The sequence below is a fragment of the Sceloporus occidentalis genome, unplaced genomic scaffold, assembly GCF_023333645.1.
Source record: "Sceloporus occidentalis isolate IW3139 unplaced genomic scaffold, rSceOcc1.0.p SCAF_223, whole genome shotgun sequence".
NCBI lineage: Eukaryota > Metazoa > Chordata > Lepidosauria > Squamata > Phrynosomatidae > Sceloporus > Sceloporus occidentalis.
In genome coordinates, this window is record NW_028317203.1 from 1,004,411 (window position 1) to 1,148,589 (window position 144,179).

The 144,179-nt window shown below is 41.5% G+C and overlaps 4 protein-coding genes across 5 annotated transcripts; 1 reads left to right on the forward strand and 3 right to left on the reverse strand.

Annotated features, from left to right (window-relative positions):
- Positions 1–25,988: 25,988 nt before the first annotated feature.
- Positions 25,989–59,631, forward strand: LOC149276959 (cleavage stimulation factor subunit 3-like). Its single transcript, XM_089503207.1, has 21 exons — positions 25,989–26,021; positions 33,283–33,384; positions 33,513–33,608; positions 50,059–50,091; positions 50,816–50,913; positions 51,398–51,464; positions 51,562–51,596; positions 51,963–52,089; positions 52,234–52,311; positions 52,532–52,694; positions 52,894–53,003; positions 53,280–53,396; positions 53,587–53,661; positions 53,761–53,904; positions 55,172–55,274; positions 55,634–55,703; positions 56,330–56,525; positions 56,905–57,058; positions 57,335–57,429; positions 59,165–59,225; positions 59,429–59,631. Exons 1-21 carry the CDS (start codon positions 25,989–25,991, stop codon positions 59,629–59,631), a joined length of 2,160 nt encoding a protein of 719 aa, XP_089359333.1.
- A 4,420-nt stretch (positions 59,632–64,051) lies between these two features.
- On the reverse strand, positions 64,052–74,021 carry LOC149276960 (T-complex protein 11-like protein 1). Its single transcript, XM_089503232.1, has 9 exons — positions 73,865–74,021; positions 73,220–73,352; positions 70,059–70,179; positions 68,920–69,140; positions 68,276–68,412; positions 67,444–67,628; positions 65,745–65,926; positions 65,051–65,223; positions 64,052–64,251 (listed from the first exon to the last, which is right to left on the reverse strand). Exons 1-9 carry the CDS (start codon positions 74,019–74,021, stop codon positions 64,052–64,054), a joined length of 1,509 nt encoding a protein of 502 aa, XP_089359358.1.
- A 7,391-nt stretch (positions 74,022–81,412) lies between these two features.
- LOC149276961 (DEP domain-containing protein 7-like) lies at positions 81,413–89,561 on the reverse strand. Its single transcript, XM_089503230.1, has 9 exons — positions 89,489–89,561; positions 87,366–87,786; positions 84,748–84,875; positions 83,764–83,950; positions 82,966–83,183; positions 82,649–82,791; positions 82,156–82,281; positions 81,791–81,869; positions 81,413–81,627 (listed from the first exon to the last, which is right to left on the reverse strand). Exons 1-9 carry the CDS (start codon positions 89,559–89,561, stop codon positions 81,413–81,415), a joined length of 1,590 nt encoding a protein of 529 aa, XP_089359356.1.
- A 21,391-nt stretch (positions 89,562–110,952) lies between these two features.
- On the reverse strand, positions 110,953–139,617 carry LOC149276962 (glutamine and serine-rich protein 1-like). 2 transcript variants are annotated; one of them, XM_089503224.1, is made up of 14 exons: positions 139,514–139,617; positions 121,955–122,067; positions 121,384–121,542; positions 116,873–120,462; positions 116,755–116,770; positions 116,141–116,403; positions 115,125–115,241; positions 114,482–114,615; positions 114,155–114,363; positions 113,546–113,686; positions 112,656–112,753; positions 111,770–111,922; positions 111,280–111,375; positions 110,953–111,093 (listed from the first exon to the last, which is right to left on the reverse strand). In XM_089503224.1, exons 1-14 carry the CDS (start codon positions 139,615–139,617, stop codon positions 110,953–110,955), a joined length of 5,334 nt encoding a protein of 1,777 aa, XP_089359350.1. The 2 variants fall into 2 exon arrangements, with proteins under 2 accessions (XP_089359350.1, XP_089359351.1); XM_089503225.1 differs by lacking the exon at positions 116,755–116,770 and having other exon boundaries at positions 114,143–114,363; positions 116,869–120,462.
- Between the last annotated feature and the right edge of the window lie 4,562 nt (positions 139,618–144,179).

Below are 144,179 nucleotides of genomic sequence, written 5' to 3' on the forward strand. Positions count from 1 at the left end.
CCGTTTAAATTTTTTTATTTACCAAACTGCCCCCGGTTATGCACATCTGACCCCCAGCTTGCCACTCTGCCCCCATATATGCCTTATACCTCTTATATGCCAGTAATATGCAATTGAGCCCCCTGATATACCTTTTACCCCCAGATGTTTTATGCCCCCCTGATATGCCTAATATCGATATGCCTTATACCCCCTATATGCCCTGAAATTCATAATACCCCCCCATACACCACTATAACTCACCCATACACCACTCTGGCTCCTCCCCCTCCCATACACCACTCTGGCTCCTCCCATACATCACTTTGCCTCCTCCCCCCTCCCATACTCCACTCTGGCTCCTCCCCCTCCCATACACCACTCTGGCTCCTCCTCCTCCCATACACCACTCTGGCTCCTCCCCCCTCCATACATCACTCTGCCTCCTCCCCCTCCCATACACCATCTGCCTCCTCCCCCTCCCATACATCACTTTGGTCCTCCCCCTCTCATACATCACTTTGCCTCCTCCCCCCTCCCATACTCCACTCTGCCTCCTACCATACTCCACTCTGCCTCCTCCCCCCTCCCATATTCCACTCTGCCTCCTCCCGCCTCCCATACTCCACTCTGCCTCCTGTCATCAACGGAGGTTCACAAGACACCAGGGAGCCGGGGAGAGAGGCAGAGTGGCGTATGGGAGGGGGAGGAGCCAGAGTGGTGTATGGGAGAGTGGCTCCCATACACCCCTCTGACTCCTCCCCCCTCCCATACACCGCTCTGCCTCTCTACCCGGCTCCGTTACTGACAGGAACTTTCACTGCAGCTTCATAGAAGCCTCAGCGTAAGTGAAGGGCAGTAACGGAGGCTGTCTGTGCGATGCAGACCCCCACCGGCTGACAGAGGATCATCCTCTCTGTCAGCCGGTGGGGGTCTGCACGATGTGCACAGCCAGCCTCCGTTACTGCCCTTCACTTATGCTGAGGCTGCAGTGAAAGTTCCTGTCAGTAACGGAGCCGGGTAGAGAGGCAGAGCGGTGTATGGGAGGGGGGAGGAGTCAGAGGGGTGTATGGGAGGGGGAGAGAGACGGAAGTGAGAGACCGGCCGACAGTGAGGGGAATCCAGGTCCCCTGCAGCGTTGCGGGGGATCTGGATTCTAGTGTTATAATCCGATCTCTGTTTGAGGTCGGATTATAATTTTTATAATCGATAAAAATCGATTAGATTAATCGATAATGAAAATCGTTGACAACGATTTTCATTATCGATTATTATCGATTTTATCGATTAGTTGTTTCAGCCCTAATCTGATGCAACAAAAATTTTATTGAAAGGAAGAGAGGGAAAAAAAACGTGTCACCAGGAATTGGCAGGGAAAAGAAGCTATCGGTAAGTAGAACTTCCTGTTTCCCTGTCATCCCAGGTGACACTAAGGATAGATGTACCAAAGCAGAAGGGTGGGTAGACTTAAGGAGACAAAACAGCTTCAAGGACCTTCCGACCAAAAAGAGTCCTCCTGAGCCATCTGGTCGAGACGGTAATGCTGTACAAAAGCGTGGAGAGTCATCAAGTAGCCGCCTTGCAGATCTGGTCAGGCGAAATACAACATCTTTCGGCCCAGGAAGTGGAGACTGCCCTAGTAGAGTGGGCACGGATCCGGTTGGCCAGTCGCAGAATATGCCAAGTTGATGGTTGCAACAATCCACTTAGCGATGGAAGACTTGGAGATGCTGACACCTCTGTTGGGGCCCGAAGAGGCCACAAACAAACGAGAGGACTTACACAGGGGCAGAGTCTGTTCCAAATAGATGGTGAGGCATCTCTTCAGATCGAGAGAGTGAAGAGCTTCTTCTTCAGCTGAGCCAGGAGCAGGAAAAAAGGTAGGCAGCACGATCTCCTGATTCTTGTGGAAAGCCGACTGAACCTTGGGTGCAAATTCCGGAGGTAGAGAGAGAACCACCTTATCCGGGGAAAAACGGAGAAACGGTTCCTTCAGACAGAGCCTGAAGTTCACAAATCCGACAAGCAGAAGTAATGGCTACTAAAAAGGCCGTCTTCAGCGATAGAAAATACAGCGAAACCGACTGAAGAGGCTCAAAAGGAGGTAACGAATCTCGTCCTTCGTAGACTCACAAGTCCCATGGAACCATTCTGGTGACAGAACGAGGACGCATCCGGATGATGGCCTTGGTAAAACGTCTAACCGCAGGCAGAGATATAAGCTCAAACCCCAGGAGAGCACTGATGGCAGAAATATGCACCCTGATAGTGGAAGGTTGAAGTCCACTGTCAAATCCCTCTTATAAGAAATCCAAAATGGAGGCCGAGGAACATGAAGATGGCAAAATTCCCCTGGAACAACACCAACCGTGAAATCTCTTCCAGATCTTAATGTACTGCAGAGAGGTAACCCTCTTTCTACTCTGCAGAAGAGTTTCAGCCACACGAAAAGAAAAACCTTGCGCTCTCAGCACTTCGCATTCAACCTCCAGGCTGTCAGGTGGAACACGGCAGGGTTTGGGTGCAGGAATGAACCCTGATGCAGTCCGAATACCAGACACGCTTGGGCCAGTATGGTGCTATTAGGATCACGGAGGCATGATCCTTCTTGATCTTTTGTAGGACCCTGGAGATCAAAGCAAACTGAGGAAAAACGAAGGCGAGACGTGCGGTGGAAGACAGACAAGCCTGTCCAGAGTCAAAGGGTTGTCTTCTAGATGGTTGAGGATAAATCTTTGAAGAATTCTCATGTGGGCCAGAGCCCAGGGCACCGCATACCTTTGCGGAGACCATCTTGCCCAACAGGGACATGCATAACCTCAAGGAGCTTCAGTGCGCAGAGCGAACCCTGCGTACTAGGAGCCGAATCCCCTTGATCCTCGCAGGAGGAAGGAAAGCTTTCCCGGAGCAGGAATCCAGGCGAAGACCCAGAAACATCAGAAACATGTTACCTCTCAACATTGTTGAGAGGTAATGGTGCAGGATTTGTCCCAGTTCAGAATCCAGCCGAGATCTTGTAACGTGTCGACCCCCGTGGAAAGGTGAACCCGAAGAATCTGCGCTGTCCGGGCATGTATAAGCCAATCGTCCAGATAAGGAATGACTGAAATTCCCTGAACCCGGAAATGCGCTGCCACGACTGCCAAAAGTTTTGTGAAGACTCTTGGGGCCGCCGACAATCCGAATGGAAGGGCTTGAAACTGAAAATGCTGGACAGTCGAACCTCGAGGAATCGCCACTCTCAGGAAACGTTGATGCGATGGATGGATGGGAACGTGGAAATATGCATCCTTCAGATCCAATGAAGCCATGAAATCGTTGAGGCATAAGGTGTCGAGGGTGGATCTCACGGTTTCCATCTTGAACCGGACAAACTGGAGGTAACCGTTCAAAAAGCGTAAGTCTATGATGAGACGAAGACCTCTCGGCTTCTTGGTGACCAGAAAAACCGGAGAATAAACCCCCTGGCCTTGTTCTGGCCAAGGAACAGGAACCAGGACTCTGAGGTCTGTCAACTGTTGAATGGTGGATAACAGGACCGACCGCCTTACCTGGTCTGGAGGAAGGTGGGAGATCAAAAAACGGTCTAAAGGCCTGGTCCTGAATTGAAGACGATAGCCGTGTGATAAAATGGCTCTCACCCAAGGGTCTCGGGTGAGTGAGAACCAGTTGTCCCTGAAAAATCGGAGCCTTCCTCCCACCGGAATGGAAGAGGCGCCATGCAGAGTTCTTGAGGTCTTGAAATGCTTTGGGAAAGGCGAGTCTGTCAAATCTCCCCCTCCCTCGAGGGAATCTGCCTCGGAATTTCTGTTCTCTGGACGAGGGGTTGAATCTAGAACTATGGCCCCTAGATTGTCCCGGGAAGAATGGCCGAAAGGACTGCCGTCTTTTAGAAGGAGGCTTTCGCTAGGGCATCCAATGCTTGTCCCCTGTGGTTTTCTCCAAAGGGGACTCCAGCTCTTCCCCGAATAAAGTCTTACCCTTAAAAGGGATATTAAGAAGCCTGGTTTTAGAGGCATTATCCGCTGCCCAGGCCTTAAGCCACAAGGCCCTTCTAGCTGCAACTGAAAGCGCCGAAGCTCTGGCTGTCATTCTGATGTTTTCAATGGAGGCATCACAGAGAAAATCCACGGCCAATCTCACTGCAGCAACATTCTTGAGAATGGTCTCCCTGGGGGTCTTGGCAGAAATATCCTCCTCGATCTGGGAGAGCCAAATCTTGATTGCTCTGGAAACTGAGGCAGAAGCAATACCTGGTTTAAGGACGGCAGCAGAAGCCTCAAAAGATTTCTTTACTGCAGCCTCGGCTTTCTTTTCCATCTGGTCAGAGAATTGAGAGCCATCCTCCAGCGGTAAAGCAGTCTTTCTGGAGACCCTCATAACAGCAGTGTCTACCAGTGGGGTAGCACAGAACTGAGTAAAGTCTTCATCAAAGGGAAACATGCGCTTAACCCTGGACAGGTTAACCCTCCTTCCCGGGTGGTGCCATTCCTGCTTGATAGTCAGATAGTGCATGATGAACAGGAAAAGAGGCGGACTGCTTGGAGAAGCTGGTACCAAAGAACGGGTCACTCTTCTGGGTGGAAGACTCCTCCAAATGCATGGCTGACCTAACAGCAGAAATCAAAGTCTCAATCTCTTCCACCGGGAACAAAAAAGAGCTCTCCTCCCGGATCTCTCCTTCCTCCGAGGAACCTTCCTCAACCTCTGGATAGTCAAATTCAGAGTCAGAAAACAAAGGCTGATGTCCCAGAAGAGCGGGGTCTTGCGCTGCCGGAAGGTGGTGATAGGCAGGAACAGGAGCGGTCTGACGGAAGGCAGAGAAGGTAGACTGCATCTCCTCTTTAAGCCAGGTCAAGAACTCTCTACCCCCAGACGGCTTAGAATCCGCTACAGATCTCAGGCAAGCAGAGCAGAGCTTCTTCCTTGAATCCTGCAAAGCCTTGTGACACCCGGAACATTGGGCATGCTTGGACTTAGTAACAGCTTTCTTAGGCTTGTCCTCAACAGAGGGCGGCTCAGTTATCCGGGGCTGACATATCTAAAGATGTAACAGCACCCAGCCAAACAGCAGGAACACACAAAGAAATAAAATCAGCTACCTTCATATATACTGAAAACAGGGTGCTGGAATCAGTCAGTAATCCGCAACAGCAGAGGATTGGCGCCAAAAATTCAAATTTTGAATGAAAACGAGGCTTGAAACGCACTACAGGAAGTGCAAGAGCCCGGACCGGAAGTCGGCCACCGCCATTATGGCCGCCGTCAGCACTCCGCAACAGCGGCATTAAGCCCCTGATCCAGTGACCGGCAAGCCTCCCAGGGAGCAAGAGGTTCTACCCTGGTGACTGCAACAGCAGACCAGGATGAATGGAAGGGCGCCGCAGCCGCGGACACCGCCGGGACCACGGCGCCGCAGCCGCGGACACCGCCGGGACCACCGATCCCAAGGTACTGGCAGAAAAGCGCTGGACAGCGCAGCACCAGCCGCCCGGCTTAAGGTACAGGGTATCCCCCAGGAAGGGGGCTTAGCCCAGGGAACACGGCTCCACCTGGAGCCGGAGAAAATAACAAAAGGGAGGACGAGTCCTCCCTACCTGATGTAGGACAGGAAAAAACACTGGTGTTAGTAGGAGGGGCTTCTAAGTTTGAGTCCTGCCCTATCTCAGGTACGGAGGAGGAGTCTATCCTTAGTGTCACCTGGGATGGCAGGGAAAATGTCTTTTGAGAGAGTCATCTCCAATTATTAAACTCAAATACAGTCTCTGCAGCGGTGACGACGCGGTTTGTCCTCCAGTTCCAGCTGTAATCAGAGAATCAATAACTTGCACCTCGGTTATGACGGCCAGAAAACCGCGAATCGCAGGGCGACGTATTACAAGTCTACAAAAACTATCACGGAGACTCTAAGAAGTCAAGTAACTGCAGAGAAGACAGAGACATAAAAATGTCTTCTCTACTCGTCAGTCTCCTGGCTTCCTATTCTAGACCAGAAAAAGGGACAAAGAAACTCAACTATGTACTTATCTTAACTAGGTCAAGCTTGTGTGCATTTCAATAAGCTTCTACCCTACAGGCATCTTCATATCTTCTCCAAGGAAGCTATAGGGTGCATATATAGGTTAGAAGACTGAAAACCCACAAGATGCATATCCCGGCCTATAGACTAATGTGTCATTAAAGTGTATTCTGGAGATAAGACACTTCTTTCATGCCTGTCAGTATGAAGGCTACACATACCCACAACACACATCACACTAAACGCTTGCGTGTGCCCTACATGTTCAAAGGGGTTTATTCACTACAAGACAGCATCAATCAGTATGTAAGGAGACAGAAGAAATCGCTCTGTTTTACCTATACATCATACAGGGCCAACCAGCCTCCCCCTGCAGCAGAAGCTCATCGGGGATGGCCCTTCATAATGTAATATGAAGTCTAGGAGTTGGAACCAAACTCTCCTGCAAAGTCTCAATAATTGTCCCCTTGGTGAATAGACCGATAAGGCACCATCTGCCAACTACAGATATGATGTCATCAAAGCAAAGTAACAGAGTAACCAGTAAACTCCATCCTCATATAATTGTTTGCTCCTCTTAAACCTCATCAGTTTCTACACTGGATTTCCACAGGAAGTTTCATCAGAATAACAAAGAATCATCTGATGTCATCATAACTTTGAATAAACCTAGTTCTGCCCACATCCGTCGGATGACCGGCAGATAAACACGCTCCTCTTACGTTCGCGTGGCAGTGAAAGAACCACAACTCAGGCCTTCGTTCGACTAAGATCTTCAGTTCATTTTCCATTTAAAAACCGGGTTGATCGTTTTTTTTCCCCCCAGCTAACATTAGCGATAAATGTGGCAGTGAAAGTTGCCATAGCAATACCAAGTGCAGAGAGTTTGGGCACGTTCTCAGGGTGTTTATGTACGCGTCTATTTTTAAAATATCCAAAACTAAACAAATTAAAAGAAATGAGAGAGAGAAAGAGATAGGAAAAAGAAAAGGAGAAACGAATACATTAGCCACGTAAAGCCAGCGGCTGCCAAATGATGAGCCCCAGGGATGTGGAAGAGGAAGCTGGAACCCATGACCTTTCCTCTTCAATGGACGGGTTTAAAGATCCACATCCATTGGTTTATAGACGCTTAAGAAACATACCGGAGCAGCCATGTTCTCAATAGAGCCACACGCAGGTTGGTGATGGAGCTTGTGTGTTTCCTCACCAAATATAGTTTAATACGGTTTCCCTTTCACAAAGAGATGAAGCTCAATGCGGTGCATATTCACCGAAGAAAGCGTCCTCTGATATTTTTAGGCCCAACCACGTGAAGTAAGCTAAGGTCAGACCCCTCCAACGTACAAATGATAAGGATTGAAGTTCTTCAAGGAGCCTGGGTACACAAGGATCCCAAAAAGTGCTGGCATTAAGAGCGTCCTCACGTGAGTGCAGGTATCTCACACACTCGTGCAATGATATGTCACGGATAAACAGAGAACTTGGGGGGCTACAAAAAGACCCAACCCTATATAAGTGTTTCTTTTTGACTAAGTATGTGTCTATATCTTGTGAATTATCTCTTAAGATTAAAGACCAAACCCTTTTACCCTTCCACCGTTTAGCAGCTCACAACCCCCGACGTTATGGTGAACTGTAAACTATGTTGACATGACTGGAGGACAGAACAGTCAGTAAGTAAAGGCGTCCCCCCCCCTCCCCCCTTCAACTACAGGTTTTAACATATCGTACCTTAAACACGTCCTGAGACGCTTACAAGCTTCCTAGTACTTTCTGATGGGAACAGACACCAAACCCGGCACCTCCTCAAACATCTAAATCATTCCTTCACGGCTTTGTTGTTGGGGAATTCCAATGACGGGATTACTCAACGACTCGACCTCCATAATTACAAGCGACCCCGTTCTTCACACAATCACATGTAGCAGAGGGACACGGAAAAACCGGCCAAGCAGCCGTTACACGCTTCAAAGGGAATTTCGGAGGAGAAAGCCTTACCTGGCCCTGCATCATGAATACTTAAATCAAAATAATTTTCCTTGAAAAGCTCTCTGATTAACCGGTTCAACCAAAAGAAGAATAACCAGGTTAACGGAACGCGCTGCTCATGCCCCCCGCTCGCACTATTTCTGCTGCTGATCCATTGAAGGAAATATCTTCATTTCTAGTTAGCCGGTGCGTTTTCTGGGAGGAAGGTCTCAGGATTTCCTCTGTAAGCGGAATGCAGATTCATTTTCCGGCCCGCTCGAACGGCTCGTTTGCCGAGTTCAGACAAACAGGACCATTGTTAAGACGCAGCAGCGTATGAAAAACGCTCATAAGAGCAACACGCAGCTCACAAGCCGGCGGTTATAACATAACAGAGAATGTCTATGGCACAATAAAGCGTTACTAAGGCTGTGTTTTGTTATTACATGGTGCCTATCCATAGTAACTACAAGAAAACGTGAAATAAAGGGGAGAGCCTTGGATTTGGGTTTAAATAACTCCTTGTAGTGCGGAGGATAAAGCCTCTTCTACGTGGCACATACGTAGCGGTGTCAGGTGTATATGTGGCCCTATAAAGCACCCGCAATCATCTACAGCATTTAGAGGACATTCACAAAAGGGGGTATTTTTGGGGGGGGGGTTAGGGGCTTTTTATTTGAGGCAGTAAATGGCTTCACCTTTGTTAGGGGAAATTGCACAAACTTAGTCATTTATTTCTATGACGTACTTACGCTATAACACAGTAACCACCGAGACAACAATCTGCAGGGTTGGGACTTCTTGGTTGCACAACGTCCTGACCGCACAGCTTCGAAAAGTTAAAATGCTGTTTGGGGCGAGTAATGAGGAGTCAGTAGGAGAGCCTTTACTCCATGGTTAGATGATCTCTCACGTACAAGCAAGCAGGCTCATGTGTAAGTGCGCAAAGCAAACTCCATACAGCGACGATGGTGATATGGAGACCTAAAACTTCCTGCTCGAAATTAAACTATATTTGGAAAACATGCTTCAGTTATCTTTTGCGACTTAAATTACTTTCCCGGGTATCTAGAAAAGGAACTGGAAGCACATAAAGGATTCTCTCTGCGTGATGAGCACTTAAGTTGATTAAACAAATAAGCCCAGGGCCGCTCCCGATGTAGGAAAGAGTGCTCTCCAGGTGGCCTTTTGTTCTCTAGAACAAGACGTTCAACAAAGCCGGACAAGCCGGTCACCGCCGGTAAGCAGCTCTGCGTTTCTCCGCGCAACGGCAACCTCGCTGCCAAGGATCAGCGCTTGCATGCAGCGCGGCACATACTTAAGTGAATGAATGAAACGGGCATTGGCAGTCCTCGGAAACTGGGTTTTAATGACAAAACCACTGAAGCACAGAGGCAGTCATCAAAATACCTATGGGTGTTGCACCTGAGTTCATGTAGACAGGACAATAAGTCTAGACCAAGCTGCTATGCATGGCAGAGGGACTGCGAGGTCTGTATTACTCCATAGCAAGACAGAACCACACGGCGCCTTATTTATTTAGCAGAATAAACATAAAACTTTGCTTGTAACCGAACAGAAACATTTGCTCTTGAATCGAAATATTTTCAGTCACTTCATATGCAACAACCTGCCCTTGCAACAGGTATTAAGCATCACAAATGGGGCTTTTTTAACTTAAAGTAGCGTACATCCGATTGAAAGGGTGATGTCAGGGTGTTGGGGTTTATTTATTAAACAGATTATTCATAAATAAATTAAATGGAGACGTAACACTCCAACTTGCTTTATAATCTTTTTAATGATCTGACTTTACGCCATACGGGGAGCTGAAATATTCTGCCTGACCTACTGCGCACCTTTTAGTGGATAAACCCCAATGCCTTCAAATCTGCGTTATGCTGCGTGATATTAAAAAGCTTTAGCTTCAGCCTCATGACGTCTGATAAAGTTCCTTGTTAATGTGAGGACTCATCTAGTATTAAGTAGATTCTAATGCAGTGATGTATTGAAGGGGGTGTCCGGAGTAGGTGTTTGTATATAAGTGGTGATTAGAATGTGCGTTTGATTTTCTTTTCTGAAAGTTCTTGTTAAGGGTTAAGTAACTAACCCAACTTTTGTGCTCCTACTTTCTGAATCGAGAAAGGGTGGATATAAATATTTGATAGCGATCACATATACGATTGAAACTCGTTTGGGCCTCAAATATCATAGCGATGCACCTAAGTGGGTTGGAAACCCATCATAATGTAGTTTTGATAAATGGCTCCATTCATCGGAGCTTCACAAACCGCTTGAGCCAAGAACACTTAAAAAAGTCCCTCCTGGAGCAAAACCTTTCAGTATTTAAAACATCTCCTACTTGGGCTTAAGAAATCCAATATAACATCTGCTTAACCGATTCCAAACTAACCGCTAAACCAACGGTATTTCACCAAGAAATGCTGCCAGTCTACTCCCCGGAGTCCGCCTCCGGTCAGGCAGCATATCTGGGTACAAGGGCAGAGTTGTGTCCGTTCGCTTGCTCCACGTGGAGATAAGAAAATATTTGTTTAAATAATATGAATGTTAAGCATTATAATGTACGCGTTTCCAAAAAGTAGTAGGACTAGAACAGAACAGAAGCGACGTTCACAATGCTGATCTATATCCAGACATCATCCATCCAGCCGGAAAGCGGCTCCTTCCCGAAATTCCAGAAAAAGACACCATAACAGGTTCTTGTCCTGTCTACTCGTCATTAACTTCATGGTAAAACTCTGAAAAAGTGAGCAAGACCGCGTCTGTTTCTGCCAACATCTGCGGGAGGACATCACTGTCACACGTGGAGCTTGTGAGCGAACGCCTGTTAGGAGCCCAGAGATGATTTAAGAACCATAAATCCCCAGTATGGACCAGTATATACTGCAGACAGCATATTATTTATCTCGCGTACAACAAATACGTTTTATTTTAGGAAGGCCGTGTTGTAGCATGTATGGAAGGGGCAGAAAATGAAAGAGAAGCAGCCATAACGGAGACAAAAGCATAATTAAACTCTGCGCTGGAAACAGTCTATCGTGGGGTTTTAAGCTATGCCGATATGTTATGTCTAGCTCTGGCATCTCATCTCCTCCAGCATCGGCAGACGGGCATTTCTAGCCAACGTCTCCTCCTTTCCTCCAATCCCCTGGCGAAGATGGCTCCAGAACCCTACTGTCAGCCCAAGTCAGAAGTTCTCAGCCTCCTCCTTGGTAGACGGCACACGAGCCTCTAGCGCTAGGGTTTGTTTACAACCGTGCAGTTCCTCTGAAAGCCAATTATCAGAAAATCTGATCTGGAAATGTGATATCGCGGCAAGACGGCACCTGCCACAAACAGCACAATAAAGAAACAAAAACGCATGAGAAAAGGGGCATTTCAGAAAGAAAACAGTGCTGCAGGTAGGCAGAAGCACTGAGATTGTGCCGATTCTGCACAAATATATCCATTTATATTTCACAGAGCTCATGTTGGCGATGACCAAGCCAAAGCAGACAGAGTTCATTGAACGAGCTCGAGAGCGGCTCATGTTTATGCAACGTGGGAGCCAGACTTCATTACCATTGCCATAAAGTATCAGCTCACTGTGGTGTTTCAGTCGGGAAAGTCACCCAAAATATCACATGACCAACAACAATGGCGGCCTCCAGGTCTGCAGATAAATTATATTTATGGGAACAAGGCGAGAAAGAACTAGGTATCTTTCAATGCTGACCTACATTACTGTATAAAGCACCGTATTTTATGCTCAAAAAGGAAAATATTTTCCTTGGACATAAACTGTAACGAAACCAGTAACTGACCGACGTAGCCACTCCCGCGCGGCTGACACGATGTCTGAAATTACACATTCCAAGGACAATTGTCACGGCAGGCAGGCTTCGCTGCGATAAACTTATCTTTCAGGGCTGCGTAAAGCATCTGCTGGAGATCCGCGTTACGGGACAAACCTGCGCTTTCTAACATTCACGGGAGATGAACTCTAAAGCACACAAACTTAACAAAATGTTAACAAGAGTACTGGGCGGGATCCAAAAACGACAAGGAACTGTTCCGAGTTACGACGCTCTGTCGCTGAAGACGTAAGACTGGATGCCGCTCCCTGTTCATCTGATGTCTTGCATAAAAAGTGTGATGAAGGAAGCCCCAGAAGCAGTATATATAAAACACAAATAATTAGATCATGTATTCACTAAATGCCCCCGATATCACAGCATATATATATATATATATATATATATATATATATATATATATATATATATATATATATATATATATATATATATATATACATACACACACACACACTTTAGCAAGCCCTGCATTGAGATGGCTAGGACACGCTCTACCTTATCCCGTCATAGCCCTTACACCATCATCCCCAAAGCGCTACAAAAGGGTTAAATAGAGAGAAAGCGTCCTCACAAGTCAACTCCACCTCACTAACTCTCCCATAACCGCCCAAGACAGGAAAGCAAACATTTGGCCAACGCACACGCTCAAAAACCTTTGACGTCTGTTAGCTCAGCTCTCCTCGTCCCGTCAAGTGCTTCACGCAAATTCAAACGCTAAGCAGAAGTGTGTCGCTCAGAACAGCTCCGTGCAAAAGGCTCATGAGCTTTCGAGGTCGCGCATGTGCGAGTATTAAGACAGAAGCGTGGGCATGCTTGTGGTCACACGCTGTGGGAAACAAATCAGCGTAAAAAAGACGTGTAAAGGGGCAAGCGGAGAGTACAAGAACCAAAAGGAGTAACCGGCTGGATAAAAAAAACGTTCATTTTAGGACAGAAAATACAAAAAATAAACAAAAACAGGGGTTTAGAAAGTGCTTTTTGGCATTAGGGCTTAACGTCTGCGGGACTGAAAACTTGACAAGGTGTCAAAAAGAAACCGATGGAAAAAGGGGCGGAGACATTGAGGAGATATAATAGCGACATATAAATGGGGTATGTGTGCGCGATAGCGTGTGTGAGTGTGTGCGATATCCTATCTTTCCAGCCGCGCAGCGTGGATGATCACAGCCCCCGGAACATTGTGGAATGTGATGGACTCAGCAGTAATTAGCTAACACCCCCCCCCATCACGCCCTCCCCGTCCCCACCCCCGGTGAACGCACCAGGTCACAACATGTTGACACAACTTCAACAAGTAGCAAAAACAATGGCGATAAAGCAACTGATCTATAATAATCAGCAGCGACTCATCTGATTTCATATAATCGATATATTACGTTTAGAGGCCGATCCGCTAAATAGATCACATGATTTACCAATTCTTAGTAAGGCTTGATTGATCATTACATATTAGTTTTACTTATATAGCGCCAACAATGTACCCAGCGCTTCTTACGGTCCGTACATTCAAAGGGTCTGGCAAAACTAGAACTCACAGACTAAGACAGATTGGTAAAGAGGGCTCGGCTCGTAAGCTTGCAATCTAGAGGATATACGATGCTGCTCCCCATGATAGAACGTACAAAGACTCTTACAGCGGTTTATCATTAAGATACAAACTGAAGCAGAAGTGGAACTAGAGCTAGAAAAACACGAGCGGAATGAGTTAAAAATATCCCCCACATACCGAGTGACATCATTCGACAAAAAAAGATTTGTTAAAAGGTAAAGAAACAGAAGAAAAACGGAGGAGCAATAGCTGAACGGCACCCGACGGTGATATAATGGAGCGATTTGCAAGCCTTCAACAAAACTAACACGACAAACCTAACGATTTTCCACCGGCTTAAAAAAATCCCCGCCATCGAGGAGCGAAACGGCGCTGAAAGTGTTAAACCTCGGAAACACAGACCCCGGGAGACGAGGGGTTAATAATTCACCAGTAAAAATTCCGAGAAAACTCCACCTCAGCCCAGTCTCTTGGCCCATACTCCCTGGCCGCTCTCCACTACTCCTTTTGGATCCAATTTCTTCCTGACGCAAAGGCGAGGAGCAAGCCTACGATCCGGCCCCGCTGACTTAGGGCCACAAAATCCCAGCTTTCCCGACCACCGCTTACCCCACGTGTGACTCTCGAGCCACCCTGCTTGCTGGTCACGCACAGCCTCCCCCACCTGCCTATTCACTTCAAACACACGATTTGGCAGATCAGACCCATTCGGCGCGTCCGCTCTGCCCGTTTTCAGTCAATCAGTCCTCGGACACGCTTTAGGTTAAGGATAGACATATGCCTGCCTCACGTCGCCTGGGAGGTCGTTCCACTTCTCTACCATCCTCTAAGTAAAGTTAAACAGCCTTATGACTAAGATCCCCTGTTATCTATGTGCTCTCATTACCCTCACAGGCAGATAACGACCCCCTGGAGCCTAGGCGGGGAAGCAGGTCAGACCCCCTGCCCAAGCCGGCTAACCAGCCAATTCCCAATAAGGACTCGGCCCATATAACGCTTGCTGCGGCCCCCGACAGGACCCCCAATAAACCGCCCGTGTGACCCCCAACGCGATCTCTCCAAACTCCCTCAATTCACACATCCGAATAACTATCAACAATCTCTGACAGCAACTCGGGTGGCTGCGGCTCATGGAAGTTGTAGTCCAACCTGGGGTTTTTTACCTTCATACAGCAGGAGGAGATGCAGCGTGCAGGGCTGTGCCGGACATGTCAGGCAGTGCGCGGGGCCCCTCTGCATGCTCAGCTCGCTCCGACCGCTGCCATCTTGTCCCGGCCCAGAGCACCGTCACCGTCCTTTACACCCAAAATACCAAAGCGGCGGCGGCTCTGGGCTACTGTACTGTGGAATTCCTGTGATTCAGATCCGCGCTGGTGAGCCCATGCCAGCCCTATGAATGCGGGGTCCTCGTCTCGCTCGGTCCCAGCGCACCACTCACCGCCGCCCGCTCCCTTCCTAACATGTCGCTCTGACCGCCTGAGGGAAACAGGCAACATCAATCGATCCCAGAACTAATCGAACGAGACAGCGCCACCACCTGGACTATGCGACGAGCTCAGCTGCCATAGCAACCACTGGAGAGATTGTTTACAAGCGTGACGTCATCCAAGAAAGGGGGGTTACAAAAGACTTAACCCCTTGTTAGAAAGGGGTTTACCCACTTAAGTGATCCAAAGCTTTTTTGTTGTAATTTTAGCATATCTTTGTTCAACCATGATTCCCATTTCCCCCCCAAACAAAACCAGTACAAATGAAAAAAAAATTCTTCCACAAATTTGGTGCCGCTGATTATTTTCAACAACACCCCTGAGTAGAACAATACCCCACATTCGTGTTTTATTATTATTATTATTTTATAGGGGATTAAAATGCTCCCTCGCATTCTACACTATTTTCTCTTATTTTGATTTTTGGATTGGGGTCAAGAAAGGTTTTTTTAGTGTACATTTCTACTGGAAATATTTTTTCATTTATAATTTTTTTTTACTTTTTATACCGGTATTTTTTAACTGGAGATATTTTTTTAAAGTAAACCATTATGTCATAGTAACATCTCCAAAGTCTTTAATTTTATTTAATTTTTATAATTAAAATATTTTTTGAAGAGAAGAAGACTCTTTTCAGGGTGGTCACCACTGATCCTGATCAAAGAGCGATCAGTAAGCAGGGCTTTATTGCCCCACATTGCTGATTGCAGTATCTGTGATCAGCCTGCAGGGGGAGCTTATCAAAGGTCTCAGGCGATCCCATTGGAAGATAAGGCTCGCTCTAACACCACTACTCAATGGGCTGATTAAAAGGGAGATCACTGATCCGATCTCCCCAACCAGCCCAACACTAGGTAACTGCTGTGCTTCCTTCAAAAATAAAGTATTGTATTTGTTATTTATGTAAAAAAACATAATAAAGGAAAAAAAGTGGAGCCCTGGAATATGACATCATATCCCAATACGCAGTAGTGCAGAGGAAGTGACATGCGGGAGGTAAATACACCTCTGAGCGTGAGAATAAAGTAAAGTTGGAGCCATTAGTAATTAGTTTGGAAAGAGATACTGTGTGTCTTGAACATTCGAGAAGTCTATACTTTTTTTTGTGCCCCTATCAAATCGATTCCTTTCATGTTATCTCTAATCAAATTAGGCCAAGTGTTTGAACTAATAACAAGGCTTCCTAACTTTTCTCAAAAGCCACTGCTTTAATTATATTCCAGGAAAAATTGGCAAACTCAGTGTTTCTTATCTGATATATATTTATTGGCTAGGGAATATGTCAAACGTTCCAATGCTTTATATCGAGCAATCAGACCGTCTTATATGCCTGAGCAGATGCTCTAGTAGAGCTCCAGCATTTTTTACGTAAATATTTATCTGCAGGGCACAAAGTCACATATTAAATCTCAACGCAGTTCTACCAAGTGTGACACCTCTAACTGCCCCAAGACACAAAAGTCCTTTTAGTATTTGAAAGATGTTGAGTTATGACGACCTTGTAAGTGCATATGGACAATGCCCAGTTTCTTGTTCTTGGGTCTTTACATTGAAAAGTACACCAGAAGACCACTTGCCAGAGAAACCAATGTGGCATAGTGACACACTGGCTTTGGTTGAACTACGGCCGCATTAACGTAGAGCATAAGGGGCACCTGGCCCTTAAGCCCGCCGCAACTGCGACCGGGTGCGCCACTCTAAGGGGCCGGGAAGCCCCCACCAGGGCCGGCCTTATGGGTGTGCGGCCGCACAGGGTTTAAATTAAAACATCGGGGGTTTTTTTTACTTTATTTAACATCCTCCATGTTAAATAAAGTTTTTGTTAACTTTATTTAACATGGAGGATGTTAAATAAAGTAAAAAAAACCCCCGATGTTTTAATTTAAGCCCTGTGCGGCCGCAGACCCCTAAGGCCGGCCCTGGTGGGGGCTTCCCGGCCCCCTACAGTGGCGGACCCGGTCGCAGTTGCGGCGGGCTTAAGGGGCCCTGCGTTAATGCGGCTGTAGAGGCCGGCATAGGCCTAGTCAGTTCGGTCCTGACTGGGCCCATTTTAAGGTAGGGGCCTGGAGCAGCAGCTCCATCAGCCCCTAAGTCAATCCGGCCCTGCCGCGGGCACGGTCGCAGTTGCTGCTTGCTCCGGCAACAAGGTAAGTAGGGTGAGGGAGGGGGAACAGTGAGAAGGGGCAGATAAGATGGGGAGAAGGGGTAGTGTGAATGCGTATGAGAATGAATGAATAAATATGTGGATCAATTGTGTGAATGCATATGACAATTAATGAATTCATGTGTGGATGAATTGCTTGAATGTTTTGTGAGACTGCATTAATGAATGTGTTCATGATTTGTGTGAATGAGTAAATGCAAATATGGTACATGAAGGGTTGGCTTTAACAATAAATAAATAAATAACTTTGAGATGGTTATGCTTTAGGTGAAAGATGAGTCCTGATGGTGTCAGAAACCTCCCCTTTGTCATTTCCGAATCAAAAAAGGCTTCCAGATTTCATCCGAACCGAACAGTTGGTAAACGAAGTTTGTTGCCTGGAAAAGGACACGGCCAAAATGAAATGTCCAAATATATTTTGCTTGCCTTGCACAAATCTAGTACATAATTCTCTCCTAATTCACTAAACCAAGTTTTAAATACGATGGAAAGATGTATTGCACCCATATTCATACTGCTAGGTCTTTATCGGAGTGTATACATGTTCTCAAGGAAAGACTTGCTTGAGTTTGTTTCTTTTCTGGAGGACCTGCCAAGAGATTAGGTAAGAACAATTAACTGAACTTGGAAGGTGGGGATGTTGCAAAATGATTCTTTTGTAAAACCAACCATATAATTAGGAAACTGTAATCTATATATTTCTATCAAAGACAGTTCATAAATCCACATTGGGTGGCATAGGTCTTGATATGTGTGCTGGAAATGCTTGGCTGATGCATCATTCTTTATTTAGAAGGTTTAGCTCTCTGCCAGCAGTACAGAACATGCTTTAGGTTATAACTACGAAACACAGAAGCATGTAAAAAAAAGGGACTTAGAATGTTTAAAGAGAGCTGGATATAACATTTGATGTTTATATGCATGCTTCATTTGCACAGAAAAAGCCACAATGTCTCCAGTTTGCACAAATATTAGGTTACATAGTGGGTATCGTGTATCAAACTGGTTTAGGCTGACGCAGATAAAAGGAATACTGTTTGTCAAGTTACAGTAAATCTCCAGAAGGCACTACTGTTTAAGTTCATGTACAAATAGTCAATTATATAAGGTCTGGTATAGGGATGTTCACTGTTTGGTGTCAAACTATTCATTAATAATGCACCTATGCAAAGAAAAAGAACCCAAATGCTGCCAATATCTGGTTGCAAACGTGCTGTAAGACTGGAAGTGAAAATCCCCCCCTTGCACTTCCATTTACCTCGCAACCTTCCAATTGTTGGCAAGACAGTCCCAATTTTCAGGTCCTGCTGTTCTGCAAAGCTGTTCTATTGTCTAGGTTTTTGTGGACAATGGGAGATCATGGGCCGGTGACATTAGAAGATCTTGGTGATTGTCCACTGAGCCCTCAAAGTGATTGATGTTTGTGCTTTTGCAGCATGGACCTCAATCACCGCTGCAACATGGCTTCCTGGTGGCTCATTAAAGCTGTGTCTCAATGCCTTTCATGTGTTCTTCCTCAATGCAATGGTGGCAGTATGGCAATTTCATGGTCATGCCCCTGGCCTGCTTCTAACTCTACCGTACCCTCACCTAACCCATACCTGGTCTCCAAGCATGCAACAGTGTTCAGATTTGGGTACATGAAATGTTGGGGGGGTTTCTTTAAGGCCAGTAGGCAATAAATGAAAGGTGTACAGCCATCTTCTAGATCCACTTTTACATCCGCAAAGCCTTTTGCAGTGTGCTGCCACCTCCCATTGGAATACCAATGCTTGCAGAAGTAGGACAGAAACTTTGAATATCTACTTACTTACGTTATGATATGCATGACGTTATATACCTCCTGAAATGGTGCACATCCCAAACTTTACGAAGCAAGTAACATACCTGGCTATGGAAATTCTGGTCCACATCCAGACATGCAATGCTTCTTAGTGTACTATATAAACTTACTGAATAGAGACACATTGAATATTCCTTGCTTTATCATAGCTGGAAAGTAGGTCAGGATCTTGTGCACTGAGCACACAGTGACAACACCCAAAATGAAAGATGAAGAACAAATTAGAAATTAGGTCAAATGTCTTTAATGCTTTAAATGGCATAAAAATAACATTTCAAGTAATTTATCATTGAGAAACCATCAAGATTTAGGACCAGAATCCAAATCCTGGTTTGATTTCGATTGTCTTTGTTTAGAGGGAGAAAAGATTAAATAAGGGTTGATAAAAACGTATGCAGCATTCACATGGCTGGGAAGCTCAGATCAGCTCAGGTTATTTAGCTAATAACAGGGGTAAACTCCAACCCTGTGTTTATTGCCTTCCGTTAGTATACACAGTACCTTCCTCTTTTGGTCTTGGTGTCTCTGAATATTAAGTAATGGCTAACACTAGTATGTTAGATCAATGAGGTTCCACCACTGATCTGACTCTGTCAACCACAATTAAAACCCTTGTCATGTATCCTTCCAAAGTTGTTTTTTTCTTCTTTAGGTGTTACAAGTGAAGTTGGCGTGAAAATAACATTTTGGGTATTTAGGTCTGCAGCTTTGCAAACTTTTCACAAGACAAAACCATAAATCATGGTTTTCTGATGATTTTTAGGCTGGTTTAGGCAAGTGTTTTTAGGAAAAGCCCAAATGTTAATGAGATGCATACGTCCAACCCTGGGATACTGGCACTCTACCCACTAAAAAGTAGATATGGTATAATTAAATTATATGATACAATGATATAAACAGCAGGCAAGGTCTATCAGACTGAGGACCTTGCCATCCTCCCCCTTACTTAGCTTGGATAGACACTCATCCCACAGGCTGGACACCAGCTGCTGTTGTACTCACAGATTGATACCGCGCATTTGTCTAATCCTCTATGCCGGATTATTGTTTGTCCCGGCTCTAACTACACGCATTCATACCAAGATCCTGTGCTTCACTGCTCGCTCAGTAAAAATTATGAATGAATTGTTCACTTAAATGGAACGGTTAAAGGAAAGAAGATATTTGCTGAGAAGTGTAGCAGAAAAAAGACATTAAAGGCAGCCCAATGCTGCAGGTTTTTTTTTCTTCATTTGATGTGAAATACAATTTGAGTTTTCCACTTGTAGAAATATGAACCTTTAAGTTAAATTAGGTTTTCTTTAACAAAATATTGATTGTACCCTTTCCTGAGATGACCTTCAGACATTGGAAGAACCAGATCCTAACCAAATATTCTTTATGTATTACATGGACATTATGTGATTTTATACTGTGTATATATATATATATATATATATATATCTATATATATCTATCTATATCTATATATATATGTATATACCGGTATGTATGCTGTATATGATTATTTTCCATGTCGTTAACATTCTAAATATTTGGAGAAAAAGGGCATCATGAACTTCTTAATGGAGATTTGGTACTTAAGTCAATGACCCTCCTAAACCTTAAAGGTAGAAAATGCTATATAGCATAAAAAAGAAGCCATAACACTACTCTTATGCTAAATTATATGCTACTTAATTAGGAGTAACAGATGTATAGAAACATTGGATTTGACGGTAGATAACAACCATTTGGCATGTCTAGTCTGCCCATTTTTCTTGATGTAAAGATTTAGACCTTTCCTTGGTCTCGTCATAGCTTCAGGACCCATATGCCTTTCCCATATGGCATATCTTGAACATAGATTTATTTCTTAGCCGATCTATTGTTACTTCCAACTGTTTTCATATGCAAATCATTGGTTTTTTTGTGCGCCACCCTCCTACAGCTCAGTATATAAATATAATAAGGCGTAAATATACCGTATATTGCTGGCATTAAATAGATTGTGTTCCTTAAGACATAGTCTGTCTAGGATGGCCGTCAGAAGATTGAAAGTAACATAATCCCCACAACAACTGCCAGATCCAGCTGGAACGTTCAAACAAGGCTTGAATTCAGCTTTAAACTAACAGGTGCGGACTGGTTCTACTGTCAGGGTACAACTCGGGATGCCGTGTACATGCTTTGGAAAATTGTGCTCTTCTGGTCAATTCTTACATGGTATTATGATAAAAAAGGGTTAGGAAATAAAGCAGGCACACAACATACTGAGCCACCAAATATATTCTTTTAGCACAGCATTAAAATAAAACAAAATGCCAATGAGAAACTATTATTTTGCTCTTTTTCGTTCAAAAAGAAAAAAAAATGTTCTCTCCCGTTTTATTAACATTTTAAATGTTGGTTTGTTGTGTTTGTCTCAGAATAGCTAGATAGATTTCTGATAGCTAGAGGATGGTATAGCCAACAAAAAATTAATAGACATTTTCCACAAGTGTATGTTTAGGGTTTCAGAGGGAAACAGTCCATAAACATGACCGATGCCCTTAAGACACCTTAATTACTGAGGTGGTTGTAAAAGATCTCGCTACTTTGAATGGATATATCCACTAAAGTCAACTTCCTCGGCTACTCCGACTGCTGAACCCTCTCGCTTATTCCGGCCGATGTCAGAATATCGTCCGCTAACACCTTCCTCTCAACATCTCCCCAGACTAGATTCTTGAGGGTAAAATCAGGAACTCAGTTTAATTGGGAACACACCAGTATTTAAACAATACAAAGGGTTAATTTTCAGCCCAATAGGTGGTCACTATTGTAGTCTGTGGGAAAGATGGTAAACACTTCTGGTGAAAACCAGTTTAAAACTGGATATCAGTTCTTGGTACAAATATTGCCCATAGAGGTCTCTGTCCTGTATCTGCATCCAAGCGCCACAGTCTTTAGAGTCTCTGGTAATTGGGGAAACGGACCCCCTGTACCCACCTCCCCAAAAATAGAACCCCTTCCAAGGCCAGAATCTTCGTCTTCGTCTATTAATCTCCCTGGTCCCTTCCCCATCGCAGGGGTTAATGGGAGTGGAAATCCGTAGTTTCGCCGTCAGGGGTTAAGGAACCAGCAGGTCGACCAATAGAGTTGCTCATACAGACATTTAAAATCCTGGCGCCAAAGCTGCTGTGTAGTCCGTGCCGCTTTAACCCTGTATTAACCCCTTCTACAACAAACTGAAAAAACAAAGGAAAAGGAATGTACACTAATATTCGCCCAAACCGAACACAGGAACGGGCGAATATTCGCGGAATACGAAGATTTTTCCACCCACGAAGACGAACACGAAGATTTGACTGGCACCCATGTCTAATAAGGACGGCTACACTGGATTCCCATGATTTGCCCACCCAACATATTATATATTTTTTTAATGTTTATGGCATGAAAGCCAATTAATGTGGATTTGCATCTGAGGACAGTAGAATGGCTTGGATAACGTGTTACACTACCAGAGTGAGGGAAATCGCAATTTATTTCTCTTTCCACTGAAAAAAAATATTTTGTCCTTAAGAACAAAATAACATGTTGTATATAGCAATGTGGGTTAGCATTGTTAAAAGTGTTGTTTTATCTCACTTTTGTTCAAATAAACTGCCTATAGTTCTGGAGGTTACCATTGCTGTCAGTCATATGATATTTTAAGACTTTCAAAAGTCTCAAAAGCTGATTCTCTATGGCATGGCTAATGAAGTCCATTCTTCCATAGACTTTCATTAGTCAGAGTGTCAGGCCGAATCAATAACACTGAGCCATTCTATTATTTCTCACAGGAAGTATCCCTTGCGGAAGTTGCGGGATGCGGGTAGGAGGTTCTGCTGAGGAGTGGGATGTGCTGCAACACTGCTCTTGTGATCCAGAGTTTCCCCGCAGTGACCCAGAGAAAAGGCCCTTGACCCGGAATCTCGGGGGGAAAACAAGATAGTTCCCAGGTATGATAATGTGTTTAAATCATATCAACCAAAAATCAACCAGGCCCAGACTGGCCACCTGGCACACCGGAAAAATGGTGGGCCGCTGGCTTAAAAACCCCCACATGCACTCAATCCAGGCTGGATGCTACATGAAGATAAAAACATAATATACGCCACAAATGTAAGTATATGGCAGTCCTGTACCTTCCTATACTGGGGATTAGTTGTAGAGGTGCCAAATTTTGGTAATTCCCTTCATCATAGGGTAATGCTCATACCTGGGAACTTGTGGGCTAACCAGAGCCTACCCTTGTGGGACACGGCCAGGACTGTCCACTGACATCAGTAGGCATTCCCATTTACGTTGGTAGGCGTTCCCGCTGACGTCAGGGGCATTCCTAGCAGACGTCAACGGGCATTCCCAATGACGTCAGTGGGGGTTTCTGCTGACATTGCGAGAAACACTCCTAATTAAAGGGGAAATGGGCAGGGAGTGGTGCAAGTCATGACCTCGGTCCCACAACCCGGAGGATTTGGGCTAAACCTGTAGAATTCCACACCATTTTGGTCTAAGCCTTTTAGTTCTTCTTATCTAGACAGCTGCTTAGAACTTCCAGACACAGAGTAAGCTGTCTTTAGTGAGTACAGTCTGTGGAGGAGCAGTGTGTATCTCAGTGTTGTGCCTCTCTTCCAGTCCAAGGAGCAGATCTTGATCAGTGAGCACATTCCTTCTGGTCAGATTCTCATACCTCAGTGAGTCTAAAAATAAACCCAGCTCCTATGTGCACCTAAAGCCAGATGCCCACTCAAGGTCAAGGGTAATTTTTTGACCTGTGGCCAAATCTCAGTATCAATCACTAAACCTTGCAATGTTTTACAGCCTCTACTTTTAATATTGTCAGCTTGTAAATTCATTATGTGGAACTTAACTGCACACGCGACGAAGAAACACGCAACTCTAGCACAAGGGCCCAAGTGGGGATTGAAATCGACTCTGGCACTTTAAGGCCAGTGGCTGTTGAAATGACATTTGTGTATACACCAGCTGCACACTACGCTATTACACTTTTCTATTACACAATCTGCCATAAAGGACCATGGAAGGCTCCATTGGGCACCGGCCTAATTGCCTGATGGCCAGCTTGGAGTGAACAAGATGAAATGCAATTAACAGTAGAAGCAAATAAAGACGCACCCCCTTGTAAAAACCTCTTAAGGCGGATAGAGAAAGTGGCTGAAGCCTGAAACTTTTGTGCATCCTTTTTGTGTAACAAATAAATGTGGTGATATAAGTAGATCTTAGTAACTGGAGTGAGTCTTAGTGGTCTGTGCATAATAAAAATGTAATTAAAATACAAAACAAAGTAAGTCATTAAACCATTTAAAGTAAACATTAAACCATTCCATACAATCCCCTCCAGAGCCTTTATGTTCTTCACTTCTCCCAGAATCTTGTAGGGGGGAGAGGAATTACGGGCACTGCATTTACTGCATGCATTGTGAGCAGCGGCACTAGGATATGACATCAAATGCCAACAACGTATTTGACTGAATATGTGGTCAGCGCAGAAACAAAGATCTCCTGCCAAACACTTAGAGACAGGGTCACAGCGTCCCTTAACGACTTCTCACTTTAGATCAGCCCCTAAATACAATGGAAAACAAAAGACATCAGATGACTTTTCAAGAGATTCTTTAGAAGCTAAAGCTAAACTAATGGACATGGATAAGCAATTCCCACCAGTGGCTGTTGCATTTTATTGATAGTACAGGTTATACACTGCCATATTCCATGGACTGTTAATTAATTACATATTCATACCATCTCACTTTCTCCCTTATTTTGCCTTTAGCGTTTTAAATGTATAATATGCCCAGGGGCATACCTAGAGTATTTGGCACCTGGGGCAGATCCTGTATGTGGTACCCCCCCAAAAAAACTAATGTTGGCAGCCTGCTTGTGCCACCTCTGCCCCTGAAGGAGCCTGCCTGTGCCATGATCATTATCAGCAAATCATCTAGAGGTCACCTGGGCCATCTAGTGGTAAGCATTAGCACTACATCTGTGCAGGATTTCAACGCTAAAAAGTGAATCTTTAAGTCCAGCGGCCACGTGATGAGGTAGAGTGCAGCAGCTGGATATTCGCAGCGCCATGCTCCGCTTTTATGCTCACGTAGAGTGCAACTGTCCAGCCCTGATCCCTTAACCCTTCATGACATACCATCATCAAAACAGTGGACTTTAAACACATTATTATTATTACAGCCTAATATATCATGTTAGAAACAACTGATTTTGAACAATACAATGCCAATGCAGGGGGGGGGGGAAGAAGAAAGAAGAAGAAAGAAGAAAGAAGAAAGAAGAAAGAAGAAGAAGAAGAAGAAGAAGAAGAAGAAGAAGAAGAAGAAGAAGAAGAAGAAGAAGAAGAAGAAGAAGAAGAAGAAGAAGAAGAAGAAGAAGAAGAAGAAGAAGAAGAAGAAGAAGAAGAAGAAGAAGAAGAAGAAGAAGAAGAACTGATACTGAGCTGTCTACTGTATGACTGTTGTTTTAGGGGGTGTGGTTAGATGTGTGGCTATGGCGGAGCGCTTGCTTTACCGTGACCTTTGATGTTACTTTAGTTACTTTTAGTGTAAGCGAGTAACGCATTTAGTCGGATGTGTTACTTTATACATGCATTTTATTTATAAACATTGTTGCTTTGGCGTTCTAGATCTCTGTGATACATTCATACGCACCAAATACATTAAGATCCTAACAAAGAGAGACATCACGTAATGTAAGCGGGGCAGAGAATTTGGGTCCCGAGTGCGGGTTTTCACTCTTCACGGGATATTTTTTTTGGGGGGGTGGGTATCAAATTCTGGGGGTCCGCTTGTGATCAGCGACCCCGCAGCGTGTGCGTCTGCAGAGCGCGCGCTTTGTCTGGAAGTCCTCCAGCACTTGCAATGCTAGGACATTCCGCACGGAGGCGAAGTACTCTGTAGAGTCGGCAGCCTCGGGACGGCGCAGCGCGGACCTAGACGTGTTTTTTCCCTACGCCATTTTGTCGCCAGTCGCGAGGGCGGTTGGTGTCGGGAGTAGCAGGGAGCTTTGTGCGCTTCACGCCGGGGAAGGGATACACACGGGTGTTGCTATTTTATAGGAAAAATGATGTCTGCCGGGGAAGGCCCTTCTGACCAAGTGAGTGCCAGCAGTGAGCTCGATTTCATGGGCGGGAGGGTGAGTTTGCCAGGCCCGGGTTCAGTTTTTTCAGCCGGTCGTGAGTGTGCTTGTGAGAGGGTTCGGGGTGGGAATGGGACTCGGTTACACGCACCTGTTTGTGGGACTCTCCTGCGTCAGTGCTGGGAATGGTAGTGAGCGTCTGTACAGTGCCGGGAGCCTGGGTGGGTGTGTAGGACTGAGCTTCCAGAGTGAGTGCTGGGCGGGGGGCTGATGAGTGCCGAGGATCTGGCTAAGTGTGTGGGCCTGAGCTTCCAGTGTGAGTGCTGGGGGCCAGTGTGACCATAAGACTGAGCTTCCAGTGTGAGTGCTGGGGCCAGTGTAAGCTTAAGACTGAGCTTTCAGTGTGAGTGCTGGGGAATCAGAGTGAGTGGTGGAACCGAGCAACCGGCGTGAGTTTGGAAATCACAAGACTCAGCCATAACTGTGTTTTTGTGCCTGGCATTGTGTTTTATGGAACCGCCTCTTGCCGGGTTTGAAATAGCCCATGTGGCTTTAGAGCGCTACTTGGTGTTCTTTAGCCTTTGTTGCATCCTCGTATCCATCCATTGATCTCCTTGATAAAAGTTCATAGGAACTGAGTGTGAGTGTCAGGTGTAATACTCAGTATAGTGTGTTTTCTGCGTGCCCGATCAAAGTTCTTTTTGAAATATTTGCACCTGGGATACATTCGGATACTTATCGTCCCAGTTATCCCTGTTGGATGTTAAATTCCTTTTTCAGACTGGGGATTCTGGGAGTTGTAGTCCGGCCTTCTGTAGAGGTTTGTGTGTGCGGCGCTCGCTTCTGGCTGCGAGTGTTTCTCTGTAACATTGCGCTTTGTGGGAAATCTTGGTGGAGGAAGTGACATCCGTGTTGTGAATAACACATTGGATATTAAAGCATGTTTATTGTTTGTACATGGAGAAAGTTGCTTGTGTAGCGTGACATGCTCATGTTGATGTACTTGAGTCCTGTAACCAGTCGCCAATCCCTGGAAATACAAAGGCTAAATCTGGAAAAACAATAAATATATAGCAAAATAAAAAAATTAGCTTTGTGCAGAGCGTAAACAACCCAGCACAGGCTCTGCTTTCTGTGTAATATAGGTACGGTTATGGTCTTGCTGGGTCCCCTATTACAGCATTATATATAGGCTCTCATGGCGTGTAATATGTTACAATCAGTGAGTGTGTCCTGTGGCTGTAGTGTAATATTTATCTAGACCCAAAACCCCCCTCTGGGATGTATGACGGCATAAGGTGGCCCACCAACGTACCATAACCAGCTCCGCGGAGCCCTGCGTATATGACAGCAATCAGGGCTCTTTCAGTGCACAGCTACATCAATGTGATGTTATTACGTGTTATAATAATTTATCCTTGCATATACTTGCAGTGGTTTACAATTTAAACCTGTATATTCTCTAGACCAGGGGTTCTCAAACTGCGGCCCCCCAGCTGCTGCAGGACTACATCTCCCATAATGCTCCTTCAGCTAAGGGGCTGGCTGAGGAGTATGGGAGATGTAGTCCTGCAGCAGCTGGAGGGCCGCAGTTTGAGAACCCCTGCTCTAGACTGTAAGCTCGTTTGAGCAGGGCCCTCCTCACTCGTCTCTATAAGTCAAATTATGTTACAAACTACTTGTTGTGTCCTGTCCACCCACTGTACAGCGCTATGGAATTTGATGGCGCTATATAAAACAATAAATAACTATGTGCACTCGCGCAGAGTATCTCCTATGGTCAGAGTCCAACAGCCCCAGTCCTTGAGGGCCACTAACAGACCCGAATATACTGTGTATAGTTGCCTTAAGCAAAGTTGTGTAATGCATCGTGATTGTCTCAAACTGAGTGTCGTGTTTGCTGTATTTTGAGACTGGTTTAAACAGATCGGCTCAGCTGTTAATAAACCTTTTTCTGCGTTTACTAGCGATTCTGTTACCGATTTGATATAAATAAAGTTTTACACATTAACTCAGGCCTTGACACATTTGAGTGATAGGAGCTGGATGGACTAATCCAGGGGCCAGCTTGATATGTTTTTGGAACCAGAAAAAAATGTACCTGTAGAGATCAACGTAGAATGATAGTTAATAAAAATCTAGGAGTCCTGACTGCTGCGATGTCATTCAGTAACCGCACCTCCAGGGTCGCTTATGTAACGGTATTTTTCGTGGTACTCCAAGCCTCAAGTAGTAAGCCGGAATCGCGACCTCATGCGGCCGAGTCCCATTAAGGATAAAACAGCTGTCCATGAGCGGTGATCTGGCTACTGCACCTCTTACCCGAGTTTTGTCTAAAGGCTCTCCTGTACAGCGGGCAATTACTTTCAAGGGATCCATGTATAAAGTCGATATAGAGGCAAAAAGGTGATCATTGTTGACCTTATTTGCATGCGCCTACCCAGAATCCCTTGTGGTTGTGGAAGCACCATGAGATTTCTGAGGGAAAAACAAGCCTTCTGGCTTGTCTGGTGTCTGTAGATGAGTGTTTAATAATCCTTCTACTACCCCCTTAATTTTAAGTGGAAGGGTTTTCCATCACCTTTACCCACCATAACTTATGTCATTTTATTTTTAGAGAACAGTAAGAAAGTCATTGTTAGAATAGCTTTCCAAGAAATTGACTTCTGCTCTCTGTCAACGTGCGGGTTTCACACCCAGCGAGTGTTTTAAGACTGACCTTTGCTATGTACAGGGACACTTTAGAGATATTTCTCGTGATTCTGTTAATGTCAACATAATATTTGCACTCGAGGGGATACATTTTTAACATTTACTCATTTTGTTGTTGTGGGTTCAATGGATTTGTTTATGTGCTGTATTATAATATTTTTCTGGAATGAATCCTTGTTCTGTTCCTTTTAATGAAGCGATTTGAATTAAACTCCCTTTTCACCTCTCCGGTCTGCTCTCTGCCTATCAATCACAGCCTGGAATCTGTGAGATTTTCTCTGAATGTTTTGTCTTTTCTAAAAGAAACCATAATTTTAACAATGTATTCATGAAATTAATACATCGGAGTCTGTTCACTAAAGGGAGAGTTCTTTGATTTTATTATATATTATGAAGGTCCAGCCCCAGTAAGCTTCTGCAGCAGGAAGCACTTGGCTGGCCCTGTATAATGTATGACTAAATCAGCGACGTTTCTTTTAAAGTGTCTGCAATAGGGCTGCAACTAACGATTAATTTAATAATCGATTAGTTGGCCGATTATTTTTTCGATTAATCGGATAAAAAATGCAATTTTTTTTCAATTTAAAATAATGTAATAAAAACCGGACAATTTACACTTTCATCTCTTTATCACAATGGCCTCTCGCTATTCACCTTCTTATTTTACTGACATAATAATAAAAGCTACAAGAACCCAAACACAGTGTTTCTCAAACTAGGTTTTAATACAAAGTTATTAGTAAATATTAATTCATATGTTAACTATTTTTCATATTTAATAAAAACTATGAGAAAAAAGCCGTTAAAATTTTTTTTATTTACCAAACTGCCCCCGGTTATGCACATCTGACCCCCAGCTTGCCACTCTGCCCCCATATATGCCTTATACCTCTTATATGCCAGAGATTCCACTGTGCCCCCTGATATGCCACTGTGCCCCCTGATATGCCACTGTGCCCCCTGATATGCCACTGTGCCCCCTGATATGCCACTGTGCCCCCGATATGCCTTATACTCCTTATATGCCAGTGATATGCAACTGAGCCCCCTGATATACCTTTTACCCCAGATATGTTTTATGCCCCCCTGATATGCCCAATATCGATATGCCTTATACCCCCTATATGCCCTGAAATTCATAATACCCCCCATACACCACTATAACTCACCCATACACCACTCTGGCTCCTCCCCCTCCCGTACACCACTCTGGCTCCTCCCCCTCCCGTACACCACTCTGCCTCCTCCCCCCTCCCGTACACCAGTCTGCCTCCTCCCCCTCCCGTACACCACTCTGGCTCCTCCCCCTCCCGTACACCACTCTGGCTTCTCCCCCTCCCGTACACCACTCTGCCTCCTCCCCCCTCCCGTACTCCACTCTGCCTCCTTCCCCCCTCCCGTACTCCACTCTGCCTCCTTCCCCCCTCCCGTACTCCACTCTGCCTCCTTCCCCCCTCCCGTACTCCACTCTGCCTCCTTCCCCCCTCCCGTACAACACTCTGCCGCATCCACCTCCCATACTCCACTCTGCCTCCTGTCAGCAACGGAGGTTCACAAGACACCAGGGAGCCGGGAAGAGAGGCAGAGTGGCGTATGGGAGGGGGAGGAGCCAGAGTGGTGTGTGGGAGGGTGGTGTATGGGAGGGGGGAGGAGGGACTCCTCCCCCCTCCCATACACCGCTCTGCCTCTCTGCCAGGCTCCGTTACTGACAGGAACTTTCACTGCAGCGTCATAGAAGCCTCAGCGTAAGTGAAGGGCAGTAACGGAGGCTGTCTGTGCGCATCGTTTAGACCCCCACCGGCTGACAGAGGATCATCCTCTCTGTCAGCCGGTGGGGGTCTGCATCGCACAGACAGCCTCCGTTACTCACCTTCACTTACGCTGAGGCTTCTATGAGGCTGCAGTGAAAGTTCCTGTCAGTAACGGAGCCGGCAGAGTGATGTATGGGAGGGGGGAGGAGTCAGAGTGGTGTATGGGAGGGGGGAGGAGTCAGAGTGGTGTATGGGAGGGGGAGAGAGACGGAAGTGAGAGACCGGCCGACAGTGAGGGGAATCCAGGTCCCCTGCAGCGTTGCGGGGGATCTGGATTCTAGTGTTATAATCCGATCTCTGTTTGAGGTCGGATTATATAAGGAGAGGAGTTTTTCAGAGCATTTGCTCTGGAAAAAAAACTTTTTATAATCGATAAAAATTGATTCGATTAATCGATAATGAAAATCGTTGACAATGATTTTCATTATCAATTTTATCGATTAGTTGTTTCAGCCCTAGTCTGCAACCACATCATAGTGATGTGAGAGTTGAAACCACAACTCTCTCGTTAGTGAATAGACCCAATAGTCCTCTTGTATTTATAGGAGTGTTTGCTCCTCTGTAAAATCTATGACTTGAATGCTCATTAATGGCTGCCATGTCCCGTGCGATGTGTTGCTTTAAATAACCTTTTCATTCAAAGGCTTTAAACTTTTTGTCTAGAACAATATAAACTACGTTCTGTTACACAGGCATGTAGGATGCATAGCTACTTTGACACGATTTCGTTTGTCATCTCACAGATTGTATACTATTCTGCAAGCTAAGCTCTTTTAACAGCATCACGGCCTTAGGGTGTTACATCTTATGACACAGGCTCTAGACGAGGGGGCAGAATAGTATGTACTGAAGATGGAGCCCTGCTTACTGATCACTGCGATCAGCGGCAGTAGGGATCAAAGTGAACAGAGATAAACTGGGGCCTAAATCCCCTTTACCCCTCCTTACTAGAAATATACATTAAAAATTACCCATTCTTGCCTCGACCCAAAGCTCAAAATGAAATAACAATAATGTAATATGTGAGGGAGCATTTTGCGCAGCGTGTGTATTCTACTCGGGTGTTTTGCTGAGCATATACATATCTTTTTTTTTTTTTTTGAACATGGACACCTAATTTTGTAGAAGAAATCATAAGTAAATTTAGAAAAGTTTTTTTCTTAATTTTTGTTTTGTTTTGACATATTTATACTAAATGAATGACCATAGAAAAAGTTGTAGAAATAGAGAGCCCTTGCTGTGTGCAATTTGCGTGGATACACGAAACACGGAAAAGAGAACGACGGCTGAGCAAAGAAATACTGCGAACGACAAAAAAAAGCCCTGGTCACTTATGGGGGGTGAACCCCGCTGTCAGAGGGATTAGGCAGAGCCGTCCCGACCTTTCTGTTAGTCCGATTTGCCCGTTCTATAGCCCTGTGGAATTTGCCGCGTAAAGCCTTAAAATACTTGCAGGAGAAACGCGTCGTGTTACTTGCTTTGTAATAAATTGAGGCGTTTCAGGTCACTGTAACTGCCTCACGGAGGGGCAGTGCGATCAACTTAGACTCCATTGTCAAAGCTCAGCATATTCACTGCCGATTCGAATAAAGTGAATTTCCGGGAGCCCGAGTGGGGACTCGTCACTGTCGTGTAACACAGATGGAATTCATCTAAAGCGTACGATTTACGATTATTCTCATTTTTTGGATTTTCACCTTTTTTCACAGGTGAAGATCTGGCTCTTGGGTTGTTTGACGGACGTTATCACCGGCGCTAAGCCAGTGCTCCTTATCCCGGAGTATATAATACATTGGGAGATATTTGTACCATAATCACTATTTACAAAGTACTTTGCACTGCTAAGTAGTTGTTGGTAAATAGGGCTCTCTTGTGAAGGTGTATCTGATTTTTCTAGTTGAAAACTAGCAGGATTTGTTGCTCTTCCAATCGTTTTAAAGAAAAGCGACTTGGATTTTTGTGTTTAGTGGATTTTTTTTCTCCTCATACTTTAAACGCATTCATAAAACATTCAGTGCAACCTTTATTTTGTGAAATGCTTTTATTAATACCCTCCTCTGCTTTGTGCTGTCAGGGCATGGAGAATTAGTCTTCATCAGACCGGTTAAGGCCGATTGTGAAGGTAGCTCTTTCCAAATATGCATTTTTTAGCTCTTGGTGGCATGTCTTTTATTTTAGCTTAAAAGTAGTGTTTTGGTGTTTTTTTTTTTGTTTTTTTTAATAGAACGGCTTTTTTATTTGAATCAGCCCTTTTTTTTTTTTTTTTTTTTTTTTTAAGTCTCCCTGATTAAATTCTACGTAATCCAGGGCCAACTAACTGGTCTTTGTTGCAGAAAGTGTCTGGGTTTGCCTTTTTATAGTTCATTGACGAGATTCTGAGACAAATTGTTTAATCTTGGATATCAATCAAGGACAGGCTCCTTTTATGTTTGTACCATATAGATAATAAAAAATACCTGAACTCCTTATCTTACTTTTTTTCTATGAACTTTTTTCTTTCTAATTTTATGTACAAACCTCATAATATAGAAAAACTGGTCTGTAGAAGTCATGAGATTTCTCAAATAAAGTTTTTAAATGTTGGTGTTGTTCGTTGTGTATGTATGTGTGTGTGTATGTATGTATATATATATATATATATATATATATATATATATATATATATATATATATTGCAAATGCATACTACTACTGCTTTGTATTTTTAGAATATTCAGCCTAAATTGACTAATTCATTGTTTTCTTCCTTTAAAAAGGCTGCTGAATATGTTCCCGAAAAGGTGAAGAAAGCCGAAAAGAAATTGGAAGACAATTCGTATGACCTTGACGCTTGGAGCATTCTCATTCGCGAGGCACAGGTTTAGTGACATAGGATTACATTACATTATCTCTGAGTCCCAAAACGGTGGCTTTTTTTTTTTTACAGGAATAATATCTGTATGTCGACACACCATCATATTCAAAATGCTCTTTATTCAAATTCTAGAATCAGCCTATAGACAAAGCGCGGAAGACATACGAGCGGCTTGTTACCCAATTCCCAAGTTCTGGCAGGTTCTGGAAACTGTACATTGAAGCAGAGGTTAATATTATTTTTTTCTTTCTTTATTACTTTATGAAAGTTCTTACATCTATATACTTTAGGCATACGGTACAGAAGAGGGAAAAACGCAGGTAGGACACAAATAGTGATCGTTTTTTAAATGTCATTTAAACTAGAAATGATTAAGTGCTGACGTTTTAAAGGTGTTAACCGCACTGATGATTGTTGCATATTGACATTGCAACAACATTAAAACATTTTAATTGTATGGAGTGCTTTAGACTTTTATTTATTTGTCATGTGTCAATTTATTGCCTCCTGTGTCATTTATTTAGCTCTTGTTTCATGTTCTTCATATTTCCAACTGCAAACTAATTTGAGTGCTTTCCCAATTGTATTGTTTTTTTTACATGATTGTGTGAAGGTAAATACAGGAAATCCTCATGTTTAATATGCCTTCAATATGTCATTCAGATGTTGGAAACTGCATGGCACATTTGCATAACCACTTCTTTTGCAGCTCTTACCTGTTAAATGTGACAACTGTATCATTGTGTTAGACACTAATCAAAATCTAACTCTAAAAGGGGAACACAAAGTTTCACAGAACTGCCGCAAACAATACAATTCATTCATGTTTCTTATAGTTTATACACTTGTCTTACAACCTGATACACAAAATCTTTATAGGCGTCTAAAACTAGAGATCGCTGGTGCAGTTAACTATTGGTTGCTGGAAAGGTGCCTGTCCTCTCGAGCGTAAAGCCAAGCAAAAATCTGATTCTGAATGTATAAACTATTCATTTATGACGCAATCTATTGTTGGGGGTCTGATTAGGAACGTTGTTTCTGATGTTTCAGCAGCCATGTTTAGCAAGTTAGCGTATTGGATATAAAGTCTAGTAAATATAGCAAATAAGTAACAGTCAACAAATGTTTTTTTTTTATAGTACATAATGAGATTCTTACAGGTCTGCATACGCTGTCAGGGTTTTTGGATTGCTACTTGGCTGCTCAGACATGATTTGAACTGCTGTCCTGTACACCATCATTATAGGTACTCACTCCATATGGGTTTGGGAAGATTAAAAGGTAGTTGTTAGCATCACTTCGCACAAAGATTAGAGCAAGTCATGCTGTTCCGATGGCAGCTACCCTAGAATTTATTTGCCTTACGTGTGCCTGGGACCATTGTTAGCATAAAAAAAACATTGTCTTTCGTTTGCTTACTAAAAGTAGTGTTTTCTATGGCGTATATCATTTTGATGTCCGAAGTATATCTCAACCATGGGACTCGGGACACTTGAAAAGGGGGAAAAATCTACCCATAGATAATATATATTAAAGTAAATGTAAATTAAAATATGTAAATATATGTATTCTGCTCGGTTTCATTTTAAATACCAAATCCTTTACTAGAGGATAACATTCCACAAGGTAACTCTATAGTCTAAACTGTAACTTGCATGCATATTTTTCACGATTTTATGACTATATATTTGAGGTTTTTTACATGTTATACTTAAGTGTTATGACACGATGTTTTCATTGTTGGATACAAAATCAGTTATGATTGTTTCAGTGTGTTCACACCTTGAAAAAAAGTTGTAAGGGTGGAGGGGACTGGTATCCTTAAATTATTGTCTTAACATTTGCGTCAAATTTATCTCATCACATATACGTTGCACAAAAGGTGGCAAGGGATGTGTGTTAGGCAGTTCTGCGCACACATTCACACGTTATCCCCGCACGTTTACATACCTGCTAGTTCAATCAATGTTGAGCTTGTCTGAGTAAATTAAATGAAAAATGAAAATATTGGTACATTCTCATTAGGAAAAAAAACTTTCAATTATTTAAAAAAAAAGTAACAGAAGATCTACCTATTAAGTGTATGATTTATTACATCCACAGATGATAAATGGCACAATATGTTCCATTTTCTTATAGTAAGCCACCTATAACCTATACCACATACCTTGCTCCGTGCAGGAAGATCACTATTGACAGTGTACTTCGATTTAGGAACTATACGATCACGAGTGTTTGTGTGCGCGCAAGTGTTGTCATTACGCTACCCTTACACAGTACAGTTATATCATTTACCGTTACCATGATTTTTAAGAAGTTTTAGCTCGGGAGTTAATGGAGTTGCATTGATTTTAAAATAAATGACTTTAATCATCTCAATGAGTTCTCTCGATTTGTGTGTAATTTTTTTTATTGTAGTTGGATGTTAATTTCTTGGCTCTCCTACAACGATCTTGTTAAAGGGCCAGTTGTACCCCTTTGTTTATTTGGGATCAGTGAAGCACACAGTGTTGCTTCACTAATACCTTCCTTTAAATGACGTAAATTGAGTTTTACTTAGAGCCAGTGCTTTAGCTTTTTTGTGATCCCTACCCCTGTTCTGGCAGATGGCACTGCTGTGTCTACTGCGCATGTGCATGCGTTCCAGTGCGTTCTTCCGTAGCAGCAGAGTTCATCATTGAACCCTGGTGTGAACTGCTTGTGGCATCGTCACTACAATTCTGAACTACGTAATATATATCACCACACTAGCAATACATTTAGACACTGCTTACCCATTTCAGAAATTCAGACTTGTCTATTCTTCAGAAAAAAATGTCATTATGTGCTTTATATACAGTATTTGTGATTTGCTGTTCCCAGTACTACCTAAAGAACCTTTATAAAGATGAAGACCCAGAAAGCATTTTCTACTCCTGCTATTGTCTTTGTAATAAACATTTCATGTTTGCAAACCAACTATCTTGGTCATGGAAGTTTTATGTTTGCTTGAATTCCTATGAACTGGTTGGAACAAAACATATCTACTACGCACATCAATTTTAATACTAGCTGGGTGATCTGACAATACTATAAGCACGCAGGTATAGCGATACTTTAATGTCACGGTCCTACAATGTTACATTACCAATCTAATTAATGCCCAATTGGCCCCATTCTCACTTCTCGTCATATAAGCGATTAAACAATAGAGTTCCCTTTTACTTCCTTTCACTGTGACTTCATTTATTTATTCTCCATACTGATTCTGTCGGCTGTAATTTCTTCCAATTTCCATTACCTTGTCCGTGTGCGTAAGTTGACAACATTCCGGCTCCTAGCAGCACATAAGAGTGTGGGGGCTTCGTACCATCACAATCTATTAGAATGCATTCGCTGCTAATCTGCTATCTTAACCAGTGAACTTTGGGGTTTATTCACTAAAGACAACATTTGCTGGAGGGTTGCATACATTTATCTCTCTCACTTCACTGTTTATTATGAAGGGCCAACACTGACAACTTTCTACTGCAAAAGGGTTTGGGTTGGGCTGGCCATGAATAATTAAATGGATGATGTACGCTTTGTATGTCTCTGATTTAATACAGGGCCAGCAGAACTCACTGGGGTTGGACCTTTCATAATGTAAACTGAAGGTCAATACTGAGAACTGATGGATCGTATAGATATAAAGATGGTGATCTAACTTGGCTCAGTGTGTTGAGAACACACATGAAGGTGCTTTGAGACAGGGCAAATAGTCAAATCGCAGATTGCCATGGTGACAAGATTACATCATGCTGCCTAGGGTTTGGCTAGGTAGGCCCCAATGCCAGCACTCCTACCCCCAACCTCATTGACATTGGTGACATGCAAGCAGATGTGAAAGTTTAAAAGTTTGTGTGCTGCATACAAGAGTGTGCGTTAGTATGTTAGTGTGTGTGTGTACGGGGGGGGGGTGTGCATAATTTTTGACGGACTCCTAAATCCCTACCAAATTTATCGACCCCTCCATTAGGAAATATCTAAAAAGGCTCCTGGCCTGTATCCTTTGTTTAGGTTATCTGTGTATCTACATTCCAGCGTTACAATGTAGGGAATAGTTCAGCATGTCGATCCAATCAGAACTGTGGTTACGTATTGAGTAACAGTGTTTGTTTCTGTTCTGTTCCTGACAGTCAACAGAGTGACCTATTGTGTTCGGGCAGACCTGTACCACTCTGTTCTTTTGTGTGATGCATAGAATTTCAATTTACTTGCACTTTATTTATACTTAGAGGGGTTGCCTCTATAACTGTATGTACAAATATGACAGACAACTTCAGAAAATATAAAGTTTAGATTAACCGGAAAGCTAATTCTTGCTAGTAGTACTTGTGCCAACCGAACACCAGAATTTTTTTTACAGAAGGCATGTATCAATAAAAGGGTTGCTATTTATGGGCTTGTGTTATGTAGCAAATATTGTGATCTTCTGAGCTTACAAAAAAGACTAAAAACACTTTATATCTGATGTGAGAAAACTTAATCTTAACTTTTTTTTTTTCCCTTAAACTTTTTTTTTAATCAGTCTAACAGTTGAACTAATTAGATGGACAGTGGCTACATATATGGACCTTGGGTGGCAGGGCCTGGTGGTGCAGAAGCCACTCTGCTGCAAAGCTGGGGGCAGAGGACGTTACAGCAAATGCACCTACAGTGAAGGAAAACATTTTCATCCCCTGCTGCTTTTGTACGTTTGCCCACTGACAAAGAAATGATCAGTCTATAATTTTAATGGTAGGTTTATTTGAACAGTGAGAGACAGAATAACAACACAAAAATCCAGAATAGCGCATTCAAATGTTATAAATTGATTTGCATTTTACTCGGTGAAATAAGTATTTGACCCCTTTGCAAAACATGACCTTGTACTTTGTAGAAAAACCCTTGTTGGCAATCAGACCGAATGAGATTGACAGTTATTTTGTGTTTCTTCCATTTGCGAATAATCGCACCAACTGTTCTCACCTTCTCACCAAGCTGCTTGGCGATGGTCTTGTAGCCCATTCCAGCCTTATGTAGGTCTACAATCTTGTCCCTGACATCCTTGGACAGCTCTTTGGTCTTAGACATGGAGAGTTTGGAATCTGATTGCTTCTGTGGACAGCTGTATTTTATACAGGTAACAAACTGAGATTAGGAGCACTCCCTTTAAGAAAGCGGTCCTAATCTCAGCTCTTTACCCATATAAGACACTTGGGAGCCAGACCTCATGCTGATTGATGGGGGATCAAATACTTATTTCACTGAGTAAAATGCAAATCAATTTATAACTTATTGAAAATGCGTTATTCTGGATTTTTTGTTCTTTCTCCCTGTTCACATAAATCATTAAAATTAGTCTTTGTCAGTGGGCAAACATACAAAATCAGCAGGGGATCAAATACACCCATTCCTTACTTATAGTGAAGGGAAAAAAGTATCTTTCATTTAGGTGTTTTTGAGCCTGAGTGCACAAGCTGTAAACCTCAAAGCGCCAATACTGCATTTCGGTGTCTACCCCTGGAGTAGTGCAGTGTTTTCACCAGATGGGAAAAAAAAAACCACAAGAATTTACTCATGCTCACATGCATACTCGCATACAGCTTGGCGGTCATATATATGGCCCGATTATAGGCCGCACTATTATAGTTTGGTGCTATTATGAAGGCAAAAATTGTTTTTAAGAAAAAATACAGTAGAATATTAAAACAGTATTTTACCTAATGAACAGGAATACATGTATTTTTACATTTGTGGTATCTAATATGCAGTTAGCAGAAACTTGGAAAACCAAAAGCTATTTTAAGCCCCCCCCAATTCAAAGTGCACCTTACTTATAGATATGCCGCTCTGCCCCCAGATACGGCTGCCGTAGAGGAGGATCCAGGTCCCCTGCAGCGCTGCGGTGGAGGTGCGTCCGGAACTGCATGTCCCGGGGGTCGGCCGTTACGAATTGCGTATCCCTGCGCTTAACCCCGATTAAAAGCTGCACCCCCACTTTAAAGACTTATTATCGGGCCAATATGATTTCTGTTAGGATAAATACATCAATTTAAAGAATAATCTGCATAATTTTAACCCTTTTCTCATATCTTAATAAAGAAAAGGAAGTGTTACCAGCACAAGGGTTCCATCTAAGATCCCACAGACCACCTTGCACCCATCCTGTTTAATGCAAACATATTTATCTACGTATAGATTAACCAGGATGGGTCCAATGTGGTTGGTGGGTTCTCAGGTGACACCCATGTGGTGCTGCTGCCGCTATCTCTCCTCTTTCTGATTAGCCCCTTTCGCTCTATCTCTACCCTTTCTCCATCTCTCCTCTTTCAGTTTATCTGTCCATTTTCTTAGGATCTCCTCTCTCTTACTTTAATTCCTGTGGTAGGAGGGCAAGGCCTGTTTCTACAGACCGCTGTTTCATTGCTCCTTTGCTATGCGTGCAGCTATAGCTTAGCATCAATAGCCGGCATGCTTCACAAGGGAGAAGTTTATTTTAGATTTTAATAAAATAATAATAAAAAAAGGAACTGGCGGTCAGCAATTTGGTCGTGTGCCACAACGAAGGCCTTGGCATGGCTGTTGTTGATTTAGGCTATTACGAGTTACCTGTTGAGTATGTGAAACCACTTTCAAAGGGAACTCTAGTTTTTACATAATGTTTGAGACTATATTCATTTTGTGTTTTATCTCTTCTTGGCCTTTCTTGATCTACCAGACACACACTTGTTCCTTATTACACTGTTGTGTGGTAAATAAAATAACAACCTTCTCTTAATAATCCAGATACTGTCTTTATTTGTCATTATTTCCGTTCAGATTCACAGCCTGACCAATGAGCCTTAAGTGGTGGAGGTTTTATCCTTAAAATTGGCAGCAACTTTAATGGTTTTCAGGCAAAGGCAATCTTATCTTATTTTGGACACTTCTTTCGCCAGAGATTATATACTAATTCAAGCAATATGGTTGTATTTTTCTTAATAACAACATAACACTGGTCACCCTACTATAATTGATTTTAAAATAAACTCATACAGAACAAAATGACAATATATCATTTGTAATTCTCTGGATTCGGTCAATTGCTGCATACTTTAGGTCTTCACAAACCTCATAAGCCAGCCTTGGTTAATTCAAATGTTACTAAATGTGACAGTTAAGAGGTGTTGTGTTTATATTAAGAAATAATGCCTTATTAATCATGAGATCCCTTCAATAATATATAGTCATATTTTTATGGCAGATCAGTGAATCAAACCAAATCTTAAACTACCGTAGACATCTTGAGCATTTGTCTTAATGTTTGGGATCAGTGGGATAGATTGTTTGTTTTAGAAGTCGCTTTATCTCTACTATGTGTGCTGTGGCTTCACAGGTTTATCAAGTCGGTTAAGATAATAGTGAGTGAGTGTGCACCAGGGAGCGTTTCTCCATTCCTGCTCCGTTATGAGCGAAACATGGCGATTCCGTGTCAACAGGATCAGCTCGGCTAATGTTTTCAGCCTACCTGCCCTGGAAATCAATACGCTGATGACTTTGGCATGCCTGATTCTGTCTTCTCTGACTTATTTTTATTTGACTGGTGCCATTTCTAAAATAAGCCATATGTTAAAAACAATTAGAATCTGATAGTGTGGCCGGTGTGTGCGGCTAAATTAGATGTGGAAAGTACAAAGAACAAGCATATAAAGCAGCAAGGCAGGTATATGGAAAATAAGAAAGTGAAAACTATGTAGTCTTGAATGTAAGGTATGCTTTTTTTTCTTTTCATTTTTATGGATTTTAAATTGGGAAATACAAATAGTCACAAAAAGGGTATCTGAATCCTAATTATCATCCCATCTTTAATTGATGTAGATCATGTTCTAGGTGTATAGTGAATTGTGGGGGGGGGATCATATAGTCAGGCTTTGTATTATTGTAAATTGGTATAAAATGTTGGTGTTTTCCGATATTTGTCACCATATCACACCTCATACCAGTCTATTGCATGAAGGGCCAGTCATATTAATTGGACAGTGTGTTAGCATATTATCTATACATGCCAAATATTTATGAGCTCATAATGATACATCAGCCAGCATGACAAAATGTTTTCATATAAGAAACGCAGTGGTCTTAATATAAACACAAAAGGATTTACGCAATAAAATATTAAAATTGTGCTTTTGTTTATTTAAGATGCTTCTATATTTCATGTACAGATAATATGTAAGGGTACAAGTATGTATTTTACAATCCATGTGAACTCAGAAATGGACAAAGTAAACATGTATGCTGTTTTGGAGATTATATGGAAATGGCAAGTTTAGAAGTTCTTACAGCTGAAGGCAGCTGCCTAAAATATTTATGACTGAGACGTGTGTCTTAGTTATTACTTTAATGGATAGATTAAAAAGTAGAACCAACTCCATATTATTCTGTACTGGTGTAGTGCTTATTAAGCCCCAATTATTAGTTAGCATGCCTTAGAACATCTTGTTTTGTGGCGTGTATAACTCTTAAATTATTAAAGAGTGTATGTTTAAAATATTTTATAGATATTCTGTATGATAAATGTATTTAGAAAATGGCGAAAATTTTCTGCAAATATGTAAACATTTTGTCAAGTATTCTAGAATATTTGCTTTGAATGATTACTGGATTGATATTTACATTTTAAGGTTTTTTCTTAATTATGCAGATTTTTTTTTCTGATGTAACGTCACTAGCATTTTTAAATTGACTTTAATGGAAGCTCAACTTGTAACGTTGCACAATGGAACTGGCAAAGAAGGCTGTGTACGTGTGGATAGTGTACCAAGTGCCTTGCTTGCTTTAGTAGAAATGTGAGACCTAAGTACTTAAATAAATAATAGAAATAAAGCACATTGGGCACTGCTTCCATTATCAAGTGAAGAAATTGGTGGAGAAAAATTCAGTTCAAAATCACCTTCTGGTGTCCTGCACTAGCCAAAGCAATATGATACCCCTTTCTTTTATGGAGGCTTGGTCTCCTTCCAAAGAGGTGAACTACTGAAGTCTTCATGGTAAGGAGATGGCCAAAAGGCCAGCCCACCTCCGTCACTAAAAGCAGAATCTTAAGGGATTTGGCCACAATCAGGGATTTTCAGTGCACCAAAGAACATTTACCCCTATGCTGTGCTCTGCATCTCTGTCAAAAAGCAAAAAAAGCTATATACAAAACCGGCGTGTTTATAAGGAAAAAATCAAATTAGAAAACGACTTTATGGCCCCAGCCCCGAGGCTGACAGTATAAAAAAAAAATATTTATCTGCTAGCTATGAAGCTAGTCGCCACATGGTGTACCCATAACCAAATCAAACCAGTGAAGCACACCCAGATTGTACCTTCTTTGGGGCTCAGAAGCACCTTGAACCTTAAGCCCAGAGAAGACGGCAGTTCCCCTGTCTACATGGCCTCCATTATCTACATGTACACGCTTAGCTTGTCCCTCCGCTCACCTGATAATCTTTGCTTGTCCTCAGCTCTCATTTCTACCTTTTATAGGCTTTTCAAGGGCTTCCCCCTGTCCTTTGGACTGTCTTACCCTAGTCTATCGGATTCTCCCTTGTCTTCAGTTCTTCAAACAATCCCCTAAAACCCACTTCTCCCCTCATCTTATGCATAGATAAGCGTGTGGTTGGGCCACATCAAACATCTGCACTGTCCTTGTATAATAAGCACCTACTCCTTCCTAGATTTTATGCTAATTTGAACACGCATCAGTAGTTAGCTTTGAAGACTTTCATTGTAAGGAGTGTTCTTAGTATTCCTGTTAATTCACAAAAAAATGCAATTAAATATTGAAACTTTTGTTAGATGACATGGTGAGAAATCCTATGTACATTTACTTCTGATGTGACATCTTTCTTTATAAGGACCCCAATCCTCCACTGCAATCTTAGAAAAACTTGAAGCTGAAACAAGTGTTGAAATTGTACGTATTAACCACAGCGAGGCCATTTTAAATGTTAGCTGTACAGAAAGTGTTGCTTTACACTTTGTTGTGTTACACTTATGTATAGAGCTGCAACAGATGTCATTGTGCAATTACAATAGGGGAGAGTGAAAAAACAAGAACTTTAAAATTGGCGATATAAAAAAAAAATCGACAATGATTAACACAAACATTAAAGCGTACTGATGGAAATAGACCCTGCCCTATGGTCAGACGTTCGAATCAAGATTGTTAAAGCTAGTTTTGTGTGGTTTTCATTTTTTCATTTTCTATAGGACTCATTTAAAGTTGTCCATAAAACACAGCCCGTGGTGAAGGGAGGTAGACACACTGTACAAAAGTTTTAGGCAGGTGTAACAATGCAAAATGTTTTAACGTTTTAAAATATAGACATGTTAATAGTTTTTTTTAATCATTTAATAAAATGCAAAGTGGTTGAATAGAACTAAGATCTAACTAAATTAAGCATTTGCTATGACCACCCTTTGCCTTCAAAACAGCATCAATCCTTCTAGGTACATTTGCACAAAGTCAGGGATTTCGTAGGTTAGTTAGGTTTAAATAATTATACCAGGCAGGTGCTAATGAACATCGATTTAATTATGTTGGTTGAAACACAATCATAAACCGCTGTGTAGGAGGAGTAAAACTGGGTGAGGAACAGCCAAACTAGCTAACAAGATGAGGTTGCTGAAGACTGTTGAATAACAAAAGGTATACACCATGGCAAGACTGAGCACAGCAACAAGGCGCAAGGTAGTTATACTGCATCGTCAGTCTCTCCCAGCCAGACGGGTTTCTAGATATTCTTTCCAAGCTCCTTTGAAGAAGCAGAAAAAAAACGGGCAATGTTGAGGACCGTAAACACAGTGGTCAGCCAAGGGAAGCTAGAGCAGCAGATAAGACACATCATGCTTACTTCCCTGCTGAGTAGTGCCATCAGCTCAGCATTGGCAGAAAATAGTGGGGCCCTGGTAGACTCGTACACTCCTGAGAAGTCTCTTCTGAAGTGGTCTTCATGGAAGACGTTCGGCCAAAAAGCAATACTTCTGACATGGAAAGAAGGCCAAGGGACTCGCCTATTCACAAACACAGAGAAACTGGGGTGCAGAAAATTGGCAGCAGGTGCTCTGGACTGATGAGTCAAAATTGGAAATATTTGGCTGTAACAGAAGAAACTTTGTTCGCCATAGTGCTGGAGAGTGGTACAAGAATTTGTTTACAGGCTACAATTAAAATTGGTGGAGGTGCCTTGCAAGTTTAGTGGTGCATTTCTGCAACTAAGTTGGAGATTTGGTCGGCATTAATGGTCTCTGTAATGCTGAGAGGTACATGGAAATATCCATCATGCAATACCGTTAAGGAGGCATCTTATTGTCCCCAGATTTATTCTGCAGCTTGACAATGACCCCAAATGTACAACCAAAGTCATTAAAAGCTACCTTAAGTGTAAAGAGCAAAGTGCTGGTATGGCCTCCACAGAGCCACCATTGACTCTCGGATTACATGGAGAGAGAAGCAACTGAGACAGACTATCAGAGGTGTTTGGAACGACCTACTCGTCAAGTTCCTTAAACTGTGTACCTAGAAGAATCGATGCTGTTTTGAAGACAAAGAATCTTCGCAACAAAGATTTCATTTAGATTTTTACTCTGTTCGCTAATTTACATTTTGTTAAATGATACGAATAACCTATCAACATATATATTTTGAAAGCATTCTTACTTCACAGCGTTGTTTTCACACCTAACACTTGGGCAGATTTGATTCTTAGAAATCAAAGTTTGTGGGGTACGTTTGGGTTGTGGGTTTTGCTGCTCTACTTTACATGTTGATTAGATCAAATCCAATGCCTGGTCTCTGCATACGCAAAGCTGCAGACTCGTGCCACAGTGTTGAATCTAGCCAATACAAGCAAAATTCCATTGGCACATTAGCTCAACAAGCAAATGTACTGGAACATGGTGGGGGTAGGGGTCAAGCCTCACTGCCTTTTTCACATAACCACTTCAAATGATATTAAATCTGTTATCCTCATTTGCAACTGGTTTGCCACTGCAGTCCTAAGAGCTGGATGAAGAGATTATGACCCTTATAACAAACCAATTCCTTCTAAGGACAGCTTGGCAAGCACATCAATGTTATTCTCTATGGAGACTGGCGTAATTCTCACCACAGGTCAGACCTTTGCAAGTATGGAAAATTTCGGATGGTACAGTACCTTTTTTTGCTTTTTTTGGATAATCGGCACCCCCAAGGATGATTCCTTAGGAGCATGAAGATTGGCCTAAAAAGTCATTTCTCAGATGCCTGCATAATTATGTGCTTCCTCATATATGCTGCTCAGACAAGCAAATTCAAATTATTGAAAGCAATCAGAACTGCATCTGGACAATGATTGATCTCTAAAAGTCTGTTTATAAAACTCCAAAATATTCAGTAATGTTCTAAACTGAAAAATTATGATTTGCACTTCCCTAAATAACAACAAAAAAGACAATGCAACTCTTTCTTGACGCCAAAACAGAATAATCATGGACGTGAATTAAATACTGGCCTGGTCCACACTTGCCAAGAAAGGAACAAAGTATTCACAAACTTACTTTACTTAAGATTGAATGATGATGTTCTAAAGTGTTAATAGAATCTCAGTTCTTCTGGAGATGACAGTGGATGGCAAAACAGATTGCTTGACTATGTCTTTAAAACCATTTAATATTACTTTGAGTTGCCATTTGCTTCTTTCCAATCTTCATCAATCTTTTTTTTTCTTTTTTAAGCTGTATGTTAATGGATGTGTGACAATAACCTGAAGACCCTTTTCCAAGCATCCAGGAGTCATGAACTGGATAGTTGACATTTGATCTTCCTTTTTGTGGGAAAAGAAAATATTGGCAAATAGTTCTCAAGCAGCACTGAGATATTAAAAAAATGTTAGAAAGTACTCACCCTCCATTGAGTTAAAAAAAAATAAAAAAAAAAGTCTGATCCATAGCTTTAATTATAAAACCAATCTAAGCTAGGCTGACATTCCAGTCATAATTCAGATAACCTATAACACTTCCTTGGGGACCAGGCCCTGTGCTATAAATATCAAGGTAAATTGTAGGTTTAATGGAAACTTAAATTATGCAATGGTTCATCTGATTGATACAAATTATATGCATCATAGTGGAGTGCTTAAGTTCACTAAAGAAAGCTCACAGGGTTTGTTTTTACTCCACGGGGTAATTTGATATCTGAATTCTCCTAGAATATTAATCATCAGTCAGTTATTAATACTCAACGTCACTGTGAAGTCCTTAAAATTATATGTACAAGTTCAACGTAAACTACTCATCAGAGGGCCAACACCATTCCTTTAAAATATGTGAACACTCAATACTCCTGTGTGAAAACATAATCACCCTTTAGGAAGAATACATGCAGTAAATTGTAATCTGCGATTACAGATCAGTGTCTCAAAGGGCCGTAGAACAATTTTGAACTCACTGACGACGTGTGGGTTTTTAAGCATGAACAGCCTGTTGCAGGTCCTGCCACAACATCTCAATTGGGTTTAGGTTTGGCCATTCCAGCCATTTTAATGCAGGCTTGCTTGTGTGCGTCACTTCACTGTCTTGCTGTGCATTTCAGATGGCCTGGCGGAGTTCATGCTTCCTGCAATGATGGTAAGCTGTCCATGTCCTGGTGCAGCAAAACATCCCCAAACTATGATGTTGCTTCTTTAATGCTCCTGTATGAGGTTCTTAATGTGCAATCTCTATTCATAAAACATTGTTCAAGAACTCTTGAGAAGCATCCAGGTGGTCTTTTTGAAAACTCTAGGTGAATGTCCATGGAGTCATGAACATTGGCATTAGTTGCCATGAGAGTAGCCTGATGACTTTCAAGAGTCCTTTGCAACTTGATTTTATACCTATTTGAGATATTATGGCAGAAGGGACAGTCTCAGTAAGATGCATTACTGTATTAAACTCCCATTTGTTCAGTATGGCTGTCAGTGCTTTGGTGGATACCTAGGATAATGGTGGACCGTTGATTGCACACAGGAATGCCATTTGAACATGGCATGATGTGGTAACGGAACCTTGTATGCATAGGCCAATGTTAGAATTACCATATTTCCCCATGTATAAGACGCACCTTAATTTTGGGGCCCGAAATTTGAAAAAAAATGTATTGCATAGTTATTGAACTCAAGTTTTATTTATAAAACTCATACTCATCACTCCCAACCATAACTGCCCCTAAATTAACCCCCAGCAGCCCAAATATTATTTTTTTTTACTTACTGTTAGATGAGTTGCTTAGCTATGTGGATGCTATAAGGAAAGGGGCGGGGCCAATCATCAGTGTAACTGCAGGAAGACTGTTAATCAGAAAGGGGCTGAGCCAATCATCAGTGTGACTGCAGGGAGGGACTGGGAAGTAGTAACTGCAATCTACAACCACTGTATAAGACGCACCTAGTTTTTAGACCCCAAATTTTTCCAAAAAAAGTGCGTCTTATACATGGGGAAATACGGGATGTTGGGCCAGCCTGTCTCAATCAAGGCCCACTTTTTTTGCCAAGGTCTTAAAAACACCTTACCTCAATGATCCCTTTCATTGGATTGGATTTAGAGGGGCAATAACTTTTGTACAACTGAAGTTTGTATGTTCGATTACCTAGCATATAAAATAAATGAAACATGCACCAAGCTTTGCTGTAATTTCTTCTCTCAGGCTCTCTCTATAGTTCTACAACCCACAAAATGATCTGATCACTGCCAAAGTGAAAAATATTTAACGATACAGATATTCAGATGGGTCAAATACTTATCTATGTGGCTGTATATATGTATTATATGTATCTGGCTCATCAAAGGCAATATATACGATTCAAGGCACTTGTCACAAACTGCGAAATCAAAACACATAATGTGTGCCAATATGAGTACACATTTCCAGGGTTGGCTTTTATCTGCCACATTATCAGGTCAGAATTTGTGTCTGCATCTGTTGTTACTAACAACAAGGAATAACCATCATCTTGTACTTGGGTTGTGCATGGGCTGTAACCGCATCGTGATTTAGGAATTCCACGCAAGACCAGCTCTGGAAACCTAGCAGAATATTTATACTTTAAGAGGTCATTACAAATATGTCCTGTATGTATAAGTTCCAACTGCAAAGTCCTTGAGAGGTTTATCGGTTATTGCTATATTCAACTTCCGGGACATCATGACCGTTAACAATTTTGGTTGTTAAACAGGATAATGTAACAAAACCCTGACATGCTGTTAATTGTTAGTATGATCTGTGAAAAACCATTCCACCATTGAATCCACTAAGCAGTTTTGAAATAAAATGAGCTAAAAATCAATCTATTAGATTGCCTTTTAGCCCGTAATATATATATACATATATGTATATATATTGTAAATTATTCCTGAATACTACTTATAAATCAGAACTTGCTGGTGGTGAACCATAATCTCTTCTCCAGAAATTCCTGAAAACCTTCGGTGTTCGTTTGCCGCTGATTTGCCCACACACTCATGTTTACTCCTTAGTGAGACGGTCTAGAACCATTTATCAGCTGCAGATAACTTTTGACCATTACGGAGCAAGCAATTAAATATTAAATTGCGTTAAGGTAGATTTTTGGAAATTGTGAAGCATTGATACATCTTAATTCACAAATGTTACTTAGAACTACTGTAAAATAAAAATCTTGTGTTAGGGTTCATGTACAGTTCCTTGAAGACCAAAATATCTTCTAGTTTCCTTCTAAAGGGTCACAAACACGCCAGGAATTCCGTGTACCGTTGTCTGAATAAATTCCCATCTTCCCATTATTGGAGTCATGCATATATATATATATATATATATATATATTTTTTTTTCTGTCTTTATGTAATTCTTCCTTTGTATCAAGTCTAACAACCTTCCCTCTTCCAAGCCTCCTCTACTGATATATAGTGCCGTACTATGATACATCTGCATGACGTTTACATGTGAAAAGCTGTAGACTCCTACCTCCATTGGACATATGGGATGCTATTCAAAACATGTGACCCCAGCATGAAAGTCGAAACATGTTGCAGCAACAATCAAATTGTTGAGTTAATGCTTCGTGTAAATTTAAATTGCTGTTATTGCTTGGTTCGTGTCAGGAGGAGCTGTTATCTTCATCGTTGACACAGAATAAGAACACAATCATCAGTGGGTTGACTATCCTTTATTTCTGTGCACAGAAATACCTATATTCACTGGGATTTTATTAAAGAGGCAAAATATAATAATCACTGTTGGATCATGTATGTTACTGAAAGTGCAGATTGTCCACAAGACCAGAATTACACAAATGACAACTCTGAATTTGCATTGACTTGATCATGGATTCTGCACCAAGCTTGAGGTGCCCGAGGGCTGAACTCTTTGGGCTGTGAATGAACTCGTATTTGCTCGGGTATAGATCATGCCCTACATGCCCTAGGTTTTGGAGTATAACACTGACGGTAAAACCTGTTCCACGGTAAACGGTCCAAAGGGTTAAATCCACTGACTGTACAGAGAGTACACAGCAGGGTCAGGCATATAATAACACAGCGTTAGGAGCCTTGTTCGCAAGCAGCTACTTTCTACGGATTCTAAACTGATATTGCAAGACGTGTCCTTATTCCAACGTGCTACAATTTAAATATTGTTTGTTCAATTTCTTGGCAGATTAAGGCGAAAAACTACGACAAGGTTGAAAAGGTGAGGGGTTTTTTTTGTGTTTTTTTTTTATAAAATGTTCATATTGGGGATATCCCACTGAAGCGTTAGATAAGTGCGCTGGTACAGGTTCTATAACATTTCATTGCGGGAAAGAGGTCCATTTTTAACAAAACACATATATGAATAATAAAATCATCAAACGTGATGGCAGAAAATGACCACTTGATAGAATTTCTCTAATTTTATAAAACATTGCGTAAAGATCTCATACATCACCTAAATAAACCTTGTACGGTACCAAGCCGTATTACCTTTTCCGGTAAGCTGTGCCCTGCATCACACACTCTTCTTATGTTACCCTCAGATGCACCTGAATGTGGGCTCTAGGTGTCATGGGTCCTGGTGGCTTATCCTCGGTCCTTGTAGGTTCTGTGTAAGGAGTCTGGAGTTTCCTTGCTGTATGTATCGTATCCCCGCACCCTCATTTACTTCCAGTGAGTGCCACAGGGGAGAGCTCTGTGTCTCCAAACTCCAAAATATAGACTTTTTTTTATACCCCAGAACCTTAAAAGAAATTTTATTGAAAGTAGTTTAAGTTCAACTTCTTCTCCAGAAAGCTCAGATTAAAGAGACGTTGAGGCGTTTAGTAGTTTGTTTTTAGCTGCTCTATCCGGTTCTAATAATAAAAAAAAGTATTTAGCATAAATGGCATATCTATCCATATTTCAGGAATTATTCTAACATGCTTGAAATCTACCTACAGCTGTTTCAACGATGCCTCATGAAGGTCTTGCATATAGATCTGTGGAAATGTTATGTGTCCTATGTGCGGGAAACCAAGGGGAAACTGCCAAGTTACAAGTGAGTATTGGGATGTGCTCGATGAAATAAATGCTTTCTGATATCTCACAAGACAGAGTGCTCTGAGTAACATAACCGTAGGAAGTCAAAAAGCCAATCTCCTAACGAGTCTGTTTTAGTTATGGGATAAAAAAAGATTGAATATACTTAACTGCACAAAATAATAAGCCAGGCAGAATTAAACCTGGAAAAAATCTGGGAATGTGAAGGATACACAACATGAGTATTTCATACTTAACACTGAATATGAACACTGCCCTAAAAACTGCTGATCCATATGAATTGGGTAACAAAACGTTTGCACCGATACCTCTGCTGTACTGATTATAATATGGTTCTTGAGTGATGGGTAAAATGGAACTCATAATCTATTATTTTTAAGCCGTTTGTGCCAGGGCAGGATCTTGGTTAGGCAGCGCCAACCAATCTGGGTTTATTTCAGATCAACTCACAAGCGTTTTGTCCTGGTTTTTTTTATTCTTAGGGAGAAAATGGCGCAGGCTTATGACTTTGCTCTTGACAAAATTGGCATGGAAATTATGTCATATCAGGTAGGAGGTCTTGCCGTATACAATATTCCAAGCTTGTATATTGTATGACGTGGGTACAGCTGGTCTTTAATGTTGATTTATTTTCTCTCTTTTGCAGATATGGGTCGATTACATCAATTTTTTGAAAGGAGTGTAAGTTGGTTTTGTTTTTTTGTTCTGTGCCATTCAGTTCACTAGACCATGAGCTGCAGAGTTGAAACAATTCAACTCCCTTTAACTGTTCGTTGTGAAGCACCAGTCCCTGTGAGTTTGTCTTGCGAGAAGATCTGAGCCTTGTATAGTTATATTGTTGCAGGCGAGTCTCCCAAACACCATGTGGCTTAGTGAATAAACTATTGCGAGGAAGTTGTGTGACGTAGCATTTAAGAGCACAGGAAGATCTCATGAACCACACTTTTTTATCATAATGTACCCCATTGCTAGGAGTGCGTATTAGCCTCAGATATATTTTTGACTTGTTACATTTAATGACTGATCTTCCATTTATATCCCATTCAGGGAAGCCGTGGGTTCATACGCAGAAAACCAGAGAATTACTGCCGTCCGTAGGGTTTACCAGCGAGGCTGTGTCAACCCCATGATTAATATTGAGCAACTCTGGAGAGATTATAACAAGTATGAAGAGGTAAATTACCGAGTTAGCGTTCATCGCTGAGCCACTTTTCGTATTTGACATTAATCCGCAGTAATGCAGCTTTAAATTAAAAGCTGCCAATAGCTATGCATATGCGGGGATAACACATTGTTAATTCTCTACTCTTTCCTGAAGGGTATAAACATCCACCTTGCAAAGAAAATGATAGAAGATCGAAGCAGAGATTACATGAATGCTCGAAGAGTTGCCAAGGTATATATTGCTGAATGCGGAGTATGTAACATCTTGCATGTTTAAAAAAAACACAAAACCTGGTCCGCTGCTCGTCTACCCCACCGACTTTACTTCAAATCTGCGTCTTAACTTGAGGCAATGAGTTCCTACCATGTGTGGATAATCCACGGTGTCTGCATGCAGTGCAAACGTGTGACCATTCTCTGTATTTATGTGAAACCTTTCACGTTTATTGAAGGAATATGAGACGGTGATGAAAGGTTTGGATCGCAATGCTCCTTCCGTGCCCCCCCAGAATACCCCTCAGGAAGCCCAGCAGGTCGAGATGTGGAAAAAATACATACAGTGGGAAAAAAGTAATCCGCTCCGTACAGAAGATCAGACCCTCATAACCAAGAGAGGTAAGACCAGATGATGTCCAACGACACCAGCTTTTAGCCATTTGGATGGTGAAATGAGGTCTTTGGTCTTTTTTTTCACTGCATCGTTTTGTGAATAAGTCTTATATCCATGCTGAGCAGGGGAATCAAATATAAAGTGATGCTTCTACTTTATTTATTTTTTAACGCCTATTTGGCACTGTTCTTAATTTTCTCACAGTCATGTTTGCCTATGAACAATGCCTGTTGGTGCTGGGACATCATCCGGACATCTGGTACGAAGCTGCACAATATCTTGAACAGTCCAGCAAGCTGCTAGCTGAGAAGGGGGTATGTCTTTACATTAAAAACACATTTATTTCTAAACACATTGCAGCGAGATGTACAGTGGCCAGGCACGGCATAAAAGTGGCTTATGACATTAGATGATTTTATTAAAGTGGATAAAAAGGCCAACAGGGCCGCTTAAGGGTTTTTTTATCAGTATCTTAGCACTAAAGGGTTTATCTTTCTATATATAAATGAAATATATGATTATATACCGACTACCCATTATACAAAAAGACAAGGATCTCTGGTTGTAACATCGTTTTCTTATCATACTAGGACATGAATAATGCTAAACTCTTCAGTGACGAAGCTGCAAATATCTACGAACGTGCAATCAGCACCCTACTGAAAAAGAACATGCTGCTGTATTTTGCATATGCAGATTATGAAGAGGTTGGTCTCTCTTAAAACTTGTATTTTGTCCCTTATAAAGAAAAGGACTTTGCTATATCACATGCACGTTTCAGTGACCCGTTCAGAACAATAGATTGTAATAAAATGGTGTGATTTCTAGCCTGGCAAGAAATACTGTATTGCTATAAATAAAGAAATTGTTAATAACACGTTCTTGTTCTCACTTCAGAGTCGGATGAAATATGAAAAGACGCACAGCATATACAACAGACTTCTTGCCATAGATGATATAGACCCCACCTTGGTAAGATCTTTTTATGACTTTGCTTAATGACATCTCCACTGTAGAGAGAAGTTTTCAGTTCTTTGTTGATCATCATTATTCTGCAACCACTTCTTCCAGGTTTATATCCAATACATGAAATTTGCAAGGCGAGCCGAGGGCATCAAATCTGGGAGAATGATTTTCAAGAAAGCCAGAGAAGATGTTCGGACTCGGCATCATGTATATGTCACAGCAGCCTTAATGGAGTATTATTGTAGCAAGGTAGAGATATGGAAACAAAAATGTTTTTTGCGTTTTTTGTTTTTTTTTATGAAAAGAAAGGAATGGTCTGGGATTGTAGTGGACATGTAGCAGGTCAAAGGGAATAGCCACCAAGGAACCGGTTTCCAAGAAGCTTTACTTGAGTAGCTCTTTATCGTTTTAAACTACAATGCATGTCATAGCCTGTATCAGCATGTCCCAAGCTGCCTAGAAGCTGGGGGTAGTAGCTGTGGGTTCTTTATCTGCTGGAATAAGGACCAAATGTGACCTGCTGTAAACTTGCTAAAATGAGCAGCTTCAGGACACATCATTGATGTTTATAGTTGACCTGGCAACGTATGCCTTTGAAGAGAAATATTCCTGGGACCCCAAACCAACACGACTCTGAGGATGGGCACAAACACAAACTGGAAGATGCATGGGGCTAATATCTAACCCCCCACCACGGGGCATTATCCAGTAATGCTTGCATTGCTTTCAAGTGCCTAGAATCATGTGACCGTGGGTACAAGACTTGTGCATTCGGATTCGTATGAATTGCAACTTTACCAAATTTGTACGGAGCACAAAAAACGAGGCCAGACCCGCCAACGAGTTGGACACAAATAAAGGAAAAAGCTCTGAATTTTTATCCTAAATTCATGTGTTCGTATTCAATCTTCTCCCTTCTCTATTCTATCACCAATCGTTAATCTGGTATCTTCTTTCTTTGTCTGCATCTCCGCGGACATAACCCGGCAGCAGCTTCCGCCAAAATGGCGCTGCCATATTGCCTTCAGTTCACGTCAGGGCAAAATGACGGTGAATACGGTGAGGTTCTCTCCCCTGATTGGAGGATCAGGAAGATGACCCTATTGCCCTCAGTACTCCTAGGGCAAAATAATGGTGCTTGCAATGACGTACTCTCACAGCTGCATGCACCACCATTATGGCAGAAGCTGCCTTCAGGTTATGTCTACGGCGATGCCGGTGAAGAAAGAAGATAGCAGATTAAGGATTGAAGATAGAATAGAGAAGGTAGGAGAAGATCAAGAAGTGGAAGTGGTTGGCAAAAGCAGGAGTGGTCAGTGGAGGAGGTAGGGAAACACTTAGAGCATGAGAGAGTAAACAAGAATGAGAGTGTGGGAATAAGTGAGTGAATGTGGGCACCAGGCAATTAGGCTTAATTGTATTAAGATAGGAAATATAAATTTTATGATTTTTAGCATAAAATGTGTATATTAAACATCCCTGACTTTGTAATAACTAAACGGTCTTTTCATTTCAGGACACTTCAGTGGCCTTCAAAATATTTGAATTAGGATTGAAGAAATATGGAGATATACCAGAATATGTTCTCGCTTATATTGACTACTTGTCTCATCTCAATGGTGAGTTTCAGAAAGCGTTTTTTTTTTCCAGTTGCTCAACTAGGGATGAGGTGTATTTATTATGTTTATTAAAACCTAATTTTTATTGTAGATGAACTAAGAACAAATCTGGTCTTTTTACCTAGAACTGCCAAATGCCCGTTATATATTATAATTCTGAAGAACAATGTTAACTGCTTTACTTCCTACAAATCTGCCAGATGTTTAGCGGAGATTAACGTTTTCTAGGACTTAATAAAATGAAAATGTATCTGTTCTTGATACAGAGTCAATATTTCAATTAATCTTAGGGTTCCCCCAATATGCCCCAGTTACGAAATGGAAATATGTTAACAAAGTTTGTTTTTATCTGCTTGTAGAGGACAACAACACAAGAGTATTGTTTGAACGTGTTTTAACGTCCGGCAGTCTGCCTCCTGAGAAATCTGGGTAAGTTTTATGTAGCATATAAAAGAAAATATCTCTGTTTGATGTAAAAGAGCAAAAAAATGCATTTTTATAAGAGTAATGGCGCGGAAGATCAAATTCAAACGTAACATTTATTCAACACTTTATTTAAAATAAAAATGTTTAACCCAAAAGCAAGAAATTCTTTTGTGTTGTGTTTTTGGGTTAAGCCTCTCTGTTTTAAATACCGATAACCACCGATAAGCCTGCATTTTTTAACTGGAATTTACTTTATACAGTGGCAAACTTCCAGCTATATTGACTGGAGATTAGAATCAGGCATTGTAATCAAATCAATAATTTCTTAAGTGAAATCCTTCAGTGTGAGGGCCAAAGTGTTGAGCAGATGGATATCATTAATCGTGTGTACTTTGGGGTCTGATAAACAACAGTGCCTATGATCTGTAGTTGATGTTGTAGCTGCAGCACTTTCTTCCATGCGTGTGAATTCTATAGTCTGAGTAGAAATGTTCTTCTCTTCTGATAGAGCTCATTCTATAGGCGATAACTGGTCAGGGTAGTATGTTTTGTTTGTTACTGTTATGTTCCGCTGCTTTTTTTATTTCACTGTATCGTAAGTCTGAGATTCTAGGTTTCATGTCTCGCAGGGAAATATGGGCTCGTTTTTTGGCCTTTGAAAGCAATATCGGCGATCTGGCAAGTATTCTAAAAGTGGAGAAGAGGAGGTACACTGCCTTTAAAGAAGAGTACGAAGGGAAGGAGACAGCACTTCTTGTGGATAGATACAAGTTTATGGATCTGTACCCTTGTTCTAACAGCGAGCTCAAAGCCTTGGGTTACAAGGTATGTCTCCATGACTTAAGGGTTTAGTGACAGCAGCTAAAGATGGACTTTTACGTTGAGTCTCCAGTATTGGTGGCTAGTATCATTATTCGAAGCATTGTTACACAGGCACATCACATAGCTGGACATTAACTATTATCCTTTAAGCATTAGTTTTTGCATGGATGTAAGAACCATCCCTAGAGGTTTCAAGGTCTTTCCCCCAGTTGATCATCTCTTAAGGTGTCTGTTGCCCGCTCTGCTACCTATCACTTTAATTTTGATGATTTATTGTACTGATTAATTACCTCACACCTCTACCTTCACATAGTTCTCGAAGGCGCTGTAATGGACGTATAAACCTTGGAAATGCAAATCATCTTTTCTTTTTTTTCCCCAGGATGTTTCACGTGCCAAATTTGCAAATATAATCCAAGAGACCGTGGTTACTCCATCAATTACTCCATCCTTGAAGGATGAAATAGATAGAAAGCCGGAGTACCCCAAACCAGACACTAGCCAGATGATCCCTTTCCAACCAAGACATCTAGCTCGTAAGTCATGATAAAGATGCTGGACTTGTGGATCCACTGTGACATCTTTTGGTTCCATTGCCCCGGTAGAATGACTTTATATTCAGATCCACAGGATACCACCTTAAGTGTTTTTTGGCATTCAGTACTACTGAATCACAAGTTTTTAGAAGAATGATTTAAATTGCCAATTGTGTCTTGAGTCTGACAAAGCATGTTTGTTTTCACCTTGATGACCTTTAAGTTTAGGAGCGCTGGCCTTTATCCTTTTAAAAATAAATTTTGTGTTTCTTCTAGCACCTGGACTTCATCCAGTACCAGGAGGCGTTTTTCCTGTCCCCCCAGCTGCCGTGGTGCTCATGAAACTATTACCTCCACCCATATGCTACCAGGTAGGTGTTTGCATGTCGTGATGGGAAGAGCCAACGTATTTAAATAAACTAAACTTCTACAGGTTATACCTGCTGGGTGCATCTGTAGTAAACGTGTAAAGCTGTACATGTTTCATTTTGTCACAATGGAACACAGCGTTCCCAGAGAATCGATTGCTTTCGGTGGGGTTCAGGCATACTCTGTGTTGAGAATGATATGATATATCCTTCCCTATATATATATATATATATATATATATATATATATATATATATTAGGGCTGCAACTAACGATTATTTTAATAATCGATTAGTTGGCCGATTATTTTTTCGATTAATCGGATAAAAAAAAACAATATGCAAATTTTTTGTTTATTTAAAATAATTTAATGAACTGGATGTTAAAAAACAACTTAAAATTTACATTAACATTCTTATTTTGTTATGATGTAATAAAAAAACAATATTTTCAAAGTACAAAAACCCAAACACAATATTTATGAAACAAAATAACCCCAAACATTCTGAAAAGAGGTGGACTATTACTGTTCAAGAAACTTTGCACCCGGCACTTTGCACCCGGCACTTTGCACCCAGCCCTGGCACTTTGCACCCAGCACTTTGCCCCACCCCTGGCACTTTGCACCCGGCACTTTGCACCCAGCACTTTGCACCCAGCACTTTGCACCCAGCCCTGGCACTTTGCACCCAGAACTTTGCACCCAGCCCTGGCACTTTGCACCCAGCCCTGGCACTTTGCACCCAGCACTTTGCACCCGGCACTTTGCACCCAGCCCTGGCACTTTGCACCCAGCCCTGGCACTTTGCACCCAGCCCTGGCACTTTGCACCCAGCCCTGGCACTTTGCACCCAGCCCTGGCACTTTGCACCCAGCACTTTGCACCCAGCCCTGGCACTTTGCACCCAGCCCTGGCACTTTGCACCCGGCACTTTGCACCCAGCCCTGGCACTTTGCACCCAGCACTTTGCACCCAGCCCTGGCACTTTGCACCCAGCCCTGGCACTTTGCACTGTGCCCCTGCACCCAGTCTCCAACTCTGCCCTGCACCCAGCCCTGCCCCCACATTCTGCCCTGCCCCCACACTCACACCCTGCACCCACACTCACACCCTGCACCCACTCTGCTCTGCACCCACACTCACACTCTGCCCTGCACCCAGTCTCCAACTCTGCCCTGCACCCCCACCCCCACTCTGCCCTGCACCCAGTCTCCTGCCCTGCCCCCACACTCACACCCTGCCCTGCATCCCCACCCCCACCCTGCCCTGCACTCAGTCTCCTACCCTGGCCTGCCCCCCCCACCCCCACTCTGCCCTGCATCCCCTGAAACCCCACCCCCACCCCCGCGAACCGCTCTGTGCGAACGGAGCCACTCGCACAGAGCAAACCGCAACTAAAAGAAGGCGCGTGTAGCGGAAGCGGGGAACGCTCGCGGAAGTAAGTAAAAGGAGCCGAGTGCTCCAACAACGAATCGATCACTCGATTAATCGATAACGGAAATCGTCGACAACGATTTCCGTTATCGATTATTATCGATTTTATCGATTCGTTGTTTCAGCCCTAATATATATATATAGGGAAGGAGCAGGGAGCCTGCCTGCCGCTCCCTTTAAGGGATTATTGGCTTCAGGGATACCACAAAAAATTTTGAACTGCTTTACCACACACAGAAAATAAGCTAACTTCCCCAAAGTGTAAATGGAAACATCTAACTGCAGTGTCTTCATGTCCGCAGGGTCCTTTTGTGCAAGTAGATGAACTTATGGAAGTCTTCCGAAGATGCAAGATCCCAGAAAGTAAGTATTGTATTACTCTTGGTGTAAAGTCTGTTCCTCAAAGGAAGATAAGTTGGTCATAGAGCAAAGCTACAGAAGCTAACATTTTTATAGGCCACATTTTATATATTTTTAAAGGTTCAAATATAAGTTTGCAGACTAACACACCTTTACACTAAGAGTTATAGCTTATTATTGAACATTACATTTTTTTTTCCTTCTAGGTGTGGAAGAGGCTGTGAAGCTCATTACCGGGGGACAGGCAGAGCTAATGGCAGAAGGTAATGGACCAATTGAAGCCAACTCTATACTCAATAAATCATTAAAAAGACCAAATGAAGATTCTGACGATGATGAGGAGAAGGGAACCGTCGTCCTTCCTGTCCATGACATTTACAGAGCTCGGCAACAGAAGAGAATCCGGTGAAACATCTTACGTGTTGTTTAAAAAAAAGACTACCTATTCTACCAATGTTATGGGGTTATTATTTTTGTCTCTTAAACAATCTGCTCCAAGGAGGAAAAACCAAGAACTTTGTGTTGAAATAAGCTTGTGTTTTCATGGTGCCTCTATAACCCCAAAAAGAGAGAGAGCGTTGAAAAAAAAAAAATAAAAAAAAAATAATAATACAAAAAAATCCCTGGAGACATAAGGATAATTTTTACAAGAGAACCACGTGAAGGATTGTCTTGAAATGTACATATTCCCTGGTTCGTGGATCTGTGTTTTAATGTACAACTGGAAGGCTTGCTGGAGTTAACAGTTTTATTTTAAAAACTGTTTCGCTTATACCGTATGGCTTATTATTGTGTTTTTTGTTTTATTTTTATCCATGTTGACAGTCAGTGTGCCCGGAGAGCCTTCCCTTTCTCACGCAATTCATTGTTAGAAGAACAACCCCTTTTTTTTTTGTTTTTTTTTGTTTTTAATTTGTAGATTAATTTAGAGTTACATTCCTACAAAAAAGGAGATCCTAAACCTAACCCTTATACCACCAGGGAGCGGGAAACCTGCTCTGGCTTTAAAAAGGGTACACTTTGCTTTATTCAGATGGGTTTTATCAGTACTGAACAGCTGCTATTTTAAAAGGACACTGTCAATGTGAAAGTGAATGCAAGCATTGCACATACATTTCTCATATATTCTTTCCCCCAAGAAAAAAAAAATCTAATCAAACGAAAAATTAAATTGGTGGTGACTGTTTTAGTTTTATAACGGAGAGGCGCAATAACGCATTATTTCTGCAAAGTATTCCAGGCCTCATATTGGCAGTCTATTAAAGTTTTTATCCTGCCAATTTGTTTAAAAAGCAAAATGTTTTCCTTTTACCCCCCCCCCCCCCGAGACTTTAAAACTGAATGTGAGCTTTGCTTTCTAATACTGTGGATGGTGTGAATGTCATGCCTCTTGGCTTCTTCTTGGTTACCTGTAGTGATGTGTTAGAGACATCATCAAGCAATGTTCATTTTTTTTTTAAGAAAACATGATTTTGTTGTAAAAAATAAAAGAATTAAAAAAGTTTTTTTTTGTGTAATAGCATAATTATGTCTACTAGTGTTTGTGCACAGTGGCGTCTCGAGCTTTTATATTTAGGGGAGGCACATGGGGAAACAGGGACCAAAGTGTGTGTGGGGGCAATTATAAAATGCTACATATACACTATATATATATATATATATATATATATAATATGTACACTATGTATATATATACTCAGTGGCCACTTTATTAGGTACACCTGTGCAATTGCTTGTTAACACAAATAGCTAATCAGCCAATCACAAGGCAGCAACTCAATATACCGTATTTGCTCAATTATAAGACAAGGTTTTTTCCAGAGCAAATGCTCTGAAAAATACCCCTCGTCTTATAATCGGGGTCGTCTTATAATCAGACCTCAAATAGGTCTGACTATGAGACTAAGATCCAGATCCCCTGCAGCGATGCAAGGGACCTGGATCCTCCTGTGTTATGTCTGTATACATTTTCCTGTGTTTCACACTTTCACTATTTTGTACACAAAACCAGATTATGGTCTAAGCTTCAGTGTTCTGGTACGTGGCGAAAGCTATAATCCTATATATAGTAACATCTTCCCTGATGTTTTTAAATCCTGACTCTTATCTACAAAGCAAATGTAGCGGTTCCTCCATCCTGAACCAAGTTCTCTCATCAGTTTCTGTATCTTTTGCAGTATTCCTCCCTTCACCGGTTATTTATTTAATGACCGAATTCTGATTTAAGAAATCTGGGCTTTGATTTATATTTTCATATCATACTTTTGACAATACATCGATGCAACAGCCTGCAATGTATTTATGAGGGCCACTACACTGGACTTAGGGCAGAATTCTCAGCTTCCCTCCAAGACCTGCAGTGTAGAAGGAACATCTCTAGTGTGTCTTCCTTGTCTTGCATGTGTCCTCTTTGTACAGAGCATTAGAACATGATGTTACATCCTGGCACAGTTTGTACAGCATATTTGCTGCGGAGTAACTACAGAGGTTGCACATGGGACCAGCCCCAAATTCTAGAGGGGCAGTGCCTCGTCAGCCCCTGTATCCATTGTCCAAAAGCACTGATACATAGTATCTGATACAGCTTTCAGGGAAACGTGTGTGTGTGTGTGTGTGTGTGTGTAACTACATTACTTTTGTTGTGATGTAACAGGACATAATGTCCATCGAACCACCATCTCTTTCCGACGTTCATTTGCATAGTTCCCAATTTTGGCACCGTGTGTCTTGGTCATCCCATTAAATGAAACAGGACATCATTTTGGTTATCAGGAGTGTAATTTGGATCTTTTAGTATCTATTTATATATTTCTTTTCTTGCTATTGTTGCGTGTATGTATGTATAATCTTGGAGCCCTTGTTATATGAAATAACATTAAATCCAGGAGCCCTGAAGAGATGTCACTTTTTGGGTTGCTTTGTAATCCTAACTAGACCATGGTTGAAAAACCATGTAAACAAAATGTAAAACAATAGCGGCTCACTTTGTAATTTGAAAACAAAATTTGTCAGGCTGTACAGGCTGATTACAACAATTACTTTTATGATGTTACTGTTTAAATTAATAATCTGGGTTTTATACAGCCCAGTGTTCTAGAACACAGCCTTTTGTTTGTTGGCCATAGTTATGGGTCATGATCAGTCTGCAGGGGTGGAGCCAAAGAGGGGCAGAGTCATTTATTGCCCAGTGTATTTAAACATACATAGTTTAATCTTAATCCAGTTTGTGGATGGCAGTAAGTACTTTGACATATTTGTTCCCAAACAGCTTAAGAGTGACAGATTTCTGCCTATAAAGGTTAACTGTTAAGCTGTTGTGCCCAAACAGCTTGTCTTTGACATTTGTCCCCAAACCGCTCATCTCTGCCATGCTTGTTCCCAAAACGATTAACAGTTGCATATTTGTCCCCAAACAGTTTAACAGTGCCAATCTTATCCCCAAAACAGTTTAACAGTGCCAACTTTTTCCCAGCTTCCCAGTGCCATCTTTGTCTCCATTCAACTTTCAAATAACAATTTTGTCCCCAAACAGCTTCCCAGTACCAACTTTGTCTGCAGCTTACTTTGCTGGTGGTTACTGGCTTCACAGTGCACCTACCCCCCCACCCCGAAGAAGAATTGAGCCTGCCCGCTCAATATTGTTAATGGGCAGCACCAGCCATGAACATTATTGAGCGGGCAGGCTCAATTCTTCAGGTGGGTAGGGGCATCTGAGCAGTGGTGGGGCAGCTTTATATGCCACCCCTGTAAAGTACCACCCTAGGTCTTGGTGGCCTAAGCCAAGATACAGTACTAAGGTGGAGTCCATTCAGTAACTTAAGTTACCTGGATCATAGCTACCAAAAATTAATTGTGAAATAGTGAAATGTCTCGCACAATAAAACTATATTTGTGAAACAGTAATAAGTGAGCAGCTGTGGCCAATTGTGTATCCACACTCTAAAGAAAACTGCAAACAAACGGCAATATCATTTCATCTGCTGATTGGTTGGTTTTATTCAGCTACTCATAAAAAGTCCCATTGGCAGATAAGTCAGTAGTTTATTCTTTAGACCAAAACTGATTGAGCACATAGTGAAACACAAACAGATTAAATACAGACATGCTAAATCTGGCAGATCTAAAAGAAAAAAAGATTAAAAAAAAAAACTGATTTGGTATTGTTAATTTTGTAACTTTTTGTCAAGAAGCATTGTTGCAATAATAATACATCCTTTAGAGGGCGCATTTTCACAAGCAAATTCTGTATGTGACATGGATAATTATTTTTGGCATTGTGTGGCCAGTTTACCAATTAAACAAATAACTAGTTATTAGTTTACTTAATATGCGATTATCAATTAGTGTTATAGAATGGCTCATGAGTGTAGCTGTAAAAGGCCAAATTTGGCACCTAAATTTAGCTAGCTCAGTAGAAATGTATACGTGTATAATGTACTGTTGCAGTGTTATACTCCTTTGGTCCTGATAGGGTTAAATTAACACTGTACATTTGTTCTACCTATACAGTTAAAATAAACAGTAAATACGCTTAACTTTTTTACAAGCAATTAAAGAAATATTTTGCAGCCATTTATGTTACATGGTAAACAGTTTAAAATGCTTTTAAAATCCAAGACATTGACACAATAGTAAATAACGTCACCAATGTTACATAGATTTGGTGCTCTGCAAAAACAAAATTGTTCTAATAAGCAAATTTGCTTCCTCTGTGTCACTTTACTCTGTACCCCCCAAAAGATAAAAACACAGAAGCAAAACCAAAAACTGCCTCTATGTACCATTTAACATGGGTCATTTAGGTAAATGAAACCTTAGGGCTGGCAACGCTACTTATTCAATATAACACTAAGGATTGAATCATAATACGGACTAAACACCATCTTGTTGTAGTTAACCAGACGTGCAAATTTCACTGCTGTCTTCTCAAGTTCTTCGTGTAGTGGGCCCAGTCCTCCGGGTATCACCGGAAGGGGTCTCTGATTAGTGGCAAACAGGTAGCTCAGGAGAAACATATGGATCCTAGATTCTGCATAGAAAAAGAGCTGTGTAATATGTCATTATGGACCTACCCCCTGTGTTCAACTTCTTACCCCATTACTTTCTTTTCATACCTGTCTAGACGGAGGGACATAAGGATACAAACATTTTTTTTATTCACTCCCTACCTCCTCCAACAACCGTTTCAGTGTCTCGGACTTCCTCATCTCCGCTTTTCCTTCTCTGCTCCTCTTCCTCATCAGCTGCTCTGTCTCCGATTCTACTTCTTGCCATCCGCTGCTCCAATTCTGCTTGCTCCGTCTTGGTTTCTGCATTCCTCTCCCCTCTTCAGATTACTTCCTCAACAAGCTGGAGCCTCCACACACACCCCACGCGGACAACCTTTTTCCCAATTGGAATAATGCAGGCAGAGGTTGTCTCTGTGGTGTGCGTGGAGGGCCTCGTCTTGTTGTGGACGTACTCTAAAAAGAACAATGCACAAGCGAAGATGTGGAAGCGGTTGTGGGAGAATTTAGGGAGAGAGTGAGAAAAAACAATGAATTTCAAACGGAAATTCAAAGCTTTTTCATTTGTCTCGTTGGGGTCCTTCTTTGTTTTTGGACGCTTGTAGCAATAACAAAGTTAACCAAAGTTTGTTAAAATTCGTGCGAATAGGGATGCAAGAGTCTATTTATGGACAAATGCATTGTTATAAAGCTACTACAAAAATATTCAGCTGTCTGCCCTCTCATGCCTTTTTTACATTATATATATATATATATATATATATATATATATAAAATATTTCCAAATTTTCCTTCTAAATTACTTAATAAAAACAGACTCACCTATTAGCCGATATATGTGGTTAGAAGGGGATGCAGCTGCCTGTATTTGTCCTTTAAAAGACTCCAGATTTTCTCCAGAGATGGGGGTGAAGCCGCGCTGAGTAAGCGTTGTGTTTACCTCCATGCAGATCTTCTCGCTAAGCATAGCCCAGATTTCTTCTGCATTGTTAGATCTAACCATACATGAATGAGAAGAACATAGATCTCATTTTATAGGGCAGGAAAGCTCACAAGAAATAAGGCGTTGAACTCAAAATATTGCATTATTATTTAAGATGTGTGGCGGTTCCAAGCTTATTCACAATACTTTTCATGCAATGATATGAAAAAGTAACCTCTAAAACTGCTTTACCCGTTACCTATCAACAGGTGTCTGGGTACCACTTATATTAGTTAGTATTGAATTTGTAGTGGTTGTTTAATTTTTCCTTTTAAGAATGCAGTTTTGTCACAGTAAACTTCCAATGTGGGCCTTTATACAGGGCTAGAATTTTCATTAGAATATTTTAGCACCTCAAACTTTCATCTACACATGACATTTCACTTGTTTTAAACAGGCTTACATATTATTTAACTTGGGGCACCTGTGATGTACATCTGGCCAGCCGTGTAGAGCGACAGAACTAATAAGTTGACTTGAGTCATTACTGTGGAAAAGTGCAATTTTTTCCCATTAAAAAGTAAACCTACTTACTGAGAGTCCACATCCTGCAGTAACACTCTGATAAGAGCCTTCATTTTGTCTGTAAACCCAGGTAGTCCAGAAAGAGCAGAACCGGTTGAATTGTGTATTATTAACAGTAGTGTTCCCTCCTGGTTGAGCTTTACCAGCTCCTGCTGCATCTCCTGAAAACGTGTTTGGTCCATTAACACGGTCTAGTGGAAACGCACAAAAAAAAAACATGGTGAATGCCAACTGAAACATTATCTGATAAAAAGTAAAGGATGCAACAGTATCACTGATTCAAGTTACCGATAATTAACTCTACACCCCTATGTACTTTGATGACGACACTGGACATGACATCACCAACTGCATCTTCAATCAATTACTGTGTATCACTTGTGATATTCGATATGACCCTGGATAGTCCATCTCTGGCAAAGCAAATGTGGGCATGGAATTAAGTTCAGAGAACATAATCCACTTTCCCACGTTCTGAACAATCTGTGGACTCTTGATAAGTTTGGCTTATGGTAAACCAATGTTGTATTCTGCCTGCATTGACCCATTTCTGATAAGATTAAAATCTGGCTGCATTTAATTTGGTTCTAGACTACTTGAATACAGTCAGGTCGATTACCACAACTACCTCCTGAGTAAGACTCCACTTTTGGACAAAATTAGCTACAAAGGAATTTATCAGCAGGGTGTCATTGGGGTTCACAAAAGCTGTCCATTGATTCCTCTCAACAAGGTGGTGGAGATCTGCAAGTGGTGGCTTTTGCTGCTGATGGCACAGACCTCTCCGCTAGTGATTCCTCCTTTACAGTCCATGCATAGGATAGGTTTTTCTTATTATGTCCTGTTATTTACATATATTACAGTGGTACACCCCATTTTTGGACAGAATGAGCACTAGTTTGTGCTGACACAACCCACCAAGAGCACAGTTTCTGCCCCACTGTTTCCTGCCCAGTGAACACAATCAACAGATATAAGGCCGGGGCCAAATTTGTATCATATGTGTAAAGAGAGCCTGTTCACCTGCTATACAATAATAATAAATGGGTACGCAGAGTATCGATGGATCATAGTCTTTTAGGAGTATTCAAAATTAGTATAAAGCCACACATGCATGTCGTCTAATAACGCAATTCTAGCCAAGTGCCTTGGTCTCCTTCAAAGGTCACCTTAACCTGGGTAAAAATGTTTGGCTGGGAAACAAGGTCATGGTAAGTCAATAATAACCACAGGTCTGACTGAACCTACTGCCTGGGTAACCAAGACAAATAGACAAAACTTACTGAGTATTATTCAAAATGTAGGGTTTCTGGACATGCTACACGAAAAATACAACACGGTAAGGTCTGATGAGAACATGCAACAGAGAGTCGTACTTTTGCATGTGGAACCTGAACTGAAATGAGTGGGGATTTCCTACACAGCAAGATGTTTAGCATCACACTGGTCTCATACTAATGGAAAACTAATTCCATGATTACTGAGCTAGGTGGATCCAGGGTTATTGGACGTGGGGTACTGGGCACAACCAATGTTGGGTTACTGAAGCAGTAGGTCAATATACAGGGGTCCCCCCTTAGCTTTAAGGACACTGCATGGCATTTGTAATCACACGTTGGACAAAGCTCCTCCGACTTTCATCACTCCATAATTCTACCCATAAGCATGAGCACCCTTGCAGTTATTCTGAATTGAACAAAATACATACCTCTGGGAAAAGCCTACGCTGGTGGTCCCATGTAAGCAGTTTCATGTAGGCATGATTCAAAACAGAGACAGGAGACATGGACGCAGGTGCAGCTTCTGCCTTCAGATGCTCAGAGTTCTTACTTTGCAAAGTCTCCAGATCACGGGCAGATTCCTGTAACCACTGGGTGACAAATTCTAGAGCATCTGCAGCACAGGTTAAAGGAATGGTAGATTCATTTCAAGATTCTACTAGGAATTTTTGCACAATATACACTACACCGAACAAATGTCAATTCAATTTCCTTCTACTTTAATACTTATATTTACTTTTAACCAACAAGAGATCATATTCATCATATAACAGTCATGCAACCTCTGCCCTTTTATACCTCCTCCAACAAATTTACGCTAAATTAACTATTCCCAACTACTGTACTGTCTACCTCTACTACTGAATCGCAGAGTTAGGGAGCCTGATGTTTGAGAACCATCTTCATCCTCATGGGCCAATTATGTGATCACAACCCTACATTTCCTATATATCCTGGAACTAGGCGTTTTCAAATGGATTAACCATTTACGATATGTGGTTAACGACTACATGCCAAGTTTCCCTAATTCATGTCACATGGAAGACTTGAGCCATTTTTTGACAGAGCTATAGATAAGTGGGTGTGGCTAACTCCGCCCCACCCAGTTTCTCATATGTCCCACCCATTCGTGCCTCTGACCAGACCTTGTGTGTCCCACCCCTTGCTCTACTAGTAGCCATGTTTTTGGAGTAGATATGTCTCCTGGAATTTAAATTCAACCCTGGTTGAAGTGAATAGAAAAGAACAAAATATCCATACTTGTTTTTTTGTCGAAAAAGTCCTGGAACTTCTTGCGTTCGTACTCCACAGATTGTTGCATCAAATGGGGTCGAATGCTGCTTACAGCAAAGTTTGCCATGTCAAGTTTCATTAGGTCCAAGACGGAGAAAATTGCTCTGCCAAATGGGGAAGACACAATCCATTATCCTGCCATGGTCATGGTTTGTTTATGAATATCACACTATTTCATGTATTCCAAAAAATTCCACAAAAATGAGTAAAAACAGCAAAACAGCGATAGGTTATAGCTCCTTCTATAGGACACAATTTTAGCAAGATTTAACAAAAACCCAATTAAAGGGATAACTTCTGTCTTTAAACAAATTACAAAATTGCCAATACGACCGTCACCAATACTTGGTAATGGCACTAATGCTAAGCAATCCATATCCCCGAGCGGGCAGTTTTTGATACCATAGAGTTTATACAATTCTCACACAATCTAAAGTAAGTTAGTGCCATCAGTATCTCTTACGAGATTTCTGTACAATAAAGTAAGTCTGCAGAGGAATTTATACAAGAGGCCTGGAAGTTGCAAAGTCAGTGGTATTTATATCCCACTATTACAGAAATGAAAAGGTCTAATAAATCATCATTAATAATATATATTTTAGTCACCATACCTGAACAAGGATACAGGCTCTTTAATATCCCTGAGTTTCTTAATCTCTTCATCCCGAGCAGGCGAGCACAATGTTCCCATCATACCGATAATAAATTCCGCCAGTTTGGAGATATTTAAAGCTCTGTTCTCAGCTTCTTGTTTAATAAGGTCCAAATCTAGAACTTCATTAATTTGGTTCCTCAATCGAGTGTGACCGGGCAACAGAAAGGAAGTAAGTGCCTAAAAAAGAAAAATTTCTTATTTGCCAATATTACCTATGCAATGTCCAAATGGAAGAGGTGTCCTCAACCAAAAACAATGTTGATGTGAAATATATCAGTGGTGCACTGTAATCAAAATAAAGGCTGACCTCAGCAGGTATTAGTGTTTGGTCCGTACGGTCCATGACACCAAACTAAACCTGATGGGGGACGATTTTGATGTGTGTCTATACGAGTTAAAGGGGAAGAAGATGGAAAACTGTGAAGAGGCTGTCGCAGGAAAAAGATCTGGTTGAGCCAAGAGAACGGATCCCGTCCAACATCTGCAGGTCTAGAGCTAGGCAAGTCGTGGTTACACCTAATGCCTGGTTGAACCCAGCTCGACAGCAACCACGAGCTAAAGCCAAGCAACCATGAGCTAAAGCCAAGCCACCAGAGGGAAGGGGCATGGCTGCTATAAGTTGATGTGGAGAGAGAGAAGATCAGGGTGGGAGGTGGACGTTAGCAAACACTTCTCCCCCGCCCAGAGAATACTGTGGAATACAAAGGTGTTACATAAATCAATAAAATAATAGGTATAATAATAGAGCGCTAGTATTCAGCTGTGATTCCTGGAGATTCTGGGCAAAATCCATGTGTGGTCCTCGTGTGCCAGTATGGAAGCTCACAAGGAACCCTTGTTATCCAGAAAGCAATTCTGGCTCAATTTGCCAACCAACCATGGCACCCGCAGACCTGGGAGCCTCTATGTTATCCCTTTGGCTGACAATCAAATTACCATTATATCTTTCAAAACTGCTACCATAAATTATTGCTTTCCCAAGGCATAAAGACCATTGCAAACATTTGTAAATAACGTATTTCGCACAAAACACCAAAATGCTCTGAAAATAGCCCTGTAAAAACAGTGATGTTACTAAATATGGTGCAATCTCACCTCCTTTATTTCTCCCAGCAGTATAATTGCGTGGCCGTACACCGGGGGATCCTCCCTGAACTGAGCTTCCAGGCAGTCCCAGAATGCTTTGTGCAAAATGTCCCGAACCCTCTTCTCCAAGCTTTAAATAATGGGCAAATACATTTAATGTTAACAATAAAACAATGCCATAATGCAAATTCAATGGATCTATACAGAGGGAGGGGGAAGCTTAAAAGGAAAGTGTTGTTACAAAATGACATTAAATAATACAATTTGGTGTACGGCTGTGTATTGTATTGCAGAAGAACTTCTCATGGTTACTTTGAGTTCCAGTTAAAGGTAACAAAAGGCCAGTCTGATAATAAATAAATAAAGTTGGCACAGCTTTACTTTTTTAACAGACAAAAAATTATAAAAAGGTATTATGTTGTAAGTTTGAGTGTGCCATGATGTAACTTGAGATCAAGTCTAAAATAAAGGCACTACATAGATGTCAAACACTGTAAATTGGATTGATAGATAATTTTAGCTGAAGAGTACTCTAAAAGAGTGAATTAAATGCACATTTTAGTATACATTATTTGAGAATAAGTCAGGGCCAGACTGGCGGTGACGGGGAAGTTTAAGGCTCGCGGCCACCTGATGATGTCAGTGTAGTCGACTGTTTGCACAGCCGCATGCTGCGTTTTAGGCTCCAGTAGAGCTTTGCCAGGTTTTTCCAGCCTATATAGAGCAATGTTGGCAAGCGGCCACTCAGGCATTTGACCGGTGTGCTAGATGGCCAGTCTTGGCCTGTAAAGAGTAATAACTTTATTTATCATATTAGAAAAATGTGTGGAAGAACATCTGTATATTACGGAGAAAACAATAGCGTTATTTACATACCAGGGTATTCTCTTTATTAATGGCAAGTACTGGCTGGAACAAAATCACACAACAGGGAGCCAGAGCCAGCATTCCCCGCTGAAGTGTTTACTGTTTGCGAGCACTTTCATTCATTCACATCACATTCCAGGATATGTAGGAAGGTTTCAGGGTAATGATGGAATTATTAAGTTTTATTATGATTAAAGTCCCACTATTCTATGTGTCTTAAGATGCCTGAAATGTTTTAGGGAGGCCTGTATAGTGCCCGCTATCATTCAGCCATCCTGATTATGCATGTTTAGGAGGGATAGCCCTTCTTTCGAAACTCAGTCACATTAAATAGTCAAGGTAAAGCCATCCCAGCCACACGTCTAAGCACAGCGCAAAAAACAAAATGGTCCCCATCTGGCCATTTGAAATGTTGAGAGGTATTATCACTACACTTTTCTACGTTACTCACCGTGACCTAAGGTAGAGAGAAATGGTGGTTGGGCTGGGCCTTAAACACCATACTACAAACCCCAGCAATTATCATCTTGGGGCATTTTCACACCAACTCAGTGTATAACAAGCAAGCCTCTTTGTCTGACCACTTCTGCAAGCTAAACTCAGATCATGCTACACCATGAATGTGAACAAACCAGGAGTTTAACGGACTGAGTGTTCATTAGTCAAAGATATATCCATATTTTCTTTCGCTTGACGTTTTGGTAAGCAGTTCACTTCTTGGGAGAACATCCAATGCTTTCTCCTTCAAGTGAAAGTTTTTCACCTTACATGTTACGTATGTTAATGAAATCGTTAAAATGAAACCATTGTGTTGAATGATGGCCAGGCTTCTGTTTACTCACCAGCTGTTGCCAGTGCCTAAAGCAAAATGATGGCAACTCCTCTTCCGATTTATTTCAATTAAGATTTTTTTTTTTAATAAATACTAGCACTGAGCAATTATGGTGATTATAATTACTTTACAATTACAATGGTTCCGCATATTTCATAGAGGATCTTCTACAAAGTCAAATCATTCTAAGAGAGGGTGCCAAAGTAGGAAATTTTTAGATCACTTGAGCCATTAAAGAGAACACAAAGCCTCTGAGTATATTCAGACTGTGTATCAGCCACGAGGCTATCCAAATATACCGGTAAACTTCTTGAACATTTCCACCAAGTTAGAGGTGGGTTCACATCTGTTTAGCATCTCCGGGAGTTCTCCAGGTTCTAGGTGGTTCCAGGAACCACCACTGGTTGATGGCCTTCTAGAGTATTATTTCATGTTTGGATAAGTAAAGTTATGCGTTGTTTTACCTATTCCACAACAATTTCCATATATTGGGACTAGCATGCATTTTTCTGGCTCTGGTCAGTCTCGTCTATCTCCCAAAAGAAGCAAAAGGGAGGTGCTCTGGATGGTCAGATACCCTGTTTAACCCTTCAATCTTAAGGATGCTCAAAGAATGTGCAACACAGCGTACTCCTTTTAGAGCAGTACCTGACAAGAGGCTGACAGTTATGCGTAGGCTACCAACATTCTAGGCTGGTATTTGCAAAAATACTCGACTAGCTCAATTATGAGCATGTAACATGTAAATTATCAGAATCTAACAACTAATCCCATCCATAATGGACAATCCAGACCCAAAATGTCTCAGCCAATGAGAACAGAAATATGTTCGATGCTCTACCCTGTAAGAACAAATGCTCAGGATACTCAGATATACAAAAAAATACAATTCATTGTGTCAATAAAACATAATTAGCAAATAAAAGAAGAAAAGAGGGAAGAGAGAGAGAGATCCTGTGAAAGAATCAAACTAACAAAGCAGGAGCATCAAGAGGATCTCAATTCATATAAATTAATAAAGGTTAGTCCAGTTGATGATGATTTGCCTTCGTTTTCTGATGGTATTGGGACCATGTGCTGCTGCTCAGACGGTGTATCTTGATGCAGGCATGGGTGGAATCAGAGCACTTTGGTAGATATAGCGACATGGTAACACTATAAACCCTCAAGCAAGAATAAAATTCCTAATAATTTTCAATATGTTGCAACTAAGAAAACCAGGCTGTATGATGCATGTTACTGACACATTTAAAGGGCATAGTTGGCATGTTCTGTATGAGATCTTCATTAACATTATGACTATACTGGCACTTTATAATGGCAGACTCACTGCCAATGACAAAGGAAATAATGGTAGCTCTCCCATTAAGAAACCTAATGTCCTCAGGCTGTCAGTGTATGTTTTGCTCTGACCTTATTTGATATGAATAGAGTTTCTACTTGGCATCTTCACAATGCCAGTGTATTTTACCTGCCATCAGGAAGTTGGACTGGTTTAATCTGGAAACCTCCACTAACAACAATCTCATGAGCCAAGGCCATGTTGGTAACCCCTTTAGCCGCTTCCATTAGTTCTTCCTCTGACACAAATTGAGGGGGACTTGCTGCTATAAGACAAATAATAGTATGTTAGTTAAAAATCCAAGATATCTGCAGATAATGACTCAACTGTAGGAATTATTGGTTATATTATTGGATATTACATACTGCTTAACTACACATTTCAACATCATATATGAAAATACGGGACAATCCTTATCTATCAAGGTTATGATCAGTCTTGGCAGAGTGATTTCAGCACTTTGGGCGAATGCATATCATATGTGAAACGTGCCCATAGAAGTCAGGCTGGGGTAGGATAGCACCGGCTGAAAGGTTTTGCTCATAAATAGTGTCAAGTGCTGCTGTCTGCTCCATGGAAAGTCCAACAGATGACATTTAAAAAAAAGAAGGCAGATTCTGTCCACTATCAAAATTCCAACATTGATTATTCTATACAATCTATCTAATCAATAGGATCCTAACTCCTCATTGTTTTGTTGCATTTAACCTGCATGCTGTCTGTCATTTAATACATTTTAATGACTGATGTAGGAAAAGAATGCTATATACATACTCTGCAGAGTATTCTCTCCGTGAGGACTGGGGGTGTTTTGTTGAATCCTCTTTCGAACAGATTCCTGGGAGATATCGAAGCTCTCCTCATCCCTGGCTTTATCTGGATTACAGGATGCATCTTCCTTGGGGTTAGGCTGGTCTGGATCCAGAGGCATGGTCCTGTGAATTCTGCAATTCATGTAGAACGGTGAATCATAGAGCAGGCAGCTCTTCATCTATAATCCAACACTCATCAAGGACCTTGGCCCCCAATAAAGGATGAGTATTTGAAAACCTTAGTGGACACAGGATAAATCCTTCATCGGGGTGGAAAATCATACATGTATTTAACAAACAGGAAAAAGCCATACCTACCATCTATTGGAAGTTGTAAGACATTCATTCCTACGCGTGGTATGGTTACTCCTTAAAATGTATTCCACTGCTGTGGTGGTACCCAATACTACACCATGATGGAGGTGGGGAGCATCTTGGATGGGTGGGAAATTTCTGAACATTTGCCACAAAAGGCCCAATAAGGCACATCAAGGAAATACATTTTAGCATTTTCTCTACAGCTATATTTAATGTGTCAGTTGTATAGGTTTGTCAGATCGAGTTCAGAAACCGAAACAATATCTGTACAAGGAAGTTTTTTTTAGAGTGTAGAATAGACACAATGACCTAAAATCACTTTTCTATTATGTGAGTTTCACTTGAGACTCCAGACTGTCTGAAACATGCAATTTCTGAAATAGGACTATTTTGCCCAAGCAGGAGTAGCACTGATGGGCTTAATGTGCATTAATACAATTAATGGAAAGCACTTGTATGGAACGTATCAGCTATTCCTGGCAGCTGCTTAATAATTTAAGAAATGTCTTCCACTTTGGTGACTTTAAATAGAAAAACATAAGATGCGTTCCAAAGACATGTTTGCTTACGTGCTCTACAAATGTTCAAATGACCTCACGGAAGGACACGGAGGGAGAGCGTGTAACATGTTAGAAGATTTTTTTCATGTTGTCATCAAGATATGTGTGTTTCCTACAGGAGTGTGGGTATAGGTCAATAGAAAAAAAATCCTGGTGGAATTATTTAAAGAATCAACATTATAATTCCTGAACTAGATTAATATAAGAGAGGCCTTAAACCACACATGATGTACTGGATCCCACCCCATCTCTCAACCAAGGGTCATTGACTAGTAGAGGAGTATACAATATTGATCTAGGAGAAAAGTCAAGGGGGAAATGAGGTGCGTAGATCGTACGAGATTTATGGTTTAAATTTTTGGGCCACCTCCAATTCTGTAACACGTTTTCACTTAGGAATTCTAGAAGGCACCTCTATCAGATGCAGCACTTACGCATTTCTGTATGGCGGAAATGCATAAAAGAGCAGGGCTATTATCACATTACAAATATTATATTTGTACTAAATGCCTGGATCTTGCACAGACAGAACATCTCATCTAGTTTTCTTGGCCGTCATCTGTAGAACCACAAAGCCTACTGGGTCATTGTCATCATAGTCTTATTCCCACCACATATGTATATATGAGTTTAAGATATTCCATGTATCCTTCAACCTCTACAGTAAAGCAAAAGTTTCTCAATTTAGTCATTTAGATTTACTTAGTGTTAATTAGAATTATGAAGATGTCTGGGGATTAGATATTCTAATAATTATTTGTAACTAGACTACAATTAACTATGAATGAGAAAATAACATCCAGACTTAACACTTGAATTAGTGTATTAGCCCTTCATTAAAATATTGTGTTTCTCTTTCCTTGTCCTAATCTTCTTGTCCCCTCAGCCCTCTCCATTTTTGTACGGCACCTTGCGAATTCAGTGGGCACCGTCCATTAGAGTCGTCTGAAGAGCCTCCAATTAGAGTGCAGCAACTGGGCTATGATTGCCTGACAATTGCCACGGTCACAACCCCCCCCCCAAAAAAAAAATTTGAATATTAATTTAGAAAAAAAATAAAATGCCTGAATATAAGGCTACCTTATAGGAAAAAAAGTTTACTAGTAAATATTAATTCACATGTAAACTATTTTTTCATATTTAAAAAAAACTATGGATTGAGAAAAATGTATTTCTTGTTTCCATATCCTTTTATTTGCCACTCTGTCCCCGAGTTATGCACATCTGCCCCCATGATTGCCACTTTGTCCCCCAGATAAGACTTATACCCCCCGTTATGCCACTCTGCCTGCCTGATATGCCTTATACCACTCTGCTCCCCCCCAGACTTACCAAGGCATCTCCAGACTCCCTGGTGTCTAGTGGGGGCAGCCGGTGGATGTCTGGGCGATTCACATAGACAACCTCTGCTGCTCCCATCACTTCCGCCGGGGCTTCTATGATGGAGCACTGGAAGGTCACGTCACATGGTCGCTCCATCATAGAAGCCCCATATATATTTCTATATACACATACCACAATTTCATTAGCAGGTAGGTTAATCAAAAGAGACAAGTGTTCCTCCTCGGGTCAACTCCATCCCTAGTTATAAATTCCAGAAACATTCACTAACGAGACATTACTGTGCGATTCGGCCCTTCTTGCAGGAGAAGCCTATTGGGTTTGGATCTTTTTTATACAAGGATATCCCAGAGTTGAAACAGAAACTCATGCAAACTTCTGTGTTAGTGAATACCAGGCCGAGACAGAGCCAGGCACTCAACCCAACATGCCGCTCCAGCAACAGATCAGGGCTGCTGGATTCAAAATTCTCCATATAGTACTTCTGCAGGATGGTCATTCCATGCGTCCACCACTTTAGCACAACCATTTTGTACATTTTCCCTGAAAGCACTCTTCCTGCTTCTACATCAATGAAAAACCATCATAAAAATGTACATTTTAAACATCATTATGGGTGGCTCCTGAACACCAAGGAATTTATCAACGCAAAGAAAGACTTGTGCCAAGTAAAACATTCAAAAATAATTCTAGAAAGGCCTGGTTCTACTTACCTCCCGCATGTCGTGTTTAATGGAAAACAAAGTGTTAATTGTTTTAAATTAAAATTACATTTTGATTGTTCAGCTGTCCAATGTTTTATTTTTGTAAAACAAACGCAAAGTCATTTTATTTTACTACTTTATACCGTTTATTATTTTACTTATTTGTAAATAAAATAAAATGTTGCTAAATAAACAAAAATATTTAATAATAAATATTGTATAAATTGTACGTCAAATTAATTTGGGATTCGGCAGCGAAGTGCACGAGATAATTATTATTTAAGATTTGGGGCCTACCGTAGGAACTTTTGTGTCCTGCTCAGTGAAAAAAACTGTTACTAGGATAACAAATATTACTCACCGAGGAGGCAGCCGAAGCGAGGACAGGCCAGATGAGTGGGGTCTAATTACGCGGGCTCGTCCGTCTAGCCGCACATTGTCATTCTCTCGCCCCCCGCAGCCCCGGTAAACACGCGTTCGAAGCTTAAATGGAATTTTAAAGCAGGGAGATGCTGCAAGTCAGAGCCGTCAGGGAGCAGCCCTTCTCAGGGTTGCCGCAGGCTGTATTTACGGAAGCAAAGCTGTGGCATGCTGGGAAATGTAGTTCAAAGGCACACTGCGCACACCAACATGACAAAGACATCCTTACAGGCCGGGTGCTGTAATGAGAGAGTGCTTCTGATTGGCTGTAGCCAGCATTTTTTTTTTATTTTTTTCATGAACATTTGACGTTTTTTGTTTTTTTTACTGTCGCATATTTTTTCTTATTTCGATCAATTTCTTCTATATTCTCGACCTGTCCAAGTCTCTCGGGAAATTCAATAACTATTTGGTTTTGGTTGCAATAAATTATTTTTTCTTAAAGGAATACATTTTGTAAAAATCATAGTTTAAAGAAACCAGGTATCATTGGACCTAAAAGGATTCAGTCCTGCATATTCCAGGACCCATCTCATTACTATTTGGATATTGCGCATTTATACCGTAGGATCTGATAAAATAATAGGGTGACGTGCCCTATTATGAGAGGCTCTGGAGGATACAGGAATGATATTACTACATTGTATTTATATATTATTTGTATTAGTTTTATTTATTAATAGAACAGCCTCCCAGCAGAAGTGGTAAAGGCTAAGGAAGTTTAAACACGCATGGGATAGGCATACGGCACCTAAACCTAAGACAAGACCAACTACCGATTATGGTTTGAGTCGTTACATCAAGTAAAATAGGCAGACTAGACGGGTTGAATTGCCGTCAAATTCTGTGTTTCTATGACAGATTCTACGGCACTGTACGATGAGTTTAGATAAAATGAATATATACATATAAAAAGACAAAGTGCGGAGGGCCCCAGTGCTTACATCAAAATGTAATAAATATATGTAAAGTAGATAGAAAATATTTTTGCTAATACACTGAACCTAGAGGAGACCAATATTTATACACCGGTATATGTGTGCTTTTATTATATATGTATTAGATACTGTATGTATAACACAAATGCTTGGGTAGTAGTTTTCCCTGATAAATTGAGATGAAAAAGAAAAAACAATTCCCCCTATTGTTTTCATAAATAGCTTCTGGTCCCCAGCCAGGGTTAGAAGTTAAGTTTTATTCCTCCCCTGTTCGGTTTGTATCGTGTCAGGAACTTTATTGTATAAGGTCATTTATCGCTATTCCCTTAAATGCCATGGTAACGAATGGTCCATTACCTTGGAAAATGAAATGTTTTAGCAACTAAAACCCAAAACAATTGCCTTGAAGGAAAATATGGAGGCTTGCGGTGTAACCAATATCTGTTACATGAGCGTAAGGCACAGGGCCGGACTGTGAACGTAGCGTGTAGCCGGGCATTTCGAGCCGCCAGACCGGGCCTGGTAAAGTAGACCCTGCGCAAAACGTTACCATGGCGGCAAGTTATTTTTGTGGAAAAACGCAAAACGTTTATTCTCTCCATAGATTTCGCACCCACAGCACTCCCAGCCACGGCCATTGGAATCAACTCTTTCCTTTATCTTTTGAACCATCGTGCCGGCGCCAACACCACAAAACAATCCTCAAAACCGTCTACAATAGCATCTTTGGGACATTTTCTTATCATGGAGGCCTTATATTGTTATTAAAATCACGTAAAGTATTTAAAAGTTTTTTTTATAAAAGATAGAGAGGGGATGAATATACTGTAAAAATGTTCCACCTTCACACACTTTGAAAATTCTCGTGTAATTTACTGTATACACCAGACATTCCTTTCTTGTGTTTGTTTAGCGAGATAAAAGGTCAGCTTCCCGCGTGACAACATTCCTGGCCCTTTTGTCAAATGTCATTACGCTACAGGTCGGTTTCGTTTATAAAGACTAGCTGCTGGTGGACCCGTCAACTAGATCAAGATTTATTTATTTATTTTTAGGTCTAAATCATCGAAAAAATTATTTTGGATGGAATTTTGTTTTAGGACCTACCAGGGACATAACTCTTGAAACGGGAAAAAGCAGGTTAAAAAAAATAAATAAAAACCCGGAGGATCATTAAAATGATTCTAATGGGCAGGATGTCAACTCAAACCAAACACACATTCAAACTTTCACCCAGGGAAACATTCAACGCTTCTAGTAATATAGAATTTGATGGCAGATAAGAACCTTCTGATAGAACAGGCGCCTATTTATCTACCACCCTCTTCCATACATTACACCTAAACCTCACACGCTCTAGCTTTAGACCATGACCTCTTAATGATCCGCATGGGATACGTCTGAATGGCCAGTGTGGACATTTATAGGGAAACATTTGCAAGTTGTTCTAAAATATCAATTGAAGTTAGAAGTAATAAACTCCTAACATGTCTCTGCTATTACCATAACCACTCATTGTGGGGGGGGGGGGGTTTGTTTTTGGTCATCAGTGTAATTATTTAGCTTATTCACTAAAGCAGAGATCTGCGTGCAAAGGTGCCATGGCTAGCATTATATATTCAATGTCTCATCTTTAAGTTCTCACTCACTGATCTATTTAGTCATAGCTGTGGCTTGTTCGACACGTGAGATGAACCCAAGTCTTTTGGAACGTGCTTGAAGAAGTTTAGGTTGCGCTGTATGCAGCCAGATGGGCCAAAGCTATGCCTTCACATAATAGCCAATGAAGCCATGCCACTTCATCAACGTTACATTGTAGGCAACATCGTAGCTACTTGTACAAGTCTGCCCACAGATGGTCACAAAAAGTGGGAATCTATGTCTCAAGATTCCAAGCGAGGGACAATTTGGTGTATGTATATATATATATATACACATATATATATATATATACACATATATATATACACACACACACATATACATTATATACACACACACACACACACACACACACAACGTATTTGCTCATAAAAAGGACTTAGTATAGAATCTAGAACAATATAGTTTTATGTAATAAAAACTCTGTTTCTTCACTGTGTAGGTTAATGGTGAAATGGTTTGATGCCACAAAAAATAAATAAAACAAACTTAACAGCAACTGAATTACTAGCTTTTCTGAATGTTGCTCTCCACTAGGTTTGATGAGACTTCCCTTCTTACTCTGGACTTCATCTGCTTATTGCAAGCTAGATCTCCAGCCCTGTGCAGCACCTCCATACTACCGACTGCACACCTCCAGGTCAACATGAAGTCCACCATACCACCTACCATTAATGTAGGACAGAAAAAAAAAACACTGCAGGTTCCCAGACTGATTATGATATAGCCAAAAAAGTTGAACAACCCTCACCAGACATAAGGCATTATGTCTGGTGGTGGTACAACCACACTTAAGGAGGTAAAAAAGTTGCTGAAACACCCTAGTAAAAAGGTTATAGTGTCTCAAGTCTTCAAGAGGGAAGCATTCCTGAGTAACCAAAACAAGAGAGTCTGCAAACACCCAATAAACCTGTAGATACCGTGCTGTCATCAATGGATTACACCAATGATTTTATCACCATCATTACTCAAAAAGCACAGTCTCCACTAAAGTTATTAAACAATTAAGGCACAGGAGTAAAAAAAAAAAAAAAAATAAACAGGTTAGTACAGCTCCACCTAAACCGTGAGCCTGGAGGATTACTAAAGATTTTCAGTGCTTCATAAATATTTACAGGCTCGCCAAAAATCAGACGGCAAATCCACACTCATCAGAAATCTAAAAATACGCAAAAATATTGGCTGCCATCTACATTAACTTTCCTAGTTTGTGGTCATATACAGTATTTAGGAGATGCAAAAGGGCTAGCAAGTGCATAGAGACAATCTGTTATAAGAATATACTTAATGAAGGAGGTCGTTAACATTCAGAGGACAGTTACCAAGCGTTATCTTAACTATTTTGAACCTTAGCAACCTCATGATCTGTTTCAGAGAAAAAAAACCCCTCATAATCCCTTTGCGGGTTCACGCATCCAAGATTGATGCTCTGGTGGGGCCATCAATTTTAAAACAATCACAAATGTTGTACTTTTTTCTTTTTATTATTAACATGCAAAAAAAGGGGGGGGGGTGTAATATCTACACACATTTATATTAAATATGTACAATTATCTATAATGCAGTGTTACGTGTAAACAGTTGTCACTTTGTCTCCAAAATACTGGATGAAGATATCTGGGTGGCTTTTATAGAACTGACCCAGTAGCCTTTTCTTTTCTTTAGGAGAAAGTTTGACGTTCTCGTGTATCGTTTTCAGCAATGTCCAAAGTTCACTCTTTGTGTTGTTCCGTACAGCTGAATCAACCTCACTTTTGTCCAGCCTCTGGCAGAATGTGTAGCCTGGGGACGTGACACATTGAGACATTTCAACTATGCAAATTAACATTAAATAAAAAAGATATAATATATTTTTAGGTGTATCTGCAGGTCAATGGTGGTTCTGCTATGGAGAGGATGAGGTGGACACACAAACACATAGTGGCACAGATGAAGAACTACTCACCTGTGTCTTTGTCAGGATCTTTTCCTTGTTGAATGGCCACCAGTTTATCGCTGACCATCTTGTGCAGTGTCCCAGGAATCTAAAATGGAACAGTTAATAACAGGTCAAATTATATACAAACACAGTACAAGCCATTTGGACTACTTAAAACAAACAAACTGTACAGAACCCACATTCATGATGACTTTAGACTGCTAGAAAACAGTTTACAGTTTCATAAAAACCAAACAAAAATAACCGACGTGTCCTTCACAACAACAGAAGATTGTTAAAGCCCAGTCTACAAAATAAGTTTCAGATTGGATAGAATTAAATACTTAGAACATTCTATGCTCTTATAGACTACTTGGAGGGTCTTGTGTTACCTTGAAGACATCTTTGTGATGGTCCATGAGGAACAATACCATTAGATCAGCTTTTCCTTTGGATATATGCTTATGGTTGACAATGGCTCTAGAGAACATCCTTTTCACAGCCATGCGATTTTCACTCTAGAAAAAGGATTCAAAAGGTCAAGGACAAAATTCTACGACAGAGTTACTATAATCAGGATTATATTTGGGTCATTGTTAAATAGTCATTCTCGAAGAAATGCTTTGTTTATTATGTTAAAACAACCAAAAACAAAAAAAGTCAGTTGTCAATTACAGAGGTAATCCGATCAAAGTGAAACCAATTTCTAATATTTGAGAATAATTTTACAGGTTGGGTAAGACACTATGGAGCTTATCTCATTCCCATTGCATAAAAAAACGGCGTCAGCTGGTTTAACACCTGGCGTTACTACAAGAGATAGTAGATTTTGAACAACCTTTGAAAAAAAAAATAAAAAAAAAAAAAAAAAGAGAGAACTCTTACCTCATCCTGTAATCTAAACTCTGTAGGTTCCGCAGCTACAGCCATAAAATACAGAAGCCGTCTGAACTCTTCACGATTTTGAGAACCGAGAAGCTTTAAGCACAGTTGTGTGGCCTCTAGAGCTTGTTCAGTCTTTCCATTCACTAGGAAGAAACAAGTCACTTAGCTTTCAACATTTAGTACGAAGCATGTAGCCTCACATCTAGACACCAATAATCATGTACACCAGGACAGTAGAAGGCAAAAACCGCATTAAAACCTGCGGTGGGATAAAGATCAGCCACCTGTGAGACATCGCACCAGGTCATCCTTCTTACCCAGGAGTTCAGCGATCCCTGTGTGGATGTCAAAAAACTGGTTTGTTACCAGAGGATCCCTGATTTGGTTGTAGTATTTGCTGATAGTCTCAAACAAACATAGCTTCCATTTCCCATCCTTATCGTGCTGTTCAGGTAGGGTCCTGCTCACGTCCACCACCATGTGATCAGGCAGGAATTCCAAGCAGTCAACAGCAGCCGAGACCCACTCATCTGCCCTGGGCAAAAAAAAAAAAAACCCCACACATTTGCAGACAGATCATAAACTCAGGATAGCCATTTTGCTAAAGAGCAGAGATCCTGCAGAATATCTGTATAAGGCATAATTTAATTCCAGGTGTAAAAAACATTAAACATCTAATTCTCTGCCAGGACACAAAGCTAGAGACTCCGCGGTCTTTAAAGCGATGCAAAACGGGCAACAGCCCTGGGCTCATGGTCCAGTGGTCCCTTAGGCTGTCTTCAGCTTTTAGGTTAAAGTAAGCAATTTCCTTTGCTTGCCCAGGACCCATTATAAATAACAAACAGCTCTGGTCAGAGAAGGGCAACACGCAAGCAGACTGAGTTTTAACTGCACAGAAATCTGAAGAGCATGGTAGATATATTGGACCAACCTACAGTAAAGAAAACAAAAAACAGGCAGGCTAGACTTTTTAACCAAGCTGCCTGGTCTGATCCACAATAAAGTAACCTTATAGTAAGTATACTACACAAAGGAAGTATTGTTTTGCACAAAGAACTTCATGTTTTACTAGACAAATATAAAAAGGTCAGGATCTTCCATTGAAGGCCACGTACTGAGAGTCACTGAAAGCCTTGAGGACCTCTCGGTCTAGATAGTGTGCTGTGATTAGGAGCTCATCACTCTTTGCTTGCTGGGCCTTGTGAGTCAGCGGAGTGCTTTCTAATAAAGAATCCAAGAGAGGGAGATCCACGAGCTGCAGAAGCCGCCGTATCGTCTGCTCCTGCCAGACTTCAGCGAGAACTAGACAGGAAAGAAGCATAAAGGTTCCAGAACACAGCAGGAACAGCGGAGGTTCCCAACACGGACAGATTAAATTGTAGCACACATCGGGCGCGTTACTTCTGTATATCAATTATCGAAATATAACTATTCAAAGCAAGATGCAAAAATTGAGCTTGAATAATTACACCTTTAAACAGAAAATCCTTAGCTTTGAAAGACCATTAAAATTTAAAATACAAGAGCGGGGTCCGAGGGAGCAGCTACTACGAATAAGGGACATTGTAAGCCAAACGCTAGAAGATATTTTACAATAAGGCTCTCTGATGGGAGGGGGTGGGTTAAGTTGGCACAAAGACAATTACATTGTGCCATTAGACTTTCAATATTTCTTTGCGCAAATGCTAAAGCCAAAACAAGTCCATAATTGAAGTTATATTCAATATAAGAAGCCCATTCAGTGGCTTAACGAGGTTGTCATACTTTATAATGAATGTAACAATGACAGTTGAACAGTCGAATAACTGGGTCCTGTTCAATGGGTCTATTTGTTCCTGAACTGGCAAGAGACATGCCTGGGGGCAAATATTTAGGGTTCTTTAAATTCTTCATTTAACCAGCACATTAACACTTAACTGTCACTACATGAAGCACATGCTCTAATTTATAACATTTTGTGACAACTCCCATGGTGCTCAGTCGCAATTGAAGTTTTTCCAGGCTAATATATAATATCAGGAGGTAGAGTGTGAAAGCAGCCTGTCCAAGATCAACTGACCTGCAATAAGAATACATTTGATTTTCAGGTAACTGCTTACTTTTGGGAGGTAGATCTGCAGAGAGATTTAGGTGCGCGGGATCTGCGGGCGTCAAACTCAAGTTACTCCAGAGATCTTCCAAATTGTGTGACTGGAAGGAGACAGCCTGAAATCCTGCCTGTTCGTGTCTGTCAGAGGAAGGGAGACACTGAATGTTATGCAGGGTACAAAAGAGCAGGAAAAAAAAACAAAAATAAAAAAAATACAAAAAGTAGATTAGGTTTTATCATCTAAAAAAGGGACAACCAGATAAAGACTTAAACCCAAGAAAAAGTGGTTTCTCACTGCTTTCAGGAGGATAACCGATTTCTCTGAGACAAGACATTAAAATTACAACCTAGCTCTTTGCAAACAATTTTGGACCAGCCCAGAGAATCAAACGCAGAGCGGTCATGTAACGTAAAGCTGCGAGCACCAGACAGAAAGCTGCAGCCAGCTATGTAAGGGAGGGAGTAGTGAGTGTAAGTGTGTGAGCATGAATGTGTATATGTTCCAATAACATGGCCACCAGCAGACTATAGACCCCTGAGGGGCATATACAGCCAGAGAGCTGACAAGGCGCTGTAGGGGACTTTAGCAATGCCTTTTGGGGTTGTGCAGCAGATAGAGTTGGCAAGACTTCAAAGATTAGCACAACAATCCTACAATATATTAAAGAAGCATTTAATAAAACAAACTGTTCTCTTTACAATTAAGATGTTTATCACCTACTAGATACCCATAATGCACAATTTTAGGACAATGTGCAGATCAAATCAAGTAAGCCATCTATAAAGCATGCCTGTGTCTACTTTGGCACAGTTCAGAAGCATACAATAGAGGCTACCTGCCAATTCAATGGACCTTGCTCTTCCATGTCACAACAGATTTTATTTTTTTATTTTTTTTTAAATCGTTAATGCAGGTGCGATCATGCCCTGCCACCTCTTAGCTCTTAGATGAAGAGTCATCCATTGCTAGCATGCAGACACGTTTTAAATATTGTAGACGAGAAAGCTAGCCCAACATACACTATTGTATTGCTGAGACACTTGTAAAAAAAAATAAAAAAAAAATAAAAAAAGTATGTTTTCAACAGCTGTTTCTGGAACAACCCTCACAAACCAGGAGCAATCATCTAAACCCTGTAAAAGTTCCTTTCAGCAGGTAGAGACTGTAGAGGAGGAGCAATCATACCGATAACAGTCAAACTACTCTTTCTAAACAAAAGGTAACCCGTTTTTTTGCTCCTCGGGTTGAGCTATCCTATGTAGCTTCCACATCTCTAGATGGGTTATAATGAAAGGAACTGAACCCTCGTCAGGTTGTCCTCTAAATGGAATTAGTTTGTCAACCTGGTAAAAGCCAGCATGGAACCCATTGCTCTTTGTGCAGACTTACAGGAAAGAGAGCATAAAATATTTACACAGAAACAGGCACACAATCTAGTTTAAGGAAGTCACTTTGTACTCATAGGACTTATTCTGACCTAAAAACAAAAACAAAAAAACAAGAGCAAAGCACATATACAGCCTTGTGTTTTAGAAGAGAAAGATATTAGTCTGCTGGCGGCAATGTTTCACCAAAGTTCTGAGTAGTCAAAAAGCATTTAGTGAAGTGCATACAGATTCCACCCTTGGATTATTAAAATGACACTTAGAACCCATACACAGCGCTAGAAACTGACCCAGGACAGTGCCCCATCACCCACCTCTGTGCCAGCTGTCCTTTCTACCTGTCACCGACATCAAGATGCACAGGTACAGCACACTAGGCATTCTGTAAATGGGTTAGTTGGAGAGGAGTACCCCATGTAACTGGCCCATTGACGCAGGTCACCCAGTTGGGCAACCTCAACCACCAGCAGAAACATAGAATTTCACAGCAGATAAGAACCATTTAACCCGTCTAGTCAGCCCATTGTTCCTGATATAAAGACTCTTAATCAGTCCTTGGTGTTGTCTTATAATTAGGATAGCCATTAAATTCCTTCTCTGTACTAGCATCCAAGCCTTTTGCTTGGAGGCTGAGCCACTTATCTACCAGCCTGCTGCAGTCCTTAACCCTTTCATTTGTTAAAGCCATTAGAGGACTTCAAGGAATCTCATTAGGTGTTATACAGAGCCAGCTGAACCTCCCTTGCTGGAGAAGCCTCCTGGGGTGTCCTTTCATTATGCTGAAATTATACCGTGAAGCAGTCGATGTATCAGTGAATACCAGATTAGGTAATAAACCATTCAAGCCTCCTTCTTGCACTGTATAGACTCCCTTGACTTTTCAAGGACATCCAACCTTGTGTCCTACACCATGGAACTATTCATTTTTGTACTTCTGTGTGAACACCAAGACTTGGCAGTGGCAGGGCTTTTACACTACCTAAACTATTCAAAACATGTATTAGAATCCCACCACTGTCTTGTAGATAGATAATCTAAATAAATCATAAGTAGAGGAAGCGATAGTGCCAAATTTTCTCTGTCATATCCATCTATCCTACATACACAGGGTTTGATGCAACAGGATTCATGTTAAACAAGAGTGACACATCTAGGACCAGATGAGAGAGGATCATATCTTGAGACCACAGAGCCCATGCAACAGACACCCAGATGAGAAACCATTCTCTCCAATATGAAAACTTAGGAGCTGACCTGGTTTGGCTCTGTGGTGAACACCGACCATTTCCATTTTCTGCTTGCCCTCCGTTGAGATCAGTCGCATTAATAAATCTGTATAAGCTGCAGCTGCTGTCTTCAAACACTGTCCTTTTCTTGTCCCTTACGAACACAGAACACGAGAGCACAGATTCAAACACTTTGCAATCCATAAGGGCTTGACACACACGCACTACTTTGGCGCGAGGGATATCCACATCTCCAAAATACTTCTGCTGCACCAGGTGGGCAAACACAACATCCACCGCATCGGAGCCAATGAAGCAGTCATGATGGTATTTTAAGCGATGCCTCCTCCGCTTCACTTCAACCTGAGTACGCAGAGCATGGATGATGTTATTCCAGATGTATGTGGCTCTAAATGGCCTGGGACCAAAGCTTGGACCTGTTGAGACAGTAAGAAGATTTAGTATCGAGTTACAGTGCTGCTCTCATACTCAATGGAACAAATTGTTTAGAAATAAAAGACACCCCATAGATATCAGCCCAGAGTGCACGCGTTCCATAGATCCAGGTTACAAACAAAGTACTCCAGTTGAGCCAAGTCTCAAAAACCCTTCACACCAAGTAGACACTATTTACAAATACCATTATTTGTTGGGAGATCAATATATTGGAACTGGTATCATTGGAAATTTATGTAAAATAAATAAAAAAATTACTCTCTAAGAAAATGTAGTCTCATGATCCCGGAAATTAGAGGAACGACTCCCGTACAAAGAATTACTAAATCACAATAAATGTGACAGACGGAGGAACATTGGACTTCCACACCTTGCAAGGTCACATCCAGATATTGCAATAAATACCTCGGTACCCTGTGTCCTTGTCTGTATTCTCATGTAACCTGCGCTTGCCTGCTAATCTTCAACCGTGTGCTAACATTCCTCAGATTGCAACAATTCCTTAAACAAGGTTATCTGGATTTATCACCCAAAACGTCACAATACTCTGGTTTTCCCAGGTGCGCAGGTTTGTTCTAAATGCCGCCGCTTTGATCTCCTTGGCAGAGAACAGGAGCGAAACAGAATATATTTTTCTCAAACGTAAAATTATGGATTTGCCAAAACTGGAAATATTTGGTAGAAAAACAAACCTAGATTCCAATTTCAGACCCAGGAGGAAGGGTTCAAGAGATTAGGAGAATCATGTAAGTGATATAAGGTGAAGTCAGCTGAGGAGGTAAGTAGTTGGAGACGGAAAATAATTAAATAGTCATCAGCTGCTGAGCAAGTCCAGAGTTAAGCCGGGTAATTAAAGGAACACTCACAACCATAAATTCCAGTTAGAGTAACAAAATAAAAAACAAAAACCGACAGGGGTGTCTCAGAATAATAAGGAGCTCATTTACAAAACACCAATCAGATAACACGTCAAGGACGGTCTGCGGATGCTAATTCCAAGGTGTGTAAATCACAATAGAGCAGAGATTCTCAAAGAATGATAGTTATCTGCCTAGGAGGGTTACTCAGGTTAGACAACTCAGCCAAACAATGTACTGTCCCTAACCAGTCCAAAACACCTACCAGACCAGTCCCAGACCCCCAACACCTACCAGACCCAGACCCCCGACACCTACCAGACCCAGACCCCCGACACCTACCAGACCCAGACCCCCGACACCTACCAGACCCAGACCCCCGACACCTACCAGACCCAGACCCCCGACACCTACCAGACCAGTCCCAGACCCCCGACACCTACCAGACCAGTCCCAGACCCCCCACATAGCATGACTGAGGAAATAAGCCCCTTTAAGTGGGAAATCAGCTGGAATGTGCAGTTTAAGCTCACATACCTGCACGTTAATGCTCTACCGACAGGTAGTGTTATGGAGAGCCAAGTCCCCACAACACTTCAAATGGAAAATAAACATTTTTTGGACGAATCTCCCCCCAAAAATTCTATTTGCTGCACACATTGCTTTGGGCGATAGAGTTACATTTGGGTTGATAAATCACACAAATTCCCATGAAGCCATAACTCCGATCACTTGCAGCAGATCCTCGAGTGCGGAGCTCCCACCAAGCCTCACCGCTGAAAGAACCATCACCCGCGATCCCGTCCCGGTGTCCCCGGCTACTCACCCGGTGGAGCCCTCAGAGGGCTGTAAGTCGGACAGAGACTCAACGCGAGCGCTTTCTCCCGGACTGTAGCCATCGGGAGGGCAGCAGCGGCACTGAACTCCCGGCTCCAGCGGCAGCAGAGAGTCTTCTACTCCACGCAGCTCTGACGTCACGACACCCGCCTGTCAATTTAACGTGAGATCTGCATGCCTTACGTGTGAGCACCGGAGACCAGGGGCGTCACAGCAGACCGGTCTGGGTCGGAAGAGCCCTGTCTATTCGAATAGCAGGCACCGGACCCAGGAGCTACAGGAGAGGTAAAGGTGTGTGTGTGTGTGTGTGTGTGTGTGTGTGTGTATATAGATGTCCATGTAAAAGTGTGTGTGAACATGTCTATGTGTAAGTGTGTGTGTGAACATAGATGGATGTCCATATCTATGTGAAAGTGTTTGTGAGCATGAATGTCTGTGTCTATGTGTAGGTCAGTGTGAGCATGGATGTCTATGTGTAAGAATTGTGAGATGGAGTGTGGGTTGTGTATGTGTGTGTGTGTGTGTGTGTGTATATATATATATATATATATATATATATATATATATGTGTGTGAGGGAGCAGGTGTGTTAGCATGACTGTATGTGTGTTAGCATGTGTAAATGTGTATGTGTGTTTACATATGTGTGCACAGACCATCTATTGGGGGCAAAGGTGGCACAGGTAAGATGTTTGGGGCACTGACAAGCTGGGGGCAAAGATGGCACATACAGCTTGGTTAGGGAGTTCAGATGGCACTGGTTAACTGCTGGTGGGTAAAGATAGCACTCACAAGCTGTTTGGGGGCAAGGGTGGCACTGTGGGACATGTTACTTGTTGCATTTGGGGACCTCGGGGCAATTTTCTCACCAGGGCTCTGTGGTTTCTAGTTATGCCCCTGGTTACGTGCCTCTCCTCCCTGCAGTAATGAGAGTGCAAGAACTGCCTGTACCACCCAAATCTGCAGCCAGGGAAGGTAAGAAAATGGTGTATGTAATGGGTTCTACATGTTTGTGGTTCCTTGATCATGTGTGTGTGAATAATGTGGTGCATTCAATAGTGTTAACATAAAAAACATTAGAAATTACAACACTCAAATCAGACAATGGCAGCTTGCATGAGGCTTTCACATCAGCTTTCTCAACCCTTTGTTGAGATTTAAGAGGTGTTTCCCAATACTTTTGTCCATATAGTGTATAAGCGACTAAAGGATTAATTTGGGAAGAGTTGGGATATTCCATAGCTGAAGACTTACAAACATTAACCGGCATTAATATCCGCACAAAAACAGTGTGGTGGGAGCTTAGTGGAATGGGTTTCCATGACCGAGAAGCCGCGTGCAAGCCACACATCACCAAGTACAATGCCAAGCGTTGGATCGAGTGGTGTAAAGCAAAATCAAGGTCCATAAAAGACATGGTAGGATGAGTTTGGGGTGGAAGAACTTGACCGGCTGCACAGAGCCCGGACCTCAACCCCATCAAACACCTTTGGGATGAACTGGGACAGAGATTGCAAGCCGGGGTTTCTCGTCCAACATCAGTGCCCAACCTCACAAATGCTCTACTGGATGAATGGGCAAAAATTCCCAAAATCTTGTGGAAAGCCTTCCCGGAAGAGGGGGGCCAACTACGTATTCATATCTATGTATTTAGAATGCAATGTCATAAAAGTCCCTGTTGTCAGTATAGTGTAGGTTGTTGCCATAGATGCTTCTGTTTTGTTCTTATTTGTTTTTATATAATTTAAACTTAGGAAAAAAGAAAATGTTTTTATAAATAAAAATCTGCTAAAGTTGATGAGCTTATTGAACCTGCTCTCTTTTTTTTTTTGCTTAGTTGTTTTATCAGTAGATGAAAGTTCTATAATATATTATTATATACACTCGCTTCACAACATGTTCCACTGAACAGAGAGAACTGTGGGTGATCATTTTAGTTGTAGGTCTTTATATTATAAAACTTGCAGGCCCCCATTAACCATATAAAGCCCCAGGCAAGAAACAACGTTGTCTCTCCCCATACAAATAAGCCATTCTATAGATTCATAATGTCAGTGTTGGCACAGATTTCATGTGCACACCCCCTATGCATTGGGGGTCTTCTGTTGCCTGCACTACAACAGAAAAGTGTCTGTATAAGTGTTTGAGCAGTAATGTATAAGTGTGTGAATGTGTGTGTGTGTGAGAGAGAGAGGTAGTATGTGACATAATGGTGTGTGAGTATGCGTAAGTGTGTATGTGTGTGTAAAGTCGTGCAGATGTCAGTCTGTGTAAAAATGTGTGCCAGTTTGTATGTGTTGGTGGGGGGGAGGAAATGGGCCAGGGTGGCTACTTGCCTTTACCTGCCCTCCGGGACAGAAGGTGCCAGCTAAATACAGTTTTTGTGCATAGTTTAAGTGTGTTGGTTGTCGACGGGTTAAACATAATCAGGGCTTATTCACATACATAGTGCAATTGCTGCTTTGTACCCAGGTGTCCTTGTTCCCAGGTGGAATAATTCCCAAAAGGGGAATATTGGCACAATACATTAAAAACTGCATGTGTCATAATTATTAACAGTCACAAATATCTATACAAAGGACGCACCACCTATCATGATGTGATTGTGATTTCATTCACAGTTTTTAGATAATTGTGTCTCACAACCATTTATCCGATCTGAAACTTGTGAGTTTTTACATCTTTGCTATAAATCACCACCATAAGTGTCAATCCAGAGCAGCCAAGGGTCGGCTCCCTTCCCCAGTCACCTTGCCAGTTTCCCCCTAGAAAAATAAAAAAACTAGTATTACCTATAGTGGACTGGCCATCTAGCAAACCAGGCAAATGCCCAGTAGGCCAGTGGTCAACATGACCCAAACGTACCCTTACTGGCACTCCAGGGAGGCAGATTGAGTGCTTCAGTGTGTGGTCAGATATCGTGCTAGTGGGCCCATATAAGTCATTTGGTAGCCACTGGCCTTAAAGAGCCTGAGCTTTTCTCCATAGCAGGCCCTGTCTTAAACTCAGACTAGGCATTTAAAGCACAACAACCCTTTAGCATTAGATCTTGCAGCTGACAGTAGATATAGGCTGTCGGTCGCGTATGAAAGGTTTAATTACTTGAGGTTACATTGCAAACATTCTTCTACTTTATTGCATCAATTAACCTGGTTAAAACATAATAATTTAGGTTAAACAGCATTACAATAAAACATTATTGACAGGGTATATATTGTGCATCTTGAACTAATTAGTAATGGCTGCCTGAAAATGTTGTTTTGGGTTACCTTGAGAGTGATTCAGTATTTTGAAAAAGTCACATGAAAAAATAAGTGAACACTTTGGTATTACCAGAAATGACACTAATGACACACACATTATTGTATTGTTCTTGTCTATATTGAATACATCATTCAAACACTCAGTGTGGGTTGGAAGAACTATGTGACTTCAACAAAAGCTAAGTGTAGTCAGGAGTTGGCAAACCTGGAGTCCAACCAATGGAATGTGATTGCAGGTGTGTTTTGGAGTTATTTTGACATAAAATAGTTGCCAAAACATGACAGAAGGTCCCCTTCTTTGTTTCTTCTGGGGCTGCACTAACCAGAGGGATATTTGACCCCTTCCTTCCCTCCACCGCCATAAGGCCTGCAGGAGGGCCGGATCTTCTGGAAAAATCAGAAATCTTTGATGCAGGGAAATAGTATAAAGGTTACTATTTCTGCCTATGGCATCTCCAGTCCTGTAGATACATTTTCTATTCAATCTGTGGTGGGCTTCTTCATGTAGTTTTGCAACTTCTATCTACCAAAGTGACTTTAGTCACATCATCCATGGCTGTTGACCCCTAGATGATTCCTTACCATATCAGGCCAGTCTAGGTCAATTGTAAGGCTAGAGAAAGCAATGACTAAAGCCTCGACTAAGTCTAAGGAGAGTCGCAGGGTTCAGGAACCCTCTTCTACAGTCTTCCTAACGAGTTTAGCTGATATCCTGCATCATTTTAGTCAGCTGGTTCTAAAGCTGAACTCAGTACGTGAGCAGTTCATCCAATATTGAGTTTATTGACCATCATTTTTTTTTGTCTAAGCAGCAGCTTTAGGTCCTCATTGTTTTGAGTAGCCATTATAAGAATATTGAGGAGAGAAGAGAAAACTTGTGCTGCTCAGCAGAAGCCTTAATGTCTCACTACTTGAAATTTTGTAAAATTATTACAAAACAACGTGTTTTCATTAGTCCTCTGAATCAGATTGTCACCATGAAAAAACAATGTTTTCACACATGGCCACCTGTTTTTCTTCGAACCATGTTAGCTGGCGGTTTGACAACTTAATTTAATGAAATTCATTTAATCGTTCCTGTTTTGACTAAGTAATAACTCAAACAATGCATCTTAGTTATGAGTTTGAATGTTTCCCTTCAAGGACATTAACGCATGTGAATGAGGTCATACAAAGAACACTTTGTGGAGAAGAGGAGCAAAAATGCATGCATTGATCATCCTCCCAGCACTTAAAGTGTTAAACAGAGAACACCAAGCTAATGTAAACACATATAGCTATATATTCCTAAATTTACGTACTTAGGAATTATACTCAATTTTACCAGTTCCCCTGCCCATCCTCCACATATGTGGCTGGATTTCCCACTAAGCAAACCAGACGTATTAAAGAACTTAATCTTATTATGGAGCGCTGCATGGAACAAAAAGTGTGGGGTTTGGGATTGCCACACCCACTTTTGCCTATGCCCATCCATTTTGATCAATGCACTTTATGCCCGTGATCCACCATGACCGTAACATCTTATGGCTATTCATCTCCACATTTTTATAATAACCAAAGTTCCTTGAGCCTATGGACTTACACTCTGGTCCTCTTTATGTATCCAGACACTTTTATACTCCCTTTTCCCTTTCAACCTTTTTGCAGGCTATGTGTTCCAACCATGTCTGCTGTAAGGCAATTTAAGATCACGCCATAGGACTCATTAATCTCATGATTTGTTTAGCAAATTCAGTATTTCTGAGTATTTCTGGAGAGCAAAAGATCCCCTTTGGGGGTCGAACAACCCTTTCACAGGGGTCGCCTACGACCATCGGAAAACACATATTTCACAATGTATAATTACATAATTTTATGGTTGGGGGTCACCACAACATGAGGAACTGTATTAAACGGTTGCGGCATTAGGAAGGTTGAGAACCACTGGTCTAGATGGACGGGCTATCAATGTTGGTGCTTCTAATGATCTGGGGCCTGGTCCTTGCTGAATAAATCAAATAAATTACACAGAATATTACATTAGGAGTAAGAATTACATAATTCAAATACAAGGGGCCTCATCCATCACCCAATCTTGATTTATTTGGGAGAAGGTTATATAGGATTTTGTTGTCAAACTGTAATGCTGACAATAATGGGGTAGAACTCGACTGTTTCCATTAGGCTAGAGTCCTGCAAAGATTCGATTTATCAAATTGCTACCGTCTAATAGAAATATATTCCAAAAATGTTAAGAAATTCAAAGACTTTCAATCTCACAGGTCGCTGCCTTGCTTCATAGATCATTCCCCCCCCCCCCCACAGAGTAAATGCACGGAGGGACTGACAGGAACGAGAGTGGCTCTTATCCCAGGTCCGAGTCCGAGTGCCAGGTTATGAAGTCGTTTCAGGTTGCCAGGGCCCTAGACCAGGGATTATCATTGAATTATAGTGTACAGGACAGGATGGGTATGTTCTACCTCTGAGAATATCTTCACGTCTCTTTCTTGAGTTTATAAAACCAAAAGTGATATTCAAGTAAAGAGACATGGAGTGAGAAAGAGAAATGGACGGTCAAACATGTAAATATATGGGGACACGATCTCAAACTAAGTTTATTTAATCTAAACACTGCTCGTTGCTTTGTAGCCAAATAGCCAGACTCTGTCCAAATAATATCTGCTTGCGGGACGGATGTGGCCTTCAGGACCACTGCTTGAAAAACCTATACGTTCTATCGTGCTATGATAGAGTCCTCTTCTGAAAAAGTGTCAACATATATTTATATGACTATATGACAAGCACTGTTTACAGCTAAAGCCTTCAAAAATACCGCATGCGGATTGAGATAACTATTAGTTTACCCATCTCATGCCAATGTTGCTAGCACTTTGTATATGTAAAATTGTCGAGTTTTAATAAACACCCTGGCATTTATGCAGCGCAGACACTTTTTAACTAAATAGCCTTTGAAGATGGGTTTGTGTAAAGTGCTGAAATAATGCTGTATTTCAAAATTATTTATACAAGTCCTATCTTGTGATGATGCCGAAGCCAACATGCCAGAATTTATAAAGAATTGTCAAAAATGCTTCCAAAAATTATCTAAATTCCATCAGAGGGACTTCACAAGTTTATCCTGCAGCAAAGTTTTAAAAATTTCAGATAAAGTATGTTTGAGATGACTCCCACAGGTCATAAAAGATAAGACATCATAATTAACTCTGGAAACAAGATGTGTTCCTTCGTATACACAGATTAGTCCCAAAGGCACTTATTATTCCTGTAATTCCACTTTGTTGTTTTTTTCTTTAATTATTATTATCCTTTATTTATTAGCGGCAACAATTTACGCAGCGCTTCTTACAATACGTACATTCAGGGTATATGACAAGACTAGAATTGACAGACATGTAGCGATGGCCTTGCTCACAAGCTTACAATCTAAAGGGGATGGGATGAGGAGACACATAAGCATACCTGGGAACTCTCCGGGTTTGCCCAGAGATTGTCAGATGAAGCTCCGGTTCTCCGGGTCAAGACCCGAATCCTCCGGGTCGCAGGAGCGGGGTCTTGACATGCCCCGCTCCCCGCCCATTTTCCCTTTAAATTTGTTTTTTTTATCGCCGCCGTCAGCGGGAACGCCCCTGGCGTTGGAGGGAACGCCCCTAACAACAGAGGGAACGCCCCCAATCAGCGGGATCTCCCACTGACGTCAGCGGGACCTCCCACCAGTATCACGGGACCGTCCGCTGACGTCAGTGTGCAGTCCTGGCCGCGTCCTGCAAGGGAAGGCTGCGGGTAGCCGGAGCCCAGAAGTTCCCAGGTATGCACATAAGGTATGGAGGAATGAGACAGGTAGTGCTTTTAGTCACACAATGCCACATATAAGCATTTGCCTCTTTGTTAACCCGGTATGGAAGACTAAGAAGACTTTAGCATTCTAGCTCTAAATCAAAGTAACCAATTAGAGACTGCGCAGGTATGTATATGGAGCGGGACCAGCCTTATGGCTGCATACTTTGCCCCCCAGAACATGGCTAAAATAATCCTCAACACATTTATAGATTCAACATATTGTATTTATTTGAAAAATAAAGAAACAAATAACATTGAAACCTCAATATGAGGAGAGTACACAGGAAGAGAACTTTAGTGCATTGTACATAATACCCAGCATTCAAAATGAAAAGTAAAGCGAATTGCGTTACGCCTACCCTATGCCACCAAACAGAGGCTGGAGCGAGGATCCAGCTGCCCACAACTAGAATAATGTGATTTATATGAATATTTATGAAAGCAGTAGTTTAAATCACAATAGTGCCCATTGCCATCATGCCCTAGGGTTACTTAATGCATGGGGAGCATTCATACATCCAAACACTTTCCCATTCATTCACAAACTGCTTAGAGTGTGTAAATCATAGCTCACCAGCAACAGAGAAAAACACAGGGCCAATGCAGTAGACCCCAGATGTGGGTAAATCACTTGTTATTGTTTTTTTAAGTAGGTATTTAAGACAATATAGGGAAGGTACAACATAAGCTACATCAAAGGGGTCTATTAAATGGTACAACCAAAGGTTAGATAAACAGGTCAGGTATCCTATTTCGGCATATACCAGCAAAAGCTCAAGGCAATAGTAATGACCGACATGGTACGTCTATATGATTACACAGAGGAAACCTGGCAAGGTCTCAGCATCAGGGAGGGGGAAAGGAAAGGTGTGAACTAGAAGGAGATTGGAGAGAGGGCAAAAGGGACAGAGAAGAGGGGGGAAAGGCCAAGAGTCAATGACCTTCCCTCAATAGCGGATGGACCTGCTCGCTCACCACCAACTCCAGCCAATAGAACCAAGTGTCACGATATCTCTCTATTGCACCTTCAGCCAAAAGGACCAGCTCCTCCAACTCATGCTTAACTCTGAAAACCTACTCCTTAAGGGGGGCGACTGAAACAGAATCAGGGCTTTAGCTGCTGTTAAGAGATGTCGGATTACCATTTTTTTTTATATTGTGAGATCGGGATGAAAGTGGGTTGCAGGAGAAGGAACTCTGGTGTAAATCACCCAGATGAGAACCCGTTCTCTCCAATATGAAGATTTAGGAGCTGACTTGGTTTGGCTCTGTGGTGAACGGCGGCCATTTCCATTTTCCTCTTGTTGAGGTCAGCCGCGTTAGTAAATCTGTATAAGATGCAGTCTTCAAACACAGTGCATTTCTTCTGAACACAGAACATGGGAGCACAGATTCAAACAGTTTACAATCCATAACAGCGGGACGTATCTGCACTGCATAGGCACTTCTGCTGCACCAGGTGGGCAAACACAACATCCGCCGCATCGGAGCCAATGAAAGAGTCAATGTAGTATTTTATTTAAAGTTTTAATCAAAATAAGGAAGGTGAACTTTAATGAGATGGCGGTGGATATGTGGAATAGCCTCCCAGCAGAAAAATCTTGAGATCCATGATATTTTTACTTTTATTTAATGTAATAAAGTAAGGAAGATTTACTTTACCCTCTTGTAAAAGCTGCCATGCCTTACTAGAAAAAACATCTCCTTGAGGGTACTTTCCTCACCGTGGCCAATTCCGATAATTAAAAAAATAAGAAAAAACACATGCAGGTGCATTTTGAAGGACAAATAGAAAATGTTGTCATTTTTTGCCAGGAACACTTGTCATGTGACACAAAAGAAGGCACTGATCGGTTGTTACCATAGAAACTGAAAAAGAACTTGTTAAACATTTACTGTGTTTAATGTGATTAAGCCATCTGATGGAACTAATAAAATCATAGATCAGTTAAGATTTATTTGTTCAACCGACTATAAAGAATGGGTAATACAGGGCTGTGCAACCTGTCCTCGAGGGCCACAAACAGGCCATGAATTCTTTGTGTTCTGGTCAGAAAGAGTAATTTTGTTAAAATGTAGGCCTCCAAGGACTAGGGTTGCTTAAGTGGAACAGCAACTTTAACGTGAACAATATGCAGAATACTGAAATTTAAATGCTCTGGTTTACATCCCCACCTTTAACCCTTTCCGACCCCAATACCTTCTTCCTCCCCATTGCCTACATTTGTTGAATCAGAAGAGGGGCTTCCTGATGGGAGGCAAATGTTAGTCACTAGACTTGTGCATTCGGATTCGTACAAATCCCTGCTTACTGATCACTCAGTAATATATAAAAAATATATAAAGTGTAAAAATAGTTAAAGAATAAATAAAAATGTCCAAAACAAAATAGTAAGTAAAAATAAAATATATACCCAAACGCTCAGTGCTCCTCCCTCTAGTAATATACATTAGAAAATCCTTTCTTGTCCAAAAGTACAAAAATAAGACCAAATTGTGTAGAAAGTAAGGGGCATTTTATATCCTTATAAAATAGCAATACACTACTTGTACATATTGCCCTATAACTTGCAAAAAATTGAACATTTTGGAATGGAAAACATTACATTATTGAGTATTTCTAAACTCGGGACAAATATTAGAATCTAGTTAGCAGGTTTTTAAAAGGTTAGAGTAAAAGGTTTTTCAAATAAAAGTCAGAAAAATATTTTCACCATATTTCATTATCTTATAGTAAATTATCCTATATGATCAAAATAATGGTATCTAAAGAAAGCACTTCCTGTCTTGAAAAAAATATATATATAATTAGCGTGGGTTCACAAAACGAGAGAAAAGAAAATTACAGCTAAACACAAACACAACAGAAATGTTAAAACAAGGGTGTCAGGAACCACTTTTTTGCTGCCTGAACCATGGCTTTTTCATACCTGTGCCATTTACATCTGCTACCACTAGTGGCCACCCTCCGCCCTCTGGAGCACTCAGAACTCAGGTGTGCCTTGTTACCTGGGTTGAGCCCTAGCCAATACATCCAGCTGGGCCTTGTTGCCTGGATTACCCTGCCTTTATGAACCTGCCCTGCCCTTCAGTGAGGGCCTTTGTATTGAAGTCTATGGACCTTCCTGCTGTGGCTCTGCACCTGTACTGTTCCTGGTTCCCTGCTATTGTGTCCTTCCAAGTGGACTCCCTGCTATTGTGTCCTACCAAGTGGACTCCCTGCTATTGTGTCCTTCCAAGTGGACTCCCTGCTATTGTGTCCTTCCAAGTGGACTCCCTGCTATTGTGTCCTTCCAAGTGGACTCCCTGCTATTGTGTCCTTCCAAGTGGACTCCCTGCTATTGTGTCCTTCCAAGTGGACTCCCTGCTATTGTGTCCTTCCAAGTGGACTCCCTGCTATTGTGTCCTTCCAAGTGGACTCCCTGCTTTGTGTCCTTCCAAGTGGACTCCCTGCTTTGTGTCCTTCCAAGCGGGCTGTGTGCCTTTCGTACCCTTCCAAACGGGCTGTGTGCCTTTCGTACCCTTCCAAGCGGGCTGTGTGCCTTTCGTACCCTTCCAAACGGGCTGTGTGCCTTTCGTACCCTTCCAAGCGGGCTGTGTGCCTTTCGTACCCTTCCAAGCGGGCTGTGTGCCTTTCGTACCCTTCCAAGCGGGCTGTGTGCCTTTCGTACCCTTCCAAGCGGGCTGTGTGCCTTTCGTACCCTTCCAAGCGGGCTGTGTGCCTTTCGTACCCTTCCAAGCGGGCTGTGTGCCTTTCGTACCCTTCCAAGCGGGCTGTGTGCCTTTCGTACCCTTCCAAGCGGGCTCTCTGTCTGTCGCGCCCTTCCAAGCGGGCTCCCTGCCAAAAGACTTATTACCTGTATTTTATTTTGCCATACGTCCGGTTACTTGCTTAGACTATATTACCCTTATTTGCTGGTCCTGTTATATACATGAAATACACTGCATTACCTGGATTTCTGTTTGTGGTGTCTTTGTTTGCATAATCATGCACCGTGGGTTACATACTGAACCCCAAGTATCCCCTGCGCATGGGCTCCTACCTGACCTGATCACCCGAGTCCTGGCAGAATACAAAGGCCATTACAAGGAGTCTGCGGGGTTACTTTCAGTCATCAAAGTGATAGGAGAATGCTTGCTTGAACTGTGCAAATCATTAATGCAAATCTGGGACTCCAACTCCAATCACTCTCATGAAGACCATTCACCTACACCTGCTACATCACCTGAGAAATCCAACAAGCCTGTTACCAGTATTAAAAAGGAATCTCCTAGGAAATCTAGGAAACGTGAACCCCTTACCACAACCGAATTACAACAAAGGCGTGATGAGGAATCCTGCTTTTACTGTGGCAAAAAGGGACACTGGATCACCCAATGTCCTCTGAAACCTCCCAAACCCTCTGTACCGGTTGAACAGTCTACGTCACAAGCACAGAGCTCTCCTAAAAGGGGAAGTAGCTTTATTCCCCAGGACAGTGAACCTATGGAGTATATACCAACCCCTGTGATTCCTAATGCTTATCAAACTCCAGTGGATGTCCAGCTGAAGCCTGATGATGATTGTTCTGTGATGGAATGCAGCGTCTGTGATCCTATAGTCTGTAGCAGTGTGGGTTGCTCCCATATGGATAAACTTCCTATTGCTTTCTGTTCAGCCGTGATTGCAACTCCTATCACTGCTACCTCAGCAAGGTGTGATACACCAGAGACTACCATAGCCCCTAATATCTCCTCTGGACTGGTAACAAAGATGCATGACCCTATTCCATCTCTGGGTAAGAAGGGGCCTTCCATCAATGCTTCCCATACTGAACTGCCCTCAGTGGTGCCCTGGGTACAGGGCAGCTATGTGACCCCTGGTAAATGGACAGAGAAAGCACTGAACCATACCTTCTCCTCAACTTCAGCATTCAGTCCTACTTTGACCTACAATTGCACCACAGATAACCTCTCCTTTGATTGTGTTATTACCCCTAATGGCAATATAATCAGAAAGGAAGACCTGGAGATCTGTGAACAAGCTTTACCGAAAAAGAAAAAGAAGAAGAAGAAGAAATCACATTAAGTACACCCTTCTACTCAGTTTATTAAAGTTGTACAGATTTTGTTCAGACTGTTCGCGTTCAGTGACCGCTCCTTGGGGAGGGGGTACTGTCAGGAACCACTTTTTTGCTGCCTGAACCATGGCTTTTTCATACCTGTGCCATTTACATCTGCTACCACTAGTGGCCACCCTCCGCCCTCTGGAGCACTCAGAACTCAGGTGTGCCTTGTTACCTGGGTTGAGCCCTAGCCAATACATCCAGCTGGGCCTTGTTGCCTGGATTACCCTGCCTTTATGAACCTGCCCTGCCCTTCAGTGAGGGCCTTTGTATTGAAGTCTATGGACCTTCCTGCTGTGGCTCTGCACCTGTACTGTTCCTGGTTCCCTGCTATTGTGTCCTTCCAAGTGGACTCCCTGCTATTGTGTCCTACCAAGTGGACTCCCTGCTATTGTGTCCTTCCAAGTGGACTCCCTGCTATTGTGTCCTTCCAAGTGGACTCCCTGCTATTGTGTCCTTCCAAGTGGACTCCCTGCTATTGTGTCCTTCCAAGTGGACTCCCTGCTATTGTGTCCTTCCAAGTGGACTCCCTGCTATTGTGTCCTTCCAAGTGGACTCCCTGCTATTGTGTCCTTCCAAGTGGACTCCCTGCTATTGTGTCCTTCCAAGTGGACTCCCTGCTATTGTGTCCTTCCAAGTGGACTCCCTGCTTTGTGTCCTTCCAAGTGGACTCCCTGCTTTGTGTCCTTCCAAGCGGGCTGTGTGCCTTTCGTACCCTTCCAAACGGGCTGTGTGCCTTTCGTACCCTTCCAAACGGGCTGTGTGCCTTTCGTACCCTTCCAAGCGGGCTGTGTGCCTTTCGTACCCTTCCAAGCGGGCTGTGTGCCTTTCGTACCCTTCCAAGCGGGCTGTGTGCCTTTCGTACCCTTCCAAGCGGGCTGTGTGCCTTTCGTACCCTTCCAAGCGGGCTCTCTGTCTGTCGCGCCCTTCCAAGCGGGCTCCCTGCCAAAAGACTTATTACCTGTATTTTATTTTGCCATACGTCCGGTTACTTGCTTAGACTATATTACCCTTATTTGCTGGTCCTGTTATATACATGAAATACACTGCATTACCTGGATTTCTGTTTGTGGTGTCTTTGTTTGCATAATCATGCACCGTGGGTTACATACTGAACCCCAAGTATCCCCTGCGCATGGGCTCCTACCTGACCTGATCACCCGAGTCCTGGCAAAGGGTCCAAAATGTCAAAAACATTCCGCTGACGTTAAGAAGAAGCAATAATTAGAGTGGTTGTTCTCAGTGGTGTAACCAGAAGGTCAGCTTAGATACATAGATACTTCTGCTCTAAGCTGAACTGGTGTCACCACATGGACATATTCTGCAGGATCTGGGACTGCGTATTTAGTACCCCAGGAACTTGGTTTTGACGGTTTTAAGGAAATTTGCAGATTTATCCTAGGATCCAACATGACGAGATATACTCGTCCTCTAAAAAAGGGCTGGATCAGACCTTTGTAATAAGAAGATAATGTACTGAGATAATATTTTTTTCTTATCGTACCTTCTTATTTTGTTATTTAGCCAAAGATCTTGTTATGGTAACTTGGAACAGAATATATTTGTTTTTAATCTCCCATGGAGATCAAGGCATCTTATACAAGGACATATGTACATACACACACTGACTCTAACACTATACACGCACACACACTGATTCTAACACTATACACACTCACACACGCTGACTCTAACACTTTACATACACACAAACACACACTAACGTTAGCACTATGCACACACGCAGTGACACTACACACATACACTAATGCTAACAGTAAACACACTAACAGTACAGTACACACACGCTGACTTTATTTAATATTACACCATAGGACGTACCATCATATCACACTGTCTAGACCAAGAAAGCCATATACAATGTCCTCATGGATCTACAGAGGAAAGTTTGACAAAAAAATAGCAATATCAGCTCATTTGTCTATATTACAGACACAGAAAAACGGGTTAGGGTAATGTTTGCCTTTGTGTACAATACTGCCCCCTAGAGTTTAGTTACCTATTTGCAAAGCTAACACATCATTACAATGCCCTTATTTGTTTTCCTTCAGGTATTAGTGAAACAAACTATGACTAATGCTGAGTAAATCTCGGAGTGTCATTAAGCGGTTAAATTAAACAATTAGTCGTGCGGCTTTAGGAGCTTGCTCAGTCTTCTCATGCGCTAGGAAGAAACAAGAAGTCACTTAAGTTTGAAGCTTTGTTATGCGGTCTCACATCAAGATAGGGATGACTAGGTACACCAGGTCAGACAACTGAAGGAAAAAACTGCATTAACACCTATGGGGGGGTTGTTGTACCTGCATCATCAGAAATATGACCCCCAGTGCTCATAATCTTTTCCGCAAATGCTTAATGGGATGCTCTATCAGTAATATCCATTTTAATGCATACGATAGCTGCACGATCCCTTTAAATTTTTGTGTTGTACATCTCTGAGAACTAGAGAGGAGAGAACGCAGAGTGCAGTGTAATGTAATTGTAACTCATAGATGAGATGTTAAATCTGTGCATGAAGTTCCAGAATACAGTTAGGACAGTGGAAATTACCGACATGGCCAGAAGTCAATAGACATGAGACCTTTAATATCTATTTGAATAAATGCTAAAACCAAAACAATCCAATAATGAAATCATATTCAATATAAGAAGCCCATTCAATGGCTCATCGAGGCTGTCATTATTAACCAAGAAGCACATGGAGCAATTTCTCAGGGCTCTGGTGTGGTGGTATATGAAATATTATCTTTGCCTGGAGTTTTATGTCACTTGCCAACAGCCACGTCTAATGTCACAACACAGAACAATGGTTTGTCCAGGGACAGTGGCCTAGGCCTTGGATTAGGTGGGACATAATGTGACGACAACGCTTAATGTGAACAGAGTGACGTCATGAATGGATGTAGAGGAATGGGCAATAAACATTTTTTTTAGACACTGAAGGTTATGCAGGGTACAAAAGAATAGATAAATACAGAATAGATTATAGTTTTAATCATCACCTAAGGGAGGGTTGGGATAAAGGGTTTCAACAAATAAACCCAAGAACTGGTTTCTCGCTGATTCCAGGAAGATCACAGAGACAAGACATTGAATTGCAATCTAGCCTTTATAGAAAACATTTTTCTATCAGAATTTTTAGTTAATTATATTTGTATTTCTTTTTTCATCCTTGTTCTCATCTCGTTTCATTTGTAGTTATGTTGTCCCCTTTACTCATTCATTTTTCCCCCCATTATTATTATTATTTTCTCAGACTTGGGCGCCGTCCAACTGTTCCTGTTCGTCTTCGTGGGGGGAAAAAATCTTCGTATTCCGCGAATATTCGCCGTTCCTGTGTTCAGTTCGGCGAATATTCAGGAACATTTTTTCGTGTTCGTATTTTTTTCTTTCGTTTTTTTTTGTAGAAGGGGTTAATATGGAGTTAACGCGGTACGGACTACAAAGCAGCTTTGGCGCCAGGATTTTAGGGTAAATCAATGTTTATTGAGTTTTCTTTTGAAGATTTTAAGGAACAAGGGAAGGGTACAGAAAATAAAAAACGGGGGGGTGGGAGAGGGGAAGAGGGGGCAGGTACAGTTCACACTATGCGAGCATGCAGGCAGTACATCAGTGATACACGGTTACAGTGGCGCCAGGATTTTAAATGTCCGTACGAGTAACTCTATCGGTTGCCTGCAGGGGCCTCCTCCGCCATCAACCAATGAAGTACACCTGTACTTCGTTGGTTGATGGAAGACAAGCCCCCTGCTGGCGACCAATAGAGTCGCTCGTACAGACTTTCAAAATCCTGGTGCTGCAACTTAGTTAAAGGTCCGTACAAGCGACTTTATTGGTCATTTGTACAGACTTTTAACTGTTGGAGAAGGGAGACCAGTGGTCAGTTTGCACCGTAAGGAGTAAAAGGGCCGTGCATGTGAGCCTATTGGTCGCTTGTACGGCCCTATAACCCCTGACGGCGAACCTATGGATTTCTGCTCCTGTTATCTACGAAGCATCGCAGGGGTTAACGGGAGCGGAAATCCGTAGGTTCGCCGCCAGGAGTTAAAAAGACCGTGTGAGTGAGCCTATTGGTCACCTGCAGGGGCCTCCTCTGGCATCAAAACAGTAATACTGCTGGCCCTGTAAATGGGAAATTAAGGTGGCAAATTGTCTACTTTCTAATATATATATATATTTCTGTGTGCACACTTATTTTTTCCTTTAATCATCTATGTTTATTTAGCAAGTTATTGAAATGGTAGCGATTCTCTTAATGGTCAAATACAATAGTTAAGTCCAGGTCTTCCATGAATAGGTACCTTTCAATCAAAGAGGAATTGATGTCACAGCATGTAGATATTCGGCAGTTATCTCAGCAACTTGTAAAAGCTTTAACCAAGATGACCAGATACGCTCGTCCTCTGAGAAGGGCTGGACCAGACCTTTGTAATGAGCAGATGGTGGAGCGAGATGATATTTTTTCTTATCATACCATATTTTGGAATGTAGCTACAGACCTTAATTTATGATAACCCTGCAAAGAATAGAAACTGTTTCTAATCTCCCATGAAGATCGAGGCATCTCACACAAGCCAAGAAGCAAAATCTCGAATTCATAACCCTTGCACCCGACTGTTACATACAAGACTAAGACCCGTTGCTTTTAGTGCTTAGTAAAGGTTTATGTGCACAAGTGGCCACATAGCCAGGTTCCTCTTAATAAGGCTTGTAAAACTAGAAAGCGCTTTGACCTTTTAAACATCAGTTTATTGGCGAGGAAAAATGCAGTATTTGGAAAATAATGGAAATTTTGCCTTCCAGGGAAGACTCAAAATGAGAAAAACTAAGAAATAAAGAGGGGAAAAAGAAAACATTTTCAATGTAATAACTACCAAGAAATGCTCTATGGTATATGGGCAAAAACAGCCCCACACTTTTAGATCAATCAAGTGGTAAATCATAAAGCTCAGATAAATGCTCACCATGGGGAGGTTTCTTCTATCTAGTCTACATCATCCAACGTGGCGTATATATAAAATGTGATTGTGGTGCAAAGCGTAAAAGAAAAGGCTGGTTTTGTATGACAATGGCACCATACAGCCAAGGGGACAATTTCATTCCTTGCTGTGACGGTCAATATGCTAAAGATGGTCAACAATCACCTTTTATACACGACTGATGATGTATTTAGAACATATTCCAAATTGAAATTGTTTATTCCGGTTTATCAGTTTAACGGTTTCACAAATTATACAAAATAAAAAAGATGAAGTCTGTATATAATAAACTAATTATTCTCAATCTCTGGCCTCACACCTCATTTAGTTGTTAATATGGCGCCTCTTAGCGAGACCATATGACAGAGGAGTTAGGAAACTCCATCTCGAATTACAAAAAGGAAGGAAGAATATATTTCTTTTATGCCATCACAGTTCTAAATCCACCAGCCCTCCCAGCCCCATTGGAGACACCTCAGGTAGGAGAAGAGTTAACCAGCGAGCTATATACATATTTATGGTACTGTACATATATTGGTAAATGACCTATTACAATAATTTGAATAAAAAGCCCATTTTAATATGTTCCGAAACAGCAAATAATAATACAAAACGGTTTTATTTACAATTGCATACATTTGATATGGATAACTCAAAAGGGATGAGAAGGGCAACTTATGGCACTCAAAGAGAACACATTTTAAATCAAAATAATTGCGATGAATAAATTAGGTTCTTCCAAAGGTCTGGGGACTCACAGGATCAGCGTGAGACAATCAGAACATTACATTTTAAAATTGATTTGAACATGCCAAGTATGTCCCAATTATCCCAGATCAAAGATTACTCAAACATTATATAAAGGTTTCTTTATTGTTAAGGCGGTCAAATTGTGGACTAGACTGCCATCTGAAGTCGTTTTGGCCAATTCAACCAATATAATCAAAAAAATTTTGGATTTTTGTCTTGATACGAAACGCATACAGAGTTATCACGTGTAAAAGTAGAGAAGGTAATCTGGCTGCCTTGGAGTTAAGGATTTTTTTCCCCCATTTAGATGACATTACTGTCTCAGTTGGTTTTATTTGCCTTCTTCTAGATTGAGTATGGGTTTGTGGAACTTGATGGACTAGATCTTTTTTTTTTTTCTTTTTCAACCTAATTAACTATGTAACTCTTCAATGTGGCCTATAGAGAATTCCCACAGCAGTAGGACCTCGAACTCTCTTTAATGGAGGAAGAAACATTTTAGAACAGTCAGAATAGCCAATCATCTACCCGTTTTTGGTAAGGAAACATAAAAAATCTCCAATTATGGGATCCCAATTCTAATTAACGTTTTGGTTTTTCTTTATTTTGTGTCAAGATATCACAGTGATATCTGTTGATCTGCAAAAGAAATTAAGACTTCACATCATCCACCAGAGGATTTATTGCTGTTCGTGAATTCTAGAGACAAAATCTTCAAGAATGGGATTTCAAGCCTTACTTTTACAATGCATATAGACAATAGATTATAAAAAAATAAAACCCTTCAAAAAATTTAAATTTGATTTATCTAGAGTAATTCTTAAAGTTCAGCCAAAAAAGATCCCCCCCCCCCCCAAGCAGTTTAGACCACCGGGAAAAGGAACTTCGCATAACCAAAAGATTAGGAGTCAGCAGGAAAGACCCGTCCTCCTAATGCAATAAAAGAAAATGTTGGAGCGTTGTCTTTGCATGATTTACTTGGATCCCATCTCCAATAGTTTTAGCAAATGAATAGTTATGGTTTGAATAAAATAATCGTATGCATTGGAGAAGGCTTACAAATATGCAGCCAAATACGTCCCATGAAACTACTGATTGGTGTGAAGTAGTAATACTGAAGATAGCGCGTAATATGTTCCAAAGACGTAAAACACACTTAAAGGGAACCGCAACAAGATTCCACTAGGAACCAAACATATTTGGTCTTGCATGTTGAAGAAACCAAGATAAATGGGGGGGGGGGGGGGCAAATAAAGGCCTTTGTAAACCGGTAAGAAGTTCCTAAACTTGGGTTTTAGACTATCGCTATGTCGTCATCATCAGGACAACAAATGTTATACCGCTCGTGTGATGCTGATGTTTGAATTACTGTACTCAATGCTTTCGGGAAAACTGTTGGTCGCAGAACCCACACTCATCAGATACGGAATAGTTGAGGTGAAGACCCTTCAAGCAAGATAGGTTTATGGCTTCAACTAGAATTTGGAATCAGATGTGACCTGCCAGCTACATTTTTGGGATGACTTCCACCTTCTACAGCACTTATCACAATGAATCGGGCAGATATAAGAGGCTTTAACTCCTCTGTATGCTTATGGCGGGGGTAAAATGATAAAAGCCCTCTATTGCACAGATCACATGAAGCTAAATTAGAAATAAAGGCGACATAAAATGAGAAAAAAAACCCAACTTATTTTGTGTTAACATGTTTTCACTCACAGCAATGTAGCCTTAATAGTAAAATATCTGCACTTCTCTGCTGAGATGATGTCATAATCCAAATTTAATCCCCTGATTTTTTTATTTTTTTCAAGAACAGGTGCAGAAAACAGTAAATAGAAAGGTATAAATGAATGTATATTGTGCCCAAAACGTAAAATAATTTACAAAGGCGACCCAAACCAATAATCATCAATCAACAGGTGAAATATAAGAAATGAGGAGGAATAATCATCCAGATCTTAAGAAAATAAGTTAATTACATTGCCCCATGATATACCAAATGTAGGTGAGATATACATCATTTTAATCTGTAAAGACCATTATACACATTTAGTACACAGAACCGTAAATGTATTATAAGCTCTTTGGCTGAATCCACAAGAGCACAGATCGGGAAGTTACTTTCTAAGCACTTGTGTATTGCTTTTACAAACATCCCTTTCTGATGAACCCGATTAATTCATTAAATCTCTGACATCAGGAGATCGGAGAGATACGGTTACAGTGTTTCTGCCAGAAAAAAAATGAAATGATCACTTTCTTCATTTCGCATTATTTCCTTTACAATGCAGAGAAAAAGCTTAGCTAATGTTCTTAAAGTTATGTATGGCTTTGGACCTAATAACTGAAAAATTAGCACTGAGAAATAAACAATGGTTCGCTGATCAAAGCTCCGTTCGTCAAGTGCAAGTTTAGTAAGGAATTTATTTCCAAGGATCAGAAAACGGTCGCAATGCCTAACAGCTACATGTAAAAGCTAAAGTAAGCCTGCTATACATCTGCAGGCCGTTACTGTATCGAACATCGAAGGGAAGTACAATATGAAATCAACATAAATGAATAGGATTTGCTGAAAGCCATGGGAAGTGTATTACAAAGATCCATGAAACAAATTTGAACCACAATATTTCCTCTGTGAAAAATACAACTATTAGTGAGATAAAATGTACAATTGATTTTTTTTAAAAGGAAAAAAAAAACAAAAACAAAACAGTATAAATGAAAATAGTTTTCTTCAAAACAGGGAAAATAGTTAAGGTCATATTTTTGTCTCCATTATAATATATTTTGACACAAAAAGCAGTCATAGGATTGCACCAGCTCCATGTCCAGTCTCCTGAACAATAAAATGTAAAAGGTGTCCATAAAGCATAAGTTTGTAATATTTATTTTTTTTTATTATTTTTTTTTCCCAACTTTTTTTAAATCATGGTGGTTATCATATGTGACGTCCCGCCAACTCTGTTTTACAAAATGTACAACACCCTTTTTAATGCGGTGGTCAGAAAAGGATAAATGCAAATATTGTTTGTGTACCTCCACCTTAAACCTTTCAGGGGTGTGGGTTTTTATTTATAGCGGCGGGTAAACAAAAACAAAAATGTAGTAAAGCATCTTAAAGTGTTATCGCTATAGATAATAAAGAAATTTATTCTATATCTTTTTTTTTTTTTAGTGCATGCTGTATCATTTTGCAGAAAAAGAAAAAATCAGGGTTCCTTTAAAATAAAAATTACCCAAATAGTTTACAAAATAGAAGAAAAAGAAAAAGTCATAGGAAAAAAAAAAAAAAAAAAAGCCAGGATAAAAACGTGCTTGCTGCCCCGGCATTATTGGGCCGATAGTTCTTCGCCAATGCGGCTTCCATGGATGCAGGGCACGAAACAGTAATTTCACTAGTCTACTGGCGAGAGCCTGGCGTGATCTATGTGATCCAAGAGTTTTTATTTCTTCTTCCAGTATGTTAGCACTGTCGGGGGGGGGGGACTGCAACTTAAGAACATGTCTGTTGCACACGACTCAAAAGTTCGCCAAACTTCTCAAAGAGGTCCTCCACCCACTTCATGTTTTTCAGACAGTGATTGATCAGCTCCTCTTGCTTCAAATCTCTGTTTGTTTTCTGAACAGAGGTAACCTGGAACCAATGGAGAAGACAAACTATAAACACAGGTTAAATAAAATGTAGTCGCGCTAAAAGCCGTGACGGACGGTTCCTCTGTAAGAGCGTAACCTCACGTGTGTCATCCAGACAAAAAAGGCCGAACACAGGCTACACGGGAAAATAATTGTTTGGAATACAAATCCTACGGCGCATACATACCTCGTCTTTGCATACAAGATATATGTGGTACTTGTAATGATGGAGTGCGTGGTATAGAGAACACAACTGTGACTTCTCAGGATCTACAGTGAATTCCTGTAAAAAATACATTTACACAAAATTGGTCAAATCTGATTATTTTATTTATTTTTTTTTTTTTAAGATTGCCAGGCATCAGCCTAGTTTATTCACACAGTGAACCCTTTTAGACAAATTTTAGCATAACATGGTGCCAGTGACACCAATTACAGGTCTCTATCACCTCGCAGTTGCTGGTTTATAATAGCTATAATGAAAACCGTTTAACAGGTAGCAAGCGGTGTTCTGTTATCTTAGTCCCTAAGATTAAGCTAGCAACTATCCAATGCACCAGAGATGAGAAACAGTAACTGCTGCTAATAGGCTACTTTATGCAAATGACTGAAACGGATGAGTTCATTGGGCTTACGGTAACGGTTCAGGACATCACGGTACCCCCGAGAGTACATACCTGCGACTGTTTTGCTGCTGTTTTTGCTGGCCGCAATGTTTTCTTGTTATACCACTTCCCGCTTGTTTTGATCTTACACACAGAGGAGCCTCCTGATTTGCCTTTCGTGTCACGATTAATTGTCGTAATATCGGGATAGTTTTCCAAGGCATGCTACAGAAAAAAAAAAAAAAAAAAAAGATTAAAAATAACGGTTAGAAACCTGCAGTAACAGGGACTTTGTAACTTTTCTTCACTGCCGCATATGCAGAGCAGCCCCAGGAATAAAGAGAGACAAAAAGTGGCCTGGTGCTCTACGTATATGACTGTCTGGGGGGGTTCTAGTGTGGCAATGCTGTGAGAGAGGGAGTGCCGCAAAATACTAAGCTCTTCCGGGGCATGTCATTATTTGGGCAGTACAAGGAAGCTCACCATGTATGGTTAAACTTAACTTTTTTAACAGTATTTTTTCTAAGAGGGCCTAGCATGGAATACCCAAAAGAATTCTGATGATAAAGCCACGTTCTGTCTGGCCATTTGATGCAAAGTCTGGCCAGTCTTAAAGGATATCCAGAATCGGCTTCCTTTTTTGCTTTCCTTGGGGAATCCTTTGCTGCCCCCAGATCAATCTGACCAGCTTCCCAGACTAACACTGAGAGCTCCTCACAGAGACGTCAAACGGATTCAGTCTATGCAAACTAATGTGATTCCTGGCTCTGGTTTGTTATTGATCAGATCCTCTCGCCTCTCTGGGCTGTGTGTCTCCCTTGCTCAGTCTAAAAGAGTCTTAGCTCCATTTATTTCTCGTTGTTAAACATAAATGTAACACATGCTCTGCTTTTCTATAATTCCTGTATGCCTTTATTACTTAACGGCCAGTAGTGCATTTCACGGTTGATGTTTATACCTTCAGCGGCTGATCTAGCTGTAATTTCGCTAGTAGCCTTCTCCTGTTCTCATTTAACATGCCTTCGATTTTTCTCATATGCGGCAGAAGAACATCATCTGGGGGGGAAAAAAGCCAAGATATGATTATGTTGCCCAGCATAACTGCCAATGTGTGGCTAAGCTACCAGACCTGGTGTTGTGTACATAATTATTCTATTCAAACCAACTTTATATTACACACATATCAGAATATCCATATTTGAATCTATAAGCCCCTTTTGATTTATTTTTATTCTTTTAGATAAAAGGCAAGTAGCTTTTCAGTAACGCCACCCACAGAAGTTTGTCGAGATATAAAAATTAATGTTTGTTCCAAGGCAACGCCAATTATTAAATATAAATTGATAAAGTGCAATACATTTCAGGATTTTTATTCCAATCGATTATAGCCAAATGGGTAACCTCTAAATATTACGTGAAAGGACCTAAAAGGCCATATATATATATAGTTTAGTGAAAATGCAACCAAAAGACAAATTATAGAAGTTCGTAAAGCTCCAACCCCAGCTACTGAAACCAGGAAGCATTAATATGTAAATTATTGCAAAGTTCTAGCCCTTCCATTGAAGTCACTAAAGCACTAGCCAATCACATCCATGTTAACAGAACCTCAGCGTTCTGAGACACCTGTGATTGGCTGGTGCTACTGCCAGTGACTACGATGGAAGTTCTGAAGATGTGCAGGATGCATATTGCAGAAAGGTTAAATGACACTCATAACTAGTATTTTTAACCCCAAAAATCTAAAATACATGTACAAATTAGCATGCAGTAAACGCACCGATGTCCACGCAAAGCTGAAACTGTACATCAAACGTATTGGGTTACAGAGACATGGGCAAGACGTACCATTTTCCTTTTCCAAGACTTGCATCGTATCGCCGTCCAAAGCAAGGCTAACGAGTAGCTCCACGTATCCTTTGAAGGTTTCTTTCATGGCTCTTGTGTTCAAAAAGCGAGTGACAACTGGGGGAGGCGGAGGCTCAAACTCTGACAAAAATGGCAGAAAGAACTGTTATTTTCTACAAAGCAATTCTAGTCAGGACTCTCAACAGTGTTACAAAACACAATGGCACAACACAAACCAGTAGCTATTAATATAATGTTCCAGAAAGCTTATTTTCATGTAACACAAACTGATTTTGAAGCAGCGGTAACGTAAAAGGGGCACTAAATTTAGCATTCCCAGAACTCATTCTCTAACCATGTAAAATATTGTCTCATTCATAATTCTTCCAAAAACACTTGTCATGTGACAAAAAAGCAGGCGCTGCCTGGAAACTAAAAATGCTTCCTAAAGGTTTGTGTTTTTATATGATTAAATCTTCAGCAGACATAATGACACAACAAATTTGGTAAGGTTTATATTTACTTAACATATTCATAACATAAGAGAGGGAATATCACCCTTTCATATGTGAAATGCACTCAACGAGGGATGTATACTCCTAAACTCACCTTCCTCGTCGCTCTGCATGTCTGGAGAAGAATCGGATTGAGAAGAAGAGAACTCCTCTTTCCACTGCTTCCTTTTTTTTGGTGGAGGTTCAGCCTTCGTCTTGGGCTGTTTGGCTTTGGGTTTTACAGACACGGCTTTGGGAGGTGCGCTTTTCTGCGGAGGAGTTTCCGATGCCTTGCTGTTCCCGCTGACCTTGGCATGTGAGGACCTGTGAATGGCAACACGCGGTTAACGTGTCTTATGCTACAGTAACAGACGACCCAGACTGCCTCGCTTGACAGTCATCATCTCCGTTCATCTATACAACGATCCACATTCCCCGTTACCTTGCGGTCGTGGTGGCTTTGCTCTTCGGTTTTCGAGAACAAACCCTTACATACTCCTTTTTGTTTGCATTCTCAACAAACTTCACGTAAACGCGTTTATACTTTGTTTTTGCGTCTCCAAAATACCCAAGGTACTACGAAAAAAAAAACAGCAAGCGGGGGAAAAAAAATTAATAAAGGGATCTTCCCGTTCGTTACTCATAACTTTTCACCATCATTTATGACACTCACACGCTGTAATGGGTTTAATCGCCAACTCAGGATTTGGCAGGAAGACTGTAGGTTTAATTCACCAGCTAATTTCAAGTTGGCTCTAGATAACGCAGAATTCTTCACACTTATCGATTTAGAGATCTATTACGCAGAACCAGCTCGGTTTGGAAACTTTCACTAGGATCGGCACTTTATAAAGCGCCTTGAAGTTGGTGAGCTAAAACCAAGAGCATCTGGACAGCAGCATCTTTTTGAACATAAAGCAGCCTATGGTATGACGTGTCATACAAGAACAAAAAGAGAAACGGCATGACTATATGACTATATTCCATTAGAGCTATAAAGTATGACTCTAAAACAAACTCAACCATACCTTCTTGCTACTAGAATGGGAGTTGGATCTATTTAATCATATTGCTTATTTACTTACACTGTTGGTAGCAGCAAAAGACCGTTGTCCTTCTCGAATTTCAGGGATAAATTTCTGGAGCAATGCCTTTTGGACCTTCCAAATAGCCGGGGGTTCTTTTCCAGTACATAGTGCTTCCTGCGTAAGAGTTGAACAGTTAAGCAGATCTGCCTTTTTTTCCCTTCACATCAGCAGCAAAGCTCAGAAATTTAGCTGATCCCTCTGATTCTGCTCTAATGCATAATATGGAATAATTCCTTTCTTAGAAAAGTAACAAGTCAGGAAAAATAAATTGCAATGTGAAACATCATCATTAAGCCATTGAAAGCACGCGTTTTAATGGCTTAAGCTATTTTTAAAAGGCGCTATGATGACTATTGCCAAATGGAAGGGTGCAAATCACACTTACAAATACTTAATACATTCCAAGACAGATATTTTGAAGCAGCTTTCTTCAATTTTTTTTTTTCTTTACCGTGACCCATTACAGTCATACCACATGCATTTACAACCATATGTATGTGCTTAAAGGGGAGGGTGGGATAAACTTAAGACCACACAAGTAGCCCAGCGAAACCGAATTCAAAACATTTGGAAGACAGTAATTAGAGGATTGTGATTTTTATCTCATTACGGAACTAATGCCAACATCATGAAGTGCCGTATCATACAATTCAGTGCTTAGTATGGTGAAGGCATCTCACAAGCCCTTATTAGGGTATATAAATATTTATATATATTTCTACTGAATGCCACCTGTCCTACCTGCTGAACAGGCAGAATTTGGGTGATACGGAAAGCCATTGTGGTTATATATAACCTACCTGAACAAGGTTATGATCTATGATATCACACCAGGCATCTGTGAAGTTGGCACACTGGCCAAGGTGGCAGATTCTGACAAAGGTGGGACTTTGCCAAAACTAATAACATTGTTAAGTCATTCCTTTAACAATGCAAAACTATTGTAGACATTTCACACTTCACTTGTATCAGTTTTTGCCATGGCTTATTTTATATACACGTTAAATTTTTACCTTGAGCATTTCTATGTCTTCTATCTTCACCACAAATTCATCCCGCTCTCGGTAGATTCCTTCTCCGCTGCTTTCTTCATTTTCATCCTCTGTGCAGCCTTCGAGTGCGACCGTCTCCTGCGCTTTGGCCAGCTGCTCATGCTGCGCGCCATCAGACTGGCCGGGTTTTATGGAATTGGACGTTTGTGATTTGTCTGCGGCATTTCTTGGGGAAGATGCTGGAGCCGACTCCTGCTTTACTGGAGCTCCTGACTTTTCAGCGTCTGGATAAGTTTGATAGAAAAAATAAAACGTTTTGTATAAGGGGGCGCAGCCTAACATATTAGAAGCAGAAACAGCTGAAAGACCACATTTTGCAACAATAGAGCAAAATTATTTTTTAAAGCAGTCTATGAGAGCACACACAGAGTACACAGAGCCAAAACACATTGGGATTTATTCTCTAAACGGAGAGCTGACAGCAGAATTTGTAGGTAGTGGCTTGAACTCCCTTACCAAATTTATTATGAAGGCTCAACACTTCTCCGGCAACCTGGCCCCGCATAATTTAGCATTCAATGTATGGAGACTTTGAAGATATATCATCGATTTAACTTATGCATTATAACGTCAACTCTTATCCAAACTCTTCTTTTAGAGAATAGAGCCCACAGAAGAGCATGCACGAATGCCTGCATCATCCAGCATACCTATCAAGAGTTCACACAGCAAGAAAGGCAGAAACTCACCCACTTTGTTCTTCCGATCAGGATTCTCGTCCAATGCGCAGAGTGCTGTAGTAATACTCTTCTGGAGATCATGATTACCACCCACAGAATCATCATCATCAGATGAAAAGGATGGCAATGCCTCCAGGTTCTTCTTAAGCTCTTCCTCTGGCTTTTTGGGGGAGATTGTGCCACTGACCTCAGAACCCGGGGTACCCGTCACTGACTGCGGTTGAGAAAGTGGACTAGTACAGGGTGGCCTTATTACTGGGGTACAGGGTCTTCTAATTCTGTTGGGCACACGGACAGGAGGAGCTGAAAACTGCTGCTTTGGTCCAGTTTTCAGGAAGTCTAAGAAAGATGCAATAAAGCCAGTCTTTACTTCAGGCTGTTTCTCCTCGACTTCCTTTATTTTCTGTCGCATCCTCTCCTGGTGTTGGTACGTATCGTAATAACCTTCCGAAACATGAGAGGAATATTGCATACTTGTTTCGGGAGCTTTGCTAATGGGCCGCTTCATTTGCGGGTTACGTTTTGTTGGCTTCAGATTAGAGTTTTCATCTTCTGCGCACTGTTTCATTGCCATTTTCTCTTTTGCTTTCATTTTTTGAAGATTGTCTTGTGTTGGATCTTGGCAGTCCTCTTCCACTTGGCTGCTAGAACTACCACTTACATGAGCATCGGTCTTTGACATATGCTGGCTTTGTGTCTGACCAACGGATGTATTTTCATCAGATCCCATGATAAAATCTCCTTCAGATGCAGCATTTTCTTCCCCAAGATTCTTGGTACCGGACAAGAATTCTGCATCCCTTCCTTCGTCAGGAACATCATTGCCATCTTTAGACTCTTGATTAACATTAGAATGCTTCTTAATTATCTCAGCATTCTTCTCATGATCTTCTTGACTGGTCCCCATCACTGGAGAACCCATTCCACCCGGCAAGTCCTGCTCTAGAGGTTGAATATGTGATGGATCCATATTTACATTTTTAGACTGGTTTTCGGAAACTGCAGAAAGATTTATTGCTGTTTGGCCACCATTTAAAGAAAGGTTATTGAGATTTTGCTGCTTTCCTGTTGAAAAGTTTGGAGACATGTGCCTTAAAGACTGAAAACGTGATTTTTCATCCTCGTTTTTGATAGAAATATTCTCCTCGGCAGAAGACTTGGCAAACTCTTGAGCAGCTGTGGCTGCTAATATGTCATCAACGTGAGACAAAAAGTTCCTTTCATCACTGAGCAACATAGACTCTGAGAAACACATTGGGTTTAGAGAATCAAACTGATTCTTTGAATCAAGCCGACTTCTCTGGTTGAAATTATCTTTAGCTTGCAAATGTGCTTGCAAATGTTTCCCATCGGACGTGTCCATTTTTACAACTTCTGACCCTTGAGAGTGGAGTGGTTGTGGAGTCTGCCCTCCGTTGCTCTGGATGATATGTCCATCCACCTGCAGAAATTGGTGTGAAACCTGTTGAGGACTTTGAATTCTTTGCATGGATGCAGATGCCTTTGCTTGTCCCAAGTTTGCCTGTAAGATAGACTGCTGAAACATCTGCAGATCGCATCCAGAATCTAGAAGTACCTGTGCTCCCGGCAACTGGAGATGCTGAGAATGCCTTAACGCAGCTTGCATCTGAGGAGATGTGCTTGGCTGCTCCTGCATCTTTGCGTCATGCACCTTGTGTAACATTGTATGCGGACTTAGGTCTTTAGCGCTTACTTGTGAGGACTGAATCATCTCTGATGCCTTTTTGGGATCATGGCTGACTGAGTTATTCATATGACTCACATGTTGGGACATATGACTCGCTGGACTGATCATTCGGTCATCTTTTTTAGACCCTTGCAGTCCAAGAACCTGGTCTTCCAGACGAGAATTGCTTTTAATAACACTTTGAGAATATCGGTCATCGGCCTTCGAAACACTGTAGGCAGTCTCTTGTGTATTTATTTCGCCTTCACCGAGTCCTTGTGTAGAGGATTCAAGAGCAGTCTGTTGTAATGCCTGCAAGTCCTGCATCTGAAATTTATCTTCTTGTTTCACAGATCCATACAAATTGGTTTCAGATTTTCTCTTCGCGTAGGATTTGGAGTCCGTCGAGGTCCTGCTGTTCTGTAACGTCTGTGAATGGGTTTGCGATGAAAAAGAGGATGACTGAACAGTTGGCAAAAACTTCTGAGACTGTGGTGAATTTGAATCCTGGGTATTCTGTGATGAATGCATAGAAATGTAGTTTTGAGTTGGACTTGAAGTAGACAAACTTTGTCCACGTGAGGAAGCAGTAAATGGAAGCGATGGTGAAGCCAGGGGTAGGTTTTGTCCTGAAGGGTAACTGTCTGAAGGACTTACAGGTGACATCACCTGTGATTGAGATGAATAGCTAACTTGCGATTGACTAACAGGAGTTAAACCCTGAGTGTTACTGGAAGAATAACTTTGTGATTGGTTAGTTGAAGACATATCTCTTGTTTGATCAGTGTAGTTCGCACTTGAAACTGAAGGCAGAGCAAGTGTCTGATCAGATGAGAAACTTAGTGTCTGGCTGCCAGAGGTTATGGTTTGTGATTGGCTAGAAAATGCAGGGAGTGGTTTGTAAAGTGGAGGCAGCTTCTCAGTTTTGATTGCAGAGAAGACCTGTGATTGACTGGCAGATGGCAAGTTTGGTGACTGTGTTGAAACATAACTGGGGGACTGGCTTACTGGCAGAAGACTAGGTAGCTGTGCTGTGGAGTAAGCTTGTGCTTGGCTTGAAATGACAGAACTCTGGTTCTGTGAAGACTTGGTGTAACTTTGAGACTGCCCAGGCGAAACCACACTCTGAGACTTGGGGGTCTTTGAAGACCTTGGAGGCGCCTTTGTAGGGCAGTTTTTTGTTTTTGTAGAAGATGGAGGGTAGCCAGGAGATGGTATGACGGATGGGTAAGATTGAGACAGTTCCACTGACACTTGAGAGGTTTTCTGCACCGGTGCACCATTGCTCACCTGAGTAAGTGCTCCAAGAGGAGCACACAAAAGAGCAGACTGTCTCGACGCATCCTGTAATGTAGCTCCACTTGCACTTGTTAAATAGTTTGGCAAGGAATGCTGCGTACCAGAGAGTTGCGCCTGAACAGACTGCGTACTTGAAGGCCTCTGATGGTGCTTAATAACACTACATTCCCTCTGAAGTGCTCTTTCTATGGAGGCAGTGGAGCCAGTAAAAACTGATGTACTGTATGGCTGAGGGGTTTGCTGCGCCCCTCCTAGGGCAGAAGGCAACAAGCTGAACTGAGGCTGCAAAAGATGGGGTGCAGATTCCTGGGCAGATCGATATGTTGATGACTGCGGGATGCTGGTACTTAAAACGGCGCTTCCTAGCCGCTCAAATGTCAAAGCAGTGGGAGTCTGTGATGTCTTAATTTGAAGCAAAGGGTCGTGGGGAGAAAGAAGACCATTTGATGTAGCACTGAATGTACCATCTTGAAGGGTCAATGATGGGGTTGTAGCAAAGTTTCTAGAGCTAAATGTATTTGGGTGCTGATACGCCGAGAGGGCAGACGATGGAAATGTCCCAGAGGTTTGCAGCGCTCCAGTAACAAACAGCTCTGTCGCAGTTGAGGAATGCATGCCTGAAAGTGCCAAAGACAGAAAGTTATAACACACACAGCAATAATACAAATACACAGGTACTACACCACTTCATCCTAGAAATATCTTAACGCAACAGCTTGCTGTAATGGACCCAACTAAAGTAGTAGAATATGCATTCTTCAAAATCGGGGGAAGGAGGCAGCTTCTAGCTCTTCCAATCAGTGTGAGGAAAGTGATCCGAACTGTACCTCTCAGCTATCATATGCATTAAAGTTCACACGATGGTTGGCGTGCGCCTTTAACAAACAGGTAGTGTTGAAAGGATGTAAACTGGAATGCACAGAAACCCCCAACTCATTAAACTCCTAACAAACAGTTTCATTCTCTGCGCACACCTGGAGTACTTCTAGAGTATGCTATAAAAAACAAAAAAAAACTTATTGAGTCACTCTGCAAACAAAATGGAAATCAGCTATAGTGTTAGAAACCAGAAGAAATGTCTAGAAAAACCAAATACTACTTTCCAGGATATCACAAGAGTAAACAGGACATGAAAAACCAACCAACACATTTCTAGATACAAATAGATCCATGCTCCGCATTGGAGCAACGCTTGGCGTTCATTAGATCTTGAAATGTGCGGTGGCACAAAGGAAAATATTCATTACTAGTTGCGAGTATGCAATTATTTAATAAAGTGGAAATAAATGTATTCTTGTTTGAGATCAGGGACATTTTCACAGTGCATCACCGAGTGATTATCGTTAGACAAACTCACGCTGCTTTACAGAACAGAATTAATATGATGAAAACGGAGCATATAAGTAAGCCGGTGACCATGAATCCCAGATCATGACCAACTCACACCCAAAAATAAATGAATGGGGAAAAAAATCCAAAAAATAAATGTTCTAAAATTAAAGCAATAGTTGCAGATATCACTCAAAGATGTAACCTACCAGTCTGCCATGATGGAGCCCTGAACTGTGGCAGGAGGGTTGTCCCTGATGAAGCTTGGGCGGTCCGAGACTCAATGGCAGAAAGAAAGTTCATGACAGAGGTTTCTGTAGTGTTACCGCCAGCCACGTGAAGGCCGGTGTCAAAGATTCCAGACAGACCTAAACGTAAAAGAACAGATTCATTTATATATTGTTACTCATTAATTTGCTAATACCGTACCTGTAATTGAAGACACAATTTATGTGTTGTGGCCAATACAGAACCAACGCCTATTGTTTATTGAAAGAGTGAACTCAAAGGTTTGGTTTTGAGTTCTGTAAATTCATCCCTTGTCTTTAAGTTTAGAGAAACGGGTGAGAGAATGAGCCCGTGGCCCCAACCTTTGCAGATGTAGTGAGAGGGGCCAGAATAAAGCAAACAGATTGGTGGAGAAAGAAGTGCAGCAGATGTGGATCCATCTGCATTATGGGCTCTCGGAGAACTTCCACAAAAGGGAATGATGTTAATGATTTTTATGACACCAGACATGCTTGGAAATTAAAATCTTGTACTTTTGTAAAGAGACCGTACCTGAGGGGTGGTGAGTGGTCGCGTATGCAGGGAGCTGATGAGTAGCTGCATAAGTCTGCCTGTGAAGAAGCTCCGTCTCCGAATGAGAAGAATGCCCAGCTCCATAGCTTAAGCTGGAAGAAAATTTAAAAAAATGTAATAAAAATTACATGTATATCCTTTCAACTAAAAATGCATCTTTTAGGACCAAATTATCTGAAAGCTATACGATTGTTGTCCTAAAAAAAATGCTTTCGTGTTTAATTCAGACCTCAAGTCATTGTACTAGTTACTGAAGCGTCATACAAAGCAGATATTAAATACACTTTGCATATCTACTACCTCTGAAGAGACTGGGTGAGAATTTAAACTAAACTTCAAGGGCTGAAAAAAATCTTAGGGAAAAACGACAAAATGAAAAATTACAGGTATGCAAACACACAAAATCATTTGGTGAAAACAAAATCCCCCAAAAATGAAGGGCTTCAACAAGCCTACAGTTAAATGCAGTGGGCCGTATGCATGTATTTAAAAAAAATCCAAGATAAAACTAGAATATTCCTTTAAAAAGGACAGTTTAGCCCCGGACGCCACACCATAGAATATTACATTTCTGAGAACCTTTATACACATTCTTCCAAAACGGGGGGGGGGGGATATCTTGTTTCTCCATGATCCAAACTTTCTTAATCCTGGCAGTAAGTACTTCCAATGGAATCCATGGGAGTGCTCCTGCCACCTACAGCTTAAGCAGCCAATCAGTGGGAGGAATGTACGTCAAGTTAAATGTATGGGAAGACTTTATAAATGTGCACTGGGGTCTAAACAGACCCCCCGCACGAAGCGTTCAGGAGAGCTAGCACTGGATCTGGCATCACATGCAGAGACTGATTTAGCCAAAGGCATCTCATGCAGGGCACTTAGTTAGGGGGTGAGGAAGGGGGCAAATGCATTTGGGACAATTCTGCTAGACCACAAGAAAAAAAAAAAAAAAGCATGTGCATTAACGTGTATACAATGCCTAGCGTGTTCATTTAAGAAGTGCTCTAGATGACACAGAGGCTAAAGAAGTGGAAAGCTGACCTCCAGAGCTTAAATGGGACTCCTACGGTATAAACGAGAAACAAACGGACTATTTATTATAAAATGAACACAGGTGTGCTACTCTCGTGCTTCTAAAGCTCAGGTTACCCAAGGGTGTGAAAAGCTTTAGTGTAAACGGATACTCTTCCTGCTTAGTATATCTACTAAAGCATCATCATGGTTACAGCTGGTTCCTCCCTATAATCTTGTGATAAAAGAAGAATTGATCAGCATTTTACCCGAGTGATTCTCTTCTATATTAAGAGGGACTGTGCTTGAGCTCAGGGTATTCAGGTGTTTGTATTGGCACAAGAAAGAAAGATCATGAAGCAGCGCTTTTTATTTTTTTTTTTTGTAGCACTTTCAGCATATTCTCGTTTATACATAATTATTTTTACTTACATATTTCATAGCTGATTATGCATAGAATAAAAAAAAAATGACTTTGGAGTGCCGTGTCCAAAACGGGACATGTTGGGGGTGTGGCTACAGGCAGAAAGTGGGCCGGGTAAGAGGTGTGGCCATGCACCCCTTTTTACATGGAAGCGCCACCTTGCGGAGGTCAGATTAAGGGAGATTGAATGGAGGTCTGTGAGGACACTGCACAGACCTCACTCTTTTTCCAGCTCCCTCGGCTGGTCAGTCACACTGCATTTATTCCTGGTTTGTTCTCTGCAGATCTCTGTACGCAGCATATAGGCAAAAAGCAGACAAGATGATTCTTTGCTTTAGATGCAAACATAACCTTGTTACTTATACAGCGTCCCTTATGTGTCCGCGTAATCTCAGAATCTGTACATCTGGAATTAATAAGCACCATAAACTGCAAATAGCTCAAGGCCTTTAAAAAGCTTATGATGCACTCAAGAATAGCCAGTTAAGTATACTTCATTATGGTCATAAAAACAAAGCTGATGGCTTACGATGCACAGTATGGATTCTGATGAGCTCATACGGCATGGCTCAGCTCCAGTGCTTCACATGCATCCGAGTGACCGGGGTTCTCGCTAAAGTATGTGAGTATCTATAAATTCCGACCAGAAACCACAAGTCTATTATGCTTTTAAAGAGGAACTCCCATCAACTATTTTTTGGGGCATCTTCCCTCGTGACTAGCAAGCCTCTTGGAGCACTGCAGAGATGACATCATTTGTAAGCATGAAAGCCCCATATTAACAAAAATTGTAGCTGTGTTTTCGGTGGCTTCACATAAGTGGCATCAGTGTTTAAAAACTGAAAGATGGAAGGGGGGCCAACAATCAGCAACAAGAAGCCAGATGTATACGGGTAAATACTCTAAGCACGAGAGGTAATCAATTGTATACATTTGTAACGAATATCTTGCACACTACTGAATCATTGACAAAAGGTGTTTATTCTGTAAATTCTATACTTTGTCCCCTGTTAAAACAGCACAGAGATCTAACTGTCCCTTGGCCATCATGTCATAACTGTATTTCAGGTGCAGAAACAATACTTTTATGATCCACATTTGATACTTTGATGTAATCGAGAAAAGGGTAACTCCATACGAAACAGAAATATCTGGGCAGCTCAGAGCTTTCAGAACAACCCAGCGGTTCCTCATCTGCTCCAATCCGAAGGCTAAAGTGTTTAAACTGAAAGCATTCTCTCATCTTCATTTCATGCTTTTTTCTTTTATGCCAGATCGCTAAAAATGTTTTAGTGCAGATAGTTATTTTCTTAAAATAATTTTAAAGAGGACTTTAGCACAACTAAATTCATTTCAAACTACCTACCTATTGCTTGGGATTTTGTTTGTCAGTCTCTAAAACTGACATCTGCTTTTGCCCTTTGGTTCCTGTCTATCCATTATGAGAAAAAAAAATGAAGTCTGAGTCCCCAGTATGTGGCCACGCGGGGCTCCAACCCCTGGAGGAGAGTGGTCAACCTGTCACGGTTCTACACCAGTTCCTGCCAATGCATCTGGACCACCATCCACCACTATAAAAAAAGCCTTTTATTTCTAAAAATACGGTCATCTTAAAAAATACAGATCCGCAGAACCCCTACTGTTCATTCTCTAATGGGGAGTCTATCGTATAAAGCTGGTGAACTTCTTAAATTTTGCTTATGTTGTAGGCAGAGCAGCTAAAATATCAGAGGTCCCGAGTCTCCAGGAAATTGTTTCTCCTGCCTCCCTGACTTACACAAGAATATCCTTGAAGAGCGATCTCTCTCTCTCTCTAAGACTCCCTGACCTCCATGGCGAACAATTCCATCTCCTCTTCCACAGCTCCACTTTTTCCCTTGCCTCCTCTTGTTCTTCTGTCTTTGTCAACTTCTATTTGGTATCAGCTCCGATGACCAGGCCTCCCGGAGCGCTTCCTTAAAGGGCAGAGCCTCCACTCTCACCCTCTCTCTGACTGGAGGAAGAGGGGAGAGCCGGTCGGCGTAGGGTACGTCATTGCTCCGTCCTTTTGTGGAAGTACTCCAACATGCCAGAACATTGCCAACAGATCCGTGGAGAAAGAAGCGTTGTTGCACCTACTGGGCAATCTGAGCTCTTTACATTGGAGAAACTTCCTAGTGTTGGCCCTTCATAACAAATAGTGACGTGAGAGACTTAAAAATCACAACTCTCCCTTTACTGAATAAACTCCTTTATCTCTGAAGAGAACACCAGCAAATGCATAAATGATTTTTCTTTCATGTGATTCCAACCACGCCAAGTTGCGCTTATTACCTTTCCGAGATCTATAATTTAGTTCCAGAAAGAAAAAAACATCCAAGTTTTTACCGTTAAGACACATTAATTTTCCAGTTACATCCCTTGTTTCCACATGCACAGTGCATTACAAGAAAAGGACAAGATAATTATAGTAACTGGATCAGACCGACTAAGTAAATCCATATGGAACAATGAAATAGAAATTCTCATCTCCAAAAACACGAGCCACAGAACCCTGCCCCAGCTCTTTGGTTTCAATGGCATCCAACATTTATTGATTTAATAAAAAAATACCTAAAAATGTAGGTGCCAGCAATTCTGCTGTTCAATAATAGTGCAAAAGAGGCTTCCTTTTTACTAAAGCACCACAGACAAGGCCTCCTTGCATGTGATTTAGGTCAGGGGCCTGGAAGGCTCAGGGGTACCTGGGCCCATCACGAAAGGAGATTCAGATGTCCTAAACCTGCCAACCACCACAAATACAGTAGTGATGGAGTGTTAAAAACATTTACACTTCAAGTAACTTTTCCTTGTTTCATCCATAATCACACACCCCCCCCCCAACACTGCTCCACACATATACTCAAGCAAACTACACACACATGCATAATACATTTTACATGCCAGTGTCTAGAGTTAGGACACTATTAAAAAAAAAAAAAAAAAAAATGGAGAAAATCCATCAACATAAGAACCCCAAAAAACCTACAGATTTTGTATATGCGCTCTGCATTCACCAAGCATACGCTGAAATATGAGGTCACCCATCGCTGAAGGGCTACAGGCTTCCCAAGGAACGGTTTACGTCGTGTATACAAACAGAGGCTTCTTCCAGCTGCCAAGTGACTGCATCACGAGCAGTCTAAACATTTGGGCACAATCTGACGTTTTCCAAACCATGTCATCCCTACGCAGTGTCCGAGAGGTCTATTTACCAACAACCAAAATGTATGCTTTCTGGACAGAGTCTGTATGACTGGACAGAGTACCACCGATACCCCCTCCCTTTAAGCTCTCATTGCATTGAGTCAAATGCTTAGGGAAAATCATTGTTCCTTTAGTCTTATGTGTATGAACTGCCACAAATCTTGCTTTTGTTACATTTTCGAAGTTTCTCCAAAGACCTACAGGTGACCCCCAACAGTATTCATCAATGGGAAATATCCTAGGATGGGCCGCAAGGGGGTCTCCCACTTCTGGGGGAGTGGCTTTACAAAGGGGTGTGGCCAGTCACCAGCAGCCTTTAGAGGGCAGGAAGCAGATGAATGACAGCGGAGTGGGTGTGGCCAAACCCTGCTCTCCCTCTGCCAGGAGAAAGGAGATGGGTTTCATCCACAGACTCCCAGTGAAACCCGTAGAGCTCCCAGGTATGATCATATGTAACAGAGGCCATCTAAATGATTGACTCCATTAATGTACAGGTATTCATTGCACTGTGCAAGATAAGGACCCTAATACCATCTCTGTACGTCTTTTCTATAATCGCCAACTACTAGAGGAAGCTATACTTACCTTATCTAGGTGTTGAAATCTTTGTTGACACCAATTCTAAAAACGTTCATATGTTGTAAAATGTTTAAGATATTTTTTGGACGTCTCTCGAATAGATGCCTTGGGGCACATGTCCTGGTTTTGCAGTACAGATGAAGTGGTCGGGCGTTACGGGGGTAGCCTTAGCAGCCCCCTCTAGAGATTCAGAGATAAAATAGGTCTCGACACATACAATGTAAAGATCTTTCAGCGTATAAAATATCCAGCTTGACAAGGTGACTGAAACTTCATTCCAGTCTGATCATTGTCTAATGTTATACAAATCTGTTTCTCATATCCCCGCAATTTCTCAAAGAAACAGTTTAGTGCTCTAAGCACTCTCATAAAAACAAAAAATTATATAGAAGTACTCTAATGCAACACTTTATTAAACAATGTATTAAGTCCTGCAGAGTAAATGGAACAGCACCTTCAATAAGAGAGGGTTCAGTACCTCCCTTTCTATTCTGCACCTGCCTAATTAAATTGCAAAGCTCTAAGAGCATGAGGTCATCATATCACAGATACAGAGGCGGACAGCATCCTATGTCAACTAATTCCAGTATCATATTATAAGGAAATCTATCCTAAGAACGCCTTCACACATACAGAAGGTGGAAACGTTTCCTATGCTGGATAGAAATAAAATGCTCTCGCATTTAGTAACGGCATCAGAAAATATAATTAAAATATGATCTCAACAGGAAATTGTTCAGTTTATTCCTGTATCCGAATATTACAGAATACATTCCCAGAGCTTTTATAATGTCAAATAACCTACCTCTATATTTTAAGTGTTTAGGGCATTGTTATCTTTCATGAGCTACTGAACAAAAAAAAGATATTTCTTTATCTCGTTGGCTAGTGGGTCTTCAGGCTAGAGGACTGCATCGGGATCCAGGACCCGTCAAAAAAACTTGCGGGTGCAGGCGGTTTTTCAGGTGGGAGCGGGCAGTCAGACAATGTACCTGCGGGTCCCAGTAATCCCGCGCACACCCGCAAGGCTCCCTTTGCGTTGCTCGCACACAGCGTCTCTTCTCCTGTTCCGCCCAGGAACCCAGCGGAACCACATGAATTTACATCACATGACTCTGCTCCGTTCCTGCTTCCCCTGCTTGAGGAAATAAATGAGTATATGTGCATGGTTAGTATCTGTGAATGAGGGAATGGACACATGTTGCAGGTCGAGATTGACTGCACATGTTCCGGGAGCAGGCGGGATTGGAACACACGCGTTGCGGCAGCGGGCGGTAATGGTCAGAAATTCAGTGGGAGCAGGATTAAGAAAACAGTTCCGCGCAGGGCTCTTCTTCAGACTCCTTCTGCAAGCAGTAATATTAGCACTCCAGCTAATTAAACTCTCTTCTAACACAACCTTATACATCTTACACCAGTTGGTACATAAATGAACACCCAACCACCAAGAGGATGAGTCCGTCCTGCCACATCTTACAGGAGATGGATGAGTTATCAGTACAAAAGCATAAAGAATTCCATGACTGCCTGTCACAAAAATGTCATCAGTAATGTTAATGTTAGAAAAATGCTTATGTTATCATAAATATTATTGCTGACAAAGACAGTAGAAAATGTCTAGTCTATGATGTATCACGAGTTGCGCCAACATATCTATTAAGAGGCGTAACCTGCTTAAAAAGTAACCAATCAGAATGATGCATGCTATTAGAAGCAGATAAGAAATATAAGAAGTTATATAAACCATGTAATCCAAATATGTAATTAGACAACGCTTCGACTTTTGTGTGTTGTGTGCCTTGTCTCGATTATGCGCATAATCTATTAAAGGAAATAACTTTTTCTGAGGAGAATGCGACCATTAATTCAACCAACAGTTAAACTATATGGTTGCTTGAGTGCAGCTACATACATGGAAACGGTTAACAGCTTAAAAGGGACAGTCCAATGTCTAACGCCCCTATAGAAGAATGCACATTAACCCCTTCAGGCCCGGGGGATTTTCATAATCAAAAGGACCAAAATATTTTTGCTAATTTTTACCATGTTTGGTAAACCAAAATTCCCCTTTTCCATATCTGATGAACCCGCACAAAATTGTACATCATTTTGTTCAGGAGCAGTAGGGCCTTCTTTTAAAAATCACAGAAATACATAAATTAGTGATAATAGATTAAAAACCCATAATGCTTACATTTTCTGTGTCACAGCTGAACACTGACCCAATTTATGTTCAGAAACATCTCCTGATTACAGTCATACTCCACATACACAATTTTATGGTGCAGAGGTCCACATCAATGCTTTACATGTTACCCCATTTTACATATTTGAATTCTATTGGCTTAAGGAGTCTGGCTCCCACTTAATTTTGTTTTTTAATTTGTTGGTGTTTGTCTAACGCTGAACAGGCTTTCTTACTACAGCAGCTGCTCTCCTCGTCCATGGTGCAACTGCTCTTGCCTCTGATTGACTGCTTAAGGTGACATGAAAATGACTGGAAAGGGCATTGCCAACAGGTTTCGATGGTAACAGTTGCCAGCCTACTCTTGGGCAGAAGCTATTCCGGATTAAATCAATTTACTGATCGACCTACTGCATTCTATGTTGTGAGTAAAAGTACATTTATTGCTCCAAAAGATCACCCGTAACAGCCTCAGCCATAGAAGTGCAAACAAAGTGCTGCACAATTTGGACAGAAGCAAAGGGTAGGGTCTCGCACGAGCTTCCAATATAGAAGATATGAAATATTTGGAACGTAAATAAATATATATTATATATGTGCTTCTACAACACAAGTACCAAGACAATGAAGGAGCAAGTGGAGTTAACCTAAAAATATAAAAGAAATACAAAACTAAAATTCTTATGTCTTGGGCTATTTTCATAATCGATTAGTTGGCCGATTATTTTTTCGATTAATCGGATAAAAAAAAAATGAATGTAAATTTTTCATTTATTTAAAATAATGTAATAAACAAATATTAAATACAAACAGCAAAATAAAAAAAACTTTGATAAAATGCATTTCTTGTCTTTATTTCGCAACCAGCCCCCCCCCAATTTATGCACGTTTGAGCCCAGGCTTGCCACGCTGCCTCCCAGACATGCCACGCTGCCTCCCACATACGCCACTGTGCCCGATACACCTTATACCCCCTGATACAGCACTCCATCCTCCCCAGACATGCCACACTGCCCTCCCCACATATGCCACTCCACTCTACCCCCAGATATGCCACTGTGGCCCCAGATCTGCCTTATACACCCTGATACACCACTCTGTCCTCCCCAGACATGCCACACTGCCCTCCCCACATATGCCTTATATACCCTATATGCCTTATACCCCCAGATATGTAACTCCGTCCTCCCCAGATATGCCGTATACCCCCCAGATATCTCATAGTCCCCTCAGAGTCACAGACCATACTTTTATAAATAAGTACTGGGTTAATCTTCACTGCCCCCAGGATTTAGATTCCCCTTAGTTTGCCCCCCTTTATCTCTAACTGCACCTTAAGTTAACTTTAATAAATTAATTAAATTAACCCTCAGTCCTCATCATTAAATTAACCCTAAACACCCCATTAACCATAACTGCCCCTAAAGTAACCCTAAAGACCCCATCAACCGCAGCATCCCCTAAATTAACCCTAAACATACCATTAACCAAAACTGCCTCAAATTAACCCCAAACACCCCATTAACCATAGCTGCCCCTAAATTAACCCTAAACACCCCATTAACCATAACTGCCCCTAAATTAACTCCCACCTCCCCTAACTTTCAGTAGCCCAAATATTAATTTTATACTTACAGTTAGATGAGTGTCGCAGCCATGTGGTTCTGGAGGAGGAAGGGGGCGGGGCCAGTTGTCACAGTGATTACAGGGAGGGACTGGTAAGTAGGAGCTGCTGCTGTGAGTTACTGAAACGGATTATATAATGAGGGGTATTTTTCAGAGCGTTTGCGCTGAAAAAACCCTCATTTAATAATCGATAAAAATCGATAATGAAATTCGTTGGCAACGATTTTCATTATCGATTTTATCGATTAGTTGTTGCAGCCCTACTTATGTCATATAACAAGTTTCCACGAGAGAAACTGTAAGAGTGCATAGCCGTGTCCTTTGGCTGGGTGAAGATGCTATTAACGCACTGGTGGCGGATAAGCAGGATTTAGTGCCTACATCAAGAGCAGAGCTACAAGGTATCGAACACCCTACACACTACAGTTTAAACGTTACCTAAATGCATGAGCTGACACTTTGTATCTGTAAAGATCGCCATCAGATCAGTCTCAGGATGAACTAAAAGATCTGCCGGCTAACTATAAATTTTCCCAAACCATCCGGACACTGCGAACAGAGGTGACCATAAAAATCAGGTGAAAGAAGACAAACCGAAGCTAATGGGACTTTTGCTCCAATGGGTTTATCAACTGCTAAATATTCTCCATAAACTAGAGAATAAAATCTACTTTTCTGTGGACTGATCAGCCATATGAGTCTGCTGGTTGCTTATGGAGGATTGCACCAACTGGTTACTTTTTCCCCAAATAGGCTTCTTCCCCTTCCAAAAAGGTACAAATTACACTTATCTCCCCTTTAGCATTTATTGCAAACTCACAGATGTTGGCAACGGATAAACATGGCTGACCTGCATGGCTTGGAAGGATAATAGTGCAGTTTTACAGACTAACATTTTCGTAACGGTTTAATAACAATCAGACATTGTGTACAAAACTTGCAATATTAGAAATCTTGAATTGTAGCTATTTTTTTTAGATTAATATAAATGCAATTTCCACAAAAACAGAATGCAGCTTTCTCAGTTGACATATTGTGGTTAAATCTTATCTGACTACTAAAAAGAAAGCTATATAGCAGCAGCTCTATTGAGAGAAACTGCCTACAGGTCATCCTAACTCACAAACCTCTGTGTAAAGGCTCAGCAGAGACAGAGCTAGTAAATAAGAGGAGATATAATGTGTCATTCATTCCTACATGTCTGCTAACTAATCACATGAGCTGTATGTGCCTCCTCGCTGGTTAAAATTACAACATATCACACTCTCGACGTGTTCTTTCCACAACTTGCCTGAAAATTACAAGAAAATGAGGCATTAATAACATACTGTCCCGATTATAGGCCAAACCCTCACACAATCAACATAGTTTGGGGCTATTTTAAAGAAAATATAAATCTCTCTCGCGCTCTCCAGCTCTTCTTCACTTCTTCCTGGCATCAGCTCCGTTATCCAGATTCTGCGGGAAAAAGGCAGAGCCTCCGCACATACCGCCTCCACTGATCGGAGGAACGGTGTAGAGGATGTGGTGCGCCCTGTTGCAGAAGTACTCCAAGAGGCCAGAATAATGCAGACAGATCCCTGAACAGAGAAGTGCAGAAATTTTTCTCTTTCTGCATATCAGTCTGTAATAGTACTTTAGCAAAAAGTCAGAGCCACAGCGACAGCCTCCCACACAGTCCTCCAATCAGAGGGGAGTGTGTGCGTGGAGGCTCCACCCTTTTGAGGAAGCGCTCCAGGAGGCCTGGTTAAAGACGCCGATACCAGGGAGAAGCTGACAAAGGAAGAACAAGAAGAGGAAAGAAGAAACAGAGCGGCGGTAAAGGTGACAGGGACATAGAAGCAGTCTGCGGAGAAGTTAGGAAGACATCCTGAATATCTAAACTCCGATTATAGGACATATACACTATAACTGGGACATGACAGTATATTTTACTGTGAGTTAGGTATGCAATTCACACCCTCTGATTGGACTTGGCTTAAGAGTCTTCTGCATTTCAAGCATTAAAGTTGCCACCTTTTCTTTTGTATTAGCAATGCCCGCCTCAAGTCCTACCATGAAGAACCTTCACTATTGCATGTTAGGATCGACATAACGTTATGCTGGCCAAATCAGACCAACTACCCAGCCTAGAAGTATCAAGGTGTTACTTCTGCCCATTCTTGAAACCAGTTTCAATGAGCCAAACCAGCAGCTTTAAACCCTTTGACAGATTAGATCCAGTCTTCAGTAAAATACACCTATAGCAGAGTGTCCTCTTTAAATCATTACTCCAAAATACCAGCTAAAGCCTGTGACCCAATACAAGAACAGATTAAAACACACGTTCTGACAAAAGCTTTGCTGACGAATTTATTTTGATTTAAAAATTAGATTTTTAAGATTATGGTTTTCTTAAATAAATATTGCTCGATACACTAGGAAACCTAAATTAATCCAAGTCAAAGCACTCTGCTCCCAAGTACTGCTTTCAGTGTTTTCTTATACACCACACATCTGCTTCTCCTTGACCAACTATAGTGGAATTAAGTCTTTATTAAGAGACAAAAAAAAGGCATCAAAATATTTGTTGCGTAAAAATAGTTAATCTAAAAATAAGATGTGTAGGACAACTTGCAAGCAAAATACCCTCACTTATTCTCCTTAGCTAAAGTCTTTCATTATGAAGATCAATCACTGTATTGCAAGATATCAAGAGCCTTCTGGTGTTTTTTAGCCCATACTACGTTCAATTTATTAAACGCAATTTTGGAAAGCAATCACACATTATTATGCACAGCATTGTTATGCAAATGTAATCTCAAGCCTTTGATACCTTTTTATTGCAATGAGAGCATTCTTCAGAAAATGTTATTAACGTCAAGGTCAATACACATACCCTCCCGCTGTTAGAAACAAAATGACATTCCCTTCACAGCTTAGACAAAAAAAAGTCAGAAATAAATCCGATTTTGAAAAAGTATATGCTGGAACCCAGGGGTACCATACTGTAATTCCTTGAGGAACAGAAGACCACACAGGCTCTCATATGGCCATAGATCATTCTGTGAAAGAGGTCCAAACTATTAACCTGTAACCAGATGTCAATGAGGTCTATAGCAGCAACTGTTGATATTCCACCAGCTCTATCGGGATGGAAGCAGAGGAGTACAACATAAAGCCGCGAAGAACAAAGGAGGACTGAGATGTACTTGAGATCTGACGAAGATTCATTTCTGTTCCTAAAATAGGAAAGGAAGCCAACATCCTCAGGGCCCAAGACGCAAATAAGAGATATATATATATTAGGGCTGAAACAACTAATCGATAAAATCGATAATGAAAAATCGTTGTCAACGATTTTCATTATCGATTAGTCGAATCGATTTTTATCGATTATAAAAAGGTTTTTTTCAGAGCAAATGCTCTGAAAAACTCCTCTCCTTATATAATCCGACCTCAAACAGAGATCGGATTATAACACTAGAATCCAGATCCCCCGCAACGCTGCAGGGGACCTGGATTCCCCTCACTGTCAGCCGGTCTCTCACTTCCGTCTCTCTCCCCCCTCCCATACACCACTCTGGCTCCTCCCCCTCCCATACGCCACTCTGCCTCTCTACCCGGCTCCCTGGTGTCTTGTGAACCTCCGTTGCTGACAGGAGGCAGAGTGGAGTATGGGAGGGGGGAGGAGGCAGAGTGGAGTATGGGAGGGGGAGGGGCCAAAGTGGTGTATGGGAGGGGGGAGGAGGCAGAGTGGTATATGGGAGGGGGAGGAGCCAGAGTGGTGTATGGGTAAGTATTATGAATTTCAGGGCATATAGGGGGTATAAGGCATATCGATATTGGGCATATCAGGGGGGCATAAAACATATCTGGGGGTAAAAGGCATATCGGGGGCACAGTGGCATATCAAGGGGCACAGTGGAATCTGGCATATAAGAGCTATAAGGCATATATGGGGGCAGAGTGGCAAGCTGGGGGTCAGATGTGCATAACTGGGGGCAGTTTGGTAAATAAAAGAAAATATAAACAAGGTTTTTTTCTCAGTTTTTATTAAATATGAAAAATAGTTAACATATGAATTAATATTTACTAATAACTTTGTATTAAAACCTAGTTTGAGAAACAGTGTTTGGGTTCTTGTAGCTATTATTATGTCAGTAAAATATGAAGGTGAATAGAGAGAGGCCATTGCAATAAAAAGATGAAAGTGTAAATTGTATGTTTTTTATGACATTATTTTAAATGAAAAAAAATTGCATTTTTTTATCCGATTAATCGAAAAAATTATCGGCCAACTAATCGATTATTAAAATAATCGTTAGTTGCAGCGCTAATATATATATATATATATATATATATATATATATATACACAGAGAGAGCGAGAGAGCGAGAGAGCGAGAGAGCGAGAGAGCGAGAGAGCGAGAGAGCGAGAGAGCGAGAGAGCGAGAGAGCGAGAGAGCTTCACTCATACCAGAGACAGCGTTTGAGTTAAATGCTCCACAAGGTGGTCTTTCAAAATCAGAACAGCATGTTCGCAAATTCCTTCAATAAACTTGTTCTGGAGGTACGGAAAACTTTCTGAACGCGCCTTAGAATAAATATTACAAATACGGATGATTACATATAAACCATTTTTCATTACCAAGTAAAGGGGCCCTTTGCATATAAACAAGTCAAGAATATCCCATCTTGCGTTCTGCCAGCACTGCAGAAATACGGTGAGATGTTTATCAGCTATTAAGAAATGACCACTTTAAAAACCCGGTGCTCTCGTGCTGTCTGATCTCAATTACTGGTTCAGAAGCTGCGGAATAAGAAGCATTACATTTATGCACATGTAACCTAATCACCCACGTTCTCTCTCGCATAAAGTCCTTGGGTTAAAAGGCATCAGAAAGAAGCAATTGTAATGTTTGTCATGTTTGAAAAGTGATAGCAGAAGGCACCTTACTCAAACATCTGGTTTGGTAAACTAAGGTGCCATATGACATCAGGAATACATCTTAGTAAATTATATATAGAACAGACAATCAAATTATATACGGTTGTTGTATAGGAAGGAGGCCTTGTAACAGACTTGGCTAATGTATAGCATTACGAGATAATAATGTGGCTTGAAAACATCTTTTGAAGAGGAATCACATACTAAACTTCTATGATACTGGATGAACTGGTCACTCGCGCTCCTCCCAGACTAATGAGCATTAGTAGGGTTGGAGACAATTTGCTGTTTATGAGAATCGGGCATCATGTATATTGTATGAGGGTTTTTCATATGGAAATGGCTCATCGCATTTAGGTCACAAGAATGAAAAAAAAAAAAACACATTAAGATCGCAAACAATCAGCTACGAAATCCTATGTTGGGATTTCAATTCCAACTTCATTAAAATAATAATCCTAAAAGATTCCTCGGACGAGGTGATTCTGGCAGATACAGCAAACTGAAAGCCAGAGCTCACACAATGAAAAAGATTGAATCGTGAACTGAACAAACTTTGGAAACCCAAATGTTTCAATCTATTAAAAACAAACAATCGTATTGCCGACATTGCTAATAAAAAAAATAAAAAACCATGCGTTCTGCTAATCTGGTTATAGCAACGCTCACACAATGATCACAAGTGTTTACTCTCTGTAGTCTTGTATCAGTAAAGCCTGTGTACAGAAACACGCCTGGCATAATACCTAATAAAAGTTTCGCAATCTTTTTCTAAAACCAAGGAGGAACACATACAAAAGAAAAATACTCTAATGGCAGCCTTTCTTCAACAAATACCATGTGCTTACTAGAAAATAACAGGGCCTTCTGGTTTCAAAGAGGTAATTAGGTATGCCCTATAGCCTCGTCTGAAGTCCCCCCCTTAGGATACACGCACCATAGCTTTCTGGAAGACCTTTTCAGAGTGTGGGAATTATTGGGAAAGGCAAAAATGGACATACATACAGAAGGCAAGCCCACTGCACATAAAGGGTATCAGATTTCCACCTCTAGTACGTAACACATTACCATTATATTACAGGTGAATGTTATGCCTGCCAGAGACCGATATGTCTATTTCCACCAACACACCTAGATTAAAAACGCACAAAATAAATAAAACACCCAAGCGGAAATGTGCGCAGGGTGTCAAAATTGCAAAACACAAGGCGTGCAGCCAGGCAAGAGAGCAAATGAAGACATTATACATTTACTTATGTGCTGTGCTAACACACAAGCATTTTTCTCTCCGTCCTGAACGTCGTATTTTTGGCTCCGTAAGCACAGATCACCACGCCTTCGGGGCTCCTTCGCTTTTTATTAGGATCAATCCGGCCTTTACTTTTTTTTCAGGAAGAAATGGATCGAGTTTGCCGAACTCCTGCGGGACGAACCTCAACTTTTGAACTGCAGGGCAGGCCTGCCAAAGCCTTGCTATTTTTAGCACAGCTGTGTGTTGTTGATTTGTAGCCTATTTAACGCTAAGGTCTATTATCCACCTTTTTAAAGGAAAAAATACTAAGGTATGAAACTCAAAAGGCTTAAGAGAACACTTATGGAGTTACGGCATCGTCAGGTTTACCCAAAGACCATACATTTGGACCAATTAAGCTTTTGTTCCCTAATAAGCCAGACAAGGCTTTAAGATGTCACATAAGATCACGTATATATTGTTTTATTGTTGGCAAGTTGAAGAGCGGAGACTTGAAGGTCTCCATGTACCCGACCGATACATGTCTGGAGGAATCAAACTCCTATAAAACCTGGAAAAGAGATTTCCAAACCAGTATGGGGTTGTTTTCTGATATCTGTAGCCCAGTAGGTATTTCTTCCTGACCGCTGTCTTTCCTGATCGGTCTTGCGCTCCCAATACTTTCTTCTCCTCCAGAAACTGGGCCCAGGATTTGACCCAGCTGCAACCAGGTTAGCCTCCTTGAAAGACTGATTCTATATCATTAAAGTACAAGCAGGAGAGTTGCAGTTTCATCTCCTTGATGTCATTATACATTATGGAATACCAACCATAGCGAGCTTGTGCGCAGGAACAGTGTAGATACCCCTGTATGATGCATAATTAAATGAGTGAGATCACAAAAGTCACCTCACTGATATAACGAAGCATGTGCCAGGGACATAGTGAAATGACAACACGTCTGCCAATTCCTGCATTAGCGAATAAAGACCTCGGAGGGGACAGAGCGGCCAGTTCCATCGAACGCATCTCCTGCTCAGCAGGGGAATGCGCAGATACTAACTACTAATCCGCTCCAGAGTCTTCAGTGGGTTCTTTTCATGCAGGTTAAAGATAAATGCATATTAAAGTACCAAGTACTTCAACATGCATTAATCATTGGCAAGGCTAATTTGGGCAGTTAGCAATAGATCTGCGTACAGGATTAACAGTTACATGTTTAGTAGACATGGGCTGGATACTAATGAACGGGGGTAGGTTAACAATGCATGGAAAAGATTACCACGCAAAGAAATAGAACAATCGGATGGTCTCTGAAGAAGACTGATTTGTTGATCACATTGTTTTACCTAAAACCACTTTTTTGGTTATTCGAGCCATGTACGTGCTCCGATTCTTTACCGCTTACATCGCTGCCTTCAGAACAGAACCTCAAAGTACTTAAGCTGCACGGTTCTGAACATCCGGTATCATCAGTAGGCGCTGTGTGCAAGTATGTATCACGTAACGATACACAAGACTTTACAGGTATAGATATTTTAAAATATTCTTAAACAAGAAATCCACATGCACGCACGCACACACACATACATACACACACACACACACGCCACTGAATCCGCACGCCGGTCTCCACTTTTCCTTATTATTCCCAACTGTACGGACGCCAATAAAGTCAGATTTCAGTCGCTTGGCAATAAGTCGCAGAACAGAAGTAAAAAAAAAAATGAAAGTTCCATCGCACAGACATAATATCTCCGGCTGCAGCCGCTCCGCATGCAGCGCGATCACTACAGGAATTTCATTAAAGGCAATTAGCATGCACGGCGCGGGCACAGAGCGCAAGCATCGCTGTCTATCCGCCAACAATATGCAAAGCTGGCAGTGCACGAAAACGTGTGTTTTTAATAAAAAAAAAAAAGCATTGGATTTTTGGACAGGAGGGCAATAAACTGGATTACTGCCGGGAATTGAGGTTTCTAAGAAAAGATCTCGGCAGTAACTTGAAGGGTGACAGTGGCAGGTCCGGGGCATGTGTCAATGTGGGGTCACAGGCCCTGCTCCCACGCCCGGATCCAGTGTCACAGAGAGGGCGAGGGTGCCTGAGCCTCGCGCCCCGGGTCAGGTCGGTGGTTTGGGGTGGGTCGCAGACAGCTGGTGGGGTATTTTTCACCGGTGTGTTTGGAAAGTGAGCCCCCGGTGGCTGTAACCTGGAGCAGGGTGCAGGAATCCCGGGCCTCCCTAATCCCCTCCCCTCCAAAGCCCCAGCGTAGGCCTCGCATCCCCGGACTTTCCTGCGCGACGGGCGGGCCGCTGCCTCCTCCTTACCTCGGCTTGATTCCGGCCGCGCTCCGTTCGTAGGCCCAGGCAGCGGGGGAGGTTGGAGCCAGCGGGTCGGTGAAAGTGGGAGTCGGGTAGTTCCTGTCCATCATCCGGGAGTGGGTGGGAGAGGGGTCGAGGCTGTTTTTCCTCGCGTACGAGCCGGCCAGTCCCTCACATCGTCCCCGGGGGGAGTTGCGGTGACGCTGCGGGCTGTGTTATGGCGGCTGGGGGGTACCTCAGGCTCTTACTCCGTAGGATTGAGGTGCATGTTGAGCCTGAAGCTGCTCCCCATGTTGGTTTATTTCCCAGGATGCACCGGTCATGGCGCCTCCTCCCTCTCCCCCTTCTGGTAGCACAGGCCTAGTGCAGGCTGCGTTAGGCCTCAACCAGCCCCTCCAGGACTGGCAACATCTGGAGTAACGTCATCCTCTCTCCAGGCTGTGCGTGACTGGGAGTCTGTGTGCGGGAACGTGAGCGAAGTGTGTGTGAATGCGTGCACAGTGTGTGTGAATGCGTGCAACATAGCGCTTTGTCTGTTATTAGACAATTAGACAAAAGTTTTCTAGAGAATCACAGAGCACTTTTATATGTATTCTTCTTTCGTGGAGCTGTCAGTGACATTAAACTGCCCCTTTAACAATTTGGCTCCAACAGGAGCAGAGGGGAAATTGCCCCCTGGGCCAGGTCTGGGAGTGCAGTGGGGAGACCCCACGTTAATAGCGTAGCCTCTCGCATAGTTTGTGAGCAGCTAAAAAAAAAATAAGGCTCTGTACAAGACGATGGAGGGAGATGTGGTGTGCTAAAAACTGTTTTAGTGTGAGTGAATGTGTGCTAGTGCATGCTATTTACTGGGGGGGGGGACACTTTGCCTGCCCCACCTGCAAGAAGGCACAAGCCCTGCCCTGGCCTGTAATATGTATACAGAAATTATTATGGTATAGCGCTCCTTGTAAACGGAAATGTAGCGGGAACCAAGGTTCTACCATGAGCTCCCTGGCCATCACTACTGCATGTAACTGGGAAACGTCATACAAGTTCATACGTGGTAATAGCGAGGTTGTTGTAAATGAGGACTACTTGTTTGGATGATTTGCAGTACCTGTATTCTTGATACAAAAAAGTTTTTTAATTTCAACTTTTTTTATATGTATTCTCTGTATATGATGACATTTTGCTATGAAGTAACAAACTCAATACAGTAGAGTATGTGTTTTGGACATGGAGTGGGTTCAATTGATTCATCACAGATACTTCAATTGCAATCCTTGCATAAACTGGGTGTGATGGCGATGGCGGTTTTCGGCGCTACTAGCACTGACATGTACACAATGAATTCCTCCTTTGCCATCTGCGCGCCTTTTCATGTCAGGCTCCTGTGGTCGTAACGTTCCCAGTGACGTATCCTGGCCTAGGACAGCAGTCCCCTGCTTTAATACCAGGGGACAGATCCCCCCTGGTGTCCCACTGCACAGTGGGCCAGTTACAAAAGAGGTCTTTGATCTCTCCAACCAGCCTTTCTACGCTACGGAGGCTGTGTGCTGGCTCAGCATGGTCTCCACAGACTGTATTAAATGGAAAGTGTGCCTTTAAAACAACGGAGCACCATGATGTGACATCATGCACAGACACTGCGTATCTGTGCTGCTTTTTTGATGTAGTGAAGTTCCAGCGCTGGATCCGTGAATCCTGTGTGTGGGGGTCTTTTAAGACCCTATGCATGCCAAGGACTCCTGTTAATTTCAATGGGAGTGCTTTCTTGCCACTGATTGGCTTCTTCGAACCATGGAGGAGCAGGGCAGCTGCAGCACCAGAGCTGCAGTTTCTAGCTCAGGTACTTGAATGTGCCTTTTTTTAGTAGTGGTGTCAGGGACATTAAACAGTCCCTTTACGTTTGCTATGTTGTAAAAGCCAAAACATTGGGATCAACTTCACCTTGAGTCTCACCTTTGTCTACCTTCATTCATCCGATACATTATGTTCTTTGCAAATTGCTTCCGCAAACGCTATAATGCATCGCAAAAAATAAACTGCAGTCTGTCCATTGTGATGTGTGCTTGGTGAAAGAGGAGTGTATAAGATATGAATCGTAAGCAAGGGAGGAAGAAAGCAAATAAAATACAAATTGAAAAATACTCCTGTAGGGGGTTCACCAAGAGAGATGTAGTCACTCCCAGAGATCACCCCGATGTATCCTCCTGCTGTCCCCCAAATCACTTCCAGCATCATCAGTCAGCATGCACACCTTGGAACCCAACTACCTTTAATTGAGTACAGCAAGAATTAACATTTTATTGAACATAATATAGCATATTTATCCACAGAAACATCAAGACAACAACCAGGTTTTAAACAGAACAATAGGGCTCAATATGAGTGGGTGACTGTTACTAGTGGGGTACCACAGGGGTCAGTTTTGGGTCCTATTCTTTTTAATATATTTATTAATGACCTTGTAGAAGGATTGTATAGTAAAGTATCAATCTTTGCAGACGATACTAAGCTCTGTAACGTGGTTAACACAATAGAGGACAGTGCACGCTTACAAATGGATCTGGATAGGTTGGAGGCTTGGGCTGGGATGTGGCAGATGAGGTTCAACACAGATAAATGTAAGGTTATGCACATGGGGAATTAAAATCCAGGCTGGGAATATGTATTAAATGGGAAAACACTGGGGATGACTGACATGGAAAAGGACTTAGGAGTTTTAGTTAACAGTAAATTTACCTGTAGCGACCAGTGTCAGGCAGCTGCTGCTAAGGCAAATAAAATCATGGGGTGCATCAAAAGGGGCATAGATGCCCACGACAAAGAAATAATTCTACCACTGTACAAGTCACTAGTCAGACCACACATGGAATGTACCAGTGTACAAGAAAGATATAGTGGAGCTGGAGAGGGTTCAAAGACAGGCAACCAGAGTAATAAGGGGAATGGGAGGACTACAGTACCCAGAAAGATTATCAGAATTAGGGTTATTTAGTTTAGAAAAAAGACGGCTTAGGGGGGACTTAACAACTATGTATAAATATATAAGGGGACAGTACAGAGATTACTCCCAGGACCTATTTATACCCAGGACTGTATCTATAACAAGGGGACATCCTCTACGGCTGGAGGAAAGAAGGTTTCTACACCAGCACAGACGGGGGTTCTTTACAGTAAGAGCGGTGAGATTATGGAACTCTCTGCCAGAGGAAGTGGTAATGGAAAACTCAAAAGAGTTCAAAGGAGCCTGGACGTGTTTCTTTAAAGCAATAATATTACAAGTTATGGATATTAGATTAATAGGGACAGAACGTTGATCCAGGGATTTATTCGGAGTCGGGAAGGAATATTCCCCCTGGTATGGGGCAATTGGCATCTGCTTCATAAGGGTTTTTTCCCTTCCTCTGGATCAACACAGTAGGGACACAATAGGTATATAGGTTGAACTTGATGGACTTTGGTCTTTCTTCAACCTTATGAACTATGTGACTATGTGAATCAAATCAGTACATAATTGAATTACATCACACAAGATTAAGACTTATCAGAACAATTATAAAATTAACTAACAAGGTGCAGGGAAACAATGACTATGGAAGGTCCTCCCATGGTGTGAGCAGATAGTCTTTGTACATTTCAACCTGCGTTTTTACAAGTGACCCCCCACAGGAGGAACCACGGCCCAAAAGCCAAGGCTGAATGTGGGCAAGTGCCCACGAGACTGCAAATCTCAGGGGATGTGTTTGGCCCAACAATGTAGTTATGTCACAACTCCCTACTGCCGATACATTGGCCTTCAACTGCCGCAGACTAAAATTCCCAACGTGCAACCAACGCTGGATACATGACATACAGATACCCCTGTGTGCGATGGGAGATGAACCTTAACATACAGTATGCATTTTCTTCTGCTAAAATAAATGTTAGGAGGCTACCCTGCCTGGCGTGTCCATACAAGTATTAACCGCTATGTACTTACTTAATGTCAATTATGAGAAACTCCTCGATCATCGGTATAAAGAAAGGGAGACAAAGATATAGGTTGAGAATGGAGACAAGACTGATGTAACTGCTTAATGAGAGCACGGAAGGGAGGATTATAGTCACGACCATCACACCTATGTATTAAGTTGTTTATTGGACTAATAATGCTATAGAGCCCGCAAGTATTGAAGTAATTTGTGGCCAGTTATAAACCCATTATTGCACCGTTGTTATAACGACATTCATTTGGAACACATCTATAATGAACCAAACGCATGCCAGATTTCCATGTAATCAAAAAAAGACGTCTGAAAGAGTAGCTGGCGAATCAGTGCAGAGGTAGTAACCCTACTGAGACAAATATGAGCTCAAAATGCACATTTTCCTGTCACTTTGCAACAAATTAATGATCAGAAGCATTTTTACCTGTCTTATGTTAAACAAAGCTGGTAACGTAGCATACGATACTTCTGCTTTTAACTGTATTAACTGCTACCAGATTCGATGGGAAGATGTTCCGTGTATCTACAACCCACTAAAATAAAATTTCAGTACATCTAAGCCTCTGACACTCTAGTTTTAGCGTATGGCCTCTTGCGCTGATATTTCTCCTTTCTATCATACCTCCCTTCTCTTTTCTTTCCTCCAAGCCATACATACTGAGACATACCACAGGACTGTGGTCCTTAAACCCTATGAG

What these genes read in the sequence shown, in the direction of transcription:
- LOC149276959 (XM_089503207.1), top strand. Translation starts at nt 25,989, where the DNA reads ATGATGTCTGCCGGGGAAGGCCCTTCTGACCAA. An exon ending in ATCAATTTTTTGAAAGGAGT is followed by an intron (nt 51,597 to 51,962) that starts GTAAGTTGGTTT and finishes TATCCCATTCAG; the next exon opens with GGAAGCCGTGGGTTCATACG. An exon ending in TGGAGTATTATTGTAGCAAG is followed by an intron (nt 53,905 to 55,171) that starts GTAGAGATATGG and finishes TTTTCATTTCAG; the next exon opens with GACACTTCAGTGGCCTTCAA.
- LOC149276960 (XM_089503232.1), bottom strand. Translation starts at nt 74,021, where the DNA reads ATGCCTCTGGATCCAGACCAGCCTAACCCCAAGGAAGATGCATCCTGT. An exon ending in CGGAGAGAATACTCTGCAGA is followed by an intron (nt 73,353 to 73,864) that starts GTATGTATATAG and finishes GTCTTATAGCAG; the next exon opens with CAAGTCCCCCTCAATTTGTG. An exon ending in GTCCAACTTCCTGATGGCAG is followed by an intron (nt 70,180 to 73,219) that starts GTAAAATACACT and finishes CATTATTTAAAG; the next exon opens with CTTGGAGAAGAGGGTTCGGG.
- LOC149276961 (XM_089503230.1), bottom strand. Translation starts at nt 89,561, where the DNA reads ATGGCTACAGTCCGGGAGAAAGCGCTCGCGTTGAGTCTCTGTCCGACT. An exon ending in AGGGATCGCTGAACTCCTGG is followed by an intron (nt 82,792 to 82,965) that starts GTAAGAAGGATG and finishes GTTTCTTCCTAG; the next exon opens with TGAATGGAAAGACTGAACAA. An exon ending in AGTTTAGATTACAGGATGAG is followed by an intron (nt 82,282 to 82,648) that starts GTAAGAGTTCTC and finishes TCCTTTTTCTAG; the next exon opens with AGTGAAAATCGCATGGCTGT.
- LOC149276962 (XM_089503224.1), bottom strand. Translation starts at nt 139,617, where the DNA reads ATGATGGACAGGAACTACCCGACTCCCACTTTCACCGACCCGCTGGCT. An exon ending in GACCACTCACCACCCCTCAG is followed by an intron (nt 121,543 to 121,954) that starts GTACGGTCTCTT and finishes TTTTACGTTTAG; the next exon opens with GTCTGTCTGGAATCTTTGAC. An exon ending in AAAGCCACCACGACCGCAAG is followed by an intron (nt 114,364 to 114,481) that starts GTAACGGGGAAT and finishes TGCCATTCACAG; the next exon opens with GTCCTCACATGCCAAGGTCA.